Source organism: Podarcis gaigeae (assembly GCF_964106915.1).
Source record: "Podarcis gaigeae genome assembly, chromosome: 8".
In the NCBI taxonomy this organism is placed as follows: Eukaryota; Metazoa; Chordata; class Lepidosauria; order Squamata; family Lacertidae; genus Podarcis; species Podarcis gaigeae.
This window is the reverse complement of record NC_139684.1, coordinates 87,641,884-87,763,729: the sequence shown is the minus strand read 5'-3', so window position 1 is coordinate 87,763,729 and position 121,846 is coordinate 87,641,884. Positions and strand designations below refer to the sequence as shown.

Genomic DNA, 121,846 nt, shown 5'->3' with positions numbered 1-121,846 from the left:
ATGCCCCCCCCCCCAGCAAAAAATCTGCTCTTGATCGGAGCAAACAGCAGCTGGTTTTGTTCCAATTTAGAGCTAAGCTGCCGGCTGGGGAAGGAGCAGTAAGGGGGAAACCGCTGAGACCCATGCTTTCTAAATCCAGATTTTCACTGCTACAATTTTGTGAAGGTCCTATGCGAGTGCCCGGAGGCAGTTGGAGGATGGATAGCAGCTAACGGATCGAGGTTGAATCCTGACAAGACAAAAGGAGTCTTTTAGGGGGATGAGGTGGGCAGGTGTGGGGGACTCCCTGGTCCTGAATGGGGCAACTGTGCCTCTGAAGGACCAGGTGCTCAACCTGGGAGTCATTTTGGACTCACTGCTGTCCATGGAGGCGCAGGTCCATTCTGTGTCCAGGGCAGCTGTCCACCAGCTCCATCTGGTATGCAGGATGGGACCCTCCCTGCCCACAGACTTTCTTGCCAGAGTGGTGCATGCTCTGGTTATCTCCCGCTTGGACTACTGCCATGTGCTCTACATGGGGCTACCTTTGAAGGTGACCCGGAAACTACCAACTAATCCAGAATGCGGCAGCTAGACTGGGGACTGGGAGTGGCTGCTGAGACCATATAACACCGGTCTTGAAAGACCTACATTGGCTCCCAGGACATTTCCGAGCACAATTCAAAGGGTGGGTGTTGACCTTTAAAGCCCTAAACGGCCTCGGTCCTGTAGACCCGAAGGAGCGTCTCCACCCCCATTGTTCTGCCCAGACACTGAGGTCCAGCTCCAAGGGCCTTCTGGCAGTTCCCTCATTGCCAGAAGCCAAGTTACAGGGAACCAGGCAGAGGGCCTTCTTGGTAGTGGCACCCACCCATGAAATGTCAAAGAGATAAACAACTACCTGACATCTAGAAGAAATCTGAAGGAAGCCCTGTTTAGGTAAGTTTTTAATGACTGATATTTTAATGGAGGGGTCAGCAAACTTTTTCAACAGGGGACCGGTCCACTGTCCCTCAGACCTTATGGGGAGCCAGACTGTATTTTGAAGGGGGGCGGAATGAACAAATTCCTATGCCCCACAAATAACCCAGAGATGCATTTTAAATAAAAGGACACATTCTACTCATGTAAAAACACGCTGATTCCTGGACCATCCATGGGCCAGATTGAGAAGGCAATTGGGCCAGATCCGGGCCCCGGGCCTTAGTTTGCCTACCCATGTTTTAATGTATTTTTAATCTTCTGTTGGAAGTCATCCAGAGTGGCTGGGGTACAAATAATAAATTATGATGATGATGATGTCAAAACCGTGGTAAAATGCACTAATACAGGCTAGTTTGTGCCTTATGTGAACATCCTGAGTGTCATCTTATTAGAGGTGACCGATCTGTCTTTTTAGGTTTCAGTATATCTTGGCTTGAGCAGGTAGTTATAGAATCAAAGAACTGTAGATTTGGAAGGGACCCCAAGGGTCATCTATACAGTGGTACCTCGGGTTACATACGCTTCAGGTTACACACTCCGCTAACCCAGAAATAGTGCTTCAGGTTAAAAACTTTGCTTCAGGATAAGAACAGAAATCGGGCTCCAGCGGCACGGCGGCAGCAGGAGGTCCCATTAGCTAAAGTGGTGCTTCAGGTTAAGAACAGTTTCAGGTTAAGAACAGACCTCCGGAACGAATTAAGTACTTAACCTGAGGTACCACTGTACAAGCAACTGTTTCTGGTTGCTGAATTTAAAAAAGAACTGTAGTATTCTGGGCTTCCCTTTTTTCAAACTTTTATTCAAGTAATTTCTTTCTCGTGGGGGAAAACAATATTGCCTCTGTCCTGCGCTACAGAAAAACACAATTCACACCAGATTATTGCGTAGATGACAGCAATTCCCATGGCTCTCAAGTCTTTCAAAAAGCTTGTGGCTGCACGTCATTCACAACCTGCCATTTAATAATATTAATTTCACCTGCAAATCTGTGTAGTGACAAGACTTCCTTTCACTTTCCGCTCAGTCATGTTCTTAGTAGAGATGCGAATCAAACACCTGCCTCAGGTCTTGTGCTTCCAGAGAGGAAGAGCGGTTGGCTGAGGAGCAAGCGAAGGAAAAGACTGCACCGATGAAGGGAGAAAAAATCCCAGGCTGTGGTTGCTGGAGTGGCGAATGCAGAGAGGGCAGGAAAGACACCAAGGCAGGATCCTACCCATGGGAGGGGAGGGTTGCATTTTTAAACTTCCAAAAATGAGGGGTGCTAAAATGTTGTAACATGGCTTTGTTAGGATTATAATGTTCCGTTCCACCTAAACAGATGTATGGAGCTGCTGTATGTCACATGTCTGTTTACATTCCACCACAGCTTGCTGGGAACAGACATGTTTTTCTTTTGCCCTGATGCTGAATAAACGCCTGTAAATATGCTTACATATGCCTCTGTCCGCCATTTCTGTTGTGAAGAGTTATTCACTCTGCTGATTAGAGCGTGCTCAGTCTCTAAAGGTTTCTGAGGCTTGAGTCGCTGATTGATACTGTTCTGAGAACAGGAGTTCACCCGGCTGCCGGCCAGTGGCTGGAGCCAGTTGGGGGCCTGTGAAATGCCCCCGTCTCCCCAGACGGGCTCGGGAACTCCAAATATTTTGGTTTAATTAATACTATTTAGTGTTGCTTGCACTCCTGCCAACCTAGCAGTTCGAAAGCACGTCAAAGTGCAAGTAGATAAATAGAGACCGCTCCGGCAGGAAGGTAAACGGCATTTCCGTGTGCTGCTCTGGTTCGCCAGAAGCGGCTTAGTCATGCTGGCCACATGACCCGGAAGCTGTCTGTGGACAAACGCTGGCTCCCTCAGCCTATAGAGTGAGATGAGTGCACAACCCCAGAGTCGGTCACGACTGGACCTAATGGTCAGGGGCCCCTTTACCTTTTTTAATGTTACTTGGTAAGCAGATTGTGTGTAGAATTGCATAGCAACCATCAAAAATGATTTCCAAGTACTTGCAGTTACGTTATATATTAATTTTCTATTATTATTATTATTATTATGGTTATTTTCAGAAGGTAAAATTTAAATTCTTTGCTTTTCCTAAAGCAGTTTATGTGCTTCTTCATCCAGCATAGACTAACCAGGCTGAGTGTTGTCCAGTCACAAAAATTATAGCAGATTTAAATCACTCACACCCCACAGCATAATTTTAAGACCCCTCACTGGAGAGATTTGCAAAAATAAAGCTTCGCCCCTTATAATGGCCTGCCCTGCTACCCACGGCTGCCTTGGTGACCTTCCTGAGCTCAACTTCAAAAGAGAAAATGCTACTTTTCATAACAGTAGAACCTAATGGGGTGATTCAACGAAACTGAGGGCTATCGATGACGATGATGTCTGTGCTCAGCTGGAGACAGCAATGTTTCTGAATACCAGTTGCTGGAAGCCACAGAAAGTGCTCTTGTGCTTGGAGGGAATCTTGCAGGATTCCCTCTGGGGGCAAGAAGAGGGTGCTGGAATAGATGGGCCGTTGGCGTGATCCCCTCGCCGTGATCATCTGATGTTCTTACTGCTTCTGGGACTTGTGGGGGAGATGGCTCTGGTGGCTTCCTCTTCTTCCTGCGTTGAAAGTTGGTTGTCACAAGGCAAAGGCCCCAGACACCGTCTAGACCAGGAAGGGAACAGGGAGGTCACCAAGGACCTGCTAGTGCCAGGCTTCTGGGCCGTGCAGTTCTTTGATCAGCCAAATCCCGTCCACGACCTTCCCACTCTGAAAAGCAAAGAGAGAGAGTGAGAGTGTGTGTCTTTGGGGTTAGGGTCCCTCCAGGAAAAGCTGCACAATCTGGCTGCAGTTTGCACACCTGGTTCAAATATAGGGCTTTGCAGAAACATTATTAGTAGTAGTATTAGTATTACTACGTTTATGTACCACCTGTTCTTCCAAGGAGCTCTAGGCAATGCACATGGCTCTTCATCCTCACAACAACCCTGTAAGGTAGTTTAGGTTAAGAGACAGTGACTGGCCCAAAGTCACCCAATGAGCTTCATGGCTGCGTGGGGATTCGAACCCTGGTCTCCCAGGTCATAGTCCATAGCTATAACCATTACGCCACCCTGGCTCTCAATATGATACTGGAAACAATGCAGGGGTCAGACACCTCTGGGAGTCCCAATTAGTAAATGTTAAACATTTCTTGGACAATTTTTTGTGTCTGGAGCAGGGGAATGGGATCTTGGGCCCCAAGGCTTCTCATGGGGGATCCAGTGGGTATGAATGGTTCCTTTTTTTTTTTTAAGGATATTTATTCAGAATTTCAAAAATACAAGAAAAAAAGACCAAAAAATAATAAGAAAAACAAGTGCATAAAGGAAAAAATAAACAACAATATAACAACATCACAACAGAAAAAACAAAAGAAAAAAAACAGAAAACAAATCCCATATTACATCTTTTCATTTGCTTATTTCTTTGACCTCCTCACACCTCCCTTTTTTATTCTGACTTAATTCGTTGTTTCAGCAAATTATTTCCATCTTTCTCAATTCTTATTTAAATAATTTATCTTGACAGTCTAACCTATTAGTTATCTCAACAACTTTCCATCTTTTACCATGTTCTGTTATTCGATTTACCTTAATTTATTTAACCTTATCTTACCATAAAAACCTTAAAATTCAAAATTCAAAATTTAAGACATATTTATACATAACTCCTTATATCCTTTCTACTAAAGCCAAATAATTCCATTCCAACATTTTCCTAGTATTTCATTAGTTTTACACTAATTCCAAAAATAGAAAGAAAATTTTCTTTTTATAGACTTTTTTTTCCTAATTTTTATCCAACGTCCCTTCTTCCTGGTCTCGGGTGGGTATGAATGGCTCCTGAGGCCGCAGCTGAGCTGCACTGGAAACCCCTGCATTCTGCATTGCTCTTTCGCAGGACTTGAGCGCTGCCCACCTGCTCATCCGACACTTGTTCCAGCCAAACGTGAGTCCTGTTCATGATCTGCATGTGGGTGTAGCCATAATCCTCAATCCGCACGGCGCTCCATTCTCGTGGGTCGGGGACAAAGGGGTCAAGTCGCTCTCTGCAGCCCTGGTGGGTGAAGAAGGAAGAGGCTCAAAGGCCGGGCAGCTGAGAGTTTTCCACAGTGCACAGCTTCTTCAGGCTTTGCCAACGTGGTGCCCTCCAGATGGGAGTTGCACTCCAAAACCTTTGAAGGGCACCCGGTTGGGGAGGGCTGGCTGAGCTGCACAACAGAGAACCCAGGGGTTCTCAAACATTCTCGGGCCTCCCTGATTCCATAAACTCATCCCCAGTGCCTCCTACCCTGTAAATGCATTATTCAGAATAGCGGTTTATACGCCCCACTAAGGAAGATAGTAAATAACACAATGCAATCCAAATCAGGTGGAGCACATGGGTTGCATTCAATGGCCTGATCGTATTTGCAGACTCATATTATGTTTTGCTCTAGGTGTCAGGGACTGGGCAGAGGAGGAGTGGTGGAGAAGGAAGAGGAAGACAGTATAGATTTACAACAGGGGTTTGGTCTCATGAGGCAGAGCGTTCCACCAGGCCGGAGCCTGTCAGCATTGCCCTTGAGCCAGTGCACCAACTGGACTCATGCACTTCAACCCCGACTGGGCTAGGCGAGCTGGGTAGCACTGCCAGAGACCTCCTTTCTCACAGGAACAGGTCACAGTGCTGTGGACTCACAGCTTAGAGCTGAGAGCACCGGATTCACTGTCTCAATAATACAGTCGTTGCGCAGCAGAGTTTTGCAGAGTCTTGCAGAGTATAAACCACTCGGAGAGCAGCTCTGTAGAATATCTTCCTTTTATTCTGTAACTACAACTATGATACAAAACTATATACAGAGCTGAATATTCTAAGCATAAATCAATGCTACACTGAGAGTCTGCAGCTGCTCTTAGCAGCAACCTTATCTCTAGACACGATCTCTAACACTCTCTCTCTCTCCGGTACACTGACTGACTGACTCTCTGACTCACACACACACATTGATGTGGTGCTTAGGCAGAATAAGTAGATAGCAGGACACGCCTCCTCCTCTCTGGAGAGTCAGCAGAGACCATCAGGAGATCATCAGGAGATTCTTGGGTATGGGAGGGGTGAAATCTCCTCAGAGCCATCACTGAAAAGGCCCTGGCTCTGGTTGAGGCTAATCTGACTTCCTTAGGGCCCGGGACCTCTAGGGTGCTGCTATTTATGGACCTTAAGGAATTAAGGATAAAAGGAATTACTTCTTCATGCAATGCATTGTTAAACTACGGAACTCCCTGCCACAGGAGGCAGCGATGGCCAACAACTGGGATGGCTTTAAAAGAGGATGAGACAAATTCAGAGGGCTATCGGTGGCTACTAGTCACAATGGCTATACTCTGTCTCCACAACCTGAGGCAGCAGTGCTTCGGAATACCAGTGGCTGAGAACCACAGGAGGGGAGAAAGCTTTTGTGCTCATGATTTCCCATTGAAGCATCTTGTTGGTCCCGGGATGATGCACAAGATGGACCTATGGCCTGATCATATTAGCAGACTCATATTATGCTTTGCCCTAGGTGTCAGGGACTGGGGAATTGTGGGAGAGCCAGAGCAACACCTGGCTGACACTTTATCACCGGAAAGCATGCCAGGCCCTCCATCTCCCAGAACCTGGTGAGCCTTGAAAGTAGGAGAAAAAAGAGCTCAAAGACAGGGAGCACATAGCAGGACCTATAGAGGAGACGATGAGAACGACAAATGGGGAAGAGATGGGGTGGAGGTGGAGATTCACTTGGGACAACGTCATTATCCAAGAGGCTGGGTTCTACAGCCTCTCTGTAAAGACTGAAATAAGAAAGGACTGTAAGAAACTCTTCCTTGTCGTATGCCGTATTTTTCGCACCATAGGACGCACCGGACAATAGGATGCAATAGATTCTCTCCCTCTCTGCCCAGCGCCCCTTCAGCGAAGCGGCAATTTCCCCCCTCTTGTTTCCCCCCTCTAAAACAAGGTGCCGTTTAAGGTGCGTTCAGATGCCTTCAGGCAGCTACCTTGGAAGCCTGGAGAGCGAAAGGGGTCGGTGCGCACCGACCCCTCTTACTCTCCAGGCTTCAGGTTCCTTTCGACCTGCTCTTTGGGGCTGGCGGGGGGAAGCCCACCACCAGCCCCAAAGAGGAGGTCGGGAGCAGCGGAAAGGCGTGCGGCTATAGAGGCTCCTGCCATAGCCGCATGTCACCTCTCCAGCCGGGAGAGGGTCGCGGGGGGGGGGGCTTCTTTAGCCCCGTGCGCGCTCTCCCGGCTGGAGAGGTGGCGCGCGGCTATAGAGGCTCCTGCCATAGCCGCGCGTCACCTCTCCAGCCAGCAGAGGGTCGCGGGGCTATGCTGTCTTCGCTCCATAGGACGCACACACATTCCCCCTTCATTTTTGAAGGGGAAAAAGTGCGTCCTATGGTGCGAAAAATACGGTACTTTCCTGGGCAGCCAGCCGGGAGCCGCTGACAGCACCCTGACACTAGGCTAGATGAGCAAAACAGTCTGATATGTGAGGAACTCTGTATATATTCAGAAGGACGGTGTAATTAGCTCATAAGCCACCATTTAAAATTAAGTCTGCCCACCCACCCAACACCTCACACTTACTGCTGATCCAGTGATAATATGAACAGGGGCACAAGGGTTGGTGTAAGGAGCCTCGGTGCTGCCATTGCAAACCTGAAGGAGAAAGAGAGATGAGGAGGATTATTCATTTACTGTAATATTATTATTATTATTGTTTATATACCACCCTATACCCGGAGGTCTCATGGCGGTTCACAGAAAAGATCACAACATATATAATCAGAATAAAAACAATAACACACTCCCAGAAATGAGCCACCTTTTAAAAGGGCATAGGACAGGGGTCAGCAAACTTTTTCAGCAGGGGGCCGGTCCACTGTCCCTCAAACTTTGTGGGGGGCCGGACTATATGGGGGGAAATGAATGAATTCCCATGCCCCACAAATAACCCAGAGATGCATTTTAAATAAAAGGACACATTCTACTCCTGTAAAAACATGCTAATTCCCGGACCATCCGTGGGCCTAATTGAGAAGCCTATTGGGCCAGTTCCGGCCTCTGGGCCTTAGTTTGCCTATCCATGGTATAGGATCAGATCAAGCAAAGGACTGGTTAAAAAGGAACACTTTTGCCTGGAGCTTAAAGGTGTGTAAGGCACCAGGCAAACTTCCCTGGGGAGAGCATTTCAGTACTTTAAATTTGCTGTATTTCCTATATATCCCACCTTTTTCTCCAAGGAGCTCAGGGTGGTGGGCCTGGTCCTTCCCCTTTCCTCATTCAATCCCCACAACGACCCTGCGAGGTAGGTTAGGCTGAGAGGCGGCCATGACTGGGCCAAGGTAACTCTGGTCTCCCAGGTCCTAGCAGCCTGTATTCCTACACCGTCTCCCATCCAAGTACTAACCAGGCCTGACCCTGCTTAGCTTCCCAGATCAGATGAGATTGGGCTTGTTCAAGTCAGAAGAGCAGGACTCTTTAGCAGTGGTGAAATTCCTGCTGGCGAGTCTGTGGGATGGCACCAGCTCCTTCAAGGCCTGTTGCCTGAGGATGGGCAGTTCCACGAAGCAGGGGGCCCTTTTGCAAAAGGAGATCATGTGGCCCAGGACAGGCATACCCAACTCTGAGACAGGCATACCCAAACTCAGCCCTCCAGATGCTTTGGGACTACAATTCCCATCATCCACGTTAGCTAGGGATAATGGGAGTTGTAGTCCCAAAACATCTGGAGGGCAGAATTTGGGGGTGCCTGCTCTGGGATGATGCTCGCTGCTCCCAGCCACTGAAGCCGGCGTGGCAGAGAGCCAGATTCTACAGATTCCAACCCAGCAAGGTCTCCGAATCTCCCATCGCGGAGATTCTGCTGTGGGGTAAGGCCTCTCCCCCTTATCCCAGCTCTCGGGTGCCCTTCTCTGCTTCTGAACAGGACGCTGCCCCTTTGCCAAGCCTGGAATCACCTTGTAGTCGTAGACTGGCCACAGCCTCTCATAGGAGTGTTCGTGGGCCCACAGCTCCAGGTCAACCCCTGGAGGGAGGAGAAGAAGAGGCTTTTGCCAAGGCAGAGAACAGCAGCTGGTGCCAGAGAGACAGAGAAGCCCATGCCCCAACCTCTGCTCCCCCAAAGTCGCCGGCTCCATTGTATTTATGTATTTATTATTACCATATTTTTCGCTCTATAAGACGCACCAGACCGCAAGACGCACCTAGTTTTTGGAGGAGGAAAACAAGAAAAAAAATATTCTGAATCTCAGAGGCCAGAACAGCAAGAGGGATCGCTGCACAGTGAAAGCAGCGATCCCTCTTGCTGTTCTGGCTTCTGGGATAGCTGCGCAGCCTGCGTTCGCTCCATAAGATGCCCACACATTTCCCCTTACTTTTTAGGAGGGAAAAAGTGAGTCTTATAGAGCAAAAAGTACGGTAAATTCTTTCAACATACAACACCATACAGATTAATAATGAGGTAGAGGGTACGTTTTATCATATGTGGTGGACTTGTAAACGGGGAAAAGAATATTGGGAAATGATATATAATGAATTGAAGAAAAATGTTTGAAAGTACCTTTCCAAAAAAAAAACCCAGAGTCCTTTTTTCGTTGGGGATAATTCAGTCGGAAATTCCCAGGTGTCAAAAAAGATTATGTATGCTAATCATACATAATCATGTATGCTACTACTGCAGCCCGTGTTTTGCGAGACCCAAAAAGAAAATGAGCGAGGTCCCAAACAAAGAAGAATGGCAACTTAAATTGGTGGAATAGGCACACCTCGGAGATTTAACATATAGAAGAATATACAGTTAAAGAAGACTGGAAAATGTTTACTGATTATTTGGGTGAAAGTTGTGTAGATTTAAAAACACTGGTAACATTAAGATAAACAGTATAAATATGTTTTCATGGTATAACAATGGATTATGGAATGGTTTAGTTTACGTAAAATATGCAAGGATGTAGAGTATGCCAAATGAACCATGGAAAGAGAAGAAGAGAAGCCATTGATTTAAGGTTCTCTGAATGACTATCTTGAAATGTAAATTAGAAAAACGTAATAAAAACTATAAAATAATAATAATAATAATAATAATAATAATAATAATAATAATGATGATGATGATGATGAACTATACCACCCTAGACCAGGAGCTGGTCCTTAGGCAATACATGCAAAATAACGTTAATTCTAATCTACGTAGAAGGCGATAAACAGTTTAAATTATAAAAACAGTTTTTATAATGTGAAGGGAACCCTCTATTTTTGTTCTTAGCCATGTACATAATAAAGCGGCATCATTCAGTTGCAAAAGAGTATGCTTTGGAGCTCGTGCCAATTTTATTTTACTGTTTGGTCGTCCCAATTTTATGTTATTTTATTGTTTGATTGTTCCACAAGTGCCCTTTGCCCTGCTTGGTTGCACCAGTTTGTCAGAGAAGCTCCCCTCCAAGTTCTTCCAGCCTGGGAGTCATTTTGGACTCACAGCTGTCCATGGAGGCGCAGGTCAGTTCTGTGTCCAGGGCAGCTGTCTACCAGCTCCATCTGGTACGCAGGATGAGACCCGACCTGCCCACAGACTGTCTGGCCAGAGTGGTGCATGCTCTGGTTATCTCCCGCTTGGACTACTGCAATGCACTCTACGTGGGGCTACCTTTGAAGGTGACCCGGAAACTACAACTAATCCAGAATGCGGCAGCTAGACTGGTGACTGGGAGCGGCCGCCAGGACCACATAACACCGGTCTTGAAAGACCTACATTGGCTCCCAGTACATTTCTGAACATAATTCAAAGTGTTGGTGCTGACCTTTAAAGACCTAAATGGCCTCAGTCCAGTATATCTGATGGAGCATCTCCACCCCCATCGTTCTGCCCGGACACTGAGGTCCAGCGCTGAGGGCCTTCTGGCAGTTCCCTCATTGCAAGAAGCAAAGCTACAGGGAACCCGGCAGAGGGCCTTCTCAGTGGTGGTGCCCGCCCTGTGGAACGCCCTCCCATCAGAACAACAACTACCTGACATTTAGAAGACATCTTAAGGCAGCCCTGTTGAGGGAAGTTTTTAATGTGTGATATTTTAGTGTATTTTTGGTCTCTGTGGAAGCCACCCAGAGTGGCTGGGGAAACACAGCCAGATGGGCTGGGTAAAAATAAATTATTATTATTATTATTATTATTATTATTACATTCCAGGATCACGCTATCATGAGCCTGGCTGTTTGGAGAAGAGAACCTTAAGCTATAAAAGTTAATATTGTCTCCCGTGAGAAGACCGAGGTCTGTGTCACTGCTGGAGTTCTTGGGGGCTGATTTATGCTAGCTTTGGTTTAATGTATAATAATCTCAACAGATCTGATAGCCAGAATGGAGGTGCAGGCAGGGAAGGAGGAGGAGAATACCTACCGTATTTGTAGAACAGGTCCTCCAAGCCAAACTGCTGTGGGTCAAGGCCTCGGCGGATCTGGGAAGTTGAGGTGGGGGGAAAGGAGAGAGAGAGAGAGAGAGAGAGAGAGAGAGAGAGAGAGAGAGAGAACGAACAGATTAATCCATGCCAGCCAGCCCACTACTTACTCAAGACTTCCCTGCGAAAGAAGGTTGCAATGTTTGGGACTTTTTAGTTAAGAGAAAATAATTGCTTGATTATTGTAACTCGCTCTACGCGAGGCTGCCCTTGAAGCTGGCCCAGAAACTCCAGCGGGTGCAGAATGCCGTGGCAAGACTCCTTACAGGGTCCTTGCTGCGGGATCACATTCATCCAGTATTTTACCAGCTGCACTGGCTCCTGGTGGAGTACAGGGTCAGGATTAAGGTGCTGGTTTTGACCTTTAAAGCCCTATATAGCCTAGGACCCTCGTACCTACGGGACCGCCTCTCCTGGTATGCCCCATGGAGGACCTTAAGGTCCACAAATAACAACACTTTGGAGGTCCCAGGTCGCAAGGTGGTTAGATTGGTCTCAACTAGGGCCAGGGCCTTTTCTGCACTGGCCCCGACGTGGTAGAACGCTCTGTCACAGGAGACTAGGGCCCTGCGGGACTTGACATCTTTCCGCAGGGCCTGCAAGACAGAGCTGTTCCACCTGGCCTTTGGTTTGGACTCAGTCTGACCCTTATGTTTCCCTCCCCTTAGGGTCTTGATTTATCGGCTACTTTTAAAATGAGGCTGCATTTTAAATTGCGTTTTAACCTGTATTTTAAATTGGTTTGACCCCCCCCCATTATGTTTCTACTGTGATTTTATTGGCGTTAGCTGCCCTGAGCCCGGCTCTGGCCATGGAGGGCGGGGTATAAATAATTTTTTTTATTATTATTATAAGAATGCATCCCCACCTCAGTTCTGCAGAAGACAGGATGTGGTACTGAACGGAGAACCCAGCTTCCAAAAAACCTCAGCTCTCATTTTAATAAGCCAAAAAACAAATTTCTAGCCCTCGCGGTGGCAAAGATATGCTTGGCAGTGTGGGAACTTAATGCCTAGTAAAATCTTAGGAGCGGAAGGGGCTTCCTTCCTTCCACAGCCTCCTGCCTTTTACTAGTATCTGGGTCAGATGGAATTAGTTGTGCCAAGCAAGAAAAGCCCTTTCTCTACGCTGTATGCTCTGCGAATCGGTATAGCCTATGGGACATGGCATAACCTGCCCCTGTTTAAGGAGGATATTGACAAGCTGGAAGGTTTGCAGAAGAGGGCGACCAAGATGATCAAGGGTCTGGAAACCAAACCAGGAATGGTTGAAGGAGCTGGGTATGTTTAGCCTGGGAAAGAGAGACCAATTCCTCAAAAGATTCCATCAACGGTGTCTCCGAAAAATTTGACACATCACTTGGGAAGACAGGTGAACTAATACCAGTGTACTGGAAGAAGCAAAGATCACTGGTGTCGAAGCAATGATTCTTCAACATCACCTTCGTTGGACTGGTCATGTTGTGCGGAAGCCTGATTATCATCTTCCAAAACAACTACTCTATTCCAAACTTAAAAATGGAAAGCGTAATGCTGGTGGTCAACAAAAGAGGTTTAAAGACTGTGTCAAGGCAAATCTAAATAAATGTAGTATAAACACGGACAACTGGGAAACACTGGCCTGCGATCGCTCCAGTTGGAGAACAGCCTTTACCAAAGGTGTCATGGGCTTTGAAGACACTCGAACTCAAGGCGCAAGGGAGAAACGTGCCAAGAGGAAGGCACACTTGGCAAATCCACACCGGGATCAACTCCCGCCGGGAAACCAATGTCCCCACTGTGGAAGGACGTGTGGATCCAGAATTGGCCTCCACAATCACTTATGGACTCACTGTTAAGGCCGTGTTTATGGAAGACAATCTTACTCGGCTACGAGGGATCGCCAGAGAAGAAGATCTGAAGGGCTGTCACAAGGAAGAGGGAGTCAGCTTGTTTTCTGCTGCTCCAGAGGGTAGGACTCGAAGCAACGGATTCAAATGACAAGCAAGAAGCTTTGCATTAAATATTAGGAAGAACTTCCTGGTGGTAAGAGCTGTTTGACAGTGGAAAGGACTCCCTCAGAAGGTGGAAAGGACTGTCCTTGGTTGGAGAGTGTTGGCAAAAGTTGCGAAGCCATCTGCCAGGGATTCCTGCATTGCCTGGGGTTGAACCAGATGACCCTTGGTGTCCATTCCACACCTACAATTCCTTCCTCTCACTTACAATGCTCTCATACAGCGTACAGTCATCCTGGTCGTTGTTGGAGCAGTACATGGGCCTGTGCCCCATGGTAATGATCCAGGGACGTTCCTTGCGCCGTTCAGGCTGGTTCGCCTCCTGCAGGAGAGAGAAAGGTAGCCGTCAGCAGTGAGTGGGGGATGCCAACCGTCCCAGAGGCAAGCTGCCACTTTCCCCCTTCCCACCTCACCCCCCAAAAAACAGGGGTCTGCTCCTCACCTGCAGGTCCTTCTCCAGCCACTGAAATTGCTCTGCTACGAGCTGCTGTCCATATTTCAAGAAGAAGTAGACTTCAGTGGAGAAGGAAATGATGTGGGCAGGTCCAATATCCCAGCTGAGGGGGAAAGATGAGAAATCAGGGGACTCCAGAAAACCAACAAGCCTCACTATGTAAGGAATGACTGGGAGCAGCCGCCGAGACCCCATAACACCGGTCCTGAAAGACCTACATTGGCTCCCAGGATGTTTCCAGGAACAATTCAAAGTGTTGGTGCTGACCTTTAAAGCCCTAAACGGCCTCAAAGGCCCAGTATCCCTGAAGGAGCGTCTCCACCCCCATCATTCTGCCCGACACTGAGGTCCAGCTCTGAGGGCCTTCCGGCGGTTCCCTCACTGCGAGAAGCCAAGTTACAGGGAACCAGGCACAGAGCCTTCTCAGTGGTGGCACCTGCCCTGTGGAACACCCTCCCAGCAGATGTCAAGGAAATAAACAACTACAGTGGAACCTCGGGTTGCGAACATAATCTGTGACGGAGGCACGTCTGCAACCAGCAGCGTTCGTAACGCCATGTCTGCGCACGCGCATGATGTGATTTGGTTTTCTGCGCATGCGCAAGCGGCAAAAGCCAGAAGCAACCCTTTCTGGTACTGCCAGGTTTCCCGCGGTCCACAACCTGAAAGCACACAACCCAAAGCGTCTGTAACCTGAGGTACCACTGTACCTAATGTTTAGAAGACATCTGAAGGCAGCCCTGCTTAGGGAAGTTTTTAATGTTTGATGTTTTATCGTGTTTTTAATATTCTGTTGGGAGCTGCTCAGAGTGGCTGGGGAAGCCCAGCCAGATGGGCGGGGTATAAATAATAAACTATTATTATTATTATTATTATTATTATTATTATTATTATTATTAGTGTCACACTTCAAGTTGGCAAGGCCCAGCCCTAGAATCATAGCTGTCAACTTACAGATTTGAAAATAAGGGACCAGCAGCCTCGAAAATAAGGGATCAGCAACCAAAATAAGGGATCAACAATTACTTTGATAAAATACATATTTTGTTGCGTACAAATGGCTTTAGATACCTATTAGATCCATAAATTACCATATAGCATATATTCAACAAACAAAAAACAGCAACAATTTGTTGTTGACAAAGGACAGCTGGACATAGAAAGGGCCCCATTACCTTCAGTAGCTTATTTAAGGGACATCATCAATAAGGGACAGCAGCGGGACATGGCGCTGGGATAAGGGACTGTCCCGCCAAATAATGGACGCTTGACAGCTATGCCTAGAATGCACCAGGCTGGACTGCTCACAGCCCCCTCTCCTCTAGGCTCCTGTGCACCCAGTTTGGCTTGTGTTAAAACCAGCCAATTGCTCTGGGGAGATGCTCCAAATTCTTCCAACCAATTTACCCAGCATCGAGTCATTGACCCGAAGCAATGGCTCCAAGTTACAAGAAGGGAGATTCCCTCTAAACATCAGGAATAACTTTCTGTGAGTAAGAGCAGTTTGAGAGGGGAACAGACTCCCTTGGAAGCCGCTGGACTCTCCTTCCACGGAGGTTTTTAAGCAGAGGTTGGATGACCCTCTGTCATGGATGCTTGAGTTGAGATTCCTGCATTGCAGGGGGCTGGACTGGATGACCCCAGGGGTCCCTTCCTACAATTCTAGGATTGAGAAGCTGTGTGGTTCTCAAACTTTTTTGGATCCCTGCCCCTGCAGTTCCATAAACCCTTCCCCAGTGCCCTCTACTCTATGAAAAGCACTGTTCAGAATAGCGCTTTGCAAGACCCACTAAGGAAGATAACGACACAATAAAATTCAAGCCAGGAACAATTAATTGCCTGTTTAATCAAAATCCAATTAAAACTATTTAGTTTAATTAATTCACCCAACGGGTGAACTTGGTCCCGTGATACCAGCTTTTCAAACTCGGAGTCGTTTACACCTTCAGCAAACCCCCGCCTCTCTTAGGGCCCCCTGGGGAATACCACCCCCTCTTCTGCAAAGGGCGCTGCCACTCACTTTGTGAACCCCTGAGCTCTCCTGGGCATGGACAGCGATGCCCTCAAGGTAATGGTGGTGGCGTCTGCAATAGGCCCTTTTCCAGGAAGCTTGCATTTTACACAAATCAGCATAAATGCACACATTACCCGGATGGTTCTAGTGACAAGCCACCTCTTCAGCATTTTGCAAGACGGCCACAAACGAGCAGGAAATCCGGCCGCTTGGCCTGGGCTAGACGACACTCACCTGTACCAGAGGCTCTCCGTGCCACCGGGCATGTTGAAGCGGAAGCGGTAGTTGGAGAAGTTGCTGAAAGAAGAAGCGAAGGGAGAAAGTCACAGGGGGGAGAGGGACGTCGCAGCCCCTGCCCTTCATTGTGAAGTTTATATGTAATAACAACAACAACAATCGTGATTACGGTCTAGAGACCCAACAAATCGTTACAAAGCAATACACAATTCAGACAGCCTACCTCCAGGTTAAACAAGCATTTTGTTCAGAATATAAGGATCATTGGTTCTTGCAACCACCGATAAAAACTTTGCCACTGCTAATGTTCTAGCATTTGTCCGGTCTTCCAATAGGAACCTGACATAGTGAGCCTCTGATTTTCCCGGGAAAGGTACCAGCAAGGGTAGTATCAGTTCAGCCCTGGCTTGCTAATATTTTGCACAGTGCAACAAAATATGTTTTATGGAATCAATGTCTTGAGCACACGAGCAAAGTCTGTCCTGGTAGGGAACTCCTCTCAACCTGCCATCCAACACTGCAGAAAGAAAGACGTTTAGTCTGGCTTTGGTGAAAAGCCTTTGGTAGTTTGGTACTGTCAGGTTTTTAATGTAAGATGTTAACTTAAAGACATGCCCATATGTAATAGTAATAAATTTATTATTTATACCCCACCCATCTTTCAGCATGTAACTCCTGTGCTCGGGGATCTGTGCTGGTTGCTGATTTGATACTGGGTTGCTATTTGTCATAGGCGCCGACTTCATGGGGCCTGAGGGGGCCCGAGCCCCCTCAAAAATTCGTTTGGGGGGGCTCTGCCCCCCCAATAATTTAAGAAAATTATTAGTTATATTATGCTTTGTAAAATCACAAAATTATGTTGGTATTTTTTATTTGCCTTGTTTGATGATAGTTACCTTTTAAAATACATTCAGTAATGAGTTAAAACAAATAATTATTACGGTAGTAAAAGAGGCGGCGCGAGTAGTTTTGCTCGGTGCGTGCGACTGGCCCAGCCCCTCTTTCCTTTTCCTCTCTTCTGCTCTCCCGCCGGGCGCCTGAGGGAGAGTTACTTAGCGGTTCTGAGGAGCCGCTGTTGTTTCGGCAGGGGAAAAACCGCCGCCCGCGAACCGCCGAGCTCCCTCTCTCTTTCCAGCCTCTCTCTCTCTCTCTCTCTCTCGCTATGGCCAAGGAGGAGGAGAAGCCCTTCAGCCAGTCTATGGCCGAGTGGCGGAGGTTCATCTACAACCCCAACAGCGGCGAGTTCCTGGGGCGAACGGCCAAGAGCTGGGGTGAGGAGGGCGAGCGCGCGCGCGCGCGCGGGGAAGAGAGGGGAGGGGGCAGCCGGCACGAGGGGCGGTGGGAGGCGAGGCGCGGCGGGCACTTGCCTTGCCCACCACGCATCTCTCTCCTTCTCGGTCTCTCTCCCTCCCTCAGCTGGCGAGGGGGACACGAGGCAGGCGGCAGCAGCAGCAACGGGCCGGGAGCGGCTCTTAGAAAACTTCCCGGGGCAGGACCCCGGTATGGGCCCCCCCCAATATTTTTTATAAGTCGGCGCCCCTGCTATTTGTACATAAAGCCCTGAACAACTTGGAACCATTTTACCTGTGAAATCGCTTTGAACGGTGTAATTGGCACCATTACTGGTGCCACATAATTGTGGCATTTGTCTGTCTCGGAAGACAGAGGAGGAGTGCATCTTTGGGAGTGAGGTCAAGCTGTTGGGACAGTTGCATCTGAGACCAATATGGGAGAGACATGTTTTGCTGCAGTTGGGGCAGAGAAAGGCGTCTGCAGATGCACCATGGCGTTTCGTCTCTCTGCCTTCCTCCCAGCGGTCATTCCTCTTCTGGTCACTGCTGTTGGATGCACAACCTGACCACCTGTCTCTAGGCACTGCGGTCATCTGCAAGGGATTCCCACACAGCGGGATTGACGTTTCCAGCCTTTGTGTCATGTTGGCAGACATACTCGTATCTACGGGACCGCCTCTCCCGGTCTGCCCCATGGAGGACCTTAAGGTCCATAAATAGCAGCACCCTAGAGGTCCCAGGCCCTAAGGAAGTCAGATTAGCCTCAACCAGAGCCAGGGCCTTTTCAGTGATGGCTCCAGCTTGGTGGAACGCTCTGTCTCATGAGACCAGGGCCCTGCGGGATCTGATTTCTTTCCACAGGGCCTGTAAGACAGAGTTGTTCCACCTGGCCTTTGGCTTGGAATCAACTTGATCCCCTCCCCCTCTTTCCTCTTGTGATGGAACTCCTATTTGGGGACTTCCCTGGCTTTTTTCTGGCCCATGTAGGACCAGTCTGGATAGTTGGCCTTGGTGAAGATTTGACATTTTCATCCCCAAAAAGTTTCTACTGAAATGAGGCTGCATTTTAATGTTGAATCTAGTTTTTAAGCTGTATTTTAATCAATTGTTTTTATACCTGGTGTTAGCCGCCCTGAGCCCGGTCTTGGCTGGGGAGGGCGGGGTATAAATAAATTATTATTATTATTATTATTATTATTATTATTATTATTATTATTATTATTATTATCTTTGTAGCTCAAAGCTGGTCTGATGCCGGAAGCCAACTCCCCAAAGAGCACATCCTTGCGGCTCCTGCCATCTTCGATTCTGTGGACATGGTCAAGCTAGCGTAGACGTCACTGAGGCAGGAATGCAAACATGCTTGCGGGGAATGTGGCCTTGGGGAAGCACATCTTTGTTTGAGACTCTGTCCTGCCATGTGATGCCCAAAATCTTCCTGGTGCACCTGTTCCACACCTGTAAGAACTCAATCTTTGAAACGCCCTGCCTACTGACATCCAGGATGGGCCTTCAATGTACAGTGGTACCTCGGGTTAGATACACTTCTGGTTACATACGCTTCAGGTTACAGACTCTGCTAACCCAGAAATAGTGCTTCAGGTTAAGAACTTTGCTTCAGGATGAGAACAGAAATCATGTGGCGGCAGAGGGAGGCCCCATTAGCTAAAGTGGTGCTTCAGGTTAAGAACAGTTTTAGGTTAAGAACGGACCTCCGGAACGAATTAAGTACTTAATTCGAGGTACCACTGTACTCTTTTAAGCGCCTGCTAAAACCAGTTTATTCCCAGTTAGCTGGTTTCTACTCACTATTTTTCTTCGTGATTCCCAGGGCAAGTCATGTATGGCACCAAGGCAGCCACAGGCTCAATCTTCCTCATGAAGGCGTTTCCAACGTAGGCATTGTTCTGCAAGACAGGGAAAAGCAAGCTTGGGGTGAGGGGAAGGGTCTGGCTCCCCAAATCTCAGGCAGAGCCACCCACAAGGATTCTACACCAACGCTCCACACCCCTGTATGTTTCCATGAAGTTTCCGGCGTGTCACAACAGTCCAGTCTAGACGGAACTGAGGTCTGATGTTGACACGCCAACGTAAGCCCCGTCATGCAAAACAGGGAAGCCAAATGCAAGCTGAAAGAACTTCTGCAAATCTGCTTCACGTGGAGTTGCCTTGGCAGAGGATTTTGACTTCTCGTAAGCTCAGAGGAGCACACAGACTTTGGCATTGGCCAGGCTGGTGTGGTTACTCCACAGGCGCCGGCATGAGGGCAGCTGAGGGCAGCCATTCCAGCAGTGAGAAGTACAATGGTGCCTCGCAAGACGAAATTAATCCGTTCCGCGAGTCTCTTCGTCTTACGGTTTTTTCGTCTTGCGAAGCAAGCCCATTAGCGGCTTAGCGGATTAGCGGATCATCTGATAAGTGGCTTAGCGGATCATCTGATAAGTGGCTTAGCGGATCAGCTGTTAAGCGGCTTAGCGGATCAGCTGTTAAGCGGCTTAGTGGATCAGCTGATAAGCGGCTTAGTGGCTTGGGAAAAAGGGGGGGAAAGGAAAAAAACCCCGCAGGAACTCGCAAGACATTTTCGTCTTGCGAAGCAAGCCCATAGGAAATTCGTTTTGCGAAGCACCTCCAAAACGGAAAACCCTTTCGTCTAGCGGGTTTTCCGTCTTGCAAGGCATTCGTCTTGCGGGGCACCACTGTAGAACTTGCTCTATCAGCTGTGTGGGGGCAGGCCAGCTCTGCCATTACACAACAACTGCTTAAGAATCGATGGCTGGGTTTTGTTTTTTCCTCTTCCCTCCCCATCCCTTTCCCCTTGCATGTCATATTATTATTACTACTTTCTTTATTATTGTAAACCTGTGGATGGGGACTGTCTTGCTTTGGTGCTACATAAGCCATGCTGGGAGCCTTTTTGACCCGGATTCAACTGCTCTAAGTACCGTATTTTTTGCTCTAAGACTCACTTTTTCCCTCCTAAAAAGTAAGGGGAAATGTCTGTGCGTCTCATGGAGCGAATGCAGCTATCCCAGAAGCCAGAACAGCAAGAGAGATTGCTGCTTTCACTGCACAGCGACCCCTCTTGTTATTCTGGCTTCTGAGATTCAGAATATTTTTTTTCTTGTTTTCCTGCTCCAAAAACTAGGTGTGCCTTATGGTCTGGTGCATCTTATAGAGCGAAAAATACGGTAAATAACAATTTTTAAACCACCCATTCCCAATCCCAAAGGTAGCAAGTCCTCTTTAGCTGTGATTCCTGCATTGCAAGGGGGGGGGGAATGAACTAGATGGCCCGATAGATCCCTCCCAATTCTACAGTTACGTAGTTCTTACCGTGTCCAAGTCGTAGGCGAAATCCCCTGTGGAAGGAAACCAGATTGGAGTCAAACAGGGTAAGGGCTATTTGCAGGGGACAAAAGGGGAATTCTTTATTTTTAAGAAGTACAAATGCTGGTCGTCTCCTCCAAATCAGGAAGGGGTCATAGGGAGAGCTGGCTTCGCATCCCCCCTCCCCCAAGATAAATCCTCAGGCGGGACTAGTCCCTCTCTGATCGTACCTATGTGCAGCACCACATCAAACAAGCCCATCTCGGCCTCCTGCTGCAGTCGAGGCAAGGACTGCGGGTTCTCCAGGCCCATGTCCCCAAAGATGGCGAAGCGGGGGCTCCAGTCGGTGCCGTTCAGCAAGGCCCAGAAACCGTAGGACCTGCTCCAGCCCTGTTCACTTCCACAGCGGTAGGCTGCAAAGGAGGACAGGAGAGATCAGCTCGGAAGCTCCCAGGATAATTTTCCAGGTGGGATATACATGCTGTGAAGGAATGGGTTTCTGTGCAGTCAGTCTGAAACGGGACCCAAACTCCCCATTTTCCTTCTCCAAAGGAGCATTTCTAAAATGCATTAACTTGAGCTCTTGAGCCAATGTAGAAACAGAAACCCAGCTGTATAAGCAATTGCTCAAAACCCTTTCCTTTATCAGTCCCTGACGGCAATGGATGGCCTTGCCAGTTCCGAGTGGAGAAGGGATGACACATCTGGGTCTTATCTTACATCCTGACCACAATGACGCACAGACCTTGCCAGGTCTGACAAGAGACCCAGGAACGGCGCCAGGAGTGCTCTTAGAGTTGGTGACCTTCTTCTTGCCCCAAGATAAGAGTATAGGAACAGGAACAACCTTTTATGGTCATGGATGTCAACTTACGTGTATAAGCTGACGTGGCTGGATTCCTGGGGAAGGGGGGAGAGGGTGCCCGGAGGATATATACACTGCATGGAATCTCTCATTTCTTTGGACTTGCTGTGGACTGACCACGCAAGTGCCTTCTGCTATCCGGAGAGCAGAATAAACTCTTTCTCTGAATCAACCTCGGTGTCATTTGACTTCCTCCCTCCCTCCCGGGAGCAACGCAGACCCAAGCAGTGAACTCCAATAAGGCTACAGCTGCGCTTGAAAGCTCGTTCATTTCCTGCCCCCAAACAAAATGTGCCCATTGGTGATGTGGGAGACAGCAGCACTCCCTCCCCACCCCGCCTACAAACAACCCGAGTTGACCTTGGACACCCTTCGCCAACCTGGTGCCCTGGGTTGATGGGAGTTGTACTTCAGAACATCTGCACCGGGTTGACAAAGGCTGGCCCAATTTTTGGGAGCTAGCTGACCCGACCGGAAGAGTCCGCGACCAGAAGGAGGAGGAGCACCAAGAGGAATGGAAGAAATTTAAAGACTATTTAGCTAAATACATTAATAGAAATATTTGTGAGTAACAGATTGGCCTAGGATTTAATTATGTCAAATGCATAATATTATGGATAGAAGTCAAAATGAAAATAAAGAAAGATGTTAAATGAACAAGTAAATCTCATATGAAAATAGTGTTGGAAAACTGCTACAATGAACTATTTGGAAACTCAGCTAGGGGGATTTGAGGAAGTCACCCAACAAGGATAACAAAAGTGGGATTATAACAGGATAAATGTTTGTTTGTCTGCTTGTTTTTTGATATTGTAATGTTTTTCTTGTTTGTTGTTATGTTTGTTATAATTTTGGAAAATCAGTATTAAAAATTTGGGGGGGGGGGGAGACAAAGGCTGGCCCAGGATATCTCCGTACCCAATGCTGGGCATCCAGATGGCTCTCACCTTCTTAGCAGTTTCGAAATACTTTTCAGGCCTCTGCCCCCTCAGTTCCACAAACTCACCCCCGGCACCCCCTACCCTGTCGTTCTTGGCATTCGTCTGTCTGGAGAGACAATGGAGTGCGCCTCAGGGGGTGAAGTCAAACTGCTGCACTACCAGCACCGAAGTGACCTCCCCAAGATGCAAGCCTGGGCAGTGTGTCTGGAGGTCCTGGGCTGCTCAAACAGCAAGACCCCGCTCTCAGCCTCACTGATGTGGTCCAAAGGAAAGCAGAACAAGAGATCCGGCAACAACTTGACTGCAGGAATTGCTGGAAGGAGGTGTACAAGGCACCATCCAACCGTCTTAGGGACTCCAATCCAGATTCATGTAAGGTTTGCTCCTTAAGGTAAAGGTAAAGGGACCCCTGACCATTAGGTCCAGTCGTGGCCGACTCTGGGGTTGCGGCGCTCATCTTGCTTTACTGGCCGAGGGAGCCGGCGTACAGCTTCCGGGTCATGTGGCCAGCATGACTAAGCTGCTTCTGGCGAACCAGAGCAGCGCACGGAAACGCCGTTTACCTTCCCGCCGGAGCGGTACCTATTTATCTACTTGCACTGGTGTGCTTTCGAACTGCTAGGTTGGCAGGAGAAGGGACCGAGCAACGGGAGCTCACCCTGTTGTGGGGATTCGAACCGCCGATCTTCTGATCGGCAAGTCCTAGGCTCTGTGGTTTAACCCACAGCGCTACCTGGTTTGCTCCTTAGCAGGGCTTTTTTCCAGCCAGAACTCACTAGAACTCAGTTCTGGCACATTTCAGGTGGATGCCATTGCTGTTCTAAGAGAACAGGGGAGGCATTTGTGGTGAGTTCCGGTACCTTTTTTCCCTTGAAAAACAGCACTGCTCTTTGGCCTTTTCTTCTCCCGAAGATGTTCCGCAAAGCAGCAGAGACTTAGGGTCCTTCTCCTAGATGGGCTGCCTTTAAACAGAGGACTGCCCTTTCCAAAGCAAGTCCCACGGCCACCCTAAGCTAGAGAAGGTCCATGTCCACTTTCCCTTTATTCACAACCACCCTGTGAGGCAGGGTAGGCATAAAGTCGACCCTAGAGCATAGCTGTCAACCATCCCTTATTTGGCGGGAAAGTCCCTTATCCCAGCGCCATGTCCCGCTGCTGTCCCTTATCGATGATGTCCCTTAAATTTCCCGGGTTTCAAAGGAAGCAGCTCCTCTCCCTCCCTCACTGCCGGCCAGGGAGGAGGGAGGCTCCAACTGTGTTGCTTGGCTGCGTTGCTCACCCAACAAGGAGTCTAAGAACGTCTGGGGGGGTGGAGCTTGCATGCCTTGTGCCAATCAAATCGGCCGCGTTGCCTGGGGACTTGCCTTTGCTCAGCGCTTCCCAGCAGAGAGGTGACGGTGGTTTTCCTTGCTGCATCCCCTTTGCGGGGTTGCTGCGCTGTGGGAACCACCGCTTGAGGCTTCGTTTGGCTGCTGGCTGGGCTTTCTGCCTTTGGCTCGGAGGGGCTCAGAAGTTGAACATACCTATGTTCGGAAAATCCCTTATTTTGGCTGCTGATCCCTTATTTCCGAGGTTGCTGGTCCCTTATTTTCAAATCTGTAAGTTGACAGCTATGCCCTAGAGCTTTGTCACAAAGCAGAGATTTGAACTTGGATCTCCTTTTCCTACCGCTCCACTGCACTGACCGTCTCTCGCAGTAACAGACCACCGAGGCCTAATCCCTGCCTCCGCCGTGGCTCTTTCTGGGATCAGACCATGCTTGCTTGAGCTCAATCAACAGAGAGGTAGCTAGGGTCAAGGCTCGGTGGGTCTCTCTCTCTCTCTCTGGCGGCATTCGCCAAACATTTCCAGAACGCCGGCATGCCTTACCATAGCGCTGTCCTGGCACAAGACCTTGGAGGGTGACCCTGTGGATGAACATGGTGTTCCTGAGCTTCCCGCCATCCACAAACCGCGTGGCGTCTCCTCTGGCCGAGCGAGTGAAGGCCTCTCCCGGATCGGGGCCAAACTCCACGATGGATTCTGCCGGGCCAAAGGTGGTCCAGGTGACCATCATGGTGGTGGGGTCTCCTGCGGGGAAGGGACAGATCAGTTGTGTTAAGAACATCAGAACTAGATGCCTTTTCCAAAGAAGGAAACAGGATCTGAGCACAATAACCCTTTTCTACTCCCAGTGCTTCCAGGATCACCGCGGCCAGTGAAGGCACAGCATGGCTATCATGACTGACAGACATCGAAAACCATCTTCTCCATGATAAGCTACAGCACAGGAAGTTACGAAGGCACCTGATGCAGACCCCAGCTACTCCAGCCCTGAATTACCTTATGTGTAAACATCCTTGAGATGGTGGTTGAGAAAGTGATTAATAAATCAATAGTTGCTATTATTATTATTATTATTATCTGAAGAAGTGTGCATGCACACGAAAGCTCATACCAAGAACAAACTTAGTTGGTCTCTAAGGTGCAACTAGAAGGAACTTTTTTATTTTGTTTCGACTTACGGCAGACCAACACGGCTACCTACCTGTAACTATTATTATTATTACTACAGTGGTACCTTGGATTAAGAACTTAATTCGTTCTGGAGGTCCATTCTTAACCTGAAACTGTTCTTAACCTGAGGTACCACTTTAGCTAATGGGGCCACCACAATGCGATTTCTGTTCTTATCCTGAAGCAAAGTTCTTAATCCGAGGTACTATTTCTGGGTTAGCGGAGTCTGTAACTAGAAGCATCTGTAACCTGAAGCATCTGTAACCCGAGGTACCACTGTATTATTATTATTATTATTATTATTATTATTATTATTATTATTCTGCCTTTACCCAAAGATCCCAGGGCAGTGTACAACACTAAGAACATAATTTATGGAGCTTAATAACAAAAACTCAACACACAGCATAATAATAAAATAACCATAATAATTGTTAAGCCGCTGAGAGTCAGGAATGGCTGTTGGCACTGCAAACCACTGTCAGATCTGTCTCGCAGATGCAGATGTAGAGGGAGGTTCAGCCGCTGCTTTCATTATATACCTTTAACCGCCAGGTAAAGAAGTTCCTCTTCAACCAAGCCTTGGGCTTACTGACACCCTATAACCTGTTAAATGTTAGTTGTGGGAGGGAGGTTATTGGTCTGTTTTCTTCTCGTTCTTGTTTTTATTATGCATTTTGTGTTTTTATCTTGTATTTTTAAGCTGTCAGCTGCCCTGAGATCTATGGATGAAAGGCCATGTGAAGATGAAGATGATGATGAAGAAGACCTAGCTTATTTTATTTACAGGTAGGGAGCCGTGTTGGTCTGCCGTAGTCGAAACAAAACAAAAAATTCCTTCCAGTAGCACCTTAGAGACCAACTAAGTTTGTTCTTGGTATGAGCTTTCGTGTGCATGCACACTTCTTCAGATACACTGAAACAGAAGTCACCAGACCCTTATATATAGTGAGAGGGTGGGGAGGGGTATTACTCAGAAGGGTGGTGGGAATGGGGGAATGGGTGATAGGTGTGGTAAATCTGTTGACCACTGTTGACAACTGCAATCTCCCAGGACATTCTATACAAGATCTCAAAGTAGCTGTCTTATTACAAAAGAATTTCAGAAATAGACTGGAAAGAGAAGTTGCTGAAAATAATAATAATAATAATAATAATAATAATAATAATAATAATAATACTTTATTTATATCCCGCCCTCCTCAACCAAGACCGGGCTGAGGGTGGCTAACAACCAATAATAAAAACAAGTTATTGCAACTTATTACCAAACTTAAAACCATGGAGAGAACTGGTGTGAATAGAGACATCGGATTCTGATCTCATTATACATAATAAAGCTGCTTTTAGCCATCTCACCCCTTGCTTTTCCTGTAAGACCAGTTGCAGTCGTTAACAGTCAACAGGTTTACCACACCTATCAGCCATTCCCCCATTCCCACCACCCTTCTGAGTAATACCCCTCCCCACCCTCTCACTATATATAAGGGTCTGGTGACTTCTGTTTCAGTGTATCTGAAGAAGTGTGAATGCACACGAAAGCTCATACCAAGAACAAACTTAGTTGGTCTCTAAAGTGCTACTGGAAGGATTTTTTTTGTTTTGTTTTAGCTTATTTGATGTTTGCAAGTATTTTTAAATTGTTTATAATATTGTTTTTAATACTGTGACCTGTCCTGGGACGTTGGGTAATAAATATATTAATCCTCCAATATCATCAAATAGGTAGAGACTGAAGACACGCAAAAACCCCTTAGCCGTAAAACTCACCTGGATAGGACAGGTGCACCTGCTCAGGCTGGGTGTAGCTGAACCCTTCGCACTGCAGGTGAGGGAGCCACAGGCACAGGAAGCCAAAGAGCCTCCCCAGTCGACTCATGCTGCACACCCCCACCAAGATCTCCTCTCCGCTGAAATCCTTCGGAAGAGAACTCAGACCAGCTGCAAACCCTGGCAGGGTCTCTGCAAGCCGGTCTGCTAAGTCACGGGGCTATTATAATGTCCTCCGTTGCAAACTGCTGATGCTGCTTTGCACTCAGAAACCCGAGGCTGGGGGAGAAAGAAGTTCAGAGAGAGTCCAGGATTATTGCAGGGCAACCGAGGCCAGCGGACAACAAGAGCCGGACGAGCCGCAAAGACAAAACGCAGGTGCCCAGCCGTGGGTGCTGCTAATCCTTGGAAGAAAGGGACGCTTTATGGTAGCTCTACTGGCTGTGGAAGGGATGCGGGTGGCGCTGTGGGTTAAACCACTGAGCCTAGGACTTGCCGATCAGAAGGTCAGCGGTTCGAATCCCCGCGACGGGGGGAGCTCCCGTTGCTCGGTCCCTGCTCCTGCCCACCTAGCAGTTCGAAAGCACACCAGCGCAAGTAGATAATTAGGTACCGCTCCGGCGGGAAGGTAAACAGCGTTTCCGTGTGCTGCTCTGGTTCACCAGAAGCGGCTTTGTCCTGCTGGCCACATGACCTGGAAGCTGTACGCCGGCTCCCTTGGCCAATAAAGCGAGATGAGCACCGCGACCCCAGAGTCGGCCACGACTGGACCTAATGGTCAGGGGTCCCTTTACCTTTACTGTCTGTGGAATCTCATGGCGCAACGAGTCAGTGTGCTGGCTGTTCACCAGAAGGCTGCTGGTTCGAACTCACCCAGGGACAGCTGCGGGCAGGATCCCTGCACTGCCGGGGTTGGACTGGATGACCCTCAGGGGTCCCTTACAACTCTACGATTCTACGAAATCTAACTGCCCAACCCAAACAGAAAACCACTTAAAGGCAACAGGTATAATGTGAAACACTCCTCCTGAGGCAGGAACGCAACAGAAATGCGCAGCTTGAGAGGAGGGTGCCCATTATGTCTCTGCATGTATCAGGGATCCAAGACGATTGGTCAGTGCACACCGAAACACTGACTCATAAAGATAGCACAGGGCGGGGTTTTCGGTTATTAAGGGAGAGTCCAAATTTAAATCAGGGGGAAGTCCAACCATTGGGAAAAGCCAATCTAGGCTGAGGGTGCCATTAAAGTGAATGCAGCACCTAGAAAATGTTTACCAACCAGATAATGACTGGGAGGAGACCAGGTGACCCATTTCCTGTAAGTCAGATCATCACAGAATGCCTTCCTGGTTTCTCCTTGTTATCTCTCCAGCTGTGGGGTTTTTTAATTACTATTTAAGCTCTTTGGGGCAGGGACCTCTTCTAAGAGTCAAGTGTTCTCTGAAAGGCTATATTAATGTTGGTCCCTGGTTCCAGTTTGTGAACATTTATTTGTTTTATATAGAGAGAATTAAACGATAAAATTGTCAATAAAAACAGTTTAAAACAACTAGTAACTAGACCTTTTCAAAAGAAATTAAGACCCACGAGAAACTAATACCAGATTAAAACACATGCCCACATTTTACATATCTAGCCTGAACAAAAATGTTTTTAGCAAGTGGTAAATACACAAGGAGTTCCAAATTCTGAGTTGCCACCACAATGGAAGATGGATTTCTCACAAATGTGGAACAGGTATGATGTGTCTAAACCCCAAATTAATTGCCCTCACCGCATCTTATTCCCTTATTGGATGCAGATTAGAAGGAACAGACTGAGTAAGGAATCCAGGTTTACTTATCCCTGCACCCCAAGATAGGAAACACATAAACAATTAGGAGACTGCCACTTTCCAGGGACAGCTTTCTCTCTGGTCAAAAGCTCAAAAGGCAAGGTGCAATACACTGACTAAGGAATAAGGAACTGAGGATTCAATTTTACACCCTCAAAAAGAGGATATGAGCCACCCCAGATAATATCCCCAGACCCCAACAAGATGTCCTGGCATTGTTCCGGCCCCAGTTACACTTTGGGGCGCAAGACACTCTCAAGTGTGCTACCTTTGTCCCACCACAAGGAAGAAACTGGGGTGTGTGCACCCCAAAATAGACTTGGGTCATTGTGTATCTTAAAGGTAAAGGGACCCCTGACCATTAGGTCCAGTCGTGACCGACTCTGGGGTTGCAGCGTTCATCTCGCTTTACTGGCCGAGGGAGCCGGCATACAGCTTCCGGGTCATGTGGCCAGCAGGACTAAGCCGCTTCTGGCGAACCAGAGCAGCGCACGAAAATGCCATTTACCTTCCCGCCGGAGTGGTACCTATTTATCTACTTGCACTTTGACGTGCTTTCGAACTGCTAGGTTGGCAGGAGCAGGGACCGAGCAATGGGAGCTCACCCAGTTGTGGGGATTCGAACCGGCGACCTTCTGATCAGCAAGTCCCTTCTGTGTATCTTACATTAGCGCAATTGGGGAACTAAGCTCGCCAACCGAACAAACACACACGCCATGAGATGCCCTAGCATCAGACCACTGGCCCATCTGGCTCAGGCGTGTCTACAGCGGCCTTCCCCAACCTGGTGCCCCCTGGACGTTTTAGCGCACAACTCCCATCCGCCCCAGACTGAGGAAGGCTGCTCTACACTGACTGGCAGCAGCACTCCAGCATCTCAGATAGAAGGCTTTTAGAAGACATCTAAACAGGCAGCCCTGTTTAGGGAAGCTTTTAATGTTTAATAGATTGCTGTATTTTGATATTCTGTTGGAAGGCGCCCAGAGTGGCTGGGGAAACCCAACCAGATGGGCAGGGTATAAATATATTATTATTATTAGGCGACCCCATACGAAAGCCCCGAAGCCCACAGTATCCCGGGGTTAGCATGCTAAATCTGGGAGCGTACGGAACAGAAGACATGGGATCTCCCCCAACCCCACCTTCCCCAGGCAGCCTTGAGCCCCGGCACCTCTCCTTTCTGGAAATCAAGCCGCAAATTCGGACGGGGTGGCGTTCCTGAGCGTGTGCAGAGCGCATGCCAGCACTGACCTGTTCCCGACGCCTCTGCGCGCTGGAGGAGAGTAAAGGCGAGCAGCAGCTCCCTCCGATCGCAAGGAAGCCCGGGGCTGATCTCCTCCTGCTCTCTGGACTCTGGGAAAAGATCCTCCCACCCCGAAGAGAGCGGGTCGCTATGCGCTTCCCTCCGCGCACCGGATTTCCTGGTTCTTTGCGCAGCCTTTGGCGCTCTCCATTGAGGGGTAGCGGAGAGCCAGAGGAGTTGGAAGGGATCTCCAAGCATCATCTAGTCCAACCCCCCCTGCGATGCAGGAGGAGGAGCACGGCTGGCCCGGCCCGCGAGGGCCTGCGATTGGGCAGCACCGGACCCCGTCTCCCTCCCCGCCCCAGAAATGGAAGGTGACAGCAGCTGCGGTCGCTGGGTCTCGCTTTGCATCTTTTGGGGAGGCAGAGGAAAGAAAGGGGGGCTTCTTTGCGCAGCGCCCGGGAAATCCCGGACACGTCCTCTTTTGGGGGGGCTAGTACCGGATTTATGTGCAAGCTAAATAAGCTCTAGCTTAGGTCTCCACTCTCTTGGGGGCCCCCCAAAAAAATTAAAAGGAAAAAAAAAACACTGAAAAGAATATGAAGGATTTGCTGAATTACCATTTAAACTGGAATACAAAAAAGGGAGGCGTGAGGAAGTCAGGAAAATAAGTAAATGAACCTTAAGACATGAAAAGATTGATTTGTTTTTAATTGTGCTTTTTTATTTTGTATGTTTCATTTGTATTTTTGTACTTTTTCTATTTTTATTTTTTCTCTTTTTCATTCTGTAACTTTTTTCTGTTTATAAAATCTTAATAAATATCTTTAAAAACAAAACAAAACACTGGATGTACATTTCCAAAATATAAGATAAAAAGATAGAAATGAAACCTACATAATGTACAGCAACAGTGTTTTGTTTTGTGTGTGGACCTATTAGGTCCATAAATTGTTGTTGTTTAGTCATTTAGTTGTGTCCGCCTCTTCGTGACCCCCTGGACCAGAGCACACCAGGCACTCCTGTCTTCCACTGCCTCCCGCAGTTTGGTCAAACTTATGCTGGTAGCTTCGAGAACACTGTCCCACCATCTCGTCCTCTGTCATCCCCTTCTCCTTGTGCCCTCCATCTTTCCCAACATCAGGGTCTTTTCCAGGGAGTCTTCTCTTCTCATGAGGTGGCCAAAGTCTTGGAGCCTCAGCTTCAGGATCTGTCCTTCCAGTGAGCACTCAGGGCTGATTTCCTTCAGAATGGAGAGGTTTGATTTTCTTGCAGTCCATGGGACTCTCAAGAGTCTCCTCCAGCACCAGAATTCAAAAGCATCCATCAGCCTTCTTGATGGTCCAGCTCTCACTTCCATACATCACTACTGGGAAAACCAGAGCTTTAACTATACGAACCTTTGTTGGCAAGGTGATGTCTCTGCTTTTTAAGATGCTGTCTAGGTTTGCCATTGCCTTTCTCCCAAGAAGCAGGCCTCTTTTAATTTCGTGAATGCTGTCACCATCTGCAGTGATCATGGAACCCAAGAACCCATCTGCCTCCATATCTTCCCCTTCTATTTGCCAGGAGGTGATGGGCCCAGTGGCCAAGATCTTCGTTTTTTTGATGTTGAGCTTCAGAACATATTTTGTGCTCTCCTCTTTCACCCTTATTAAAAGATTATTTAATTCCTCCTCACTTTCTGCCATCAAGCTTGTGTCATCTGCATATCTGAGGTTGTTGATATTTCTTCCGGCAATCTTAATTCCGGCTTGAGATTCATCCAGCCCAGCCTTTCGCATGATGAATTCTGCATATAAGCTAAATAAGCAGGGAGACAATATACAGCCTTACCGTACTCCTTCCCCAATTTTGAACCAATCAGTTGCTCCATATCCAGTTCTAACTGTAGCTTCTTGTCCCACATAGAGATTTCTCAGGAGACAAGGCAGTAGAACCAAGCAATAGTGGATCAGAGTGGAAATGCCCAAAATTTACCTTATATCTCCCCTTTTTTAAAAAAGATATCGGGGAGGGGGCGCGGAGAGCCTTCTGATCCCTGCTAAAATCCTCCTTAGCCAGAACTGTGGAAGGCGTGCAGGAGCCCTTTCACCCTCTTTCCGCAGACCCATCAGATTGCAGAGTGGGAAGAAAGGGCTCCATGGGTCATCTAGTCCAACCCCCTGCAATGTAGGAGTTCCTTCGTCCGGTCAAGGTGGTGGGGGTTGGATTGGAGCCCCCATGCCTCCCGGCCAAAGACCAACAGGGGACGGGGCCGTCTTCCGTCCTAGTCTTGTTAGGACCCACTCTGTCCCTGCGCCTCTTCCATCCTCCGGCCTCCTGGCTTCAGTTCAGCTCCGGCAGGGCTTCTTCTCTGCCTGGGGGGCTGGACTTCCTTTTTCTCCTTCGCTCCAAAGTAGAAGGGAAAATGTACCAATCTCTATTATTGTATTTTAGTGTTTTGTTGGAAGCCGCCCAGAATGGTTGGGGAAACCCAGCCAGATGGGCGGGGTATAAATAATAAATTATTATTATTATTATTATTATTATTATTATTATTATTATTATTATTATTATAGTTCTGGGTCATCCAGTGCATCTACTGGGTCCAGGAACAGGGACATTTAGCATTTCTCCCCAGGGCTAGGAATAGATGTGTGGAACTCCCTGCCACAAGATATGGCCAGGTGAAGGTCACTGGCTTAGGTATACGCACACGCGCGCGCGCACACACACACACACACACATACATATATATGAGTATTTGTATCCCACCCTCCTATTGTAAAAGCTATGTTCATCATGGGGGGGGGGGTGTTATTATAACATTAAAAATAACTAAGAAGGGTTACATTCAATTACAGTATTCTTTGCTGCACAGAAGGCGTTGACAGTTGCTTTTGGGGGCTGAATTAATCAAATGGGCAAATAATCAGCAATAAACATTTATGGATGGGTCACACATCAGGGGCCAGCCACCCAGCCAGGAAAAAGTCTTTCTGATAGGATTGCTCTGATCACACTAACAGGTGGGTTGAGCTAAACTCCCCACCCTTCTTTTTAAAGGACGTGTTATAATCTGTTCTCGAACTAAGCCATGTCTGGGTACAATTACCGCTTTTCAGCTTACAAGGAAAATAACATTCAAAGTGATAGCATCGCTTCATTTTCTTTTTATAGAGCCCAGGGGTGTAAATAGAAGCAGAAGAGAAAGTGATTCAGCCGTCAAGATGGAAAACACCCACGATATTCTGGAGACCTGACAGTCTCCTCCACATTTGGGCTTAATTGAACCGTAAAATCATAGAATTGTAGAGTTGGAAAGTAAGCCAGGGGTCATGTAGTCCGAAGCCCTGCAATGCAGGAATCTCAGCTACAGCATCCACGACTGCATCTATCTCCAAGGCCTGTGAAAGTATATTTGTGCTTTTAATTGCCCTTTTTTCTGTACCAGTGGGAGGGGGCAACAGGCAGGATTTCGGCAGCCTTTCCCCATCCCTTCATATATTTGGGGAAGCTGCCCCTGTTGAATATCGGCTTGCCTGCATTGTGCTTTATGTTAGTTTGCAAGCCCCCTCCATAGAGACTGGGCCCTCTCACTGTCCTCGGAGCTTGCTTACCGGTAACCTCCTCTGGCTGATATCCAGACAGACCAGGGAGATTTTGATAGGCGACATTTTCCCAAGCGTGGGTAAAATGCACAACCTCTCCCTCCTGCTTCAGAAGTCAGAAATCTATTTACATGATGTTTATTTCTGACATTACAGCACTAGAGAAAAACACGTCCTTTCAGTTCAGTTCTTCCAGCAAGTCTGACAAACTTCCTGAACATGCGCAAACAGAAGGTTTCAAGTTACACTCTTCACAAAGACTTATCCAGCCTGTGAACATCCTGGGAAATACTTCTTTCTGAGAAAAGCGCATTATGTGGTGTCAACAATCTGGCTGTCTGCAGCGGTGATGTTTCCTCCCCCATATGGATCATTGTTAGCTGCGGACAAAGCTTGATCCAGAGAAGAAAACAAACAGTTGTTATACATATAACAATCCCCTGTTGTTTCAGTTCCACCCTTGGAACTACCCGCCACTGGTTTCACCAATGTAACTCTCTGGTTGTCTGTTTTCCAAGGGACGAGTGCTTCTGCATTACCTTGGCTAGGGAATGTAGTGTTACGCTTAGCAACTCCCTGTTGTGTCTTTGTCTCTGACTTAGACATACCCTTAACCTGGCTTGAGTTGTCAACAATAGCAATACATGCAACAGCTGAACTAGCAAACTCTTGAGAATACCTCTTGGGTGGTACGCCCTTTGTTATTCTCTCAGACCTGCGTATGAGGTGCTGATCCTCTTTGCTGACTGGTTCGCTGCCCCCTATGAGGTGAGGGGGCAGTGCCTCAGATGCTGTCTCCCTTCAGGCACTTAGTTTTCAAAAAACGAAGAGGCGACTTGCATAGGGAGGGAAATAGAATGGCAGAGTTGAAAGGGACACCGACGCTCATCTAGTCTGACCCCCTGCAGTGCAGGAAGCACAGCCAAGGCCTTCAATACTGGTCATGTGCAGGAAGAAGAGGGTGTACAGGAGAGGAGTCTCAGGTTGTGGCTACTCTCTGTCAATCTGCACATGTTCAGAGACACTCATTTCTAAGCACAAGAGTTCTCCCAGCACTGGCAGCCTAGGAGAGGTTTCCAGAGGTCTGTATCAGGACACCTGTGTTGCATACAGAAGACGCCCAAGCCAAGTTAAAAGGATCTGGGAGCGAATGAGCAGGGTATCTGCCTGGGCTCCAGAGGAGCTGCTGCTGGTCTGAGCAAGCTGCATTGGGCTAAGGAAGAAACAGGCCGAGGCACTATAAAGCACCACACTATATGCACCCCCAAGGCCTGGTTGAAGAGGCACGTTTTCATCTGGAGCCTAAAGGAATGGAATGAAGGCGCCAGGCAAACCTCCCTGGGGAGAGCGTTCCAAAGACAGGGAGCCACTGCAGAGGAGGCCCTGTTCTTGTGTTGCCACCCTCCGAGGGCAACAGAAGATGATCTTGGGGTCTGGGTATGGAGAGAAGCGATCCTCGAGGAATTGTGAGTCCTTTAAGGCTTTATAGGTCAAAAACAGCATTTTGAATTGGGCCGGGAAACTAACTGGCTTGATTAAGACCATGGGTAGGCAAACTAAGGCCCGGGGGCCAGATCCAGCCCAATCCCCTTTTAAATCTGGCCCGTGGATAGTCCGGGAATCAGCGTGTTTTTACATGAGTAGAATGTGTCTTTTTATTTAAAATGCATCTCTGGGTTATTTGTGGGGCATGGGAATTCATTCATCCCCCCCCCACAAAAAAAATAGTCCGGCCCACCAGAAGGTCTGAGGGACAGCTGCCTGCTGAAAACGTTTGCTGACCACTGATTAAGACTATGCTTTTCCGTTTTAGGGTCCCAGTTTACACAGACACAAGCTGCCACCTGGGTTATCCCTCAGTTACCAGGTCTTTCAGACAACATATGTATGGTGTATATATCCTGGAAGTCACCCTGTAAGGTAGACTGAACTGGGGCCCATTGCTGCGCAACTCAATACGCTTAACACAGTGTTTTTCAACCACTGTTCCGCGGCACACTAGTGTGCCACGAGATGTTGCCTGGTGTGCCGTGGGAAAAATTGAAAAATTCGAAAGATTTAAAAATAAAGCATTTTATAATTTTTCATATTTCTGTTTATAGTACTTATAGTACTTATAGTTCTGAAATAGTACTTACTATTTCATAATAAAGTAATTATAAAATACTTTCTTTGTGTTTATTTGATTCCTATTCAAGATAATTACTTTATATATAGTCAATATAGGCACAGAGTTAATTTTTTTACTATTTTCTAAAGGTGCTGTGCCTCGTGATTTTTTTCATGAAACAAGTGTGCCTTTGCCCAAAAAAGGTTGAAAAACACTGGCTTAACAGACCTTTTCCTTTTTTGAAATAAAAAAGCGACTAAACAACAACACTGCCTTGTTTTAATGCTCTCCTTGGTTTGGAGCGAATGGTTATTTTAGTGGTGCGGGCGGCTTCCAAAGTTTGCATTTTCCCAGCGCGTGGCGCAGGAGGAAGCTGCACCGGTTGAATTCCTGCCTGCCGCTTGACGTTCCATGGCCCGTGATCGGAAATGACGGGCGCGGCGAACGCCAATCAACCTCCCTTTCGCCAATCCCCGCCAGCTTTGCTCTTGCGCTCGAAGGTCCGCCCCCTTTCTGTTCCCCGGCAGCTGATTGGCTTATCCTGTCTACACGGGAACCGGGTCGGGCCGGCTTCGCTTCCTTTCCACTGCTCTTCCTCCAGGCGCGGTTTGTTTTTGCGGAAGGAGTGGTCCCTGGGCACGCAGAAGGGAGAGGGCTGCCTGCTCCTCGGGGTGCAAAGAGCCAGGATTATCCCTGCCATGGAAAAGGTAGAGAAACCTGGTTTCTGCAAGAAAACAAACAAGCAGGCATCACTTTGCTTCTGGGCGGGTGGCAGAACCAAGCTTGAATTTGTTGTCTGTACTCCAGTTCACTCTTAATTATCGCAGCAAGAAAGCAGCCTCGGGTTTTTTTCCTTTCCAGGGTAACACCACTCCCGGGAGGATGGGGGAGATTGACAGGCCTCCGTCCCAAGGTATTTTAGTTTAAAACCTCTTCAACTTTTATTTCCGAAACTTGACCGCAGTGAGAGACCAGACATGGGACTTGTTAAAAGCAAGAGCACATCCACAGACGGAACGGAAATCCAGTGCCTGGTGGATTTGAACCCGTTGCCCGAGGAACTGCTGGAGCTGATCCTGAGCTGGGTGCCTGCCCGGACCCTGGTGACCCGCTGCCGCCTGGTGTGCTGCAGATGGAGGGACCTAATTGACAGACCCACCGTCTGGAAACTTCAGTGGGAGAGGGACCCAAGCATGCACGATGCCGTTGAAGCTGCCCAACGATGCCCCCGAATGGACTGCCGCCGAGTCGGGGTCCTGCGGCCCTTTGGGAGGAACCTGATCAAGAATCCCTGTGGGACAGGTGAGGGAGCTGGTGGGTCAGGCAGGTGGGTGCCAGGGAGTCTAAAGTCCAGAACTTGTCGCTTCCAATGCTTGCACTCTAATCAGAGACACTGTTGGGACTGTGGTGTGAAGAAACGTACTCTGCACATTCCCAGAGGCAATTCGCAACGCTTTCCAAAGCAGGAGCTAAAAACAGCTATTAAGCCATGATGTCCACATCTTGTCCTCCCCAGGCAGAAGCATTATGGCTCTGAGTACTGGTGGTGCATTGTACTCATGGATGCTGGATTAGATGGGCCTGATCCAGTGGCCAGGCTCTTAATAATAATAATAATAATAAAAATTATTTATATCCCGCCCTCCCCAGCCGAAGCCGGGCTCAGGGCGGCTAACAACAATAAAATAATAATACAACATTCTAAAATCATTTCATTAAAATTAATTCAACTCAAATTGATGGCAACCATTAGGCTAAAGTTCTGTGAAGATTGCCAGAGGAGGGAGTCAGGCTGCGCCCTGACCAAAGGCCTGGTGGAACAGCTCTGTCTTGCAGGCCCTGCGGAAAGATGTCAAGTCCCGTAGGGCCCTAGTCTCTTGGGACAGAGCGTTCCACCAGATTGGAGCCACAGCCGAAAAAGCCCTGGCTCTGGTGGAGGCCAGCCTAACCTCTCTGTGGCCCGGGACCTTCAGGATGTTTTTATTTGAAGACCATAAGGTCCTTCGTGGGACATACCAGGAGAGGCGGTCCCGTAGGTACGAGGGTCCTAGGCCGTAGAGGGCTTTAAAGGTTAAAACCAGCACCTTGAACCTGATCCTGTACTCCACTGGGAGCCAGTGCAGCTGGTATAGCACTGGGTGAATGTGATCTCGCAGCGAGGACCCTGTAAGGAGTCTCGCCGCGGCATTCTGCACCCGCTGGAGTTTCTGGGTCAGTCTCAAAGGTAGCCCCACGTAGAGCGAGTTACAATAATCCAGTCTGCATTCCTATGACACCCATTCTTACATTCCTATGTCAACTTGGGGCTCATTCACATTTACTTTTTACTCCAAGCTTTCTAGGCACAATTCTGCGTTTCCCCGGTTTGTTTCCAAGCCGTTCTGTCTGTTTGTTTTGCACTGCTACGTTCCCCAGGAAGGTCCGCTCTTTAATGCTGAATCGGAACAAACGGCGATTCAGGTCTTCCACGGGTTGCCAAGAGTGTTTCTTTGTGGGGAAAGCAGCAGGGGGAGGAAACAAAAACGGACAGCATCCAAGAAAGAATGGACCTAGAAAGTGCGGAGGAAATTAGTGCGGATGAGCCCTCGCACTTTGCATGTGAAAACAACATCCCCACTGATATCCGTTATTGTGCCCACAGAACAGTTTCAACACTGGGTGATCCAGCATGGAGGGAATGGGTGGAGAGTGGAAGAGAACAGACAGCATGTGGAAGGCGCAGAGGCCCAGACTTGTTTTGCCTCATCATACGTGTGAGTCAATGTGGGAGACGTCACAATCCCAGTTCTTTTGGCAGCTCCATTTCCCTGTGGCCTGGGACATCCTTTTTAACTGCAGCTGGCGGCACGGCCAGTTTCTCCTCTCTGAGTTGCCACTTTTCCTTGCCTATGTGACCTTACGGGTCACAAAGTCTCAGCTGCTTTGTGTTTCTGTAATGATGCTGTCTTTCTGGAAGACGCAAGGACCCCAAAGGGCTGTAAACATAGCATTAATGTCTTTGTTGTCCCCCACGCTGCCCAGGTGGTGTGTAAAATCACAGATGATTGATTTGCTGAAAGAAGGTTTTCCGGAGGAGCTAATGGATACCTGCCAACCTGATGTTATTATCTGTGACTGGTGAGCTCTACTCTTCTTTTGATCTCCTGAGAATTAGCCTACATTATTATTATTATTATTATTATTATTATTATTATTATTATTATTATTATTATTATTAATATATTTATACCCCGCCCATCTGGCTGGGCTTCCCCAGCCACTCTGGGCGGCTTCCAACCAAATATTAAAATACAGTAATACATCAAACATTAAAAGCTTCCCTAAACAGGGCTGCCTTCAGATGTCTTCTAAAAGTCTGGTAGTTGTTTTTCTCTTTGACATCTGGTGGGAGGGTGTTCCACAGGGCGGGCGCCACCACCGAGAAGGCCCTCTGCCTGGTTCCCTGTAACTTGGCTTCTTGCAGGGAGGGAACCGCCAGAAGGCCCTCAGAGCTGGACCTGAGTGTCTGCGTAGAACTATGGTGGTGGAGACGCTCCTTCAGGTACGCTCCATTCCTTTCGCTGCCTTGGCTATACCCCATCCTCTCTGCCATCCCTTTCAGGTGGGGTGCCCGGGAAGACTGCGGCTGCAGATACAAAATCCGTGTGGAGCTCCTGGCAGCGGATTGGTCAGTAATCGCCGAATTCAACGCTAATCCGGATCCCATTCCGCAGTGGAACGACGCCCAGTATCAAAAGGTGTTCTTTGCTATCCGAGGCCTATTTTCCTTCCTTTTGGGATTAAAGATTGTAGGTGCCAAAAGGCTGCACGGGAATAGTCCTGATCCAAATGCAGATGCAAAGCCAAAATCTGGGGGGGGGGGGGAGTTAATTGTGCTCTAAAGAGGCATAGCTGCCTCATTTGTCAAAACAGCAAAAGTCTAAATACAAGTGTCAGGTAAGATTACTTTGGAGCTAATTATAATAAAGTCAGAGCATTCAGTTAAAACTGGGTGATACAACAATTGCTCCTTAAAACAGACTTATTCTGAATTCCTGCTCCATTTCTTGCCAGGTTTACCACTCCCCCCGAAGTGTGGCTACTTTATAGGGCACAGGGAACAAACCCATGATCTTGGCGTTATTATCTTGTAATTTTAAATGGGAACATTGAAGGAGACAGAACGGGCAAATTCGCATCCCTTTCAGGAACGGGAGCCTCCACTGATTGCTTTGCAGCCTCGTGTAGTCTGTTAAACGCTACAACCATCTGCAAGGCGATAAAACGCCTCAAGAGTGTCCACGTACCCTTAGTTTTAACACTAAACCTTAGCACTCAGATTGCTCGTACAGAGTGTACGTGGATGCTGAACACAAGTAAAATGGACAAGCAAATTACTACGTCAAAACATAAGGGCGATCATGTACTCCAAAGGTAGCCTTCTGTATCGCGATGCGCTCTTATCCGCAAAGACACCAACAATAGTTTTTACTGTTTAATCCTGCTCTTGCAAAACTGTTTGAAATCCAAGGCTTCATCCAAACTACCTGTTAAACAGCCTTGACACAGAAAATAAGAAATCAAAGAAGTGCAAAATTTAACAATGAATGGGATAAATTTAGGATATATATGGAAATAGAGACAAGGGGAAAATCAAAATGTTGATCAGAAATTTATATGTACTTACAGAATTCACAGTAGGCATGAGATAACACTTACTACGTAAAAAGTTTTATTAAGGAATAGACACAGCAGATAGATAAACAAGATAATATTTTCCGAAATCGAGATAAAGGGAAGTCGATTAATGTCATTTAAAGTTGTATGTTTTTCGTGTTTTTCTTTTTTTCTCTCTCTTTTTTTCTTTTTTTTCTGTTTTTTCTTTTTCATTTTGTCTTTTGTACGTTTGTGAAATATATTTATGTCAAAATTTAATAAATAAATAAAACAAACAAACTACCTGTTAAACAGCCCACACACTGGTGTGACCATGCATGTATCGCCATGAAAAAATCTCTTAACAGAGATGAAAGTTCGAAGTTAAAATATATGAGGAAAAATAAGTAAGGTTTAACCAATAAGGTATGAATTTGCTGAATTAATTTTTAAGTGGAATACAAAAAAGGGAGGCGTGAGGAAGTCAGGACAATAAGTTGATTAAAGTGGATAAAAGAAAAAAGGGGTTTTTTATGTTTTTCTATTTTTTCTATTCTATGATAATTGTTTGTATTTTTGTATTGTAGTGTTTTTGTATTTTTGAATTTTCTCCTTATGCTTTTTTTCTATTGTTTTATAATTTCTTTGTTGTGAAAATTAATAAAATATTATATTAAAAAAAAAAGAAAAAATCTCTTAACAGAGGAAGACCGGCTGTACAGAGAGCAACATTGGTCAACGTTGCCTTGGGAGGAAGCGCTGCAAGGCTTTAATTAAAGCAAAAAAAGATGCAGGAAACAAGAAACGTGTGGCAAGCTTTCTAAGGTGATCTGCTTCCCAAGGGTTGCTTCTCCTTGACTTTTTGCTCCTTTCTCTGCCTCTGTAGGTGTCCTACGTGTTCAGGAGTTACGGCCCCGGTGTTCGCTACGTCCAGCTCTGGCACAAAGGAGTGGACACACAGTTCTGGGCAGGGCATTACGGGGCTCGCATCACAAACTCTACGGTGCTGGTAAAACTCTCACCGGAGCCCCCGCGGTCTCCCACAAGGGTGTTTTTCTCGCTGCCGCCAAAACATATTCCACCCAGGTCACGTTCTTCCAGGTGGAGAAAAATCCTGAAGTGATGAGAGGACGTCGTTGATGGCTTGCAAGGAGGAGTTTTGAGACACAGGAACCTAAACATTACATATATATATATATAGATATATATATATAGATATATAGAATTAAAGAAACCCTTTACTGTGAAATTAAATAATCTTTGTTTAACTAATGTTCTGGTATTTTTTTTTGCACTCTGAAAATAACTTAAGTTCACAAGACACCTTGAGAAAAGGCTGTTTTTAAAAATGTTTTATATTCTATTTTTTTTTTGTTTTCTATTTCTTCAATTTACTATAATAGTCTCACTCACTCAATAAATAAATATTTAAAAGATTTGGCTGGTTCCTTGAAACTCTGTGAATATTCTGCTTGCAGCAACCAGCATCTTCCTGGTACTTGGCCCAACCGCTCTCTCTCTTAAGACAACCATGCTAGTCTTAAAATATTAAAATGTTTGTTCTTTGGGCACCCAGCCAAGCAGATCACTAATGGAAGAAAAATGTAAATTGCCCGTTGACCGCAAACTTCTGTAAGAAGAGATGGCTGGAGGACACTGCACATGGGATATCTTCTCCCCCACCAGACCAGATGGGCCTTTCAAAGTCTTCTGCCTCCACTTCTGGGGCAGAATCCATCCAAGATCTAACTAGGAACCATGCCTGAGACAAAAAAAGGCCAGGGTGACCATACCCAATAACACAAAAAAATTACAGTAAACCACAACAGACAACCAGGACAACCAAAATCCATGAATCCACACTCTGTAAGACATGAGAGAATGCAGAGGGGAGGAAAGAGGATGGCGAACGTCCTTGGCTAGGGGGTTCCCATATCTCAAAGAGCAGAAAATTAGGACACACTTGCCAACTTCTAGTTTTAACTGTGGATTGCTATGACGAGGCTGCTCATGAAAAAGAGGATGTGCCTTGGAAACACAGGACAATATGGCAACCGTACAGCCTCCAGCCCACAGAAATTCCTTGTCAGGAATGCATGCAGGAGCCAGGTTCTGTGGCCAGTAGGACTTTGCAGGACTGGGGCCTTCCTAAGTTTGTTTCGGAGAGGCAAGAGGTGGCCGCACAGGTGAGGCCGATTGGTAACTTGCTGCACCTGGTGGCAAGAGCCGGGAAGGGATATAAGGTCAGCATTTCCCTTTGGCTCTTTGCCACAGCAACACGCTTCCTGCCTTGCTGTGTTTGGCTCCTTGACTCCCTGCTTCCTGACCCTCGGACCCTTGACTTCGTGACTCCTTGCTTCTTGTTCCCGGACCCTTGACTTCATGACTCCTTCCTTCCTGATCCTCGGACCCTTGACTTTGTGACTCCTTCCTTCCTGATCCTCGGACCCTTGACTTCATAACTCCTTGCTTCTTGATCCTCGGACCCTTGATTTCGTGACTCCTTCCTTCCTGATCCTCGGACCCTTGACTTTGTGACTCCTTCCTTCCTGATCCTTGGACCCTTGACTTCATAACTCCTTCCTTCCTGATTCTTGGACCCTTAACTTTGTGACTCCTTCCTTCCTGACCCTCGGACCCTTGACTTTGTGACTCCTTCCTTCCTGACCCTCGGACCCTTGACTTTGTGACTCCTTGCTTCTTGTTCCCAGACCCTTGACTTTGTGACTCCTTGCTTCCTGACCCTCGGACCCTTGACTTTGTGACTCCTTGCTTCTTGTCCCCGGACCCTTGACTTTGTGACTCCTTGCTTCTTGTTCCCAGACCCTTGACTTTGTGACTCCTTGCTTCCTGACCCTCGGACCCTTGACTTCGTGACTCCTTGCTTCTTGTTCCCGGACCCTTGACTTCATGACTCCTTGCTTCCTGACCCTTGGACCCTTGACTTTGTGACTCCCTGCTTCCTGACCCTCGGACCCTTGACTTTGTGACTCCTTGCTTCTTGTTCCCAGACCCTTGACTTTGTGACTCCTTGCTTCCTGACCCTCGGACCCTTGACTTCGTGACTCCTTGCTTCTTGTTCCCGGACCCTTGACTTCATGACTCCTTGCTTCCTGACCCTCGGACCCTTGACTTTGTGACTCCTTGCTTCTTGATCCTCGGACCCTTGACTTCATGACTCCCTGCTTCCTGACCCTCGGACCCTTGACTTCGTGACTCCTTGCTTCCTGACCCTCGGACCCTTGACTTCGTGACTCCTTGCTTCCTGACCCTCGGACCCTTGACTTCGTGACTCCTTGCTTCCTGACCCTCGGACCCTTGACTTCATGACTCCCTGCTTCCTGACCCTCGGACCCTTGACTTCGTGACTCCCTGCTTCCTGACCCTCGGACCCTTGACTTCGTGACTCCTTGCTTCCTGACCCTCGGACCCTTGACTTTGTGACTCCTTGCTTCTTGATCCTCGGACCCTTGACTTCATGACTCCCTGCTTCCTGACCCTCGGACCCCTGGCTTCCTGGCTTCTGGACCCCCGTTTCTGCTCCCACCCCGCCATCTTGCCCCCGGTCCCGACGTCCTCAGCCAAGACTTTGACTGCCCGTAAACCAGACCATGACATTCCTCCTAATTTCCACTTTTGCCAGAGTGGACCAGAGGACGTTCATTGAACAGGATGTGGCAGAGAGTAAGATCTCCTAAGGATGGGGTGGGATTCCTCAGTTTCAAAATAAAATATGAACAACCCTAGGGGGTGCAATGGAGGAAGGAGATGGGTTAAAGATATTGGATATAATATTCAGTTAGAATCCTGGAAAAGGTTGTGGAAGGGAGGTATTAATTTTGCTGCATGCAGAAAATGTTATGAAAATGATGCACAGAAGGTACCTGCTAAAATGTGCAAGACGAGAACCAATGAGTGCCGAAAATGAAAGGGAAGGGAAAGTATCTTCTACCACATAATGTGGACTTGTAAAGAGGTAAAGGCTTTCTAGGAAATGGTATATAATAAGTTAAAGAAAATGTTTAAAAATACTTTTGTTAAAAAACCAGAAGCCTTTTTATTGGGTATAGTGGGTGAAAAGATAACAAGGGAAGATCAAAGACTGTTTATGCAACGATGGCAAGAACTCTTTTAGCTCAAAAATGGAAACAAGAAGAAGTACCAACAAAAGAAGAGTGGCAGGTGAAGAAGTTGGACTTTGCAGAACTGGCGAAGCTGACGGGCAAAATCCGAAACCAGCATGATCAAGTATTCCAAAAGGACTGGAGTAAATTTATACGATATCTGACAGATTATCGTAAGCAATTAACATCACTAGCAGGGCTGTCCGATGACTTGTAATGAGAAGTTTTCTTGACTTGTAATGAGAAGTTTTCTACCTTTCTATATTTATTTAAATTTTGAGCTATTTTGTAATGAGTGCAATTGGAATTGGAAAACGTACAAAATGCAATGATATAAAGGTTAATTTTGAAAGCCCTGAGGCGGGAGGGAAGGAAGTCGATAAGCAATAAAACTGTATTTTAATATTTTGTTGGAAGCCGCCCAGAGTGACTGGGGAAGCCCAGCCAGATGGGCAGGGTATAAAGAATAAATTATTATTAAATTATTATTATTACAGTATAAAGAGCCAGGGAGGTAAAGTGGATAATAATGATGTGAATGTATATTATTAAATGGAAAATAAATAAATAAAATTATATATACACAGGTTTTGTGTTTTTTTTTACCAAAAAATTAGGTTTAAAATTGGGGCTCATCTTATACACGGGTAGTGCTGAGGGGTGTTTTCTTAATTTGGAGTCCCCAAAAATGGGGGGAGCGTCCTACATGGGGGGCATCTTATACACTGAAAAATATGGGGGGGTGTATGAATATGTATATAATATGTGTGTGTGTGTGTGTGTGTGTGTACCATATTTTTTGCTCTATAAGACTCACTTTTTTCCTCCTAAAATGTAAGGGGAAATGTGTGTGCGTCTAACGGAGCGAATGCAGGCTGTGCAGCTATCCCAGAAGCCAGAACAGCAAGAGGGATCGCTGCTTTCGCTGCACAGCGATCCCTCTTGCTGTTCTGGCTTCTGAGATTCAGAATATTTTTTTTCTTGCTTTCCTCCTCCAAAAACTAGGTGCGTCTTGTGGTCTGGTGCGCCTTATAGAGCGAAAAATACGGTGTGCGTGTGTATATGTGTGTATATATATATATATATATATATATGAATGAAATGGAGGAGGGAGAACCTTCTCATGAATAAATTCCTGAGGGAAAGAGTGTTTATACATGTTATTTGGCTGCGATCTTCCAGAAATCGTTGCCTTGGAAAGGTTCCCCTCCAGGCCTTGAGGAGAGAGACGAAGGCAGCTCCGTAAAGGGAACCATTTTGAGCTTGGCTCCAGCAGGGGAGAAAAAGGCGCCTCAGCTGGAGGGTCTCTGCCCCCTTGGCTCAAAGCCCTGCCTGTTCTGGGGAGAAATGTCTAACCTCTCCACAGAAACAACCCTGGAGCAAAAATTAAAATGATTATCATTAGCAGAAGTAGTATTATATTCTTCACCAGATTACCTCACCCCCTTCAGCTCCTTATTAGGTCTCTGAGGAAGGAAGGAGCGGACACAGAAAATCCCAACATTTTTGAGGGAATCGCTTTGCAACGCCCTCCAAACAGAGGGATGTTCAGAAAAGAAAAATGCACAAGCTTATGGACCCAGTGCAGAGAGTAGGCTACGCCCGTCCGCAAAAACGAGGCCCAAATTAAAGGGGTTTTTTTGTGTGAAAAATCGACACTCTGCAGTGGTTTCGTGACCCAAATGCACAGGCTTAAACCCTTTTGCTGGAACGTGAGGCGGGAGGATATCAAACATGGCAGATGGCTATCCAACTTCTGCTTAAAAACCTGCAGAGAAGGAGAGGCCACAACCTCCGAGGTCGTCCTCATGGACGTAGACACTATTGAAAATGTACTCTGGAGATAATGGGTTTAAGGCTAAATTGGATCATGCCCTCAGAGACATGTTCAGATACCTGGAGGTTCCAGAAGTGTTAAATATAGATTATATTCGTTATCCTTTTATTACTACAGCAAATACTGTTCACCTTAGGTGACGCACTTCAGAGGGGTTGAGATAATTGTGCAATATTGCTTTAATGGGGCAGAGAGAATCCTTCAAAAGAAGCGTGGATTAGCATATTTCCCCATTATTGGAACAGGTATTGCACACCTATAGCCAAAGGTACTTTAATAAAAGTCGGGGAAGAGTTGGAAGGGTTTTTAATAATGACGTTTCATTCAGTCTAATGAAGTAGCTTAACAGGAGCTTTTTAAATTGACCCTGGGGTAAATGCAAATCCTTCTGTTCAAGTATTATATTCTTCTTCTTTGATTTGTGTTTGTTTTAGGGAAAAAAAACCCAACATATTTATTTAAAACACCAGATACTTTAAAAAATAAAACCAGAATCTTTAAAACTTGATTAATTTTTTTTGTTCTTGCGGCAGCTCTCACGATCTGTAAAAGTTTCCAATGATTGTAAGTCTACAAGAAAAAATATTACATCTCAAACTGGTTCATCATCAGTTTCCGACTATACTCATAGGCAAGGAACAAGGCGCCGTTGGCTGGGAAAGCTCGGATCATGGTAGGTTTCAGTCCTGAGTACAAGGCAAAGATACCTTCTTTCCGGAGCACGCTTGCAAACGTTACCATGAAGCCTGCCTGCTTTCCATGCATGGAAAGTACCTGAATTCTAGTTTTGATGCAGTCAATGGGATAGACAGCGATCCAGAGACACACACCACCAAAACCGCCGCTGACCATCAGCGCCACAGGGCCCAATTCCTCTTTTGGCCTTCCAAATGCAAAAAACGTCCGGCTCAGCTCATAGCCTCCAAAGAACAAAAAATAGCCCGGGATTTCGCGCAGCAAAGTGCTGGAGAAGCCGCGGTAGAATCCAAGGGGACCGTCCTTTTTCAGGACACCTTTCACTACCGACCAAACTGTACTGCGTCCTCGCACGACCTCCCCAGATAACTGCATTTCGTGCACGGCCTGCAGGCGACACTTCACCAGTTCGGTGGGGCAGAGGACCAAAGTGGCAAAGGCAGAGGCAAAGGAGCCGGCGGCGGCGTTTTGAAGGTCGCTCAGCGTCGCTTTCTTGTCCAGCCCCACGATGCTCCTGACAACGCTTTGGCAGAAGCCGTAGCACATGAAGAGCACGGCGTTTTCGGCAATGTTGGCGACCAGAGCCGGGGTGGTGCCCTCGTAGAAGCCTCGGAGCCCCACTTGCTTGTAAATCTTCACGAAACAGTCCACAAACCCTCGGTACATGGCAGGGAACGTCTGCATTTTCACCTTGGCGGTATCAAATGGCTGGCCAGTAATCACACGGGCAGTGCCTCCTGCAGCCCCGGCCGTGAGGTCAATGGCAGCTTGGATGACAGGGTTGGTTTTCATGTTTCCCACTGGTTTTGTGGTGGCTCTAAATCACCAGGTTTGCTGCAGCCCACGGAGAGATGGGATGGATACCTCTCTCCAGCTCCAACTCGCCAGCGACTCGCCCACATCACCTGCCCTGGACCCCCTTCTTCTTAGATGGTTGTTATTATTATTATCTTCCTCTACCACAGTTACTGTATTTCAGTCCTTCCTTTAGAGTACTTATGGTGGCTCACATAATAAACTATAAGCAATTGTGCAGTGCCCCCCCCCCCACAAATGCCCCATTGTGATGTTTGAGGCAGCTTTACTTGGTCAGAACAACTGCCGCCCAGTGGGGGAAAGTGGTGTCCACAGGCATATAAAGTACAAAGCCTTAGAGAGATGCAGGCTTGCATTTTGTTTTGTTGTTTAGTCTTGTCCGCCTCTTCGTGGCCCCATGGACCAGAGCACGCCAGGCACTCCTGTCTTCCACTGCCTCCCACAGTTTGGTCAAACTCATGCTGGTAGCTTCGAGAACACTGTCCCACCATCTCGTCCTCCGTTGTCCCCTTCTCCTTGTGCCCTCCATCTTTCCCAACATCGGGGTCTTTTCCAGGGGGTCTTCTCTTCTCATGAGGTGGCCAAAGTCTTGGAGCCTCAGCTTCAGGATCTGTCCTTCCAGTGAGCACTCAGGGCTGGTTTCCTTCAGAATGGATATGTTTGATCTTCTTGCAGTCCATGGGACTCTCAAGAGTCTCCTCCAGCACCAGAATTCAAAAGCATCCATTCTTCGGCGATCAGCCTTCTTTATGGTCCAGCTCTCACTTCCATACATCACTACTGGGAAAACCATAGCTTTAACTATATGGACTATACTATAGCTTACATTTACACATGTAAAAATTAAGCCACTTTCTCAGAGGAAAAGCACACCTGCGTTAGCAGAGCCGGGTGCTTAATTCAACAAGAAGGTCACGGCAAGGTGGTATCTGGTGTTCGACATCGCAATCGTGATATACAGATATGTCATGATATCTACAGTCAGGATGGAGCTATGTAGAGGCAATGGCTGTCTTCACGGTTTTCCCCGCATTGTGATTTTTGCATAGCACACACACGCATCATGATTCGCGATATATTGCCAGGCCACAAATTATAAATCTGATATCACAATATGAACTTCAAACCGGTTTTGGTCAATATACCGCCCAGCCCCTAATGTACGTCATGATTCGCGATATATTGCCAGGTCAAAAATTATGAAATTGCTATGACGATATGGGCTTCGAACCATTGTTGGAGGATATATCGATATATTGCCCAGCCCTAGACAGGGTGCCTGTTTTCTCTCTATCTAGCTCAAGGCTGAGTTTTCCTGCACAAACATTCCTGGGGGTATAGGGCGGTATACAAATTTAATAAATAAAATGATTATTCTTGGCCCATTCTTAAAATAAGCAGGTTCTCCTAGTGACCTCTGTTTATCACAGTTTTCACATCTCTTCTATGTAAGCTGTCTTTATCGAAACACATACAGTGGTACCTCGGGTTACATACGGTTTAGGTTACATACGCTTCAGGTTACAGACTCCGCTAACCCAGAAACAGTACCTCAGGTAAAGAACTTTGCTTCAGGACAGTGGCGTAGCGTGGGTTATCAGCACCCGGGGCAAGGCAAGTAATTTGTGCCCCCTAACCCGTGGATTTGCGCCCCCTAACCCTAACGCCCAGATGTTGCGCTTGGTGCGGCCGGCCCCCCCTGCACCCCCATGCTACGCCACTGCTTCAGGATGAGAACAGAAATTGTGCTCCGGCAGCACGGCAGCAGCAGGAGGCCTCATTGGCTAAAGTGGTGCTTCAGGTTAAGAACAGTTTCAGGTTAAGAACGGACCTCCGGAACGAATTAAGTACTTAACCCGAGGTACCACTGTACTACAATTACCCCTGCACAATCTGCAAGATAAAAAGAAAACCAGCTTTCCACACAAGAAACCGAGTTTTCGTCCGGCGGAGAGGGTGCCACATGGATCTGCTGTGAGGCAAGGAGCTATCCCGGGTACTGCAACCTTCTTCCCACATTCAGGGAGTGGAGCAAGGGCCCGCAGGCTTCCCAAAGGCGCCATCTTCACAACGGTTGCTGCAGCAAGTTGAGCCAGGGCAAGCCACTAAATTCCTAGGGCGCCCTGAGGAGGCCCAAGGTGCCACGGCGACCATTGTGGTGGTGATGGCTGCCCCAGGGACACTGGTGCCTGAGCTGTAGGCTGCTTTTAAGAGAGGCTTTGAGGGGGCAAGTGGGAGGCAGGTCGGAGTCCCCCCTGGGCCGGTTCCCAGAGAGAGTGGCAGCCCCTCGGGACTTGGCGGCAGCAGGAGGCATGGATCCAGCAGACATGGCAGAAGTTGGCAGAAAGGAGGAGGAGCATGAGCCAGAGACATCTTCACTGAAGGCTTGTTTCAGCCAGGGTGAGTCCGAGGCTGACCTCAAACTCGGACCACATTGGGCAAAATCTTCCTGCATTGCAGGGGGTCAGACTAGATGACCCCCCTGGTCCCTTTCAACACTATGATTCTATAGTAGCCGGCAGCCTCATTGTCCTTGAGGCCAAAGCCTCTTCGGGGGTAGGAGGGGATGTGGAAAGTCTCCAGTCCTGGAATAAATACTGGGCGCCCAGCCTTCTGATCTCGCTTGGCCACCTAAGCAAAGCCTTTTTTTTCTGGTCTTGAAACCCTGGCAGCAGCAAATTATTGCAGCATTTTCTGTATGACAGGATAAGAGCAACATATTATTCTGGCTGCTGCTATCATTAACAGTTTTTATATAGGCTGCCCGATAATATACTGCCACATGTCACCCCAAACTCTGATCAGTGCAAGATTCCAGGGGTTCCAGGCGCTTACCCAGGGTTTGTGTTTCCTTTTGGAAATGAGACACTGCAGAGACTGTGGTGTCATCAGGATATAGGGTTTATTTACACATGTATATACCCTGAGCCTGTGATGGAGGGGGTCACAGCATCAACACCCCAAAATGGTCTTGTTTCTCCCATAGCCACAGCCTTGGAGTCAAACAGAAGTCAGCCATGGCACACTCTTGCTCTCTGCCTTTTTCAGGCTGTAACCTTTTCCCCTCTAGGTCACATCACAGCAAATTCTGCCCTCAATCTCCTGCTTTGTCCTACTAACTGTCTAAGAGAGGGAGGAGGTGGCCCACCCATTTGTCCTCTGCCACAGAGCCCCTATCCTTGGTTCTCTTAATGGCTCATCAGGAAGCTAGCCTGGCTTATGTTTTAACACTTGCTGGGTCCAGGTGTTCAAAGGTCTGGCCAATAATAATAATACATTTATTGTTTGTATCCCACCCATCTGGCTGGGCTTCCCCAGCCACTCTGGGTGGCTTCCAACAAAGATTAAAAATACATTAAAATGTCACACATTAAAAACTTCCCTGAACAGGGCTGCCTTCAGATGTCTTCTAAATGTCAGGCAGTTGTTTATCTCTTTGACATCTGATGGGAGGGCGTTCCACAGGGCAGGCGCCACTACCAAGAAGGCCCTCTGCCTGGTTCCCTGTAGCTTTGCTTCTCGAAAGGAGGGAACCGCCAGAAGGCCCTCGGCGCTGGATCTCAGTGTCCGGGCAGAACGTGGGGGGTTGTATATCCTTCAGATATACTGGACCGAGGCCGTTTAGGGCTTTAAAGGTCAACACCAACACTTTGAATTGTGCTCGGAAACATACTGGGAGCCAATGTAGGTCTTTCAGGACTGGTGTTATGTGGTCTTGGCAGCCGCTCCCAGTCCCCAGTCTAGCTGCCGCATTCTGGATTAGTTGTAGTTTCTGGGTCACCTTCAAAGGTAGCCCCGCGTAAGGCGCATACATTCAGTGTGTGGCTAACAAAAGATAAAAGAATAAAACACAAATGGCTGGAGGGGATTTTGGTGTTTGGGGGGAGTTCTTTTTGGTGATCTGACCCACAGTTATCCTGAGTGACACCTCTCCCCTCCCAGTGATTTAGCAGAGGGGACCATAGAGCACAATCCAGTTGCACTAAACTTTCATTCTCCTTGAGCAGCAAGGATCCTAATTGCTAAAAACTGGAAAAAAGAAACTGTGCCAACAAAAAAGGAATGGCAAGATGAACTGGCTAGATTAACAGAGGCAATTAGAGATCACACTAGACAAGAGTTTCAAAAAGCATGGGGAAGAATACTTCACAAAATACTTCACAAAACAGTGCCCTAAAATACATACCTGGACTTGTTTCATTTAATGTCTGCGGGAGACTTTGTGGATATTTGTTATAATTAGAAAAATCTTAATAATTATTCATAAAGGAAACAGTTTAGTAAATAAGGAGGCCAGATGCAGGATAAAGGAAGCCTTTTATTTGGTTGTTTGTATTGTTGTATGTTATGCTCACTGTATGTTATGTTCACGTTTAATGAGGGTGGATTTGTGTATTGGGGTGGGGTGGGGGGGTTGTGTTATATTGTAAATAAAATTCCAATAATAATTAAATAAAAAATAAACTTTCATTCTCCCTGGACAGGGGCTTTTGAGCAATTGTTCTGGATTGTATGTTATGGCCCATACGTTAACCTCCCCTCTCTAGGGGGCTGCCCTTTCCCCTCAGGTGAGCAGCTATAATGACCTAGAAGGCTTTCATCTTCCTCCCTCTCCCTCAGGTTTGAAGCAGCTCCATAAGACCCAGGAACTCTGCAATGCCACCTTGGTAGCTGGAGGGAAGCGGTTTCCGTGCAACAGGTGGGTCCCATGCCGGACAGGAGGGCCAGAAATGCCCTTTTAGCAAATGGAGCCAAGCAGCCCTGCTTCTTCTTAGAGTTCCTCCACATTTCTGCTTCTCCTGTGTTTCCCAGGCACAGATCCAAGACATTTTCCTTTTGTCCTTCCTCATTCCCTGATGTTTGCTACTGAATCAGAACAATCTGTAGAAAAACCGATTGACGTTTATTCCAATTCAGCGGTAAACAGTGTGTTTTCCCAGAGAAAGTGGTGGGGGAAAAAAATAAAAACCTCTTACATCCCATGCCAAGAAATCCCAGGAATTTGGAAGTTTGGAAGCCTCCCTAATATCCCACTGGGCGGGAATGTGTAGACAGTGCCGTTGGATATGGGAATTTATTTATTCATTTCAGGTCTTATTCGCAGGGTGGCATACGAAAGTCTGACTAAATACAATTTGAAAACCAACTGGAAACAGTAACAAAACAGGGGAAGACAAAATAAAAGCCTGAAAACCCCGCCAACAGAATAAAACACAATTTCCCAAAAAAATTCAAGAGAGTTATTCTTGTATGCAACTGCAGCGGCTCGAATACTCGTGGCCAAGGGATGGAAAGATCAGTAGGCTCCAAAAATAATAGACTGGCAAATCAAATTACAGGAATTTGTGGAGATGGCTCAATTGACTAGCAAACTCAAAGCAAAAATTTGCGGGGAAATGGGATGGTTATAGAAGATATGTTCAAAAATACAATAATAGTTTTGACTCCATGCTAGCATTCGAGTGACAAAGGAAGTAAAAGGAGGTGGATAACAATTAAGGATTTATTATGTTTTCTGAATGTATTGAAAAAATTATATAGAAAGGGTTTTTTTGTGTACATTCAATTCTAAGATAAAACATATGTGAAGGGACTTGACAGGAAATTGAAGAAAAGAGTTTGTAAGATAAAAGGGAAAAAATATTTATTTTCATTATTATCACTATTATTATTATTTTTTCTTCTTTTTCTGTGTGTGTGCGTGTGTGTTGGGTATGGAATGTTTGGGAGGAAATAAGACGGTAAATAACAAATAACAAACAAAATACTGATGTATGTAATTTTTATTTCTCAATTATATTTTGTGGTAGTATGGTTGTAATGTTTTTTTGTAACATAAAATCATTCAATAAAAATTATTTTTTTAAAAAAAACAGAATAAAACACAATTTCCCAAACCATCTACAGTCTAAAACTCATGGACAAATCGGAAGCTCTTAACCAGGTGCTGAACAGCTTTTAATGTCAGCACTTGGCCTGACTCTTTAGAAGGGGGAGTTCAGAGTTAGACCATAAAAACACAAGAAAATCCTGCTGGATCAGGACAGTGGCCTACGTAGTCCAGCATCCTATTCTCACAGCGGCCAGCCAAAGGCCTGTGGGAAATCTGCAAGCAGGATTTGAGCGCAAGAGCAACTCCCCTCCCATGGTCTGAGCTAGTACTCAGAAGCACCACCGCAGAAAAGACCCCCTCCTTTGCATAAGCACAGTGTGGTGTAGTGGTTAAGAGCTGTAGACTCGTATTCTGGTGAACCGGGTTCGATTCCCCGCTCCTCCACATGCAGCTGCTGGGTGACCTTGGGCCAGTCACACTTCTCTGAAGTCTCTCAGCCCCACTCACCTCACAGAGTGTTTGTTGTGGGGGAGGAAGGGAAAGGAGATTGTTAGCCGCTTTGAGACTCCTTAAAAGGGAGTGAAAGGCAGGATATCAAATCCAAACTCTTCTTCTTCTTCACAACATACCTCCAAGAGAAGAGATATGATTTATCCCGCTTTGCAGGTGGGGCAACCGAGGGTAAAAGGATGGTTGGTACTTGAGGGTACCCAGCTGCTCCACGGCTAATCTGACGGTCTCCATTTCCCACACAGGGCCCTATTAGCCTCCGTCAGCCCTTACTTCCAGGCTGTGTTTACGAGCGACTTTAAGGAATCCAGAGACGGGGAGGTTTTGCTGAAAGACATGGATCCTTCCCTCCTCCAGAATCTGCTAGCCTATCTCTACTCGGGGGAACTGGCCCTCACTTCAGAGAACGCTGAAGATCTGTTCACAGCAGCCAGCCGGCTCCAGGTCACACCAGCCCTTGAACACATCAGCAGGTAGCTCAAGAGGTCTGGCTCCTCTTACATTTCTCCCCAACACCTGTTTCGAAAGCCAAAGGAATAAGCGGCTCCCACCCACAGGATTTCCAGTGACGTTCTTTCTTTCCATTGCTCCCTGGCAGATACCTAACAGAGAGGATCTCCAAGGAGAACTGTTTCCATTTGTACATGCTGGCCTACGCTCACAACAACCCCACCTTGCTGCGAAGCACAATGCACTACCTGGGCCTCAACTTTGAAACCCTTTTGGAACACAAGGATTTCCCGAATCTCGACCTCGGAGCTTTGATCTGCCTCATCTCCTCAGGCCACTTAGTCATCACCTCCGAAATGTACGTCTTCTGGGCTGTGCAGCGGTGGGTGGCGGCCGTACCCGCTGAGCGCCTTCCGGTACTCAAGACGCTCCTGAAACATGTCCGCTTCCCTCTCCTGACGCCCAGGGAAATTGCACAAGTCCAGGAAGACATAGCGACGCTTGACCAGCAAGTGGAACTGCAGTGGGGAGACCTAGATGGGGCAGGGAGGCTGCAGGCAAGTGGGGGTCTCCGGCAAGGCATGTACCAGGAAAGGATCATCTGCATCAAAGTGCCTCGCTTGAGGGACATCCTCTCCGTCAACGAAGATATGGATTGCTACATGGAGTGCTTGGATCCAGCTACGGGGTCCAGGACCAAACTGCCACCTTTAGAGCTCGTGGCACTCCCTGGATGCTCAGCCCTGGATCACAAGCTCTACATCTCAGGGGGCAAACACCCTGATGGCTCCTACTCGCAGGCGCTGCACGAATACAACTCCGTAGCCAACCACTGGCTCCAGCTCCCCGCCATGTCAACGCCCCGGTCCGTCCACATACTTTTGACTTGCAAGCACAAGCTGTTTGCCCTGAGTGGCTGGAATGACACAGGCCCCCTCGCCTCTGCGGAGAGTTTTGACGTGGTGAAGCAGACGTGGTCACCCATCGCCAGCCTGCCCGTCATCCTGCGCTTCTCTGCCTCGGCCTCGTACAAGAACAAGCTGTACCTGATCGGAGGAGATGCAGATTCCGACGAAGTGGTTTACCAGGGCATCCTTCTCTATGACATCCTCTTGGATACCTGGGTACAGGTGCCTCTGGAATTCTGTCTCCACGGTGCAGCTGCTGTCACCATGGAGACCGGGATCTGTGTCCTAGGGGGCTTCTTTGCCAAAAAAAACACCCAGGCGTACCCAAACAGCAGGTTCAGCCAGCTTCTTCCATGTACCTCGAAATGCTTTTTCATGCGCGAGGATGGCGTCATAAGCAGCGAGGTCACCATCCCTCCGCTGCCACTGCCCCTTGCCTTTGCAGGCGCCGCGTACTTCCAGGGGAAAATTTATGTGATGGGAGGGGTATGCACATCTAGGACTCACGATGCCATTTACCACTGGGAGCCTGGAGAAAGTTCCTGGACTCAGTACCCAGAGAGCCTGACGGGCCAAGGAACGGTGGTGCGGAGGGTGCTGAAATGCGTGACCCTGAAGGTGCTGAAGCCAAACTTGAAGGTGCTTGTCCAAGACGATTCTGCAAGCCGGGTGGCTATTGGGCTTGCAGACACCAAGGCCCCCTTCAAAGAGAGGAGGGAGGATAACCCCAGTTGTCCTCCAGATCCCTTGACATCTTTGGGAGCTGGCACACCGTAAGAGCTGAAGAAATTCCCCAAAGGGAAGAGATATTTTCACCTGGACTCCTCCAGTATTTAGCCCATTAAAAACCTAGGACATCTATCTTTCTTTCTCTCTCAGTAAGCTTCTTCCTGTGTCAAGGCGGGCACTAAACATTCTGGGCCAACACGTTAGCATTTTGCACAGGTTCAGGGCCCAACCTTCAGCAAACCCCCCCCCCCAAGCTATGGGGAGTTCAGGGCAGAAGGAGTTTCCTGTGGAGCAAAAAGCACTGGAAACTTAGTGTCTCTGTAGTAATCTTTTTGTTAACAAACGTACAGGTTGAGCAGGTATTGTGAGGACATGGAAGCAAACATGCAGGCCACCGGTTTCAGCTGGAAAGGAATCTCAGCCCTTGCAGATTAAAAAAAATCCTAACAGCACAGTATATGTCAATAAAGCATGGTGGCTGGGATGAGGTCACCTGTCAACAGACACTGCGAGCAATATGTCTACAGGACAGGTGACAACTGTCTGGGGCAGTCTGGCTCCTCACCCAGCTTCAGTCTTTTGACTTAAGGCATTTGACAGAAGAATGAAGATTATAGTTTGCTGACTGAAGAAAGCATTGACTAAGCCTCTGTTGCGCCAGCCAAGAGCAGAGTTTTTAAGATGGAGGGAAATTGTCTTTAATCATTCATGGCTGTTAAATATTCATCCCCTCGGCCTCTAACACATGCGCAGGGAGAAGCATGACACAATCATCCCTGGGCTCCCTCCTTGCATATCTGCCCTCGTGCTGGCCTTCACATCAAGAAATGGAGGGCAGCCTTCCCCTGGGGCCCTCCAGATGTTTTGGCCAAACTCCCTCTCCATAGTTTCTCCTTCAGAGGCTTAGGGGGGTGGTGGCCTTTGAGGCCTTCTCTGTGGTGGCCTCTAAGCTGTAGACCTCCCTCCCCACAGAGGTGTGCCTGGCACCTTCATTAGACAGCTTTTGGCGCAGAGGTGGTTTTAGGGCAATGCGACCAATTCAGAAACTTGAGAGCTCAAAGTCTGCCACTGTCAGGATAGAGCTGAAGTCACGTCTCTGACACTTGAGGCACATGTTTTAAGGACCCACTTATTTTATGGTTGCTAGTTGTTTCAATTTTTTAAATATTATGTTTTAATGCTGGAACCTGCCCTGGGGCATTCGGGTAAAGGGTAGGTACTAAAAAACAACAACAATAGCTTGCTAATGTCTCTGCTTTTTTAAAAAAGACATCACCTTGCCAACAAAGGTACATATAGTTAAAGCTACGGTTTTCCAAGTGGTGATGTATGGAAGTGAGAGCTGGACCATCAAGAAGGCTGATTGCCGAAGAATGGATGCTTTTGAATCATGGTGCTGGAGGAGACTCTTGAGAGTCCCATGGACTGCAAGAAGATCCAACCTCTCCATTCTGAAGGAAATCAGCCCTGAGTGCTCACTGGAAGGACAGATCCTGAAGCTGAGGCTCCAAGACTTTGGCTACCTCATAAGAAGAGAAGACTCCCTGGAGAAGACCCTGATGTTGGGAAAGATGGAGGGCCCAAGGAGAAGGGGACAACAGAGGACGAGATGGTGGGACAGTGTTCTCAAAGCTACCAGCATGAGTTTGACTAAACTGCAGGAGGCAGTGGAAGACAGGAGTGCCTGGCGTGCTCTGGTCCAGGGGGTCACAAAGAGTCGGACACAACTAAACGACTAAACAACACCTTGCTGATGCCTTAGTTGGCCTTGATTGTTCCTGCTCCATGTTGCATCTTCCCTCTTTTCTCTCTCTCTCCAACCCCCCCTTTTATCTCCATGCCTTGGAGTCAACTCATGCAGAGCTCACATGCTCTTTAACAGGGATGGAATTAAGAAGACCTGGAGGTTAGGAGAAAAGAGGACAAGGTAATATTCGGTGGAAGTGGGAGAGCAGGGCATGAGGGAGGAAAGGAAGGAAACACTTTGCATTTTGTGTAAAAGGTCTATTGTTAGAAGGAAAATAATAATATTATTATTATAATTTATTTATACCCAACCCATCTGGCTGGGTTTTTCCAGCCACCCTGGGCGGCTTCCAACAAAGTATTACTGTAAAATACAATGGTCTGTTAAACATTAAAAGCTTCCCTAAACAGGGCTGCCTTCAGATGTCTTCTGAAAGACATGAGAAAGAGTGAGAGAAGGCAAAGAGAGATTTATCTTTTATGGGTAAAGAGGACAGAAGGAGCCAATTGGTTTAAGCTGAGTGGGCTGGAGTTATATTCCCTAACTGTGCCACTAGATGTCACAAAAGACCCATGAATATAAAGTGGGAGGGACTGAATGAAGTACAGTACTGTACTTCTGTAAGCAAGGCATAATTAACTTATGGAATTCATTGCCACTGAAAGGTTGGGTTAGCAATTTGCTGAAGTGGCTTTCAAGGGATTAGATTGATTCATGGAGAAGGAGAGCTCCAAACCAATGGCTGTCCATCGTCAGCAATAGCTAGTTAGAAATAGAGTCCTGATGGTTAGAAGCAACAAGGAATCTTGTGGCACCTGGAAAGCTAACAGATTTACTGGGGCATAAGGACGCGGGTGGCGCTGTGGGTTAAACCACAGAGCCTAGGACTTGCTGTTCAGAAGGTTGGCAGTTCGAATCCCTGTGATGGGATGAGCTCCCGTTGCTCGGTCCCTTCTCCTGCCAACCTAGCAGTTCGAAAGCACACCAGTGCAAGTAGATAAATAGGTATCGCTCCAGCGGGAAGGTAAACAGTGTTTCCGTGCGCTGCTCTGGTTCGCCAGAAGTAGCTTAGTCCTGCTGGCCACATGACCTGGAAGCTGTACACTGTCTCCCTCGGCCAAGAAAGCGAGATGAGCGCCGCAACCCCAGAGTCGGCCACGACTGGACCTAATGGTCAGGGGTCCCTTTACCTTTACTAAGCTTTGGCGGACTAGAGCTGTTTAAAGGGCACAACAGATCTTGTTAAAAACAGGCAGCAGCAACCAAGCAGTGTAGGAGAGAGTCACAAGTGTGTCCCCCAGCCATGTTTGGAGACAGCCTACCTGTGCCAATTTTATTGATAGGCCTGGTATTTCCTCCAAGATGCTCAAGGTAGCCTACAGAAGTTTGTTGTCTTTTATCCGCACAAGCAGCTTGTGAGGCACATTAAGTCTGTCTTGCTGGCTCCCTTGTCCCTGCCAATTCACTATTGCAAGCATCTGATACCAAGAGATGCAGCCGTATCCTGCAGCAGTGAGTGCCAAAGACCAATTATATTAAAGATCAGGGGGAAAAACTTTCTGACAGTAAGAGCTGTTCCAACGGTGGGATGGAAGGTGGTGGGCTCTCCTTCCTTGGAGGATTCAAAGCAGAGGTTGGATGGCCACCTGTCATGGATGCTTTAGCTGAGATTCCTGCATTGCAAGGGGTTGGACTAGATGACCCTTGGTGGTCCCTTCCAACTCTGGAATTCTATGACTCTATGATATTGGGGGAGGGTATTCCTATGATTTAGTTTTGAATTGCCTGCATTCAGAAAACAGGAAAGACCATAAGGTAGCAGTGGATGAGACCCAGGTGGGAAAGTTTACAGATCTTGAGTTGCAGCCAAGGTCAGTCCTACTCAGAGTAGACCCGTTGAAATTAAGGGGTGAGGACTAATCTAGGCTCATTAGTTGCAACGGGTCTACTCTGAGCACAACTTGGTTGGATACAAACCCTTTCCCCCCTGATCTTCCAGATATTATTTAAAAAACAAGCATCCCTAGCAAACACCAACTCCATCCCCGCCTACAAAAAAGCAAAAAAGGGGTGAAGATCTGAAGAAAACAGAAAGAGGGAGAGAGAGAGAGAGAGAGAGAGAGAGAGAGAGAGAGAGATTTAGCAAGGACGAGCTGTGTGGGTGGGGCTGGGGGGGTTGTGGGTGGGGCTCCATGTTGAGCTGAAGGTAGGATCGAGTGTGTGTGTGTGTGCGGGTGTGTAATTTGATTTGCTTAAAGTGGGGACTTGAAGAGAGGGCAGCCCAGCGAGGGGCCCCTTAGCGGAGCCACTGGGGTGCTTAGCCAAGAGGATGCAGGAAAGAGGTGGGTTGCCATGGTAACGGGAGGCAGGCATGCAGGGGACCAGGCGGGAGGGAGAGGCGGGTGGAGAGGCAGAAGGCGCCAAGGTGTGAGCGAAGGAGGGCAGGCAGGAGGGAGGGAGGTGGGGGGACGGGGTGGGTGGGGAGTCGGTCCGTGTGGGTGGGGGGCGGTAGGGGCGCAGGGGGCGGGCATGGCCGAGAGGATGCCCAGCTGTGGGATCCTGTACGACACCTCCTTGCTGCTGCAGTTCTGCAATGGTGAGTTCCTGCAGCGCCCGCGCGCGCCCCGCTGGACCACCGCCGGGGTTTTTCCGGAGGCGCCCCAGCCCCGCGCGCGCTCCATCCATCCATCCATCGCATGGCCTGGGGGGGGGGAATGCCCCCCGCTTTGCAAGATGCTGCAGACCTGGCTTCATCGCTTGCATGCGCGCGCGCACGCCCAGAGCAAGGGAGGTGCCCGCTGGGCGCTCCGAGGATGCTCTGCAAGAACTCCAAGGGATGGGCGCAGGGCGGGGCGGGTGCCTTTCCATGCCCAGGGAGGGTCGCGCAGGGCTGGTGCGGCTCCAAGGGGGCATTGGGGCAGGGGAGGGTGGGGAGCGCAAGGGGGGCCGCTCGGCTGACCTGCTGCCCTCTTTTCTGAGCGAGCCCCCCGCGCGCTCGCCCGGCCCTGCCGCGATGCCACACCCCGCGCCCAAATGGGTCATCGCGCAGCTTAGCTGGCCGCCCTCCACCCGCGCTTGCCCGCCCGATGCAAACTGGGAAATTCGCAACCAAGCCCATCATCCACCTCCATCCGTGGGCGGCTGGGTCAGGTGGGCGCTTGAACTACTCAGGAAGAATTGCTCTGGAATAACTGCCACCTTCCGTTCGAAACCACTAATTTCGGGATTAAACCACTCGCATCGCCTATAATAAGCGCGCACGGAAAGATTTGGCGGGGGCGCGGGTAGGGTCCAGCTAGCCAGCCAGCCTGCCTTCTGCCACAAATTGACCACTCCGATGGTGAGTAAAGAGGGTTAAAGTGCGTGCGAACTGCGGATAAACTAATCCATGTCAAGGGTTCCACGAGGGAACTCTGCACATGCTCCATATACTCTTTGTGCGAGTAAAACTATGCTGGTTCCAGGGCTGAGCCCTAGCATGCAACAGGTTCTGAGGCTGAACCCTGTCTCGGATTTCCAGCTTGCACTCTTTATATGTTCAGATGCAGTGTTTTATGACAATACAAGAGCTGAGCCCTAGCATTTCGAACAGGTTCTGGGTCTCATTCTCAGGGCTGCGTTTTACTTTATTTTTTTGTATCTATCTATTTATTCCCACGACAACCTTGCTGGGTAGGTCGGGCTAAGAAATTGTGAGCGCGCCAAGGCCAGAGCTGAGCAGGTATTGGAAGCCATCCTTGCACCTCCTTCATCTGCCAGCCATACCCGTTTCTCTCTTTTTGGTGCAGCCTTATTTTCCACATCTTCTCCATGGCAGGAACACTCCCCACCCCCCCAAAAAAAATTCTCTTGGGCCCCTCTGCTTCTGAACCCAAGGGGCTGGGGCTCCGTCTGTTTCCACGTCACTTCTGATTGTCCAGCGCCCTCCTGCCCTGTCCAAGGTCGCTGGACAGCATCAGCCGCGTCCTGGGGAACAGACTCCCCGTCCGTCCATCTCTCTCGCCTGGTACTCTGCCTGGATGCAGCGCCCGCCCGCCGCTCGCGATTGGACGGCGCCTGGGAGATGCTGCAAAGAGGGAGGAGGGAGAAGCGAGCTAAGAAATACGATTGCAGAGGAGGAGAACTCGAGAGGAGACAAGCACCCGGGTAGGGCAGGGAGCGAGCCCCTGGCACTGCGGCAGAGGTCGTGAAAAGGGCAGGCAGGGGCAGCGTGGCGGCGAGGGCACCGGGCCCAGGGCAAACCCCAGCATGACAGGTGGGTGGCTGCTGGCCCTGCGCCCCTCGCTTCGCCTTTGCCCCACTTTGCCTGCGCCCAGCCCAATTCTGCATGCAGCCTGTGGGAATTCGAGGAACGGGGGGGAAAGAAGCAACACACGCGGGTTGTGCATGTGTGAGTGCGCGCGACGCACACGCCAAATCTCGAGGCGCCTGAGCCGTGTCTTCGTCGTGTAAGGTCGGAGGAAGGATGGCAATGTTGTTCGGGAAAGGCTGGGGTGGGGGGAAGCTGTTCCAGTGCCATTTCTAAGAGGTGCCAGAAGGAAAAGCTTGGCAAGGAAGGTGGGAAACGGGAACTGACGTGCCTGCGCAGAGCGCTCTCTCAAAACATACCATCCACCAACCTCAGAGCCTGGAAGAAAAGCGGTGGAAACCAGCTGACTTCACTGAAAACTCAGTTTTCCCCCCCAGAGGCAGGCAGCACCATCACACACTGATTACTGACCACAGGAGAGCAAAGCTTAATCCCCCAGCCCTGGGACTTCTTTTTAGCTGCTATCAAAGGCATGGGATTTGAATAAAGGAGAATGCATGCCTCTGAGAATGCACAGAGTGCCTGCCCAGGTTTATCACGCACACCAGCAGTGAAGGACAAGCAAGGCTTTCATGTCAGAGAATCAGGCTTCTGGCTATCCCAGCACCCCTGTTTTGAGAAGTTGGCAGGAGGGAAAATGCACTGTTTATTTCCACAGGGGGAGTTCTGCGACCAGCAGGCCCCAGACCCTTGCCCTGGCCAGCCTCAGAAAGGAAGCTCTCCTGGCAGAACACCTGTGTCGCTCCTGAGACAGACAGCACAGGGCACCTGCTGGTCAGGAAGGGGACAAGAGAAAACCAGGGCGGAAAAACAAAACCATAAACAAGACCCTCTGTCTTGAACAGCCCTTGAAACATTTTTTAACTCCAGGGAGGCCAGATCAATGTATTCACAGCCATTTAAGAGAACCATTAGCTAGCCCATAATACACCTTAGCCTTCGAAGGCACAGCATCCTTGCAGGATCCTATGCATGTTTCAGTGGGGCTTACTTCGAAGTAAGTGTGGATAGGATTCATTGGTCAGCTGTTTAAAGACTGGTAAAAAATAAGCATTCTCCCCTCCCCACTCTTCCAGTATATAAGTGAACTGGGGATTTTAATATTGACCATGATTACAGAATTTTGGGGTGGTAGTTATTCCAGATTAATTATTACAAGAGTCTTGGCTATGGCACCAGGGTGGCAAAAGCGTGATTTCAAGCAGTGGTGTTATCCCTCGTGTTTTCAACACATACTTGAAACCTGCCTATTTCAGTTATGGGGCATAGTGGTGGTATTTATTCCACGTTAACTGACACCAGTTGCTTTTGGTATGCGGTTTATGCGCTTGCCCCAAGAAAACCCTGATCCCTTTCCAAATAAGCGAACGATATAATCTGATGCCCACGTACCTGGGGGACAGGTGTGGCAGAGAGAAACCAACTTACTAAAAGCAGCTGGAAGTATCACTAGTTTGCCACTAGTGGGCAGTGCCTGCCAGAAACTGGACCTTATCCACAAAATTCAAGAGCTCCTCAAACATCTATTTCAATGCTTTTATCTCAGTCCTCCATATGTAGAAGCAGGCAGGGCTTCAGCCCAGGGGGTTATATCATATATAAAATTATAATTAAATGCCTTTTGCTTTTTCATTATCTGTGGCTTCCTTTAGTGGGTGGGATGTTTTAATCCCCCCTTTAAAAAATATGAACGCTTCTTAGATTTTTCCGTGCTTCGTTTTACGTAGGTTTTAAGTGCATCTTATTTACTTGTTTATTAATGTAAGTCACTTTGGATTGCATCTGCAATAAAAACAACTAAGAAATGTAACAAATAATAATGTATGCATTGCCTGCAACCTTCCTGGATGTCACGGATACGTTCTTTTCACAATGACTGTGGCATTGCCATCACCCAAATTTATTCATTTATTTCATAAAATTTAGGCATCCCTTGAAAAAATTTATGCACTTCTTGAATGCCACATTCATGCGGATAGAGGCTCAGATTTGACCAGGACAGGATTACTGTTTCAGCAGTTTATTTGTACAGTATATATTTTGGTAATGTTATATTACTCAATAATTTATTTAATTTATTATCTACTTATTTAACCAATATACAAATTCATTACAAATGTAACATAGCTACATATAAAATCTAATTGAAATATAAAATTATGTTTTCCATATTGGTAATTTAATAATAACACCGTAAGCTCGTGACCGATGATCACATTCTCATAAAATTAGGCTAGTCATTGAAAAGTAATTCTAATATGATATTATTATTATTATTTATTAAAGCTGTTCTCTTGCCCAGGGCAACCCAAAGTGACTTCCAGCTAAACAAGTAAGCAGACAATAAACCCCACATAGATACATTGAAACCAAGAGGAAAGAAAAATACTTTTAAAAATATCCCACCTGTTCCTAAAAGGCAATAGATTGTTTAATTACACTGGGAAACAAATTTTTTGTTGCATTGACACCTGCAGTTGTTCTAACCTAATTTTGACGTGCTGATTTCATATCTGAAGTTGGTTTTGTTCTGTAAGCTCCAGTTTTTTTGCAATTCATGTTTTTCACTTTTCACAGTAATCTTTGTTTTTCACAATGCAAGAATTCAACATTTTATTAAACACATAGCCAAAGTAGTACAAAATATAAAAATAAAGAAAAATTAAGTTTGCAAAACAATAATTACCATGTGGTTAGGGTAGATCAATGTGTCAGTGTCCATTCATCCCCAGGGGAAATATGACATATCGGCAAAAGTCGAAAATTGAAAGATAACTGTAGCATGTACACGAAAATCGATTTCAGATTTGAAATCAGCATTGAAAGAACATATAAGAACAGTTGAAAACTCTCATGCAACAGAATATGGAAAAAAAATGTTCCCCAGTGTTAGCAAAAGGCCTGGGAGAAGAGGGATGTGTTTGCCTGGTGCCTATAGATATGTAGTGAAGACGCCAGGCGGGCCTGCCTGTGGAGAGCATTGACAAACCAGGAGCCACAGCAGAGAAGGCCCCGTTCTTGTGTGGCCACCCTCTGGACCTCTTGAGGAGGAGGCACAGAAATAAGGGCCTCATATGGTGACCACAGGGTCTGGGTTGGTTCATATGGGCAGAGAAGGTCCTTGAAATATTGTGGTCCTGAGCCATAAGGTTTTATAGGTCAGAAACAGTACAGTGGTACCTTGGTTCTCAAACTTAATCCATTCTAGAAGTCCATTCCAAAACCGGACTTCCGGGTTGGCGCCATCGCCGAATGGCGGACTCCCTCCGAGCTCCGGAGGGAGCCTGCTCGGCAGGGGCTGGGTCCTACCGCGCCGGCGACGCGGGGACCCTCAAAAACCATGGGCGCTGAAACCCATGGACATGGTGACTCGGCTGGCACCTTTTGCGCTCCCCCCCGGCCCGCGAAGGAGCCTTTTTAAAGGCTACGGAACGGGTGACGGGGGGGTGCTTTGAGTCCTCCGCTTCCCCTGCCGAGCGAAGCCGCATGCCATTCGACGGAGAGCGCTGACTTCTTCTATTGAAAATCTGGACCTAAAAGAATAACCCGTGAGTAATTGGAACCTGGACTAAAAAGGGCGATAAATTTTTAAAAAATTCGGAGCGAGCGGGGGAGGCGCAAAAAGGAAGTCAGCCCCCCCCCTGTTGTAGAGGAGTTAAAGCAAAGGATTTGACATCTAAGTTCGAGTGCAACCCTATTTTTACAAAGATATTAATTTCGCGACGGAAAACTATAAGACTGAGCTGGAGGAGAAAAGTGGAATTGATTTAAAAGTAAACCCCCCCCCCCGGAACCCTGGGAGTGTTTTGCGAGAGCGCCGGGAGAAGACAAAGAGAGGTTTTGACAGCTGTCAAAGAGCTGTCAAAGCAGAAGAACAAAATGAGAACTTTGTTACAAGGACTTTGCCGGTTACATTTGTTATAAATTGGATACAAATTGTTTAAAACAAGGAATAACAAGTTATTTGGACTGATTGGGGTGATCTGGAAGGGAACTGAGTTATTGCAACCCACCTAGAGCTGCTGAGGGATATTACAAGTTGTTGACATGGAATTTGAATAGAACTTTCTATCTCCAACACTTCCGGAGGCGGCGCGAACGGTAATGGCTGCCCTTTCCTAACCGGGAGAGGGAAGCTCCGCTGGAAAAGGGTCGTCCGCTACGGCGAAGCGGAGACCCATTTTGGAAAACCGCAGGCAGCGGAAGCCTGCGGACTTGGGACCCGGCGGGCGCCAGGAGCAACCCCCGAAACGTTGAGGGAACCCCGTAAGGGGCTCCGGATCGCAGAGGGGGCAGCGGCGCTGTGGGTCTATGCGCATTCAGCGGAGCGAAGCCGCGCTGCTGTTGCCGGTGAGCGCCGACCTTTCTTCCTGCAACACAAGATTCTGAAACGCAACAACCCGTGAGTAACTGAGGATTTTACTAAATTTTGGGACTAAAAATACTGAAAATAAGCTGAAAGCGGAGTGACGAGGAAAAGGAAGTCCGTCTTCCGCAGCCATTGACTTTTAAAGCAAAGAGCAGGAGGAGTGGAGGCACAGAGAGAACTTTTGACAGCTCAGATTGAGCACCCGCAGAAATTACTTTCAATCCCCTTAAAGACTGTAAGTAACTGATTTTTTTTTGGACTTTTATCAGGACTTATATATCCTATTCTTTGTGGATTACAACTTTACTTAAGAAGCCCAGGTGTCAGAACTGCCTGAGCAGTAGAACTGTCAGACTGCAAATTTGGATACATTGTATTTAAACTTTGAGACAATCTGAGGGAGTTCAGAATGGTTACGTTCTTGCACTACGGAACTCCAGTAAGCACAACTTGAAATATTGTGGCAAACTTAAAACCAACTCTGCTAAAACTACTTTTGTGAAGATTCCTAAGTATTGGTTCAGATTTTGTATGATTGGAATGGACTCTTCTTCTTAGGACATTTTATGCTCCCCCTAGAGGATTGAGGATTTATAACAAAAACATTGTTTTACTTTCTATTTCCCGGCCCTCTGTTTGACTGCTACCACCTGGGCCGTTGTTTTCTCATGGGAACAACTCAGCTTGACCTTGACTGCTAGATAACTCTGGAATGAGTGGCGCAAAAAGAAAGGGATTAAGAACTAGACAAACAACTCTGACAACCTTAACTGCAGCCTCACAAACACGCAGATCATCTGTGCCTACTCTGCCCTCGGAGGAAAAAGTTACCTCCCTGTCACAGGCAGGGGAGGGAGAAACTGAGGAATTACAACTAGAAGAGATGGCCTCAGGAGGATCTGGTTCTGTATTAGAGAGAATTCTTGAGAAATTGGAGTCTTTGGACAGGAAAGTTGACCAACAAACTGCGAAAATTGACCTTAATACAGAAACTTTAAACAAATTATCTGGGCAAGTTGCACAAAATGCACAAGCAATCGGACAACTGAAGGAGGCTGCAGGTGAAAATCAGAAACTGGCCGAAGAGACCAGCCAAAGAGTGGGAGAGTTGGAAAAAGAAGTAAGGCCGCTCAGCAAGCAGGTTGGGGAACACCAGACCTACCTCTCTATGTTGGAACTTCGGAACAGGGAGACTAATTTAAGGATAAGATCGATACCAGAAGCGGAAGAAGGCAACCTAGCTGAGTTTTTGACCAAAGAATTCTCCAAGTCCTGGGGTCTAGAGGAGGAAGACTTTAAAATTGTGTCAGCCTTCAGACTTGGAAGACTCATAAAGAGAGAGAAGCCCAGAGACTGTTTGATTACGTTGAGATCAAAGGAGGAAAGGGACAAGATTTTGGGTCTGCACTACGGAAGATCCCTGAACATTTCGGACAAAAGAATTGAGATTTTTAAGGACATTCCTAAACAGCTGTTGGACCTCAGATCTGAATATCTGGACTTAGTAAAGCTGCTGAGAAGCAACTCAATCATCTTTAGGTGGGACTTTCCTCAAGGATTATCCTTTACCTTTAGAGGGAAGAAGATTAAAATCAGAACTTTGGAAGACAGGGATAAGTTCTTGACTGCCTACGGAGAGGACCTTCATAAAGGACTTGAACTACCCCCAGGGCCTGAACCACCACAGGTACCTGCACCACAGAATCCTGAAGATTCACAGAACAAAACACCATCCCAAGGAAATTAAACAGATTCATCCAGGATGTCTCTGCAACTTTTAAGCTGGAATATAAATGGCTGTAACAGCCCGGAAAAAAGGAAGAAAATCTTTCACATATTAAAAAAGGAGCAACTAGACATTACTTGTCTACAAGAAACACATGTGACTAGGCCCCACAGAAAAATATTGGTAAATAAAAGGTTAGGCCAAGAATTTATATCTTCGGATTCAGTTAAGAAGAGAGGAGTGGTGATATATGCAAAGGAGAGCCTCTCACCAAAATTTCTATTTAAAGATGAACATGGAAGAATTTTGGCAATTGAAATACAGCACCAAGGAGAGAAAATTTTGATATTAGGAATCTACGCTCCAAATGAAGGGAAATCAGAATTCTACAAGAAGTTGCATGAGATTATGCTGGACTATCTGGACTACGATAACATCATCATGATGGGAGATATGAATGGGATCGTCTCAACGAACATGGATAGGTCACAAAGCCAAAAGGTTACTAAAGATGGCAGACTACCAAAGACCTTTTTCGAAATGACAGACAACATGGACTGGATTGACATATGGAGGACAAAGAACCCCTTGGGGAAAGAAGGAACATTTTTCTCTGAAGCCCAACTGACTTGGACAAGAATTGACCAAATATGGATTTCTAGAGGTCTGGCTCCTAAGGTTAGGAAAGTGGAAATCTGCCCAAAGACCTGCTCCGATCATAACGCGTTGAAAATGGACATGACATTATTACCAACCGGCTCCTTTAGATGGAAGATGAATGACAACTTGTTTAGAGATCAGGAGATTATTAAGAAGGCCAAAAAAACAATAAAGGACTATTTTGAGATAAATTTGAACACTGCAGTGGAAAAAAGAACAATCTGGGACGCAAGCAAAGCTGTGATGAGAGGGTTCTTGATACAACAGAACGCCATAAAGAAAAGACTACAAAATGAGAAAAAAGATAAGATTTTGGGGAAAATTAAAGAATTAGAGAAGAAACTAAGAGTAAACCCGAAGTCACAGCCGATCTTGAGAGAAATTAAACTTCATCAGGCACAATATTCCAAACTGATAAATCAGGAAATAGAATGGAAGATTAAATTAATGAAACAAAAAACATTTGAATCGGCTAACAAATGTGGGAAACTGCTGGCTTGGCAGTTGAAGAAGAGACAAAAGTTGAACATAGTAACAAATTTGGAAATAGAAGGAAGATATATTCAGAACCCGGTGGAAATTAGAAAATGTTTCCAGAAATATTTTAAGAAATTATACACTCAAGGGCCACAAAATGAGGAAGAGATTGCAAAATTTTTGGAGAAAAATGGACTTAAAAAACTATCACAAGAAAATAGATCACTCCTGAATAGTAAAATAACACGATTAGAGATAGAACATGCCATTCAGAATATGAAGCTGGGCAAGTCTCCAGGGCCAGATGGCTTGACCTCCAAGTACTATAAGACATTAAGTGACTATTTGATTCAACCACTGATGGAGGTCAGCAATGAAATTATGGAGGGAAAGAAGGCGCCTGAATCGTGGAAGGAAGCTTTCATCACATTGATACCAAAATCAGAAACTGAAAAGACACAACTTAAGAACTACCGTCCCATTTCCCTTTTAAATGTGGATTATAAAATATTTGCTGATGTTTTGGCAGGAAGACTCAAAAGAGTTTTAAATGAGATAATTCATAAAGACCAGGCAGGCTTTCTCCCAGGAAGACACTTGTTTGCTAATACAAGGAACATTATTGACATTTTGGAACTTTTGCAAACAAATATTAACACTAAAGCAGTTTTAATTTTTATAGACGCGGAGAAGGCCTTCGATAACATCTCTTGGAAATTTATGAAGGGGAATTTAAAAGAAATGGGAGTGGGGCGGGGTTTTGAAAATGGGATTGATGCGATTTACTCAGAACAAAAGGCAAAACTGATAGTTAACAATGTGGTTACAGAAGAGTTTAAGATTGAAAAAGGGACACGACAAGGCTGCCCGATTTCCCCCTTGCTGTTTATTTCTGTCCTGGAGGTGCTCTTGAACTTGATTAGAGGGGACCGGTTGGTGCAAGGGATTCAGATCGGAGCGAAACAATATAAACTTAAAGCTTTTGCAGATGACCTTGTCTTGACATTGCAAGAGCCAGAATCTAGCACAAAAAGAGTGTTACAATTGATTCAGGACTTTGGTCGGGTGGCGGGTTTCAAACTAAATAAACAGAAAACTAAGGTGTTGGGAAAAAACTTGACAGATACAGAGTTGGAACGGTTTCAGAGAGAAACAGAATTAAATTTGGTAAAAAGGGTGAAGTACCTAGGGGTAAATATAACAGCAAAAAATTTATGTCTCTTTAAGGATAACTATGATAAATGTTGGTCTGAAATTAAGAGAGACTTGGACAGCTGGACAAATTTGAAGCTCTCTTTGTTAGGCCGAATTGCTGCTATCAAGATGAATGTATTGCCAAAGATGTTGTTTTTGTTTCAAACATTGCAGATTGTAGACAAAACGGAGTGTTTCCGGAAGTGGCAGAGAGATATTTCTAAATTTGTCTGGCAGGGCAAAAAGCCCAGAATTAAGTTCAAGATACTAACTGATGCGAAAGAAAGAGGGGGCTTTGCCCTGCCAGACTTAAGGCTGTACTATGAAGCCGCAGCTTTCTGCTGGCTAAAAGACTGGCTACTTCTAGAGGACACTGATGTCTTAGATCTGGAAGGTTTTAACAATGCATTTGGTTGGCATGCATACTTATGGTATGATAAAGTTAAGATCAATAAGGCCTTTAAGAATCATATCGTCAGGAAAGCAGTGTTTAATGTCTGGACAAAATACAAAGACCTATTGGAAAATAAAACTCCAAGATGGCTATCACCTCTGGAGGCCAAGGCCCGAAAAAGACCCAATATGGAGGCCAAATGGCCGAAATATTGGGAAATAATAGAGAAAGAGGGCAATAATTGGAAATTGCAGAGTTTGGAAAAAATGAAAGACAAAGTGCGAGACTGGTTACACTACGCTCAGATCCAAGAAATTTTTAAAAATGATAAAAAGTTAGGATTCCAGGTGGAGAAATCGAAGTTGGAAACAGAATTGTTAGAACCTAAGACTAAAGTACTCTCAAGAATGTATAACTTGCTGTTGAAATGGAATACACAAGATGAAATGGTTAAGTCGGCCATGATAAAGTGGGCACAGGATATTGGGCATAATATTATGTTTGAGGATTGGGAAAGGTTGTGGACCACGGGGATGAACTTCACGGCATGTAATGCTCTGAAGGAAAATGTAATGAAAATGATATATAGGTGGTACATGACCCCAGTTAAACTTGCCAAAATATGCCATGTGCCAGACAATAAATGTTGGAAATGTAAGGAAAATGAAGGAACATTCTTTCACCTCTGGTGGACTTGTCCCAGGGTGAAGGCCTTCTGGGAAATGATATATAATGAGCTGAAAAAGGTATTTAAGTATACCTTCCTTAAGAAACCAGAGGCCTTCCTCTTGGGCATTGTCGGCCAGATGGTGCCAAAGAAGGATCGAACATTCTTTTTGTACGCAACAGCAGCAGCAAGGATACTTATTGCTAAGAAGTGGAAAACTCAAGATCTACCCACGCTGGAAGAATGGCAGATGCAGCTGATGGACTATATGCAACTGGCAGAGATGACTGGCAGAATTCGAGACCTGGGAGAAGAGAGGGTTGAAGAAGATTGGAGGAAATTTAAGACTTATTTACAAAAACATTGTGATTTGGTGGAAAGTTAAGTAGGATGTTTGATCATAAATAATTGGCCACCACAAAATCGGATTGGAATGGGATGTAAAGCGAGACTAAGAGAAACAAATTTTCAGAGGACTATATTTAAATAAGCGGTTATAAAATTTGCAAACTAGATGATAAATTGCATGGAAAAAATTTATGATGATGAAAATGGCAGTGGGAGATGTGAGGAAGTCCAAAGAAGTTATGAAACTCTGTTGAGATAAAAGTAAGGCTGTTTATTGGCTTTGTACTCCATTCTGTAAAAAACCCTAATAAAAATTTTATTAAAAAAAAAAGAACTTTCTATCTCCTGGGAAACTGCAGAAATGGAACACTATTTTGACTACAGAGGCTGACATACTAAAGAAGACAATAGACTTATCTATTGAAAAATGGAAGGGACTTGGCATTATGTTTCGTTCCTGAATAACAGAGCCTCTGCAGCTGAATTTGAAGCTTTTGGAATTAGAACATTTGTGCAGGAAAACAGGAAAGGAAAGAAAAAAAAAGAAAAGGAGAGAGATCAACAAGAACAACAAGAATAACAAGAATAACAAGAATTGGATAAAGTTGGAAGAGGGAACATTTGGGACATCCAGATTTGAAAGGTTTAAAGAAATAAAATTGGAGTTTTTACTCCTAATGTATAAAAATCTGGATGGAAAAATTGGGCCTTTTTGAGACAGACTCCTTCCAAGATTGGACATTCGAAATTAAAGATGACTGGTAAAGGGCTATGGCTTAAATAATTGTGGGAGCTCCAGGAAGACATCAGATGTTGATAAATTTTGGGAACGCAACCGGGAAAAGGGGGAGGGAAATTTGGAATCCAAAGGGTGTTAAACTACATTTTATTTCATTATATTTTAATTTGTAATGTATATTAAAGGGGGGAACGCGTGGAAGGGAACAGGTCGATTTTAGGAGATGGGAAAATATTTTTAAATTGGGTCAATGACAATAAGTTCAAAATTTGGGATAAGAAATTGCTGAATCTATAAGTAAGAATTGGAATACAAGAGGGGGAGGGGAGGGGAAGTCCTGGAAAGATGTTATGGAAAACAAGATTTTAAATTTGGATGTTTTGTTTTTTTATTTTGTTGTAATTGGAAACTTTTAATAAATATTATTTTTTTTAAAAAAATAGAAGTCCATTCCAAAACCAAAGCATTCCAAAAGCAAGGAGTGCTTTCCCATAGAAAGTAATGCAAAATGGATTGATCGGTTCCAGACTTTTAAAAACAACCCCTAAAAAAGCTACGGAACATGAATTTTACTATCTAACGAGACCATTGATCCATAAAATGAAAGCAATAAACAATCTACTGCAGTCACACAATCAATCAATCAATCAATCGCTGAACTGGGTTCCTCACAGTCACAAAAAAAAGCCGCAAAAACAAAAAACGCAAAATAAATAGCAAAAACAGACAGGCCTCAGCATAACACTCAAAACGGAAGTGAGGCACTCAAATTGGAAGCGTAACACTCAAAATGGAGCATGTTTGGTTTCCTAAAAAAGTTCACAAACCGGAACACCTACTTCTGGGTTTGCAGTATTTGGGTTCCAAGTTGTTTGAGTACCAAGGCGTTTGAGAACCAAAGGACCACTGTATGTTGATTTGGGACTGGAAACTAACTGGCAGCCAGGAAGAGAGTAATATGCTCAAACCATCTTGTTCTGGTGAGCAGCTTGGCTGCCGAATTCTGCACCAACCAACGTTTCCAAACCGTCTTCAGAGGCAGAAAGAGGAATGAAACACATACCACAATTTGTGTTCCTCTTTCGCTTCACTTTACATTCTCTAAAGAGCTCCCATTCTTGTCCTAATCTATTAGTTTGATACTCCCCTCATTTCACTGACACAGCACAAGTTATTCTGTTCAATGGTCTCATAAACCATTTCCTAAATTGATGAGTTTCCTTTTGCTTCTGATAATTCACATATATAATGCATGCTGCTGTGGTCACATTATCCAATAATTTCTATTTTGGGGAATTGAATCTTTGATATATATTTGTAAATGTGCATTTTTTAAAAAATCAAGGGGTATTTCAAATAGGTTGATATTGCTATAAGCTGTGCAGCGATATTAAAAGGCCATAAAACTGTTGGCTCCATCATCTAATCCTCAAGACCTGTTGTAATTTACTTGGCAAACAGCATCTCCTCTTACAGGATCTTGACAGGCTCTGCCTTTCATACAGAAGAACATGCAAGTAGATGAGCCTACTTAAAAACAACAACAACCACCAGCTCATATGCTCACAAATTCTGCCTTTCATTAATTTTGGCATGTTTTATATAAAACATTCCTCTCCAATTGGCACAGGTTAATGTGCCTATAATGGGACGCGGGTGGCGCTGTGAGTTAAACCACAGAGCCTAGGACTTGCCGATTGGAAGGTTGGCGGTTCGAATCCCCGCGACGGGGTGAGCTCCCGTTGCTCGGTCCCTGCTCCTGCCAACCTAGCAGTTCAAAAGCACGTCAAAGTGCAAGTAGATAAATAGGTACCGCTCCGGCGGGAAGGTAAACGGCGTTTCCGTGCGCTGCTCTGGTTCTCCAGAAGCGGCTTAGTCCTGCTGGCCACATGACACAGAAGCTGTACACTGTCTCCCTCAGCCAATAAAGCGAAATGAGCGCCGCAACCCCAGAGTCGGTCATGACTGGACCTAATGCTCAGGGGTCCCTTTACCTTTACTAATGTGCCTATGTGGATGCACGCAAAAATAATTAGCAGAGCTTTGTTTCCACCTTAACATTGCATCCTCCCCCTTGACACTGCCTGTGCATTTTTCAAGTTCCCCTCTCCAGCCATGAGGTCTAGAAACCTGTTTACAGTGGTACCTTGGTTCTCAAACACCTTGGTACTCAAACTACTTGGAACCCAAATACTGCAAACCCGGAAGTAAGTGTTCTGGTTTGCGAACATTTTTTGGAAGCCAAACGTGCTCTGATTTCAGTGTTATGCTTCCGATTGGAGTGTTACAATGAGGTATGTCTGTTTTTGCTATTTATTTTGTGTTTGTGTTTTTGCGGCTCGTTTTCTTTTGTAACTGTGTGGAACCTGGTTCAGCTACTGATTGACTGATTGATTGTGTGACTGCAGTACATTGTTTACTGATTTCATTTTATGGATCAATGGTCTCGTTAGATAGTAAAATTCATGTTACATTGCTGCTTCAGGGTTTGTTTTTAAAAGTCTGGAAGTGATCAATCCATTTTGCATTACTTCCTATGGGAAAGCACACCTTGGTTTTGGAACGCTTCAGTTTTGGAATGGACTTTGGGAACAGACTATGTTTGAGAACCAAGGAACCGCTGTATATTAAAAGCAACACACCCCAGGCAAGGTATTCGGTATTGGAGGGCGAGTGTGGTGCAGTCTTGTAGAATCCTGAACTTGGATGTCAGAAATCTGAAATAAAATCTCTTGCCAGGATTGAAACACACCCAACAACCGTGGGTGAAAAGCTTGAGTTTCCTAGCCAAAACCACCTTATTGTTTTGTTTTGACAAATGACATGTAGCACCTGTTGTCTTAGGAAATGGCTCGCCTCCTCTTTCTGACTGTACCCCTTCTGTTCCCCAGATGATAACTTGTCAGGCATCAGCGGGATGGAGGTGGACGACCGCATCTCATACCTGGAGCAGCGGTTGCAGCTGCAGGAAGATGAGATCCAGGTGCTGAAGGCCGCTCTGGCCGATGTCCTGCGGCGTCTCAGCACCTGCGAGGAGAACGGGCTCAGCCTGCAGAAAAAGGGACCCAGCAAAGGTATCAGGGAGTTGGTGGGGAGGCGCTGGGTGTGTGGGTCTGTCTGTCCGTCCGTCCGTCTGTCCTGCAGCTCTCTTGTCTCTGGGTCAGCTATGCCCCTTAGCCACTTGTCTGGGTCCTTGACTTAATAATAATAATAATAATAATAATAATAATAATTGTTAAGTTGTGGGTAGACATAGCAGACGACACAGCGATTCTTCCAAAGCAGCTCTTTATTTGTAAGCTGGAACAGGACTAACTGAGGAGCTCAGTCAGCCTGCTTGTATAGAGCTCCAGAACAATGTAACTGTTGCCATTTTCTAAAACTATCCAATCACAGAATGTCACTTTCGATCCTTCATTTGCATACAAACTATCCAATCACTGAACGTCACTTTCTATCCTTCATTTGCATAACTATCTACAGTATCCCCTTGCTGGCCCAGGGTGAGAACTTCAGTACATAACAACAACAACAACAACAACAACAATATTAATAATAATAATTTATTATTTATACCCCACGCATCTGGCTGGGTTTCTCTAGCCACTCTGAGCGGCTTCCAACGGAGTATTAAAAACAATACAGCATCAGACATTAAAAACTTGCCTAAACAGGGACACCTTCAGTTGTCTTTTAAATGTAAAATAGTTGTTTATTGCTTTGACATCTGCTGGGAGGGCATTCTACAGGACAGGCACCACCACCGAGAAGGCCCTCTGCCTGGTTCCCTGTAACTTGGCTTCATCGCAGCAAGGGAACCGCCAGAAGGCCCTCGGCGCTGGACCTCCGTGTCCAGGCTGAACGATGGGGGTGGAGATGCTCCTTCAGGTATACAGGACTGAGGCCGTTGAGGGATTTAAAGGTCAGCACCAACACTTAGAATTGTGCTCGGAAACGTACTGGGAGCCAATGAAGATCCCGTGTTATGAAGCCAATGAAGGCCTGGTGTTATATGGTCTCGGCAGCCGCCCCCAGTCACCAGTCTAGCTGCCACATTCTGGATTAATTGTAGTTTCCGGATCACCTTTAAAGGTAGCCCCACATAGAGTGCATTGCAGTAGTCCAAGTGGGAGATAACCAGAGCATGCACCACTCTGGCCAGACAGTCCACGGGCAGGGAGGGTCTCATCCTGCGTACCAGATGGAGGTTGTGGGCAGCTGCCATGGATACAGAATTGACCTGCACCTCCATGGACAGCTGCAAGTCCAAAATGACTCCCAGGCTGCGCACCTGGTCCTTCAGGGGCACAGTGACCCCATTCAGGATCAGGGAGCCCCCCACACCTGCCCGCCTCCTGTCCCCCCAAAACAGTCCTTCTGTCTTGTCAGGATTCAACCTCAATCTATTAGCCGCCATCCATCCTCCAACCACCTCCAAACACTCACACAGGACCTTCACCACCTTCACTGGTTCTGATTTGAAAGAGAGGTATAGCACAACCAAACTGGGACATAATATTAATTCTTTTTTAAAAAAAACCTCTTCTTGTTGCTTATTAAAATTGAACGTGCTGTTTTTCAGCCCAAATAGGCCTACAAATCAGCAAGCAGCAAGGTGCAGTGGTACGTTGGTTGTCAAACTTAATCCGTTCTGGAAGTCTGTTCAACTTCCGAAACCGTTTGAAAACCAAGGCACGGCTTCCAATTGGCTGCAGGAGCTTCCTGCACTTAAGCAAAAGCCGCGTCAGATGTTCGGCTTCTGAAAAGCATTCGGAAAAACGTTAGTTCCGGGTTTGCGGCATTCGGGAGCCAATTTGTTCAGGAGCCAAGGCGTTCGTCAACCAAGGTATCACTGTACTGCAATAGAATAATTCGTTTTAGGGGGAGGAGCAGTAAACCAAATACTGTCCCCTCCAATAAACCAAATAAAAAGTAATTTAATTTACTGTTTATTTATGATTTATTTTTATTTTTGTAAATACATAAGAGACTAAAGGCAGCTAACATGGGAGATAAATCTATCGAATATGGCGAATGAAGAATCCCATTCTGAAGGCCTGTCAAAACAAGACCGTCTCCCACTGACAGGAAAGGAGCTGGGCGGGTCCCCTGGGGAAGCGAGTTCGAGAGTCTGGCTGTCACGACTACAAAGGCCCTGCCCCCCCCCAACCTTCCTTCAGACAACAGCAGCGTCTGTTGCTACGCTCTGGTTCACCTAAATTTAGGCGGTGTCAGGTTCGCTATTGTACACACCCATCATTTCTTGTGGGCAGTATATATTTCGGAATCTCTGTCCATAGTAAGTTGGATATTTACTACAAGCAAGGTTTCCCCCCCTTCATTTCTGTGAGCAAGCTTTGGTTATTGGCTGCAAAAAGAAGTTAATTTGCTGACACGGACACTTTTGTGTCCGACAATAAGTGGGTGCAATGACCGTTAAGAATTAACGCTCTGTATAATTCAACACAAGGGACGGAGGTGGCGCTGTGGGATAAACCACAGGGCCTAGGGCTTGCCGATCAGAAGGTCGGCGGTTTGAATCCCCGCGACAGGGTGAGCTCCCGTTGCTCGGTCCCTGCTCCTGCCAACCTAGCAATTCGAAAGCACATTGCAGGGGGTTGGACTAGATAATAATAAAAATAATATTAATAGTAATATAATAATATTAATAATAATACAGTGGTGCCCCGCAAGACGAACGCCTCGCAAGACGAAAAACCCGCTAGACGAAAGGGTTTTCCGTTTTGGAGGTGCTTCGCAAAACGAATTTCCCTATGGGGTTGCTTCACAAGACGAAAAAATCTTGCGTCCCCCGGCGGTTTTTTTTTTTGCTTTTTTTGCCCTTTTCCTAAGCCGCTAAGCCGCTTATCAGCTGTTCCGCTGATAAGCCGCTTAACAGCTGATCGCTGGAAGCCACTTGACAGCTCTAGCACTAATCCGCTAAGCTGTCAATGGGCTTGCTTCGCAAGACGAAAAAACCGCTAGACGAAGAGAATCGCGGAACGGATTCTTTTCATCTAGCAAGGCACCACTGTAGTAAATTTTATTTCTATCCCGCCCTCCCCAGCCAAAGCCGTGCTCAGAGCGGCTAACAACAATAAACGTAACACAGCATTCTAAAATCAATTCATTCTAAAATCAATTCAAAATCAAATTAATGGCAACCACTGGGCTAGAGTTCTGTGAGGATTACCAAAGGAGGGGGTCAGGCTGTGCCTTGGCCAAAGTCCTGGTGGAACAGCTCCGTCTTGCAGGCCCTGTGGAAAGATGTCAAGTCCCGCAGGACCCTAGTCTCTTGTGACAGAGCGTTCCACCAAGTCGGGGCCACTGCCGAAAAGGCCCTGGCTCTGGTCGAGGCCGGTCTAATTTCCTTGGGGCCTGGGATCCTCAGGGTGTTATTTGCAGACCTTAAGTTCCTCCGTGGGACATACCAGGAGAGGTGGTCCCGTAGGTACGAGGGTCCTAGGCCGTATAGGGCTTTGAAGGTTCAAACCAGCACCTTAAACCTGACCCTGTACTCCACCGGGAGCCAGTGCAGCTGGTATAGCACCGGGTGAATGTGACCCCGCAGCGAGGACCCCATAAGGAGTCTCGCCACGGCATTCTGCACCCGCTGGAGTTTCTGGGTCATGACTCTCTGGGTACCCTACACTCTGTGGTTGTGTACCCTACAATTCTGCGATTCTGCAATTGTGGCCCCGTCTGGAATTAACACCTTGTCTCCCTTGCAGTTTACCAGCTTTTGAGGGGTCTGCCTTCCAGGCCTGGCTTGAGCAATGGAATCATCCCCCAGAGGAGGGGCTACTCAACCTCGCCGTCGTCCCCTAAGAGAGAGCTGCTTCCTGGGAAAAGGTGATGGGTCCCAAGAGCGCCTTGAACAATGGCCTCATATTCCTCTCTCCTCCTCCTCCTCCTCCTCCTCCTGCTGCTGCTGCTAAATCTCTTCTTATCACAATTATTTAACTGGGGGAAGCTGCAGGATTACTCTGAAACGTTTTGTATTGGCTGGCTGTGTTTTAAATGCATTTTTTTTAGCATGGTTCATGACTGGAAGCCAACCTTGAGGGCCAGTTTGATCCAAAAAATGTAGGTGATGAACAGAAGAGAGGTGGAAAGGAAATGTACACAAATCCAAATTTCAAATCCTGAAGTGATTGGTGCTTCTTCTAAAGCTCAGTTTTTAGCAGCACTTTAATTTTAAATAGTTCTACAAATATTTACCTGCAGTAAGGGAAAATCCCTCATTTTTTCCAATTTGAAGAGATACTCAACAACCAGGGGAGATTAGAAGAGGCTTGAATGAGGTGCTGCAAAGCCCCAGAACACGGATAAATTTTTCCACTGGGCAGGTTGGCTTCTTGTCAAAACTGGCTGTAACTTTCCTCGTTTCCCTTTCTCTCTCTGCAGAGAGAGGGAAAGCTTCGATGCTTTTGTTTTCATTTGGCACGAATCAGAATTTAGTTTTCTCTCCCCCTCTTTTGAAAGGCCTGATTGTGATGGGCAGGGGTTGCTTTCAGAATATCTGCTGAGCTGAAAGATGATTAAGGTTGAATGGAGACTGGCAGGTGTGTATAGAACAGCACAAGAACAAAAATTAAAACACTATCTTTAAGAATCTGCTTGAATGACTACCCGGTGGGGGGGCCGCCATGTATTGAATCAGACCCAAGATCCATCGGCTTCTTGTTCCCAGTAGCTCTTAGTCAGCTACTTAAAGGCCAGCTTCCAGTTTCTCTGAATACAGAGAGTCCAAAGATGCGTCCAATATGCCTTTGCTGGCAAATTCACTGCCAGTGAGCCACTGTCGTTCTGCATCCATCTTGTCTTTGAATAGGGGTTACAAGGACACAGCAGCCCAGGTCTTGCAAGGAGGGTCTCTTTGGTGCAGAGCCTCAAGTCTTTCGAAAAGCCTCTTGCAGAGAAGCTGAAATATACTCGGAGTCGAGAGTGGATTTCATGCTCTTTATTCAGCTCAAAGTGGTGAGGAGGAATGGAAGTTCCCCCAGAATGTCTGCTTTATATACATTATTTACCCAATGGGCTCCACGTGATTGGCTAATTCCGAGATTCTCCTGTAGGCCAATCAGGTTGCAAATTCACTTCCACCTGGAGCTGGATTGGGTGGCTCCTGTGGACCAATCAGACTGCTGCATTCTGGATCCTATTGTTCTAGGACCAATCAGACTGCTGCATTCTGGATCCTATTGTTCTAGGACCAATCAGACTGCTGCATTCTGGATCCTATTGTTCTAGGACCAATCAGACTGGTGCCTTCTGGATCCTATTGTTCTAGGACCAATCAGACTGGTGCCTTCTGGATCCTATTGTTCTAGGACCAATTAGATTGGTGCCTTCTGGATCCTATTGTTCTAGGACCAATCAGACTGTTGCATTCTGGATCCTATTGTTCTAGGACCAATCAGACTGCTGCATTCTGGATCCTATTGTTCTAGGACCAGACTGCTGCATTCTGGATCCTATTGTTCTAGGACCAATCAGACTGCTGCATTTTGGATCCTATTGTTCTAGGACCAATCAGACTGCTGCATTCTGAATCCTATTGTTCTAGGACCAATCAGACTACTGCATTCTGGATCCTATTCCACTCAGTACATAACAGAAGTGGTCTTGCAAAGTGCTTAGCTTTTCACGCAGCCGGCTCTCGCTCCTCGCTCGCTTCTGCTAGGCGCACATCACGCTGCTTTCCTTCCCTGCATCCCTCTTTTTCTTCGGCCGGCTCACCCTCCCACCTGCCTGCCCCTTGCCCTTGTCTGCCTATATTGCTGAGGCTCTGTCTCCCACAGCGGGCGAAGCTGGGCTTCTCCAGAGCGCCCAGCCTCACTCAAGCGAGAGGGGATCAAGGACCAGAGGAGTCGCACCACTTCCTCCAGCAGCTCCTGCAGCGGGAAACGCGACGGGTATGTGTGAAAGCCAGACCCGCAAATCCATCTACAGAGGCTGCATGATCTTTATGACAATTTACACTCACATAACATAATGCTATGGGACGCGGGTGGCGCTGTGGGTTAAACCACAGAGCCTAGGACTTGCCGATCAGAAGGTCGGCGGTCCGAATCCCCGCGATGTGGTGAGCTCCCGTTGCTCGGTCCCTGCTCCTGCCCACCTAGCAGTTCGAAAGCACACCAGTGCAAGTAGATAAATAGGTACCGCTCTGGCGGGAAGGTAAACGGCGTTTCCGTGCGCTGCTCTGGTTCGCCAGAAGTGGCTTAGTCATGCTGCCCACATGACCCGGAAGCTGTATGCCGGCTCCCTCGGCCAATAAAGCGAGATGAACGCCGCAACCCCAGAGTCAGTCACGATTGGACCTAATGGTCAGGGGTCCCTTTACCTTTACCTAACATAATGCTATGGGATGCAGGTGGCGCTGTGGGTTAAACCACAGAGCCCAGGACTTGCCGATCAGAAGGTTGGCGGTTCAAATCCCCGCGACGGGGTGAGCTCCCGTTGCTCGGTCTCTGCTCCTGCCAACCTAGCAGTTCGGAAGCACGCCAGTGCAAGTAGATAAATAGGTAACGACGTTTCCGTGCGCTGCTCTGGTTTGCTTAGTCCTCCTGGCCACATGACCTGGAAGCTGTACGCCGGGTACGCCGGGTCCCTCGGCCAGTAAAGTGAGATGAGCGCCGCAACCCCAGAGTTGGCCACGACTGGACCTAATGGTCAGGGGTCCCTTTACCTTTAACATAATGCTATTCTAGGCAGGAAAAGAAGCTCCTCTCTCGCAGCTCTGCTTCAGTAAAGCTCATTTGACTTGCGCTAGCCCAAGCCGCGGAGTTTATTTGCTAGGGACGCGCCTTCGCTTTTAGCAGCTCAGGTTCTGCAAGACCCGTTGCATCGGCTTCGCGGAGCAGCTGAGGTCTTGCAAAGTGCGCCTTGCTTCGCCTACCTAAACCACCCTCGGGAGCGTAAACCGGAAGCAAAACGCGCCAGCCGAAAGGCGGAGAGTTGCGAGATCGGATTTCAAAGCCCGAGCAGGGAGGAAGCGATGCCTCTCTCCCCAAAACCGGATATCTCCTTCTTGAGGCGCGCAGCAACTTTCCTCCGTCCCTGCCATACCGGGTGGGGACTTTCCTCCCCTCCCTGTCACTCTTAAAGCCACAGGTGCCCTACCAGCGCGTCTACACGCGCACTGCCGGATTCACACGTGCACGGCCATCACGCATCTCGGAGAGGAACGGCCCTCGGCCCGCTAGTTGAGCCGGGGCGAAACGGCGCCTGCTTCTCGCTTGCGCTCCGTGGGAAAAACGTCCGTTTTTTTCCCAGGCGTCTGAAACAGCGCGGCCCTTCTCCCCAGCGCCGGTCACCAGCACGTAGAGGGTTAAAGAAAGGCCCCTGCCCGGGGGGAGGGAAAGTGAAAGCCAGGAAGGAGGGGAAAGTTGGAAAGTTTCCCGCCCGGGCCCCATTGCTCCGCCGCATCCCCCCGGGAGTTGCCTCGCATTTCCAGCAGCCGGCGGGTGGGGCAAAAAGCCTCCCCATCGCTGCTCGGAAGAAGCCTCTCTCTCCGCCTCCGGAATATCAAATATAAAGAGCAGGAGCCCTTTCCCCCAGCCTAAGAGCAAAGCCATGAAGAAGGCGGCAGGGAACCTTAGCCCCAGGTAAGGCGGCGTTTGCGTTGATGGAGGGGCCGCTTTGGGCCTTATTTCTTCTCCAGCCCCTATTTTCAACGCCAGGTGGATCATACAGAAGAAGAGTGCCTCTGAGCACGTGCAGAGTGCATTGAGCGCTGACCGCCCATCTCAAGGAGTTGCATCCTACTCTTTAGGCCTTTTTGTTTTAAACGGGGGGGGGGGGAGGTGAGCAATGCGTTTGGCTGATCCGCTTTGCCATCTTCTTTCCGGGTGGGGCACCTCGGATACGGTTGCTACGTTTGGATATGAGTTTCTCTATGTTAAAGTGGGGGGGGGGGGAGCAGGGAAGGGAGTTATCCAGGGTGCAGAATTGTTCTTTAAGACAGGTGATTTGGTTTGCTGGGCTTTGCTGGGCCTTATATGCAAAGAATCAAGAAACAGCAGAATTGTGGAGTTGGAGGGACCCTCAAGGGTCATCCAGCCCAACCCCCTGCAATGCAGGGATCAAAGGATGGGGAGCTAGCTGTGTGCCGTCTCTGGGAAATGAGACCAGCCCTGCAGGAACTCAGGGTTTCAGAAACGAAGCAGGTATAGGGTGGGGGACCCTTATTGGTGAAGGTCTTAGGGATCCCACAAAAAGGGGCAACAGTGGTAATATTGCACTGCCGTAAGCTGGGGGGGGGGGGGCTGTTGGCATCCCAAGTGGTCCTGCTGTGGGGTGGCGGTTTTGGGTGCCACTGAGTGGCAGGCGACCAGCTGGTTTTACAAGTACTATATGAAGAATACCTTTCGGGTTTTCTGCCCCCCCTTCCACCCCCGCCATTGCAAAATGGTTTGGCCCAGTCCTGGAGGGTGCAACCTGCCAGAAGCAGAGCAAGGGTAGGCAAACTAAGGCCCGGGGGTCGGATCCGGCCCCATCGCCTTCTAAATCTGGCCCGGAATTAGCGTGTTTTTACATGAGTAGGATGTGTGCTTTTATTTAAAATTCATCTCTGGGTTATTTGTGGGGCATAGGAATTTGTTCATCCCCCCCAAAAAAAATATAATCCAGCCCCCCACGAGGCCTTAGGGACAGTGGACTGGCCCGCTGCTGAAAAGGTTTGATGACCCCTGAAGCAGAGGGTGGGATGCTCCAAGCCAATTGGATGTTGTTGTTGTTGTTGTTTAGTCATTTAGTCGTGTCCGCCTCTTTTTGTGACCCCCTGGACCAGAGCACACCAGGCCCTCCTGTCTTCCACTGCCTCCCTCATGCTGCTAGCTTCGAGAACACTGTCCCACCATCTCGTCCTCCGTCGTCCCCTTCTCCTTGTGCCCTCCATCTTTCCCAACATCAGGGTCTTTTCCAGGGAGTCTTCTCTTCTCATGAGGTGGCCAAAGTCTTGGAGCCTCAGCTTCAGGATCTGTCCTTCCAGTGAGCGCTCAGGGCTGATTTCCTTCAGAATGGAGAGGTTGGATCTTCTTGCAGTCCATGGGACTCTCAAGAGTCTCCTCCAGCACCAGAATTCAAAAGCATCCATTCTTCGGCCATCAGCCTTCTTGATGGTCCAGCTCTCACTTCCATACATCACTACTGGGAAAACCAGAGCTTGAACTAGATGGACCTTTGTTGGCAAGGTGATGTCTCTGCTTTTTAGGATGATACAGGGCTATTATTTCACCTGCAGCCCCATTTTACTGCCTCGAACTTGCCTAAGGCCACCTGTTCGGTTTCCTGGCGTTGTGCCCAAGGGGAGGGGGGGCTCAATCTGAGGCCTCTCCTGCCCCCAATCCTCCTTGCTCCACAGCCTCAGGAAACTAGAGCCCAAGGGGGGCGCCCTGGGCGGTCCTATAGCCTGTTCCTTGGTGCAGACAGGGGGTCTTGCAGTGGTGCCCTGGAGGGAGGGAGAGGGTGGGAGAGGAGGCCCACTGCCTTGGCTGATGCAAGATCCGAGCAGGATCCCCCCAGAGAGAGAGATGGAGAGAGAGAACAAACAGGGAGGAGGCGGTGGCAGCAGAATTCCCTGGGCAGGGCATGGAAAAGGGTGGGGAACGCCCTGCCAACTGTTACTCTAGATGGAGGGAGATAAAAGAGCCTCGGAAGACTGGCAGGGAGGTTGCCCCGCCCTTCTCCAAAAGAGAGAGAGAGAGAAAGGGAGTTAGTTAACTCCTTAGTCGCTGAGTGGTGGGGGAGAGACTGGTGGTTTAAATGTTTCCCGGAACAAAATCAAGTGGGGATAAAATGCATTCTGGGGTCCCCAGGACAGCCTCTTCGGCAGAGATGCTGAGATCAAACCTGGCGCTCATTGGTCGGAAAACTAGAAGGCGGGAGCAAGTTTAATTGATGCTAATCAACTGGCTAGAGGGATGCGGGTAAACCACATAGCCTAGGGCTTGCCGATCGGAAGGTCGGCGGTTCAAATCCCCGTGACGGGGTGAGCTCCAGTCGCTCGGTGGCTGCTCCTGCCAACCTAGCACTTCAAAAGCACCTCAAAGTTCAAGTAGATAAATAGGTACCACTCTGGCGGGAAGGTAAACGGCGTTTCCGTGCGCTGCTCTGGTTCGCCAGAAGCGGCTTAGTCCTGCTGGCCACGTGACCCGGAAGCTGTATGCCGGCTCCCTTGGCCAGTAAAGCGAGATGAGCGCCGCAACCCCAGAGTCAGTCACGACTGGACCTAATGGTCAGCGGTCCCTTTACCTTTAATCAACGGGCTAGTATGGAGTTTGCAGAGGTTTTACTGGTGGGTGTTATGAGCACAAATAAAAGCCTTGGAAAGAAAGAGAGGTGGATTGTAGAGTTGGAAGGGACCCCTGGTGTAGTAGTAGTAGTAGTAGTAATAATAATAATAATAATAATAATAATAATAATAATAATTTATTTGTACCCCGCCCATCTGGCTGGGTTTCCCCAGCAACTCTGGGCTGCTTCCAACAAAACATCACACTAAAATGTCACACATTAAAAACTTCCCTGAATGTCTTCTGAATGTCAGGTAGTTGTTTATCTCTTTGACATCTGATGGGAGGGCATTCCACAGGGTGGGTGCCACCACAAAGAAGGCCCTCTGCCTGGTTCCCTGTAGCTTTGCTTTTCACAGCGAGGTAACTGCCAGAAGGCCCTTGGCGCTGGACCTCAGCATCCGGGCAGAACGATGGGGGTAGAGACGCTCCTTCAGGTCTACTGGGCCTTTGAGGCCGTTTAGGGCTTTAAAGGTCCAGTTCAACCCCCTGCAATGCAGGAATAGGCAGCTGCCCCGTTTGGGAATTCAACCTGCAACTTTGGCGTTATCAGCACCACGCTCTAACCAGCTGAGCTACCCCTGACCCACATATCTTGAGGTGACCCCACATGTTTCCACACTGCGCTCTGCACCAGAGACATCTATCTGCCCCTTTGTGGGGAGTGGGTAGGCTGACTTCAACGGACCTTTAGGCCTGATTTAGCCTGGAGAAGAGGAGGTTAAGGGGTGATATGATAGCCATGTTCAACTATATAAAAGGATGTCACATAGAGGAGGGAGAAAGGTTGTTTTCTGCTGCTCCAGAGAAGCGGACACGGAGCAATGGATCCAAACTACAAGAAAGAAGATTCCACCTAGACATTAGGAAGAACTTCCTGAGAGTAAGAGCTGTTCGACAGTGGAATTTGCTGCCCAGGAGTGTGGTGGAGTCTCCTTCTTTGGAGGTCTTTAAGCAGAGGCTTGACAACCATATGTCAGGAGTGCTCTGATGGTGTTTCCTGCTTGGCAGGGGGTTGGACTCGATGGCCCTTGTGGTCTCTTCCAACTCTAGGATTCTATGATTTAGCAAGACAGTTCTGCGCTCTGCACTCTTACTCGCATTTCTTACATTGGAAGCATCAAACGTTTCTGAATCCCAGTTGCTGGAAGCCACAAGAGGGGAGACGGCTCTTGAGCTCAGCTCTTGCTTGCGGGTTTCCCACAGGTGTCTGGTTGGCCCCTGTGAGGTCACGATGCTGGACTGGATGGGCCCCCTCTGGCCTGATCCAGCTGGGCTCTTCTTCCGTTCTTCTCTGTTCCTCCATCTGGCTTCTTGCATCCTACCTTACCCTGAAAGCTGAGAGCATCCCTGATAGCAGGCAGCGGAACATCGTTAATAATTGTACTGGACTAAATGGATGCGGGTGGTGCTGTGGGCTAAACCACAGAGCCTAGGACTTGCCGATCAGAAGTTCAGCGGTTCGAATCCCCGCGACGGGGTGAGCTCCCGTTGCTCGGTCCCTGCTCCTGCCAACCTAGCAGTTCGAAAGCATGTCAAAGTGCAAGTAGATAAATAGGTACCGCTCTGGCGGGAAGGTAAACGGCGTTTCCATGCGCTGCTCTGGTTCGCCAGAAGCGGCTTAGTCATGCTGGCCACATGACCCGGAAGCTGTAGGCCGGCTCCCTCGGCCTGTAAAGGGAGATGAGCGCCGCAACCCCAGAGTCGGCCATGACTGGACCTAATGGTCAGGGGTCCCTTTACTTTTTTAAATGTCCAGAGCTATTTAGAGTCTTCAGAGAATACGGTTCGGCCTATAAAACTTTGCCACATGCAGTTTTGGAGTCTGGGCACTTGCTTGGCGGGTAATGCGCTTTTGCAAAGTCCCCCGCTCCCTATGCATTCACAAGCCCACGAGCAGCACGACTGCAGAGGCCTGTTCTTCTTCTCTGATGCGTTGGCAATGCTTGGTGTTTGGCATGGCTTTTCCTGCTGAAGCAAACGTCTCTAATGGGCTGCAAGCTGTCTTCCCCTCCGGTGGTGCATCTCCTGCTATAGACTGATCTGCTTTGACGTCACGGAATGAGCAGCAACATTCTGCCTGCCGGGATGCGAGGATTTGTTTGACGTGGGTGCAGCCACCGCAAGGGGAGCACAAGCCCGGCAGAGGGAGGTGGAAGAGCGAACTGCATGCAGAATCCAAGGATAGCAGCGGGTGTGTTTTGGCAGAAAGGCGGGAAGAGATGCGAGGGTCAGCTGAAAGCTGTTGCTGCCAACGGGAGGCTGAAGATGAGAGAGGGGGAATAACTCTGTAGTTGGATTGTTGCAGCAGAGATTCGCCTTCCTTTCGTCCCCCACTGCCATCTTCCCCTTTCATCCTAACTGTCTTCTCTCTTTCCCTCGCAGCAAACCTAAAGAATCCACCTTCAGTGCTGGTGAGTAGATGCTGCCACACTTTTCAGTTTGTGGTGGGGGAAAACACCCAGGAATCTAGTCCGAGGCTGGGAGCTGGGCATGGCCTTAGAGGCCTGGAGGTCATACGGAGTGGCTGAATGGAGTGCGCTTGCACGCTCCAGGTTGTACAAAAGTCTTGAGAGATGTGGTGTGTGTGTGTCCTTTTAACACAGCAAGAGTTCTTAGAATAGCAGGGGGAGTAGACCGGTCAAAGAGGGAAACTCGTCTGATAAGCTTGACTTCTGTAAATTGTCCCTTTGTGGTCGCCAGGAGGGAGGGGCCTTGCTTGCCCCAAGTGATTGGCTTTCTCCACCAAGCTTTTCATCTCCGCCAAGCTAAGCAGTTGGCTCCATACCTCTCTCGCCCTGACCTAGCCACTATGATCCACGTGACGGTCACCTCCAGACTGGATTATTGTAACTCGCTCTACGTGGGGCTGCCCTTGAGACTGACCCAGAAACTCCAGCGGGTGCAGAATGCCGCAGTGAGACTCCTTATGGGGTCCTCGCTGCGGGATCACATTCACCCGGTGCTATACCAGCTGCACTGGCTCCCGGTGGAGTACAGGATCAGGTTCAAGGTGCTGGTTTTAACCTTTAAAGCCCTATACGGCCTAGGAACCTCGTACCTACGGGACCGCCTCTCCTGGTATGTCCCATGCAGGACCTTACGGTCTTCAAACAAAAGCATCTTGGAGGTCCCGGGCCACAGGGCTGGCCTCAACCAGAGCCAGGGCTTTTTCGGCTGTGGCTCCAATCTGGTGGAACGCTCTGTCCCAAGAGACTAGGGCCCTGCGGGACTTGACATCTTTCCACAGGGCCTGCAAGACAGAGCTGTTCCACCAGGCCTTTGGCCAGGGCACAGCCTGACCCCCTACTTTGGCAATCCTCACAGAACTCTAGCCCAATGGTTGCCATTCATCTGATTTGAAATGATTTTAGAATGTTGTATCATTTTACTGTTGTTAGCCACTGTGAGCCCGGCTTCGGCTGGGGAGGGCGGGATAGAAACAAAATTTTATTATTTATTTATTATTATTATTCTACAAGTTTTGCTTCAGGGCGGGTGAGGTGGGAGACGGAGGAGAGCATCTGGTTTTAGGGGAAATCAAGACGCTCTCTTGTGTGGAGGCAGACCCGATCCTTCTGGGCAGCTGGGGGTCTTGCAAGCGCGGTTACGAGTGCAGGGTGATTGTGACGCTTTCTCTCTCCCGGCGATCCGTATGCAGAGGATGGTTACGTGAAGATGTTCCTGCGGGGGCGGCCCATCCCCATGTTTGTCCCCGATGCCGTCGTCGCCACCTACAGCCTCGATGCCAAGCTGGAGCTGCCCCATAAGAAGCTGAAGCTGGACTGGGTGTATCCTACTCAAAACAGTCTCCCTGGGGGGCGGGAGAGGAGAAAATGGAGTGGGGGGTGCTTGAAGCCCATTCTGGATCTTCCCTTCCTTGGCTCCCAGAGCTGATGGCCAGGACCGCAAAGCCCATTTTCTATTCTTGTCCTTGACCTGCTCCAGCTATGGGTATCGGGGCCGCGACTGCCGTGCCAACCTTTTCCTGCTGCCCACGGGGGAGATTGTGTATTTCGTGGCTGCTGTGGCTGTCCTCTACAACGTGGAAGAACAGCGCCAACGCCACTACCTGGGCCACAATGATGACATCAAGTGGTGAGCTGGGCGGGGTGTGTGTGTGTGTGTGTGTGTGCTCCCTGTTTCTTTCTTTTCCAGCTGGAACGGCAGAGGAGCACTGGGGGGGTGGGGGGGGGCAAGACGCATTGCCAGTTTGCAAGTGGTGCCACTTGTAAAAATAGGAGGAGTCATTGCAAGGTGTGGCCTTTCGGAGCAGCCGGTGCTCTCTCTGCATACGAGTGTGTGACTTCTGTCCTCTCCTCTCTCACTCAGCCTGGCTGTGCATCCTGACATGGTCACCATAGCAACTGGGCAGGTGGCCGGGACTTCGAAAGATGGCAAGGTGAGGGTTCAGCTGGCTATAGAGGCGGAGGCGCCAGAGATTGGGAGGTGGCGGGAAGAGAGAGGGAGGAAAGGAGAAACGGGAACAGATTGCATACATTTAAAGCCAACGGGGAAAATCCCCCCCGCTTCCGGGATAATGGGCTGAACATTTGTGTACTTAGGAGCTGCCCTTTATGCCTCTTTACTTTAGCATCCCTTCCCCGTCTCAGCCAAGGCACGGAGATCCTGGTCTGCTGCTGCTGTTTCTCCCCAGTATCTTGCAGCCAGAAGTGTCTGCCACGCCTGAATGTGGTTGCACCAATGTTTTGTTGCAGCTGATAGCCGACTGCAGCCCTGCCTTCCTCTGTTCGGCTTTTAAAATAAACCTTGTGGCCAGTTCCTTTTCCAGAACCCCCAGGTTCCACAAGCTGTTTCTGTGTTGTGTGGAGAGTTGCTTCCTTTTGTGTATCCTGAACCGCTATTCTTTCTTCCGGCAGCCGCTGCCTCCCCACGTTCGGGTCTGGGACTCTGTGAGTCTGAATACGCTCCACGTCCTGGGCCCTGGGCCCTTCGACCGAGCTGTGAGCTGCGTGGGATTCTCAAAGTCTGTGAGTGATGCTTCCCTCCCTCCCTTCCTTCCTTCCACCAAAAAGGGGGTACCCAGAGCCCACTGTTCACCCCACAAGCTTGGATTAGGTAGATAATGATGATGATGATGGTATTAATAAATAAGGGGAGGAGTTTAGAATGAAGAAATGCCACGGTGCATCTGCAGTAGCACAACAGGACGCCTTCCTCTGCCCCAGCTGCAACAAAACATGTCTCTCCCGTATCAGTCTCTACAGCCACAGCAGGCGCTGCGACTATCCAGTGGTTTGACTCCATCCCTGAAACTGCAATCCTCTATTGTCTCCTGAGACAGACAGAGGCCAACAATGTATTAAATTTGTTTTCTGCCCTTCCTCCGAAGATCGCAGGGCGGTTCACAACATAAAAATACAAAACAAGAACACAAAATACATAGGAAAATCCAAAACAAACCAATAACCCCGCCTCCCACAGACACATTTAAAAGGCCGTTGATTAATCAGCCAAAGGCCAGGGAGAAGAGGAACAGTTTTGCCTGGCGCCTAAAGATATGTAAAGGGACGTGGGTGGCGCTGTGGGTTAAACCACAGAGCCTAGGGCTTGCCGTTGAGAAGGCGGGCGGTTCAAATCTCCACGACGGGGTGAGCTCCCATTGCCTGGTCCCTGCTCCTGCCCACCTAGCAGTTTAAAAGCACGCCAAGTGAAAGTAGATAAATAGGTACCGCTCCGGCGGGAAGGAAAACAGCCTTTCCGTGCGCTGATCCGGTTCGCTAGAAGCGGCTTAGTCATGCTGGCCACATGACCCGGAAGCTGTACGCCGGATCCCTCGGCCAATAAAGCGAGATGAGCGCCGCAACCCCAGAGTCGGCCACGACTGGACCTAATGGTCAGGGGTCCCCTTACCTTTAAAGATATGTAACAAAGGCTTCCCTGGGGAGAGCAGCTCCACAAACGGAGCCACAGCAGAAAAGGCCCCTGGTGTTGTCTCGCCCCACAGAAAGCAATTGGAACCTACTCAGACCATTGGTGCATCAGGCTCAGAATTACCTACACTGACTGGCAGCAGATAGCCAGGATTCCAGGCAGGAACTTCTCCCAACTAGGATTGAATCTGTTTGCAAGGCAGATGCTCTAGCCCTGAGCCGCGGCCCGGCCTGTTGACCGCTAGTGAGGCTGTGATCTGGGGTGTGTGTGTGTGTGGAAGGAAGAGTTTGCAAATTCAAGGAGGCCCAGCCTCCACGCACCTGCCTTCATATTCTGCCAAGGCACACCCTCCCCCTGCCCAGACCCAAATTCTGTAGCCAGGGGGATGTCAGTTCTGCTATCAAGACCGCCTAAACCTTAGTTTTGCAGAGCATATTCATGCTTTTTCAGAGAGCACTGGTTGGTCTGTTTTTTAAAGAGGGAACTGGCATGAGATTTCTAATTAGGTATTGTTGCTAGAAATGGCTTGCCATGGTGAATCCAGGGCATTGGACGGCAGTTGTGAGGGGCGCTCCTTTAAAGCCCTAAACAGCCTCGGTCCAGTATACCTGAAGGAGCGTCTCCACCCCCATCGTTCTGCCCGGACTCTGAGGTCCAGCTCCGAGGGTCTTCTGGCGGTTCCCTTGCTACAAGAAGCAAAGCTACAGGGAACCAGGCAGAGGGCCTTCTTGGTGGTGGTGCCCACCCTGTGGAACGCCCTCCCATCAGATGTCAAAGAGAAAAATAACTACCAAACTTTTAGAAGACATCAAAAGGCAGCCCTGTTTAGGGAAGCTTTTAATGTTTAATAGGTTATTGTATTTTAGTGTTTTGCTGGAAGTCGCCCAGAGTGGCTGGGGGGACCCAGCCAGATGGGTGGGGTATAAATAACAAATTATTATTATTATTACCCATGTCTCTTTTCTCTCACCAGAATGGTGGAGGACTCTTATGTGCTGTCGATGACTCTAATGACCACGTACTCTCCGTGTGGGACTGGCAAAAGGAGCAGAAGCTGGCAGACGTGAAGGTAACTTTGCGTTCCGCCCTGTTCCTTTGGCCAAAATCTAGCCCTCCCTAACCTGTGGTTGGCGCTCCAGACATTCTGGACTCTTCTTCTTCTGCGATCCCTCGTAGCCGAGTAAGATTGCCTTCCATAGACACGGTTTTAACAGTGAGTCCGTAAGTAACTGTGGAGGCCAATTCTGGATCCACACGTCCTTCCACAGTGGGGACATTGGTTTCCGGGCGGGGGTTGATCACGGTGATGGTTTGCCAAGCGTGCCTTCCTCTTAGCACGTTTCTCCCTTGCGTCCTGAGTTCGAGTGTCTCCAAAGCCCACGACACCTTTGGCAAAGGCTGCTCTCCAACTGGAGCGCTCGCAGGCCAGTGTTTCCCTATTGTTGGTGTTTATACTTCATTTTTTTTAGATTTGCCTTGAAGAGAGTCTTTAAGCCTGTTTTGTTGACCACCAGCATTACGCTTCCTGGTTTTAAGTATGGAATACAGTGGTACCTCGGGTTAAGTACTTAATTCGTTCCAGAGGTCCGTTCTTAACCTGAAACTGTTCTTAACCTGAAGCACCACTTTAGCTAATGGGGCCTCCTGCTGCTGCCGCACCGCCGGAGCCCGATTTCTGTTCTTATCCTGAAGCAAAGTTCTTAACCCGAAGCATTATTTCTGGGTTAGCGGAGTCTGTAACCTGAAGCATGTAACCTGAAGCGTATGTAACCCGAGGTACCACTGTAGAGTAGTTGCTTTGGAAGACGATAATTGGGCATCCGCACAACATGACCAGTCCAACAAAGTTGATGCTGAAGAATTGTTGCTTCAAAACTGGTGATCTTTGCTTCTTCCAGTACACTGGTATTAGTTCGCCTGTCTTCCCAAGTGATGTGTCACATTTTTCGGAGACTCCGTTGATGGAGTCTTCCGAGGAGTTGGAAATGGTGTTTATACATTTTGGACTAGAATTGTGAAAGACACCAGGTTGTGCCCAGACTGCCACAGTCTGTCACGGCCCCTGCATCCTGTTGCATGACTGTATTGACCCCTCTCTCTCCTTCCTGTTTCTCTTGCTCCGCAGTGCTCCAATGAGTCTGTGCTGGCCGCAACCTTCCACCCTACGGAGCCGACACTGCTCATTACTTGCGGGAAATCTCACATCCACTTCTGGACGCTGGAGGCAGGAAGCCTCAGCAAGAGACAGGGCATTTTCGAGGTGAGAGCAGGGTCGGAAGGGAGAGGGAGAAGCTGCAGAGGATTGTGGGTAGGCCAGGATTGGGGTGGTTGGCGGGCGGGCTCCCCCCCCCATCTAGCTCCGGGTCACATCAGCAGGCTTCCACAAACTGTATCCTGAGAAGTACAGGGACCGGTCCCCCTCTCTTCCACAAACCACTTTGCATGGCCATGTGTGGGGGCAAGGGGGGCTGTTCCCCTAGTTTTCTTGGTCAGCCTCCTTTCTCCAGACGGGGTAAAACCATGGAGAAGCCTTGTGCGACTCTGCGAAATGACACCTGTTAAAATACAGGTTTTACAGAGCATTCTAAAGATTTGAAAAATGCACGTCACATGTATTGCTTCAGTAATACAGTGGTACCTTGGTTCTCAAACTTAATCTGTTCCGGAAGTCCATTCCAAAACCAAAGCGTTCCAAAAGGAGCGTCTCCACCCCCATCGTTCAGCCTGGACACTGAGGTCCAGCGTCAAGGGCCTTTTGGTGGTTCCCTCATTGCAAGACGTCAGATTACAGGGAACCAGACAGAGGGCCTTCTCGGTAGTGGCGCCCGCCCTGTGGAACGCCCTCCCATCAGATGTCAAGGAAATAAGCAACTGTCCTATTTTTAAAAGACATCTGACGGCAGTCCTGTTTTGGGAAGCTTTTAATATTCAATGCTGTATTGTTTTTAACACTGATTGGGAGCCGCCCAGAGTGGCTGTGGAAACTCAGCCAGATGGGCAGGGTATAAATAATAAATTATTATTATTATTAAAACCAAGGACTTTTAAAAACAACCCCTAAATCAGTAATTTAACATGAATTTGACTATCTAACAAGGCCATCGATCCATAAATGAAAGCAATAATCAATGCACTGTACTATAAAATAAATAAGACAGTATTGTAGATGATAAAAATTATTTTTTCCCCCCGTTACCTGCACTGATGATAGTCATTGTTTGGATGGGGGGCTTTTTTCCATTTCCGCAGTCACACACACAATCAATCAGTCAATCAATCAATCAATCAGTCAATCAGTCAGTAGCTGACCTGGTTTCCACACAGTCACAAAAACGAATTAACCGAAAAAGCCTCAAAAACGAAAATGCAAAATAAATAGCAAAAACAAAAGCGCCAAACTTAATCTGTTCCGGAAGTCTGTTTAACTTCTGAAACGTTCGAAAACCAAGGTGCAGCTTCTGATTGGTGCAGGCGCCCCGGAAACAATAGCCGACAGCCGCATCGGATGTTCAGCTTCCGAAAAACGTTCAAAAACCGGAACACCTACTCCAGGTTTTTGGCGTTTGAGAACCAAGGTACCACTGTATTGCTTCAGTGATAACTAACTGCGAGGTCTTGCGTGCCTAAGGTAATTTGGGTGCTGCTAACGCTGCGGTTTAGCTTCACCCCTGGAAGCGCACTCCATTGCCTTTCGAGACAAACGTATGCCAACAAGCCAACATATGACCCAATTGGACCCAGCCACCACCGCTGATTTGCTGTGTCCTCTTTATTGCATGTCTACCCTGCCTTTTCCTCCCAAGGAGCGGTGACATTCATGGTTCCATTCCTCATTTAATCCCCACAACAACCTTGCGAGGCAGGTTAGGCTGAGAGGGAGTGGCCAGCCCCCAAAATCACCCAGTGAGCTTCAGGGCCAAGCAGGGATTTGAACCCTCTTCCCTCCCAGGTCCCAGTCTATAGCAAGTCGCTAGCTCTCAAATTGCAGACAAGGTGGGGATTTCTGCTTCATTTGCTCTTTGGGACTGGGGTGGGGGTGGGGGTGGGGCACTTTCCCAACCCACCCAGCCAAACCAGTTGAACCAACTGCTATATGTGTGCACATGGTCCTGGAGAACCAGTTCGGATCTGTTTGCTAAAGGGGTTGACTCTCAACACTTTCTTGCGCAGTGGGCTTTCATGCCCAGGTTTCAATAATAATATTAATAAATTTTATTTATACCCCGCCCTCCCCAGCCAAGACCGGGCTCAGGGAGGCTAACACCCAATATAAAAACAAATTGATTGAAATGCAACTTAAAAACAAGATTAAAACACAACATTAAAACATTAAAATACAGGCTCATTTCAATGGAAACTCAAATCAAAAATTTTTTGGGGGGATGAAAGCTTCAAGCCTTCACCAAGGCCAACTTTCCAGACTGGTCCTACGTGGGCCAGAAAAAAGCTAGGGAAGTCCCCAAATAGGAGTTCTATCACAGAAGGAGAAAGGGAAAAAAGAAAGAGGGGAAGGGAATCAAGTTGATTCCAAGCCAAAGGCCAGGCAGAACAGGGTCTTACAGGCCCTGTGGAAAGAAATCAGATCCCGCAGGGCCTGGTCTCATGAGACAGAGTGTCCCACCAGGTTGGGGCCATCACTGAAAAGGCCCTGGCTCTGGTTGAAGCTAATCTGATTTCCTTAGGGTCCGGGACCACTAGGGTGTTGCTGTTTATGGACCTTAGGGTCCTCCGCGGGGCATACCGGGAGAGGCGGTCCCGTAGATACGAGGGTCCTAGGCCATGAAGGGCTTTAAAGGTCAAGGCCAGCACCTTGAACCTGACCCTGTACTCCACCGGGAGCCAGTGCAGCTTGAAAAGCACTGGGTGAATATGCTCCCATGGCAGAGACCCCGTGAGGAGCCTCGCTGCAGCATTCTGCACCCGCTGGAGTTTCTGGGACAGCTTCAAGGGCAGCCCCACGTAGAGCGAATTACAGTAGTCAAGCCTGGAGGTGACCGTCGCATGGATCACTGTGGCCAGGTTGGGGCGGGAAAGGTGCTGTTGTCTTGCTGGCCACCTCTCCTTAGAAGTGGGGTGAAGTGGGTTAGATTTGGGGTGGTTTTCCTGCCCCCTCTCCTCCCTGTTTTTGAGGCTCACCTGTTTTACTTCCACAGAAACACGAGAAGCCCAAATATGTCCTGTGTGTGGCTTTCACAGAGAACGGGGACACTGTGACCGGAGATTCTGGGGGGAACCTCTACATTTGGGGGAAAGGTCAGTTTGGGAATGGGGCGGGGAAAGATGGGATTGGGTTGAGGGGCTGCTGAATAGCAGCTCTGTCTGGTTGGGCTGAATCAGTCTAGCTGGGTGCTCTGAGTGTTTCTACACAGCTAAATTTGTGACTTGCTGCAGGGACAAATAATTATTTTACCCTTGCTGAATCCCTCAGTCGCCTTTTCTCACGCACGGTTCGTTCCCAATCTCGTACTGACCAGTCACATAACCGTGTTAGCATTTTATTAAGCGCTTGAAAAGGGACGCGGGGGGCGCTGTGGGTTAAACCGCAGAGCCTAGGACTTGCCGATCAGAAGGTCGGCGGTTCGAATCCCCGCAATGGGGTGAGCTCCCATTGCTCAGTCTCTGCTGCTGCCAACCTTGCAGTTCAAAAGCACGTCAAAGTGCAAGTAGATAAATAGGTACCACTCCGGCGGGAAGGTAAACGGCGTTTCTGTGCACTGCTCTGGTTCTCCAGAAGCGGCTTAGTCCTGCTGGCCACATGACCCGGAAGCTGTACGCCGGCTCCCTCGGCCAGTAAAGCGAGATGAGCGCCGCAACACCAGAGTCGGCCACGACTGGACCTAATGGTCAGGGGTCCCTTTATCTAATATTCCGCTTGCATGATGTTCTTGGAACAAGAAGCATAGGTTCACTAAAGAGGAGAGAAATCATTTCCAGGTTCTGTCCTGGGCTGGGGGGAAGGTTGTCCCATCTAACAGCATTGTCCTTTGCCTGGCAGGGGGGAACAGGATTTGCCACGCAGTGCCAGGAGCCCACGAAGGGGGCATCTTTGGCTTGTGCGTGCTGCGGAACGGGACTATCGTCACGGGAGGCGGCCGGGACCGCAGAGTCGTGCTCTGGGGACGGGATTACCAGAAGCTGCAGGAGAATGAGGTATTGCGGCTGGCTGGGTGGAGTCCTGCCGTCCTTAGGGTAGCAGCAGTTCATGCCTTGCTTGGACCCAGACATGGCCAAAGGTGCTGTGGAGCGAGGGATCATAGCATCACAGAACTGTAGAGTTGGAAGGGGCCACAAAGGCCATCTGTTCCAACCCCCTGCCATGCAGAAACAACATGTAACCAAACAAACCCCAGTGTTGCAAAGAACGTCAGCAATGTCTAGGCAACATGATGACCATGTACATACGCAATGTTGTTGTTTACTCGTGTCCGACTCTTCGTGACCCCCTGGACCAGAGCACGCCAGGCACTGCCTCCTGCAGTTTGGTCAAACTAATGCTGGTAGCTTCGAGAACACTCTCCCACCACCTCGTCCTCTGTCGTCCCCTTCTCCTTGTGCCCTCCATCTTTCCCAACATCAGGGTCTTTTCCAGGGAGTCTTCTCTTCTCATGAGGTGGCCAAAGTCTTGGAGCCTCAGCTTCAAGATCTGTCCTTCCAGTGAGCACTCAGGGCTGATTTCCTTCAGAATGGAGAGGTTGGATCTTCTTGCAGTCCATGGGACTCTCAAGAGTCTCCTCCAGCACCAGAATTCAAAAGCATCCATTCTTCGGCGATCAGCCTTCTTTATGGTCCAGCTCTCACTTCCATACATCACTACTGGGAAAACCATGGCTTTAACTATACGGACCTTTGTTGGCAAGGTGATGTCTCTGCTTTTTAAGATGCTGTCTAGGTTTGCCATCGCCTTTCTCCCCAGGATCAGGCATCTTTTAATTTCGTGACTGCTGTCCCCATCTGCAGGGATCATGGAGCCCCAGAAAGTAAAATCTCTCACTGTCTGGTACCTCACTTCATTTAAAGATTTTCAGAGACTTTGAGACTGAAGATTTCATTTTGTACTTGTTATGGTTTGAAGGAATTCTATAATAATAATAATAATAATAATAATAATAATAATAATAATAATAAATTTATTATTTATACCCCACCCATTTGGCTGGGCTTCCCCAGCCACTCTGGGCAGCTTCCAACCAAATATTAAAATACAGTAATGCTGTAAAATACAGTGGTACCTCGCAAGACGAATGCCTCGCAAGATGGAAAACGCGTAAGACGAAAGAGTTTTCCGTTTTTTGAGTCGTTCCGCAAGACAAATTTCCCTATGGGCTTGCTTCGCAAGACGAAATGTCTTGCGAGTTTTTGCGAGTTTGTTTCCTTTTTCTTAAAGCCGCTAAGCCGTTAATAGCCGCTAAGCCGCTAATAGCCGTGCTTCGCAAGACGAGAAAACCGCAAGACGAAGAGACTCGCGGAACAGATTAATTTCGTCTTGCGAGGCACCACTGTATAATACAATATAAATATAATACAATATAAAGATTGTCTATTGCGTATGTACATGGTCATTGTGTTGCCTAGATATTGCTGATGCAGAAACCACACGCCAGGCCTGCGAGGTGGAACTTCTAGCTTCTTGGCACAACTCCATCGGGGAAACAGAGGCACAAGAACTTCCTTCCTTGCTGGTTCATGTTACAGAGATTCTCTAGTTCAGCACCTGACCTTCTGGCAGCTAACAGCCAGCTGCAAATTTATTACTTATACCCCACACATCTGGCCAGTCCTCCCCAGCCACTCTGGGTGGCTCCCAACAGGATATTTTGTTGTTTAGTCGTCTTAGTCGTATTCGATTCTCCGTGACCCCGTGAACCAGAGCATGCCTTGGAAACACTCACTTTCTTCTCAAAGCTTCTCCATGGAGTTTTCTTGGCAAAATGGTGTAGTGTCTTGCCTGTTCCTTCTCCAGGTGGATCACATTTAGTCTAAACTCTCGGCTGTGACTTGTCCGTCGTGGGTGGCCCTGCATGGCATAGCTCATCGCTTCTCTGAGTTATTCAAGCCCCTTCACCACGACAAGGCAGTGATCCAGGACAGGATATTAGAAATACAATAAAAGATCAAACATTTAAAACTTCCCTAAACAGGGCTGCCTTCAGATGTCTTCTAAAAGTCAGATAGTTGTTTATTTCCTTGACATCTGAGGGGAGAGCGTTCCACAGGGTGGGCGCCACCACCGAGAAGGTCCTCTGCCTGATTTGAGAGGCTTACAAATGGCCCAGAATGGCATCTTCCGTTGTTAAACCCGCCCCCCCCCCCAGCACTTGCTAGTTGGCAGTGAATTGTCTCTGAACAGAGAGCTGTCACAGTGGTCAGATCTGCCTACAGCTGAAATCTTTTTTTAAAAAATTATAATGCTTTGATTCAATAAGCTCATTTGCTCATGTTTAACCTCAGCGTTGCATTTTTCGGGTACCTATTTGTTAAGTATTTTTTGTTTATTCAGTTAGATAAAGAAGTCTTACAAACAAAAAAATACTTACAAAAATGTGTAAATTATTAAATAATATACAAATAGACCAAGAAATCAAAAGTAAGAATATGTTAAGGTGGGGACAGGATTTAGGTTATGAAACTGAATACAAAGACGGGTTAAATTTTGGACAAAAAATTATAAATTTTACAGCTTCTTATCGATTGAAAGAAAATTTCATGAAGATGCATCATAGATGGTATATGTCGCCAGACAGGTTGGAAAAATTAAAAAAATCAGGTGATAATAAGTGTTGGAGGTGTAATAGAATGATTGGAACCTTATAGCATATGTGGTGGTCAAATTAAGAAATATTGGAATATGATACAGGAGGAAATTAATAAGCTAATAAAAACATCACATAATAAAAAGCAAATCACCACTTGCAAACTGTTTTGGACGGACGTCTCTGCTAGCCCTGTCTGGACATCTTCTGCTTTCCCTGAGGGGGTCTCTGTTTTCCTCTCCCTACAGGTGCCCGAGGGATTTGGGCCAGTGCGCACAATAGCAGAGGGAAAGGGCGACTCCCTCTTTGTGGGCACCACCCGCAACTCAGTGCTCCACGGATCCTTGGCGACTGGCTTCTCCCTCCTAGTGCAGGTAATATAATATAATATAATAATAATATTATTTATACCCCGCTGGCTGAGTCTCCCCAGCCAGTCTGGGCGGCTCCCAATCAAATGTTAAAAACAACACAGCATTAAATATTAAAAACTTCCCTGAACAGGGCTGCCTTCAGATGTCTTTTAAAGATAAGATTATTTCTTTCACATCTGGGGGGGAGGGTGTTCCACAGAGCAGGCGCCACCACCGAGAAGGCCCTATGTCTGGTTCCCTGTAACTTCGCTTCTCACAGGGAGGGAACCGCCAGAAGGCCCTCGGCGCTGGACCTCAGTGTCCGGGCAGAACGATGGGGATGGAGACAATCCTTCAGGTATACAGGGCCGAGGCCATTTAGGGCTTTAAAGGTCAGCACCAACACTTTGAATTGTGCTCAGAAACGTACTGGGACCCAATATACGTTTTTCAGGACCAGTGTTATGGGGTCTCAGCGGCTGCTCCCAGTCACCAGTCTAGCTGCCGCATTCAGGATTAATTGCAGTTTCCGGGTCACCTTCAAAGGTAGCCCCACGTAGAGTGCATTGCAGTAGTCCAAGCGGGAGATAACTAGAGCATGCACCACTCTGGCCAGACAGTCCGCGGGCAGGGAGGGTCTCATCCGGTGTACCAGATGGAGCTGGTAGACAGCTGCCCTGGACACAGTATTAACCTGCGCCTCCATGGACAGCTGTGAGTCCAAAATATAGAAGGCATGTAAATGGTTTGTATATATTTGTACGAAATGGTTGTGCAACCAGTCAAACAATAAAGAAGCTCTTGACTGAGAGCCAGTGTGGTGTGGTGGTTAAGAGCTTTAGTCTCGTAATCTGGAGAACCGGGTTCGCATCTCCGCTCCTCCATGTGCAGCTGCTGGGTGACCTTGGGCCAGTCACACTTCTCTGAGGTCTCTCAGCCCCACTCACCTCACAGAGTGTTTGTTGTGGGGGAGGAAGGGAAAGGAGAATGTTAACCGCTTTGAGACTCCTTAAAGGGAGTGAAAGGCGGGATATCAGATCCAAACTCCTCCTCCTCTTCTTCTTCTGAGGAATTTGACTAGGACTCCTGTTCTTGCCGTCTGCCTCCGGGAAAATACTCCGCTATAAACAGTGAGAAGTGGTTTTGCCGAGGTGCCACCACGCAAGCAGAAAGCGCAGCAAAAGTGTGGGTGGGTGGTAACCTCTAATACCATAAGCTAACCATGCGCTGCGTGGAAAAGGGCTTTCTTTTCCCTGCCCTGAATCCTCCAACAGCTTCATCAAGCACCAACTAATTCTACAGCAGGGGTGGCCAATTCTCAAGAGACTGCGATCTACTTTCAGAATTATAAACTGGCAGTGATCTACCCCCATTTTGGGGGGGGTTCAGCTCAAAGTTGCTGAGATTTTATAGGGAGGAGAAGAGCCCCATTTTTGGGAGGGTTAAAAATAAGCTTTCTGGGGGGGGGGAGTTTCCATTGGGGGGGGTTAAAGGCAAGGGACATGGGTGGCACTGTGGTCTAAACCACAGCCCCTAGGACTTGCTGATCAGAAGGACAGTGGTTCGAATCCCCACGACGGGGTGAGCTCCTGTTGCTCGGTCCCTGCTCCTTCCAAACTAGCAGTTCGAAAGCACGTCAAAGTGCAAGTAGATAAATAGGTACCACTCCGGTGGGAAGGTAAACGGCGTTTCCGTGTGCTGCTCTGGTTCTCCAGAAGCGGCTTAGTCATGCTGGCCACATGACCCGGAAGCTGTATGCCAGCTCCCTTGGCCAGTAAAGTGAGATGAGCGCCACAACCCCAGAGTCGGCCACGACTGGACCTAATGGTCAGGGGTCCCTTCACCTTTAAAGGCAAGGGAAAAGGGGGTAAAGTCATTCATAAAAAGATCGCTGTGGATCAAAACAGCAACACAGAGAAATCTCCGTCTTCCCTTCCAGACATCATACAACAATGGAGGGCAGGAGTCAGGTTTAGCGACACTAAGGAAAGGGAGCCAGAGATCGATCGCGATCTACCAAATCCTCGCAGGGATCTACCAGTAGATCGCGACCGACCTGTTGGACATCCCTGTTCTAGAGTGATGGGACTTTTGATGATCCACTTTCGCCATGCCGTGAATAATTGTATGAATTTGCACCTTGTTGCCTCTTACTCCAAACTATTAAAAAAAGTCCCAAATGCTGCAGTCTTCCTTCAACAGACGACCCTTGATAGTTTTGCTTGCAGTGGGAGACCTGGGTGACCGTAGTCTTCCTCTCTCTCCCTTTTCCCCAGGGACACACGGAAGAACTCTGGGGCCTGGCCACCCACCCTGCTTTGGACCAGTTCCTGACCTGCGGGCAAGACAAGCAGGTTCACCTGTGGAGCGTGGCCACCCACCAGCCCCTGTGGAGCAAGGGGATCGAGGTGAGTTCTTGTGCCGGGTGGGGGGCAGAGGCGAGGACTGGGTTGGGCATTCTGTGGGGGGTTCTATGTGAGGGGCAGATCGGGCTCGCCCACCTGGGAAGGGAGCCCTTCTAGGAGAACTCTGACCCCAAACCTCCGCTGCCTTGTGGGATATCTTCAGGAGAAGGAAGGAAGGAAGGAAGGAAGGAAGGAAGGAAGGAATAAATAAATAAATAAATAAATAAATAAATAAATAATTTATTCATACCCCGCCCATCTGGCTGAGTTTCCCCAGCCATTCTGGGCGTCTCCCAATCGAGTGTTAAAAACAATACAGCATTAAATATTAAAAACTTCCCTAAACAGGGCTGCCTTCAGATGTCTTTTAAAGGTAAGATAGCTGCTTATTTCCTTCACATCTGAAGGGAGGGCGTTCCACAGGGCGGGTGCCACCACCGAGAAGGCCCTCTGCCTGGTTCCCTGTAACTTGGCTTCTCGCGGTGAGGGAACCGCCAGAAGGCCCTTGGCGCTGGACCTCAGTGTCCGAGAAAGGGTTCAGGAGGAAACCCTACACAAATTTGGAGGGGGCATCCCTAAGTCAGTTGGATGGCGCCTTGTACGCCTCGTTCCAGCAATTCCTGGAGCCAAGCTGGTGCCCAAAGTCTTGTTCTGCCTTGGAGTCCAATTAGAACAGGTTTTCAAATTTAAATACCTGGGAGTCTTTTTTCACTACAACCTAAGCTGGAAGCCACAGATACAGTATTTACTGAACAAAGGGAAAACAATACTTTACACTCTACTCCAATTTTTTGCGGTCGACGGAGCCTCCCACATCCCTTCTGCATTGAAGGTGTACCACGCAAAAGTGGTTTCCACCCTCTGTTATGCTGCCCCGCTCTGGGCCCCAGGGTCCAATTTAACATCGCTGGGGACATTGCAGAATCAGTTTCTCCGTCGCCTCCTGAAACTCCCCATGTGTGTGAGCAATGCAGCCATACATCTGGAGCTAAGGATTGTATCATTGGAGACTGTCATCTGGAAGCGAGTCTTTGGCTACTGGCTGTCCAGCTGGCATAGGCTTCCCGACCATTACCTCTTTCAGTGCCTCTGGCGGGATGACTTTGTTAATCTGTGGGTAGGAAAAATCCATGCCAAACTTCTGAGCATCGGAATTTCCCCAGCAGACTCCTTAAAGATGAACCTACGCTCAGCCAAAAGCCTTATCGAGCAAAGATTAGCAGACATTGAAAATCAACACAACCTCTCCAGGGGTGGGGGTGTCTGCTCCCCCAGGTATCACGGAATAACCCCACCACTTGGCCTTCCATCATACATGTCATCTCTTTCATCTGTACCACACTGACTTGCATTTATTCGTGCAAGGTTCAATGTTTTTCCATCAAACCTGTTGAGCCACAGATTTTCCAGGGGTTTGGTGTCTCCGCTATGCGAGTGTGACGGAAAAACAGTTGAATCTCTTCCACATATAATGTTCAACTGTCCCTTACATAGCATAGCCAGGACTAAATTCCTGGGTCCTGCTTTACTGCGCTTGGTTGGCAGGCCTGTTGAGTCACATGCCGCACTGCTTTTGCAGGATACAGATCCTCCTGTAACTCTGCAGGTGGCGAGATTCCTGAATGCGGTTATCTCACACACAAAAACCACCAAAAAACAACATCAACAACAAAAACTAATCGGACAGTTATGATGAGAGTGCATGACGGATCTCGTCTCCAGTTCTCCTTTTTCTGTGAACCGTCCCTTGGATCTTTCCGGGCCCCAAGCTGTTATTTGTCACTGCTCAATGACCCACCCTGGCATCGTGGTGTTCCCCTTCTGTTGTTAGATGTATTGGTTTTTATGTTTCTGTGCTTTTATGTTTGTGCATATTTTATGGGCTAATAGCCTTAAATAAATAATTTAATACAGCTTGTTCTGCTTTCCTTTGGTGAGGCTGAGGGTGTGGGGGTCTTGTCCTCTGGGCAGCCCAGTTTTGGGATGCATCGAAGGAAATGGGGGCAACTGGCAGGCCCCCAGCTGGCTCCAGCCTACTGGCCAGCAGCCAAGCACTCTCCGCTCCTTGGATCAGTATGTACCGTATGTTCCGGCGCACAAGACGACTTTGTATCCCTGGAAAATCACCCCAAAAGTTGAGGGTCGTCTTATACGCCGGGTATACGCGTTGGGAAGGAGGAGGGGGAGCCAGTCAGTGGCGTAGCGTGGGGGGTGCAGGGGGTGCCGGCCGCACCGGGCGAACATCTGGGGGGTAGGGTTAGGGGGCGCAAATCCACGGGTTAGGGGGTGCAAATTACTTGTCTTGCCCCGGGTGCTGACAACCCACGCTACGCCACTGGAGCCAGTGACTAGGAGGCGCCCCTTCTGTTGTTGCTCCTCCTCCCCACAGAAGGGGATGTGGCCAAACGCCTCACGCGCCAAACGCCTCGCCTCGGTCTGCTGCTGCTGCAATGACAGAGGCAGCGGAGGGGTGTGTGCTTTGTCCCTGGCGCCACGCCGCTCAAACTCTATAACTCTAAAACTGTAAAACTGAACAGCAAAAGTTGGGGGTCGTCTTATACGCCCAGTCGCCTAATACGCAGGAATCTACGGTAACTGCGACTCGAGCTTCAGAAGCTGAGCGCGCAAGCCAGCAGAGAGGAAAACTCTTTGCAACAGAAGGGCAGATAGAGGCTGTGTAAAGGGTATTTACAGGCATTTTATTCAGCATCAGGACAAAGGGGAAAACATGTCTTCCCCCCTTTGTGCCCAAGCAAACAGCATAAGCAAAAGCTATACACACAATGGAAGTTCCCAGCAAGCTGTGCTGGAATGTAAACAGACATGTGACATACAACAAATCCACACGTCTGTTCCTCTTAAGGTGGAACGGAATATCGTAAGACCCAGGACCTCCAGACACGCTGCCCAGGCTTGCGCCGGGGGGGGGGGGGGAGTCACTTGGGTGATGCCAACGCAGTTCTGTGGGATCCCTCCCTCCCCAGTTCCCATAAAATGGTTCCCATAATTGCACTTCCTTTCTCTGTCTCCTGCAGGACGCAGCTCGCTCGGCTGGATTCCATCCTAGCGGCTCTGTGCTAGTGGTGGGCACCGTAACTGGCAGGTAATTATTATTATTTATTCGATTTACAAATGGCCTTATACCCACGGGTCTCAAAGGTGGTTCACAGGATAAAATCACAACATAAAAACACAAGATACATGTAATGAGTCTGGGTGGGTTACTTGTGCGTAAGTTGCCTCTGGTTGAGTCTGATTGTTTGCTCTGCCGAGTTTAGGGTTAGAGCTAGCCCTCCGTGACCTACTAGTCACTTGCAGAGTCCGTCAGTGGGCGTTTCTTGAATCTCTTCCAGCATAAAAGCTGTTTGACTCCAAGTCTCCGCCTATGCACCCTGCGCGGAACGTGTCTGTGCAGGTAAGGGGAAGGAAGGGTCTTGGAGCCCTGACACCGACTCCTCCATCTCCCCTTCCTCCCTATTGGTGTCACGCTCAATTCTTTCCCCCCTGCTGGTTCCCTCCCCGGCATCGCTCTGGAGCCCTACCTCCGCTTCCTGCTCTGATGTCAGTCTCCTGACAATACATAATGAAAATGAAAACAAGAACAACCCAGTAACCTGCCCTCCCCATTCACATTTTGAAAGGCTATCGTTACTTCTAGGTTGCCACGGAGTGCAACTCGAATGCTCTCAACCCCGAGGTATGACTGTACAGTGGTACCTCGGGTTACAGACACTTCAGGTTACAGACTCCGCTAACCCAGAAATAGTACCCAGAAATAGGGTTAAGAACTTTGCTTCAGGATGAGAACAGAAATTGTGCTCCGGCGGCAGTGGGGGGCCCCATTAGCTAAAGTGGTGCTTCAGGTTAAGAACAGTTTCAGGTTAAGAACGGACCTCCGGAACGAATTAAGTACATAAGCAGAGGTACCACTGTATTAGAAACACAAAACGAGAACACAAAATTTATAATAAAACAAAGCACATTTAAAAGGCTGTAGAATGTTAACCAGCCAAAAGCCCTAAAGAGAAACATTTTCTCCTGGCGCCTGGAGATAGATAACCTGTAGGTTTTTCTTTTCTGTTTTTTTGTATGCTTCTAAATAAAGTGTGTTAGATTAGAAGCACTGGTGTTGATCTGAGTTATTGAAGACACCACGCAGACACAGACAAAGCCATTTTATACTGCGTGTGAACTCTGCTACTATCCGGCAACTGAGAAGAGAGGCAGTGCACGTGTGGGCGCCATTGAAGTTTGTCGGAGTGCTGATAAATCAGATTTATTGCAGTGCCGTTGCAGCAAGACTCAGTGGGTCAAAGGATTTGCGACCCACAAACTTTAACATGCAGAAATCCAGCTTGCGGGCGCTCTTCTCTGCTTTGATCCAGGCATCCTCAGCTGCTCTGACCTCCTGGAAAACTTTCCCCTCTCCTCTCTGCTTCAATTCAGGTGGCTTGTGCTGGACACGGAGACCCGAGATCTGGTGACCATCCACACGGATGGAGGGGAGCCCATTTCTGTGGTCAGCTTCTCCCCAGGTAGGAGATGGGGGGGCGAAGGGAGGGGTACGGAGGGAGGAGCCAAGAGGTGGGTTTGGAAGGAAGGTTGCGGCAGAATCCTACCGTGATCTGTTGGTTTGTCTTTGCATTTAGCTGCTGCTGCTGCTGTTGTTGAATTGTGACATCTGCAAATAAGTTTTTTCCGCCTGGGAAAGGCAAGCAGAGCATTCGTTGTTAAGATAGGAGGGCTTGTCCTCTAGGTTCGTTCCTTCGTTCTTAATGGAAGGAGCGTAAAGAGCTTTGGGTCAGACCAAAGATTTGGCTATTTGGCCAGGGGGAGAGGGTGTCCTTTCTCCCAGTGACCAGCCAAATGCCTATGGGAGCCCACAAGCAGAATATGAATGCAATTGCTCTCTCTCCCTCCTGCGATTCCCAGCAAATTATTATTATTATTAATTATTATTATTATTATTCTTCCACCCTATACCCGGGTGTCTCAGGGTGGTTCACAGAATAAAATCAAGATATAAAACCACAAAATACCTAATAGAAGTAAAAACAACGCAATAGCCTGCCCCCCCCCCCAAAAAAACACATTTTAAAAGGGCATAAGATGTCAATCAGATCAACCAAAGGCCTGGTTAAAAAGGAATGTTTTTGCCTGGCGCCTAAAGGTGTATAATGAAGGCGCCAGGCGAACTTCCCTGGGAGGAGCATTCTACAGATGGGGAGCCACCGCAGAGAAGGCCCTGTTCGTGTGTTGCCACCCTCCGGACCTCTCACGGAGGCGGCACACGAAGGAGGGCCTCAGAAGATGATCTCAGGGTCCGGGTAGGTTCATATGGAATGAGGCGGTCCTTGAAGTATTGCGGTCCTGAGCCGTTTAAGGCTTTATAGGGCGAAACCAGCCCTTTGAATTGGGCCCAGAAGCTAACTGGTAGCCAGTGCAGTCAGTGTAATATCTTCAAACCGTCTTGCTCCAGTGCGCAACCTGGCCGCTGAATTCTGCACCAGCTGAAGTTTCCGTCTTCAGAGGAAGCCAAACTTATAATACGATGCGATTTGTAGGGACACTGAATCCCAGAGATATGTTGTTGCACTGTTCAATTTGTTTTTAACAACGCTTATGCGATTTTCTTTTCTTTTGGATGGCAGCTAACAGATTGAGGTTGAATCCTGACAAGACAGAAGTACTGTTTTGGGGGGACAGGGGGCGGGTGGGTGTGGGGGAGGGCCAGGTACGCAGCCTGGGAGTCATTTTGCACTCACAGCTGTCCATGGAGGTGCAGGTCAATTCTGTGTCCAGGGCGGCTGTTTACCAGCTCCATCTGGTACGCAGGATGAGACCCTCCCTGCCTGTGGACTGTCTCACCAGAGTGGTGCATGCTCTGGTTATCTCCCGCTTGGACTACTGCAATGCGCTCTACGTGGGGCTACCTTTGAAGGTGACCCAGAAACTACAACTAATCCAGAATGCGGCAGCTAGACTGGGGACTGGGAGCAGCCGCCAAGACCACATAACACCGGTCCTGAGAGACCTATATTGGCTCCCAGTACGTTTCCGAGCACAATTCAAAGTGTTGGTGCTGACCTTTAAAGCCCTAAACGGCCTCAGTCCAGTATACCTGAAGGAGCGTCTCCACCCCATCGTTCTGCCCGGACACTGAGGTCCAGCTCTGAGGGCCTTCTGGCAGTTCCCTCCCTGCGAGAAGCGATTTTGCTGGGAACCATGCAGAGGGCCTTCTCGGTAGTGGCACCTGCGCTGTGGAATGCCCTCCCATCAGGTGTCAAGGCAATAAACAACTATTTTACTTTTAAAAGACAACTGAAGGCGGCCCTGTTTAGGGAAGTTTTTAATGTTTAATGCTTTATTGCATTTTTAATATTTGGTTGGAAGCCGCCCAGAGTGGCTGGGGAAACCCAGCCAGATGGGTGGGGTATAAATAATAAATTGTTGTTGTTGTTGTTGTTGTTGTTGTTACTATTCCGGGTTGGGAATATTCTCCGGGACCTTTTCAGTGGAAAGCAATGTTCAAATATTACAAAAAAAATTAAGCCTATTGGAACTGACTCCTTACAGGTTTTTACATAGAGGTTGGATGGCCATCTGTCACAGATGTTTCAGTTGAGATTCCTGCATTGCAGGGGGTTGGACTAGATGACCCCCAGGGTCCCCCTTCCAACTCTACCACTCTCTGATTCTAAGTGTGCACTGGAGACTGAAAATTCTGAGCTGCGTTGAGACCCCCATTTTGCCTTCCAGTGTCTGCCCACCCCTCCAGTCCCCTCGCTCTTGCTTTTGTGCTTTGTAGATGGCAAATACCTGGCCCTGGGCTCCCACGACAACTTTGTCTACATCTACCTGGTTTCTGAGGGTGGCAGGAAGTATGGGCGCGTCGGCAAGTGTTCGGTGAGTGGAGGCACAACCAAAGACAGAATTGCATTCTGCCCAGAAAGATTTCCTTCCTTCCTTCCTTCCTTCCTTCCTTCCTTCCTTCCTTCCTTCCTCCCTCGACTTCCGTTCACCCAAAGGTTACAACATCCAAAACTCCATGTTTAAAAGTAACTTACAATCACAATATAAGTCGGGTGCTAAAGATACACAAAAAGGGACGTGGGTGGTGCTATGGGTTAAACCACAGAGCCTAGGACTTGCCGATCAAAAGGTCGGCGGTTCGAATCCCCACAACGGGGTGAGCTCCCGTTGCTCGGTCCCTGCTCCTGCCAACCTAGCAGTTCGAAAGCACATCAAAATAGGTACCGCTCCGGCGGGAAGGTAAACGGCGTTTCCGTGCGCTGCTCTGGTTCCCCAGAAGAGGCTTAGTCATGCTGGCCACATGACCCGGAAGCTGTACGCCGGCTCCCTTGGCCAATAAAGCAAGATGAGCGCTGCAACCCCAGAGTCGGCCATGACTGGACCTAATTGTCAGGGGTCCCTTTACCTTAAAGATACACAGTGGACACTTGGGTTGCGAACATGATCCGTGTGGGAGGCACGTCCGCAACCCACAGCACCTTGTCTGCGCACATGTGGGTTGCGATTCGGTGCTTCTGCGCACCGAAACCCGGAAGTAACCCGTTCCAGTACTTCCATGTTTCAGCGCGTCTGTATCCCGAAAACACACAACCTGAAGCATCTATAACGCGAGGTATGTCTATACACCTCAGGTGCTGAAAACAGGGTAAAGAGTTGCGTCTCCAGGGGGTGGAATATTTACACCCCACTTTTCTATAGCCCAGACTCTCCAAAGCAGCTGGCAAAAACTTACGTATTGCAAAATAAACACCCAAATCTAGTTTCAGAAGCAGAAACGTCCCTGTGGCAACATGGCTGAACGGGATTTCTTTGGTCCTCAATTGAGCAGTTGCGTTTGATGTTCAGCTATGAAGTATTTACGGCCGTGCAGGGCACCTTCTGTTTCAGGCACCTCTGGTTGCATCCTTGTAAGGCGGTCTTCGCCAGCCTGGTGCCCCCCATTATGTTTTGGACCGCAACTCTCATCAGCCCCAGCGATGGTGCTGGCTTGGGGGCTGATGGGAATTGTAGCTCAAAACATATCGAGGGCACCAGTTTGACGAAGGCTGCCCTATTAAGGTAGCGAAACACTGTAATATTGCAAGTGGGCAGCAGAGGGAGCTGCTTTGTCAGATATAGGGGTGCAGCCGGCCATGCATAAATGAATGACGGGTATGTCTTTTTAAAAATAAAAAAAAAATTATCCTTTTAAAAAATGTGTTTCACTCCTCTGGGCAGGTACAGCTGTCCACAACAGCCTGATTTCCTGGGCTTTTTTCAACTTGGCCCCAGAAGATGCTGCACAACATGAACCTCTGGCCATGTGCAGAGTGTCCACCTCACCTGGGCACAGGGAGGAGATTAGCAGGGCACCTGGTGGCCGTGAGTGCCAGGGTCCTTTTCCTTGAATGAAAATAGAACGCTCTGGGCTCAGTTGGTTAGAGCGTGGGGCTGATAGTGCCAGTGTCGCAGGTTCGATTCAAAAACCGGGCTCAGGGCGGCTAACAACAATTTTAACACACTTTAAAACAGTTAATTATAAAAGCAGCAGAAAATACAGTATAAAAACATGAATAACAATAAAATTCAAAAATCAAAAATCAATTAGATGATCACCAGGGCTAGCTGGCTGAATTGGTCCTACTTGGGCCAGCGAGGAGACCAGGGGAGAATTAGCTGTGGGATCCAGGAGCGGGTGATCTTCATAAAAGATGCTGGACACTGAGGTCCAGCTCTGAGGGCCTTCTGGCGATTCCCTCACTGCGAGAAGCCAAGTTACAGGGGACAAGGCAGAGGGCCTTCTCGGTGGTGGTGCCCACCCTGTGGAATGCCCTCCCACCAGATGTCAAAGAGAAAAACAACTCCCAGACTTTTAGAAGACATCTGAAGGCAGCCCTGTTTAGGGAAGCTTTTAATGTTTGATGTAGTACAGTATTTTAATATATTTTTTGGAAGCCGCCCAGAGTGGCTGGGGAAGCCCAGCCAGATGGGCGGGGTATAAATAATAAATTTTATTATTATTATTATTATTATTATTATTATAAAAGGGGAGGGGGAGGGAAGGAAGGGGAATAAAAGATCAGGCTAAGTTAAAGTTGAAAGCCAGGCAGAATAGTTCTGTCTTACAGGCCCTGCAGAAGGAAGGAAAATCCTGCAGGGCCCTGGTCTCATGGGACAGAGCATTCCACCAGGTTGGAGCCATCACTGAGAAGGCCCTGGCCCTGGTGGAGGATAGTCTGACTTCCTTAGGGCCTGGGACCTCTAAACTATGGTTGTTCATGGACCTCAAGGTCCTCTGCAGGGCATACCAGGAGAGGCGGTCCTGTAAATAGGAGGGCCCCAAGCCACAAAGGCCTTTAAAGGGCAAAACCAGCACCTTGAACCTGACCCTGTACTCCACTGGGAGCCAGGGCAACTGGTAAAGCACTGGGTGAATATGCTCCCATGGCAGGGACCCCGTGAGGAGCCTTGGGGTTATGTGTGTAACAGGAAGTGTTCCCCTTGCAGGTGTGTGTGTCTGTCAATCAATCTAAAATCTCCCCTTTGCTCTAGGGCCACTCCAGTTTCATCACCCATCTGGACTGGGCCTTTGACAGCAGCTGTTTGGTCACCAATTCTGGCGATTACGAAATCCTGTACTGTGAGTATAGAGTTTGGGTTCTTTTTCTTAGCGCCACCTTTGCGCTGCTAGAGGGACTAGGAGGAGTCCCCCTTATCAGACGATCTTCTCCTTCAGAGTCTGTTTCCACAGTCTGCGATCTCTGCAGAAGGAACAGCCCAGGTTCTGATAGGATTGCGTGCTTGACATTTTCTTGTCTGTGTCTCCTTCCTCCTCCTCCTACAGGGGACCCCTCCACCTGCCGCCAGATCACCAGCGCTGAGGCCGTCCGCAACATGGACTGGGCCACAGCCACCTGCGTCCTGGGCTTTGGGGTCTTTGGTGAGTGCCTCCTGGCTGGTCGGGTGGTGTGAGCAAGAAATGTAATAATAATAATAATTTATTTTTTATACCCTGCCCATCTGGCTGGGCTTCCCCAGCCACTCTGGGCAGCTTCCAACAAAATATTAAAATACAGTAATGCACCAAACATTAAAAGCTTCCCTAAACAGGGCTGCCTTCAGAAAGGCTCTGCGGGGCTCCCAAAACCGAGGCACACATTTCATCCTTTAACCCCCTCAGACAGGATGATGCCCTTGCACAAATGGAAGAAATAATAACAACAATAATTATTTATGCCCCAGCCATCTGGCTGGCCGGTGTGGTGGTCAGGGCTCCCCCACTTCCTCTTCTTAATATATGATTTCTTTTATTTTCAAACTGTGAAAACATCAGCAAGCAACCCCCTGGTTACCGCTAAAACAGGCAGAATAGGAGATGGCAAATGTCCCTTACAGACCGCCCCCTCCCCACTCCTGCCAGTTCTTTTGGCCATGCTGGTGGTTGGCCCAGCGAGCAATGGAAGGTTTTCGTTTGGGCATCGCAGGTTACGATGCACAAAATGGGAAAACAAGATGGGTTGGCGGGATGTTACAACTTCTTTCTCCTGTATAATAATAATAATAATAATAATTATTATTATTATTTTATTTATATCCCACAATCCCCAGCTGAAGCCGGGCTCAGAGCGGCTAACAACAATAAAAGTAACACAGCATTCTAAAATCAATTCATTCTAAAATTAATTCAGAATCAAATTAATGACAACCATTGGGCTAGAGTTCTGTGAGGATTACCAAAGGAGGGAGTCAGGCTGTGCCCTGGCCAAAGGCCTGGTGGAACAGCTCTGTCTTGCAAGCCCTGCGGAAAGATGTCAATTCCCGCAGGGCCCTAGTCTCTTGTGACAGAGCGTTCCACCAGGCCGGGGCCACAGCCGAAAAGGCCCTGGCTCTGGTCGAGGCCAGCCTAACCTCTCTGTGGCCCGGGACCTTCAGGATGTTTTTGTTTGAAGACCGTAAGGTCCTCCGTGGGACATACCAGGAGAGGCGGTCCCGTAGGTACGAGGGTCCTAGGCCGTATAGGGCTTTAAAGGGAAGCTTTTTAATGTTTGATGTTTCGCTTTGTTTCTATATATGTTGGAAGCCGCCCAGAGTGGCTGGCACAACCCAGTCAGATGGGTGGCGTACAAATAAGAAAATTATTACAGTCGTACCTTGGTTGTCGAACACCTTGCGACTCAGACATTTTGGCTCCCAAACCCAGAAGTGAGTGTTCCACTTTGCAAACGTTCTTTGGAACCCAAATGTCCAACGGGGCTTTCGTGGCTTCTGATTGGCTGCAGGAGCTTCCTGCAGCCCATCGGAAGCCATGATTTGGTTTCTGAACGTTTTGGAAGTCAAACGGACTTCTGGAACCGATTCGCTTCTACTTCCAAGGTTGTTGCTGTTTAGTCGTTTAGTCGTGTTCGACTCTTCGTGACCCCCTGGACCAGAGCACGCCAGGCACTCCTGTCTTCCACTGCCTCCCGCAGTTTGGTCAAACTCATGCTGGTAGCTTCAAGAACACTGTCCCACCATCTCGTCCTCTGTCGTCCCCTTCTCCTTGCGCCCTCCGTCTTTCCCAACATCAGGGTCTTTTCCAGGGAGTTTGTCCATGGAGTTTCCTTGGCAGGGATACTGGAGTGGCTTGCCGGTTCCTGCTCCAGGTGGATCACGTTTGGTCGAAACTTTCCACTATGACCTGTCCATCTTGGGTGGTCCTGCATGGCATAGCTCACAGCTTCTCTGAGTTATTCAAGCCCCTTCGCCACGGCAAGGCAGTGATCCATGAAGGGGACTCCCAAGGCACGACTGTATTGTTATTACTGTTATTTCCGCCGCTGACTTTTTCTCTGCCCTGTTAGGGATCTGGCCTGAGGGTGCGGACGGCACCGACATCAACGCCGTCTGCCGCTCTCACGACGGGAAGCTCCTGGCGTCTGCCGACGACTTCGGCAAAGTTCACTTGTTTTCTTACCCGTGCTGCCAGCCGCGGGTGAGCTTTCCCAGGGTCTCTTGCCCTCTCATCTTTCCCCGATCCTTTCCTAAGTAGCCTGAAAGGGCGTTCCCCACCAACCCCTCTTGGCTTGTCTCTTTCCCAGTCGCTCACGGCCTCTGCCACTCAACCCTATCCCCCCGGTTTCCGCAGTGCCTGAGTGTCTGGGTTGCCCCCCTTCCTTTTTTTAATAAAAAATAATATTTATTGAAGTTTCAAGGAGGTTACAAAAATTAAAAGAGAAAATAAACAAAAAATACAGAATACACACAATTTAAAAAATATATAGAAACAATTTTTTTAAAAAACACGTCATCTTTTCCATACCATAACTTTCATTTACTTGTTTCCCTGACACCTCCTCACACCTCCCTTTTTTGTATTCTAGTTCAATTAGTAATTTCAGCAAATCCTTTCCATTTTTGCTTTCAACCCAAGCAAAAATGGGTTGCCCCCCTTCCTAGCCCAGTGGTTCTCAAAAAGATTTATCTGGGCCCACACCTTCAGTATAAAAATTTGCTCGCAGCACCCTAATTTTTTTAAGATAAGAAATACGTTGGAGGACCAAAAGAAACAACTTGTTGATTTATAACATAGAGCACGGCTGCTTTATAATGTTATCACGGGACACACAGCAAATAGAGAAGCGTGCAGCTACATAAGAATGTGAATCATTCCCCAAATACAATTATAAACAAGCCTATATGTACCTTAAGTATGTATGCAAACTCCAGGAGAAGTATGAGCTTGCTTTTGCTGGGTGATCTCATTTATAGGATGAGATTGTCCTCGGTCTCACTCGATGCTCTTTCTCTCGTTTTGAAAAGACAGCTGTCCATATTCTGCAGAGGAAAAAGAAACTATACTGCATTACACTGAAATGTTTAAATGCTTATTTATAATAATAGTAATAATTTATTATTTATACGCCGCCCATCTGGCTGAGTTTCCCCAGCCACTCTGGGCGGCTTCTAATCAAGTGTTAAAAACAATACAGCATTAAATATTAAAAACTTCCCTAAACAGGGCTGCCTTCAGATGTCTTTTAAAAAGAAGTTGCTTATTTCCTTCACATCTGAAGGGAGGGAGGGCCCCACCACCGAGAAGGCCCTCTGCCTGGTTCCCTGTAACCTCACTTCTCGCAATGAGGGAACAGCCAGAAGGCCCTCGGCGCTGGACCTCAGCGTCCGGGCAGAACGATGGGGGTGGAGACGCTCCTTCAGGTATCCTGGGCCTTTGAGGCCGTTGAGGGCTTTCAAGGTCAGCACCAACACTTTGAATTGTGCTCAGAAACGTACTGGGAGCCAATGCAGATCTTTCAGGACCGGTGTTATGTGGTCCCGGTGGCCACTCCCAGTCACCAGTCTAGCTGCCGCATTCGGGATTAATTGCAGTATTTGATTGTCTTGGAATCTCCCCCCTCCCCCAGCCCCACTTGCCATCCTCGGAGTTAGAAGCTTGGTGGATCAGGGGAACGCTGTGGACATAGTGCATCTTGATTTTGGGAAGGCCTTTGGCAAGCAGGGCGGCCTGCCTTTGTGTGTGGGGTTTCTCCTGCCCTCTCCTGAGACCCCTTTCCTCTTTCTTGCTCCAGGCCCCCAGCCACACGTACAACGGCCACAGCAGCCACGTCACCAACATTGCCTTCCTCCACGACGACAGCCTGCTCCTCTCCACCGGTGGGACCGACACCAGCATCCTCCAGTGGCACCTCGTCTAGGGGGAGGGCAGGGCAGGGCGGGGGGGCAAGCGGGGCTTTTCCCCTCCCAGGGGGAGGGAACGGGGCAACGAGTAGGGTTGGGGGTGGGTTTGGATCCTATTAAACACTTTTTGAGGTTGGGAGTGACAGCAATGTGTTGTGGGGGAGGGGGGATTGTGGAAAGAGGACGATTTAAAGAGAGGATACGGCGGAGCTATATTTTACAGGCATCTCTATATGAATAATGATAATATATATCCAGATCTATCTCTATATATCTATATTTAAAGGCTGAAGGTTGCACAGGCTGAGAATGTGACGGTGTTGGCGGCGGGGAGGGAGGGCTTATTCCCAAATTGTGAGGCAGCCCCTGCTCCCCTCCTTTAAGAAATCACGGAGGAAGAAGCTGCCGCCCACAGATTTCCCTCTCTTCCCCAGACGTTTGCACTATGGATGTCAAGCAGTTTGAGACCTGCTTTGACCGGCGAGGTTTTTGATTCCTGCTCCCCCATTGCCTATCGCACCCAGAGCTTTGCAAAGAGGCATTCGGTGAGGGAGCCAAGAGTCCTTTTTTCGCTCCCTTTTTTTGGAGAAGAGCTTTCTCTCACCTGCCCTGGGTTTCCCGCCGGTCCATTTTCATGCAAATGTACTTTGTACATGCAGCCATGAATTAAGACGGCTGCCCTTTCGCGCCACGGCGTCGGACTTAGCCAGGCTTCCCTAACTGGCTGGGGATGTTGGGAAATTGTATATTCATAAACTGACGGAGGGCGTCAGGTTGGAGATGGGTGAATAGTAATATTGGGAGCAGAGTAATCCCTTGCCGCTGTCTGAATCAGAGGAAAAGGAGAGGCGTCCGGAGGAGCTAAATCGGAGGGCACGGGGACAACATAATCTCCTTTTTTAAAAACTCCCAACAGAGTCACATTTTCAGCCCAGGTTGGCGGTATTTTGCACTGCACATATTGATGGTTTGGGGATGGGGGGGGCACGCGTTTTTGGCAATTTCAGGCCCCGCCGAGGAGCAGGAAGGTGGAAGGGGAGGGCCAAAGCATGTCTGTCTGTCTGTCTTCTGTATTTTCCAAAGAAAATGTGGCAGAGCTTAGAAAGCTGTTTAGTAAGAATACGACACAATAAAAAAAAAGAGACCTAACAACGCGCACACACACACACACAAACGCCTTCCTGTGTGTAAATGTCATTGTCAGGGGCAACTCCTGAACCTTAAACAGACCTCACAGGGTGAGCCTAAACAAGCAGTGTTTTTCGAGGTCAGGTATGCGGTCGAATGCGCTCGCGGCGAATTTGTTTGCCCAATGAATGTCATGCTGCCTGGAGCAAAAGGAGCCTGGGCTAGCTCAGATGGTGACAGCATGGCACAGGTTGGATCGCCGTACGGGACAGCGGCATGTTCCTGCCTTGCAGGGTGCGGGTTGGGCTGGATGACCTCGGGGTGCCCCTTTGAGGATTCCATCACCCCCTGCTTGGGGCTTTTTAACGTGCTGCCTCTTTGCTTGGAGGAACAGAAGCGGTTCCAGAGCTAAGCCCCTTGAGCATCGTCTGGGGTTGGAGCCAGGGGATTTTGGAAAGCCCTTTTATAGAAAAGCCGAACCTCCAGCCTCCCCTGCGTTGCTGGCTGATGAGTCCCAGGGTGCAGTGAAGCCTCGCCAGCTTCTTCTCATCATTATGATCTGCAGCTGCTACTGCTGCTGCTACTGGATTAGTTTCATCTCTGCTGCTCTCTCTCAAAAAATACAGAGGATTTAAGAAAGCAGGCGGGGAAGGGAAAATGGGGGGGGGGGAGCTCATCTAGGATTATGTAATTCGGCGATCAGGCGACACGGCACACTTTTTTTTTTTTTGCGTGATTGTAAAGATGAGACCAGAAACTAGCTGGAATTCCAGCTGAAGAAATCACACCTGGGATTGGAATGTGACTACCAGTCTCTTTTCAATAGCAGAAGAGCACCCGCTGGATCAGGCCCAATGGCCCATCTAGTCCGGTATCCTGTTCTCACAGTGGCTGACCAGATGCTCATTATGGGATACTAGCGAGCAGGATCCGAGAGAAGATAATAATAATAATAATAATAATAATAATTAATAATAAATAAAATACAGTGGTACCTCTTGTTGCGAATGGGATCTGTTCCAGAGACCCATTTGCAACATGAAAAGAGCGCAACCTGCAGCGGCGCGTCTGCGCATTGCGCGGGTTGCAATTCGCTGCTTCTGTGCATGATGTCATTTTGCGCTTCTGTGTGAGCGGCGAAACCCGGAAGTAACCCTTTCCGGTACTTTTGGGTCGCCGCGGGATGTAACCTGAAAGAACATAACATGAAGCAGACATAACATGAGGTATGACTGTATTATTTATACCCCGCCCATCTGGCTGGGTTTCCCCAGCCACTCTGAGCAGCTTCCAACAAAATATTAAAATACAGTACAGTAGTACCTCGGGTTAAGAACTTAATTCGTTCTGGAGGTCCGTTCTTAACCTGAAACTGTTCTTAACCTGAAGCACTACTTTAGCTAATGACGCCTCCTACTGCTGCTGCCGCACGATTTCTGTTCTCATCCTGAAGCAAAGTTCTTAACCTGAAGTACTATTTCTGGGTTAGCGGAGTTTGTAACCTGAAGCTTCTGTAACCCGAGGTACCACTGTAGTTTGTTAAACAAGATGCAACCCTCTCCCCTCCTGTGGCTTCCAGCATCTTGCATTCAGAAGCATGGTTGTCTCTGGTGCAGAGCACAGCCATTGGGACCAGTGGCTATCAATAGCCCTCTCCTCTGTGCCCAAATCTGGGCAAGGGCATCTGTGGCTTCTTAGTGTTGCCGGACTCCCAGCTCCCATCCTCTTCCCAACTTCATAGACTGCCTGGGGCAGGGGTACCTGGAGGTCCAACGGTACTTGGAGACCCATGGTCATTGCCCACTCCTGCCCCAAATCAAGCCGTCCAGGATTTTTCCTTAAAAGGTCTCCCGCAGCAGGGGTTCCACTGCCTTCCCCCTGAAAAATCTGCCATATTTCTAGTTGCAAAGGTTCTTCCAAAAGTTCTCTCTAGAAATCAATTTCTTCCCCCCAAATGATTGTCCCCAGATGATTTTAGCAGTTGACCCCTGGGTACTTGCTACATGATGATATGTTTGCCAGACAACACATCATAATATTTAGGATTTTATCATACAGTCTTCGGTTAATGTACAATTCTTGGAGCCGATGGTTTACGAGATTTCGGGACTGCTGAGGCCCTGCCAGTTTCAAAATAATCAGAGAGATCCCCCCTGGCAAATGTTAAGCACCTGAATTTTGGTGTTAAATGCGATGTTCGAGATCTAGGCTTCGCTGCCAGGTTTGAAGCGTCACATGCAGAATTAAAAGCATTGTCATTATTCTCCCTTTCAGCACAGAGAGCTGATCCCGATGTCCTATAAAACAGCTGTCCAAAGTCTAGAAGAGAAACTGGTACAGACCAGAAAGAGAAGCAAAGGTATTTTGCAGATTTATTTTAATAGAGGAAAAAAGTCATTAAAGCTCTGGTGGGGAACAGGAGCTGACTAAGTGGCAGGAAATTAAAGGATATTTGCCACCACCTTGCCGGACAGGAAACATTATTAAAGGGGCAGAAGCTGCCCAGAGGAAGCTACTAATTCAAAGTAGGAAAGGGCGTCTGTTGAAAGGGAGCTATTCTGAGAGGGACATTTCTGGGTGATACCAGGGGTCATACCAAGAAAGAGGTGGAGCTGCTGTTTTAACTCCTCTCTTGGTGATCACTCATGGCCGAGTAAGATAGAACACAGTCTTAGTGCTGTGTCCGTAAGGTGACTGTGGAGGCCAATTCTGGATCCACACGTCCTTCCACAGTGGGGACATTGGTTTCTGGGCGGGAGTTGATCACAATGAGGATGTGCCAAACATACCTTCCTCTTAGTTCATTTCTTTTTTCCTGACTACCAAAGCCCATGACACCTTTGGTAAAGGCTATTCTCTAACTGGAGCGCTCGCAGGCCAGCGTTGCCCAGTTGGTAGCTCAGTGGTACCTCAGGTTAAGAACTTAATTCGTTCTGGAGGTCCGTTCTTAACCTGAAACTGTTCATATATATATATATATGATATTTATTAAAGTTTTACAAAGAAGCATATAAATACATCAAAATACACAAAAAATAAAAAAGAATACACAATAAAACATTTTTTCCTAGATTTGCCTTGAGAGCATCTTTAAACCTCTTTTGTTGTCCACCAGCATTGCGCTTTCCATTCTTAAGCTGGGAATAGAGTAGTTCCTTTAATAATAATAATAATAATAATAATAATAATAATAATAATAATACCCCTCCCATCTGCCTGGGCTTCCCCAGCCACTCTGAGCGGCTTCCAACAAAATATTAACATGCCATAATGCATCAAACATTAAAAGCTTCCCTAAACAGGGCTGCCTTCAGATGTCTTCTAAAAGTCTGGTAGTTTTTCTTCTCTTTGACATCTGGTGGGAGGGCGTTCCACAGGGCGGGCGCCACCACTGAGAAGGCCCTCTGCCTGGTTACCTATAACTTGAAGACTTCCACTTGGGTATGGAAAAGCAAACCTTTGACAGCACTTAAGGGCCCTCATGTAGAAACAATCTTAGCCAGACGCCTTGCCCACCCTGCACC

General features: G+C 48.0%; 4 protein-coding genes and 1 pseudogene across 13 annotated transcripts; 3 read left to right on the top strand and 2 right to left on the bottom strand.

Moving 5' to 3' along the window:
• Positions 1 to 1,741: 1,741 nt before the first annotated feature.
• ACP7 (acid phosphatase 7, tartrate resistant (putative)) lies at positions 1,742 to 30,080 on the bottom strand. Of its 2 annotated transcripts, none has more exons than XM_083754065.1 (14): positions 29,942 to 30,080; positions 26,854 to 27,132; positions 24,457 to 24,657; positions 21,012 to 21,194; positions 20,788 to 20,813; positions 19,264 to 19,361; positions 16,160 to 16,222; positions 13,900 to 14,014; positions 13,666 to 13,779; positions 11,407 to 11,464; positions 8,975 to 9,042; positions 7,602 to 7,673; positions 4,911 to 5,048; positions 1,742 to 3,719 (listed from the first exon to the last, which is right to left on the bottom strand). In XM_083754065.1, the coding sequence occupies exons 2-14, from the start codon at positions 26,960 to 26,962 to the stop codon at positions 3,654 to 3,656; spliced, it is 1,311 nt and encodes a 436-aa protein (XP_083610191.1). In that variant the 5' UTR covers positions 26,963 to 27,132; positions 29,942 to 30,080; the 3' UTR covers positions 1,742 to 3,653. The 2 variants fall into 2 exon arrangements, with proteins under 2 accessions (XP_083610191.1, XP_083610192.1); XM_083754066.1 differs by having other exon boundaries at positions 29,862 to 30,034.
• FBXO27 (F-box protein 27) lies at positions 28,643 to 41,475 on the top strand. Of its 3 annotated transcripts, none has more exons than XM_083754188.1 (6): positions 28,643 to 28,676; positions 36,498 to 36,938; positions 38,278 to 38,389; positions 38,658 to 38,753; positions 39,238 to 39,373; positions 41,158 to 41,475. In XM_083754188.1, the coding sequence occupies exons 2-6, from the start codon at positions 36,614 to 36,616 to the stop codon at positions 41,392 to 41,394; spliced, it is 906 nt and encodes a 301-aa protein (XP_083610314.1). In that variant the 5' UTR covers positions 28,643 to 28,676; positions 36,498 to 36,613; the 3' UTR covers positions 41,395 to 41,475. The 3 variants fall into 3 exon arrangements, with proteins under 3 accessions (XP_083610314.1, XP_083610316.1, XP_083610315.1); XM_083754190.1 differs by lacking the exon at positions 28,643 to 28,676 and adding an exon at positions 35,425 to 35,446; XM_083754189.1 differs by lacking the exon at positions 28,643 to 28,676 and adding an exon at positions 35,943 to 36,343.
• Positions 41,476 to 46,523: 5,048 nt separating this feature from the next.
• LOC310851612 (mitochondrial ornithine transporter 1 pseudogene) lies at positions 46,524 to 48,574 on the bottom strand (annotated as a pseudogene). Its single transcript has one exon. The product of its transcript is annotated as a mitochondrial ornithine transporter 1 pseudogene (transcript).
• Positions 48,575 to 49,915: 1,341 nt separating this feature from the next.
• LOC310851450 (kelch-like protein 6) lies at positions 49,916 to 56,312 on the top strand. Of its 2 annotated transcripts, XM_083753890.1 has the most exons (4): positions 49,916 to 50,144; positions 52,365 to 52,443; positions 54,333 to 54,560; positions 54,686 to 56,312. In XM_083753890.1, the coding sequence occupies exons 1-4, from the start codon at positions 50,057 to 50,059 to the stop codon at positions 56,220 to 56,222; spliced, it is 1,932 nt and encodes a 643-aa protein (XP_083610016.1). In that variant the 5' UTR covers positions 49,916 to 50,056; the 3' UTR covers positions 56,223 to 56,312. The 2 variants fall into 2 exon arrangements, with proteins under 2 accessions (XP_083610016.1, XP_083610017.1); XM_083753891.1 differs by lacking the exon at positions 52,365 to 52,443 and having other exon boundaries at positions 49,949 to 50,144.
• Positions 56,313 to 60,143: 3,831 nt separating this feature from the next.
• Positions 60,144 to 118,360, top strand: EML2 (EMAP like 2). Of its 5 annotated transcripts, none has more exons than XM_083753754.1 (22): positions 60,144 to 60,263; positions 75,696 to 75,878; positions 79,536 to 79,656; positions 81,609 to 81,722; positions 88,491 to 88,519; positions 89,767 to 89,896; positions 90,054 to 90,203; positions 90,438 to 90,507; positions 90,986 to 91,096; positions 92,974 to 93,069; positions 94,126 to 94,260; positions 97,154 to 97,253; positions 97,996 to 98,150; positions 100,999 to 101,124; positions 103,380 to 103,511; positions 106,544 to 106,611; positions 107,955 to 108,043; positions 110,317 to 110,414; positions 113,073 to 113,160; positions 113,365 to 113,460; positions 115,361 to 115,491; positions 117,086 to 118,360. In XM_083753754.1, the coding sequence occupies exons 1-22, from the start codon at positions 60,251 to 60,253 to the stop codon at positions 117,209 to 117,211; spliced, it is 2,361 nt and encodes a 786-aa protein (XP_083609880.1). In that variant the 5' UTR covers positions 60,144 to 60,250; the 3' UTR covers positions 117,212 to 118,360. The 5 variants fall into 5 exon arrangements, with proteins under 5 accessions (XP_083609880.1, XP_083609879.1, XP_083609881.1 ...); XM_083753753.1 differs by lacking the exon at positions 60,144 to 60,263 and adding an exon at positions 60,414 to 60,517; XM_083753757.1 differs by lacking the exon at positions 60,144 to 60,263 and adding an exon at positions 62,051 to 62,176.
• The last annotated feature ends 3,486 nt before the right edge of the window (positions 118,361 to 121,846 follow it).

Bases quoted from the DNA above. Each gene is read 5' to 3' on its own strand.
- FBXO27 (XM_083754188.1), top strand. From the start codon at position 36,614: ATGGGACTTGTTAAAAGCAAGAGCACATCCACAGACGGAACGGAAATC. The intron at 38,390-38,657 runs GTGAGTCAATGT...CACGCTGCCCAG, and splicing joins TGTTTTGCCTCATCATACGT to GTGGTGTGTAAAATCACAGA. The intron at 39,374-41,157 runs GTGTTCTTTGCT...CTGCCTCTGTAG, and splicing joins ACGACGCCCAGTATCAAAAG to GTGTCCTACGTGTTCAGGAG.
- ACP7 (XM_083754065.1), bottom strand. From the start codon at position 26,962: ATGAGTCGACTGGGGAGGCTCTTTGGCTTCCTGTGCCTGTGGCTCCCT. The intron at 24,658-26,853 runs GTGAGTTTTACG...CCTTCCCCGCAG, and splicing joins GGTGCACCTGTCCTATCCAG to GAGACCCCACCACCATGATG. The intron at 3,720-4,910 runs GTGGGCAGCGCT...TTTGCTTTTCAG, and splicing joins AACAAGTGTCGGATGAGCAG to AGTGGGAAGGTCGTGGACGG.
- LOC310851450 (XM_083753890.1), top strand. From the start codon at position 50,057: ATGGATCCAGCAGACATGGCAGAAGTTGGCAGAAAGGAGGAGGAGCAT. The intron at 52,444-54,332 runs GTGGGTCCCATG...TTTCCCACACAG, and splicing joins AAGCGGTTTCCGTGCAACAG to GGCCCTATTAGCCTCCGTCA. The intron at 54,561-54,685 runs GTAGCTCAAGAG...GCTCCCTGGCAG, and splicing joins GCCCTTGAACACATCAGCAG to ATACCTAACAGAGAGGATCT.
- EML2 (XM_083753753.1), top strand. From the start codon at position 60,451: ATGGCCGAGAGGATGCCCAGCTGTGGGATCCTGTACGACACCTCCTTG. The intron at 97,254-97,995 runs GTCAGTTTGGGA...TTTGCCTGGCAG, and splicing joins CCTCTACATTTGGGGGAAAG to GGGGGAACAGGATTTGCCAC. The intron at 106,612-107,954 runs GTAATTATTATT...GCTTCAATTCAG, and splicing joins GTGGGCACCGTAACTGGCAG to GTGGCTTGTGCTGGACACGG.